This window comes from Dromaius novaehollandiae, chromosome 1 (genome assembly GCF_036370855.1).
Source record: "Dromaius novaehollandiae isolate bDroNov1 chromosome 1, bDroNov1.hap1, whole genome shotgun sequence".
NCBI classification, from domain to species: Eukaryota; Metazoa; Chordata; class Aves; order Casuariiformes; family Dromaiidae; genus Dromaius; species Dromaius novaehollandiae.
This window is the reverse complement of record NC_088098.1, coordinates 85,326,166-85,444,646: the sequence shown is the minus strand read 5'-3', so window position 1 is coordinate 85,444,646 and position 118,481 is coordinate 85,326,166. Positions and strand designations below refer to the sequence as shown.

At 44.0% G+C, this 118,481-nt stretch overlaps 5 protein-coding genes across 8 annotated transcripts; 2 read left to right on the top strand and 3 right to left on the bottom strand.

The window, feature by feature from the left end:
- Positions 1 to 6,991: 6,991 nt before the first annotated feature.
- On the top strand, positions 6,992 to 11,676 carry LOC112993832 (homeobox protein NANOG-like). The gene is made up of 4 exons (XM_026117790.2): positions 6,992 to 7,186; positions 7,815 to 8,083; positions 8,857 to 8,946; positions 9,437 to 11,676. The coding sequence occupies exons 1-4, from the start codon at positions 7,018 to 7,020 to the stop codon at positions 9,851 to 9,853; spliced, it is 945 nt and encodes a 314-aa protein (XP_025973575.1). The 5' UTR covers positions 6,992 to 7,017; the 3' UTR covers positions 9,854 to 11,676.
- A 5,885-nt stretch (positions 11,677 to 17,561) lies between these two features.
- NANOG (Nanog homeobox) lies at positions 17,562 to 23,228 on the bottom strand. Its single transcript, XM_026117783.2, has 4 exons — positions 23,048 to 23,228; positions 19,533 to 19,807; positions 18,336 to 18,425; positions 17,562 to 17,924 (listed from the first exon to the last, which is right to left on the bottom strand). The coding sequence occupies exons 1-4, from the start codon at positions 23,226 to 23,228 to the stop codon at positions 17,562 to 17,564; spliced, it is 909 nt and encodes a 302-aa protein (XP_025973568.1).
- Positions 23,229 to 39,199: 15,971 nt separating this feature from the next.
- Positions 39,200 to 70,494, bottom strand: LOC112993831 (solute carrier family 2, facilitated glucose transporter member 3). Of its 2 annotated transcripts, none has more exons than XM_026117788.2 (10): positions 70,412 to 70,494; positions 47,751 to 47,846; positions 45,912 to 46,072; positions 45,371 to 45,611; positions 45,013 to 45,175; positions 44,092 to 44,279; positions 43,596 to 43,700; positions 43,030 to 43,131; positions 42,533 to 42,736; positions 39,200 to 42,021 (listed from the first exon to the last, which is right to left on the bottom strand). In XM_026117788.2, exons 1-10 carry the CDS (start codon positions 70,439 to 70,441, stop codon positions 41,806 to 41,808), a joined length of 1,506 nt encoding a protein of 501 aa, XP_025973573.1. In that variant the 5' UTR covers positions 70,442 to 70,494; the 3' UTR covers positions 39,200 to 41,805. The 2 variants fall into 2 exon arrangements, with proteins under 2 accessions (XP_025973573.1, XP_025973574.1); XM_026117789.2 differs by lacking the exon at positions 70,412 to 70,494 and adding an exon at positions 51,142 to 51,419.
- A 14,795-nt stretch (positions 70,495 to 85,289) lies between these two features.
- FOXJ2 (forkhead box J2) lies at positions 85,290 to 112,848 on the top strand. 3 transcript variants are annotated; one of them, XM_026117785.2, is made up of 13 exons: positions 85,291 to 86,311; positions 86,770 to 86,891; positions 97,582 to 97,750; positions 101,390 to 101,742; positions 102,224 to 102,298; positions 104,222 to 104,290; positions 104,660 to 104,800; positions 105,259 to 105,457; positions 107,340 to 107,660; positions 108,063 to 108,164; positions 108,638 to 108,838; positions 109,577 to 109,675; positions 110,262 to 112,848. In XM_026117785.2, the coding sequence occupies exons 3-13, from the start codon at positions 97,705 to 97,707 to the stop codon at positions 110,348 to 110,350; spliced, it is 1,695 nt and encodes a 564-aa protein (XP_025973570.2). In that variant the 5' UTR covers positions 85,291 to 86,311; positions 86,770 to 86,891; positions 97,582 to 97,704; the 3' UTR covers positions 110,351 to 112,848. The 3 variants fall into 3 exon arrangements, with proteins under 3 accessions (XP_064374366.1, XP_025973570.2, XP_025973572.2); XM_064518296.1 differs by having other exon boundaries at positions 85,290 to 86,891; positions 105,391 to 105,457; XM_026117787.2 differs by lacking the exon at positions 97,582 to 97,750 and having other exon boundaries at positions 85,291 to 86,891.
- A 939-nt stretch (positions 112,849 to 113,787) lies between these two features.
- C3AR1 (complement C3a receptor 1) lies at positions 113,788 to 117,570 on the bottom strand. Its single transcript, XM_026117784.2, has 2 exons — positions 117,478 to 117,570; positions 113,788 to 115,619 (listed from the first exon to the last, which is right to left on the bottom strand). Exon 2 carries the CDS (start codon positions 115,610 to 115,612, stop codon positions 114,197 to 114,199), a length of 1,416 nt encoding a protein of 471 aa, XP_025973569.1. The 5' UTR covers positions 115,613 to 115,619; positions 117,478 to 117,570; the 3' UTR covers positions 113,788 to 114,196.
- Between the last annotated feature and the right edge of the window lie 911 nt (positions 117,571 to 118,481).

Here is a 118,481-nt window from a genome sequence, read left to right as displayed (position 1 = left end):
GTTTCCTGATGCTATAGCAGATTATTGTTCAGCAGGCTGCCAGCAGCCCTTGGCATTTCAGTGACTGCATCATTCAGCTCTGCTAGGGACAGATTTAGGTGCTCCAAGTGATTTCCTCAAGCCAATGGAATGCCAGTATATGAAGGACACCTGTTGGGGGCAGGTGTTGAATCCTGTGACTGGTGTACACCTATCCTCTGATCATCAAATCACACAACGGGAGTGCTCCTACTAGTCATGCAACATGGGCAAGCTTTCATCACTAAACTGTGCTGAGGAACATGCTGTCCAATACCCTGTGTTGGCTACAAGGTCACACTGCTGCATTGTCCCCACATTGGGTGCAGCTGGTGGACAGATCAGAGATCAAACCTCCAGCTGGGGCCAGCACATGGGTTCACAGAGCAGCTGGGTACTGGTGGAAACTGAAATCTTCAGTGGTTTGCATTAATGTGCTGTCCATGAACTGCAGTGGCTAAAGAGAGATGAAATGTACATCTTGCTCAACCATTTCTGCCACAGTGGTGGGAAAGTCTGGCAGGAAGACAGACAACTGAGGGTGGTATCATGTCAGAGGCCCCCCCTTGATCACAAGTCAACACCTGCATGTTTGCACCAAAACCATGCGATACTCTGCAAGGTTATTTTGCATATGCAGGAGCTTTGAGACTATTATTAGACAGTTTACTGCTACACTAAAGCAACTTTGGTGTGAGTAAGGTTAAGAGAAGGTGTTCTCAGCCCTGTCTTACCCCCAGAGTTTGCATGGAGGACACAACCAGGGGTAGTCCTGGAATTTTTAGAAAAATGTTGCTCCCAGCACAGACAGTTATATGGGTATAAAGAAACTTCCCTGCTCCTCCCCATTCATGACTAAGCTATTCTGGGGAAGCATTTTTATGTTGTCACAGCTGAGTCTAGGGGTCCGCAGTGCTTTCCTTGTATGATTCTGTGGATTCTCCTGACCTTGCAGCCAGGAAAGTGATCCAGTTGATAACACGGTCTCTTTGGTTCTGTTTTTGCTGCCCACGAAGGTGTGTTTTCACAGTCTAATTTCAGCTGGCTCTCCCTGGACAATCTAAAGGAGATGAAGTACCAGTAATTTTTACCTGAATGCCACTAGCTGATGTCAGTGGTATACCCCCCTCTCCCCAGCCTCCACCCTTTGCTGGATTCAATTCCTGGACAAATGACATCCAGGTAAAAAAGCTACAGCCTCTGACTGTTCCTCCCTTCTTTGTGTCTTTATCTTTCTATCTCAGCCAAGTCAGCCATCTAAATATTGTTAGACAAAAGCAGGTAAATCTTTTTCTTCCGTCAATCCCAGACAACATCTACTTGCAGATTCCATTCCACAGCCCCTGAGTTTCAACGGCTACCATTTACATGGAGAGCAGGTGCCAGCCAGGCAGCCTCAGGCTCTAACACTTGCTAATCACTCATGAATGCATGTGCAAGAGCCAGTCTTGGAGAAAAGGAGAGGGTGGGCAGGTGGGAGTAAGGGCCAGGCAGTCTGGGTGTTCCTCTCCCAAAAGGTGATAAATTTAAAAGAGGAGCATCCTTTCCGTACCCCTCCCTACCTCCCCTGTAATCAGACACCCAATTCACAGGGGACCAGCTCTTAAAAAGACAAGTATGGGGATTTTCAGTGGCTTAAAAAAAAAAAAAAAAAAGCAGATGGCACAGGATGGGCACAGTGGCTTGCCTGAAAAGTATGTGGTAACTGCGGAACTTGATTAGTGGGATGCATTAGGAGCACAAAATTATTCAGACTGCATGCCCATTTATGACCTGCATGAATGTAATTACAGTCATCCACTTGGCACATAATCTTCATTAGTTCTGTTCTGATATGCATTAACAATGGTGAAATACATAGGATCAGCCTCACTTAGGTGAGAGGAGTGGAAGAAAATAGGTGTCAATACACAGTGGAAGGAACTTGAGAAAGACTTAACCACACATGCAATCTAGCTACCACTTCAGTGTCCCATTCTAACAGAAGGCTCTAGACAGGTATGGATTTTGTATAGACTTTTCCCACTGGTGAATTTTAGGAAACTGTATTTCAGTTTCAGTATAGGAAACTGAACCATCAGAATACAGGAGAAAAGCAAAGAAACCCCAGGAAAAAAAGTGCTTCTGTTTCATTTCAAAATTCATAAGCAGAGTGTGTTTGGGGAAAATAAGTCAGACTGCCTGCTACGGAGCATCCTCTGGGACAAGAGTGTGGGAGTGACATGTTTTGAGGCTACATAGGACCTTTTTACAGTGAGAAACACTGGACCTGCTATTCCCCTCTGGTGGTGGAAATGGCAGAAACTGTAACTAAGCAAGCATTTGAATACAGCTACCTCTCTCCCATTTGCTTGTAATAAAAGGACATCAAATTGAGCCTTTAAGAACCACACTGTGGCTAAAGGGAAGAAGCAGAGGGTCACATGGAAGGTTTTAACCAATATGCACAATCTCCTCTTGTTCCCCAGAGCTTTGCATAATCCTGGCTCCAATCTGTGCTGTTAACAAGTCTTTCCTTGGGGAGACTATCCCATATTCCAGTTGATGCACACTGGTAGGAGGTGCTTCCTGAGATGACTGCATACAAGTATAGCACTCCAACATTCTGTGGGGCAGGTATGCATGTAAGAAAGGGCTGCTAAAGAAAAAAGGGGCCCATCAAACCTTAGAAATGTGGGTTGGCTCATTAGCCTCCTGCCCACCTGTTTTTTGCCACTCTGCCCTTCCTGCCCGTGCAGGGAGGCACTGGGTTTTGGGCCAGTGAGTCCTTTGTCACAGTCTGCCTCTCCACTGCTAACAAAGGGCCACATCATCCTGTAATTCTCAGGTGATTGAGAGACTAGGTTGTTAATGGGAGGGAGAAGCTTTGTCCTTTTCCTGACCTGCTCCTCTAAAGATTCAAGAGAAAGGAAAACTGTATTTTAATATGAATAAGAGTCTAATTTTTGTTATTCTTTCTTGACTGCCTTCCTTCCACAAACATGTCATCTCAGGTCCAGACTGTGAGCTGTGACCAAGCTACAGGGGGGCAGACTGTCTGGAGCCAAGAGCTGGGCTAGTACTGAGGGCTGCAGGTCAGAAATGAAGTGTTTTCTTAATTTTAACTTGAGAGAGTTCAATATAGACTAATATCAAAGATTGGAAGAAAAACCAGACAAGCTCAATAGAATAGTAGAGGCAGGTAGAAATCCTACATGCCCTCCCCTACCACACACACCTCCGACAGAGAATGATGGCTCCTAAGGAAACCTCTGGGGGTCAACAGGGCCTACACCATGGTTCCATGTTCGCTAATACCAGGCCTCACCCTGCTGGCTCTCTGAGCAGTATGAACATGAGAAGGATGATAAAAGAACACTCTGTGACACACCATAGTATTCACTGGAATACAGATAATCTATTTTTGAGCTAGCTGAGGAGGACAGAACAGCACCTAATCTACATAAAATGAGTCAACCCCTACCAGTACAACGTTACCCTGCTGATTAAAATGACTTTAGCATTGTTCTGAGGTAGGAGCCCATAGCATTTCTGACCCAGTGGTAGAAGCTCCAGAACTGGATTTACAATATCAGTCAGCCTCAGTGCTTTCCCAGTTCCAGCCTCTGTAAACTGGTCTGCTTCAGTGCAAGTTTTGAGCTCCAGCCTTCTGAAGGCAGTAACCCTACTGACACTAACTCAGGATCCCTTTTAGGAGGAGCTTTCTGCCTTTCTTGCATGGTCCTGCCTCAGCTGTGCTGAGGCTAAGGGTGTTTTTCAATCTGATGTTTTATCCCTGCTGTTGAAGGACTATGGAAAGGGTTCATTAGGACATGCTTCATCCCAGTGAGTCATTCCATTCACTTCCGTACACTTAGTGAGGCGACATATGCTTACTCACCTGAGTAATGCTCCATAGCATTAGACACTTAAGGAATTGAGAAATGCAAAGTCTGCAGTAAGAGGGGGGAGAGATGCACATCTTTGGGCTGAAAAACAAATTGTTATTATTTGACCTTCTTGGAAAAAATAGCTAAATCTGCATTGGGGCTAGACTAGATCTGAACTGGGTAGCTATTCCAGCTGAAAACAGTTGCAAGAGAAACAGAATGAGTGGATACTTGTATGTGCTGTACAAATCGTTCCCAGCAGATATTTTCAAAAGCACATCAGCTCTAGACATCCATGGGTAGCATATCGAGTTTGCAGGCTGATGGTGCCACAGGGCAGAGGGTCCAGACCCAATACCTTGGGGAGCATCTCAAGTATCTACACCTCACTTCCTACGGCATTCTCTGTGCCTGTATGTTTTGTGGAGTTACCTTCCCAAGACATTTTTATATGTATCATTAGGGGGAAAAAATAAGAGGGGAAAAATTTTTTTCCTAAATAAATTCTGACTTTAAATGGTATGATTTTATACATTCATGAAAGTCTTTTTTCTCACACAAAGACATTTAAAAAGATATGTCTGATGACCAGATTAGAGGTATGATTGGGGAGAGGACAGCAAATTGTCCTCACTGGAGGTGGATATATGGAAAAGAAAAAAACATTGTGAGGAGGGTGAAGCATAAAAAGGAAGGGAATGGAAGGAAAGTGAGGTAATAAAAGGCAGACAAAAGCAATTTAAAAAAAGAAAAAATAGAGGGGAAATGAAATCACTTTTATGCCGACTACAAAGCAAGTCTGTCTCTGGGAGAGAAACTGATCAATACCAAAAAAATATACACCAAGAGCAATTCTGCTGTGTTTCAAAACCATTTCCCCACATAACTCCCCCACTAGGCACACACAAGATATACTGGGTGGGGGAGGGGATATGTTGGCGGAGGCAGTGTTACTCCGGCTGTAAAATGCTAATCCTTTTGCCTCGGGAGTCCCTAGGCAAACCATGTCACCTCTGATGACTCACTTCTGCAGCCTGTGAGATAGGCAAGGATGCTTTGTGGAGTCTTTTGGTGTTGGGAGGCACGGTCTCCGGCTAGGTGACTTTGTCAGTAAACGTTATCAGAAGAGTGTTTATTATTTTGCCTGATGCATGCTGCAGAGGCAAACATGTGAAGCCCATTAAGTTGTCATTGCCAAGAGATGAGATCTCCTATGTGAATCAAATGCAGGTGCTTTTGTTTGTAAACACAGTTCCTCTGGTCCTGCATTCCTGCAGCCCAGGTGTTGACACATTCATATTTTTCTCCACCTTTACAATGGGTTATATTTGATGAGCTTGTACAATACCAAAACCAGCATCATCCAGCTATCATTGGAGGCCATGTCAGTGTACAGACCATGCAGATTAATGGCCATCACCTCCATACTCTACTGTACAAATGTTTTTCACATCTGGCAAGGGATCTCTTTTAGTTCATGCATTACCTAAGCCCTCAACAGCAAACAAACAGCCTGGAGGGAGCTGGGGCTGTCCAGGGCATGACTGCAGGGAAAGTATTCTGCGGCAGTAGACAGGCCTGAGGCACAGCAGTACCAAACCAGCATGCGGATGGAGACAAGAAGCAGGTGGAGGTTCTGGTTCTATATTTTATCCCTCTTGCCCAAATAGAATTGCTTTCCCCTGCATTCCTAATTGTCTCCCTGTCTGGATCCTGTCCAGATTCAAACTGAGAAACAAAGTCACCATTAGGAGGTCAAAGGTAGGCCCAACAAAGCCCCTCCAGGCAAGCAACACTGCAAAGCAGCATTTTCAGCTATGAGCTTATGCAGGCACACTTGCCAACCCCCAGTTACACAGCACACTGGTGAGAATGCACCTAGGGGCTAGCTGATATCAGCTGGGGCTCATTTCTTATGATGACTCAGCTGGGGAGGAGGAGATATATGGATGCAAAGAAGGCCTGTCTCTACTGTCTCCAGAAGATTTTTAACAGGGTAATAGAGTTAGTACTTATCCCCCTTCCTTTTGTATACAGGTAGGTGCCTGTGTCATTTTTCTTCCCACTTGGGGTTTGAGGAGGGAAAATCTGCTTGCTCTGTCATATGTTCTATTTTCTACCTCTCCCAGGTGATTTTCCAGGTTTTGTAAATCCTGGGCTATGAGATCTTCCCATTAAACTTCTAATTTTCTTAAAGGAAGTAGCATTTTTTTCCTCCATTCCCTAACTGGATGGTAAAATCTGGCTTTGAATGCTTATCTTATGCAGTTAAATTCTTTTAGACTCTGACCAGGTAATTCCTACCCTCCCCTGGTGTGTAGCAAAAAGAGGCTAAATTTTTGTAAGCTATTATTTCTTCTAAGAACCAGAAAAATGTAGTAAATGACTGAGAAAAGAAGCTTGGAAAATAAGTGTTATTTCAATGTGGCCCTGCAAAACAGGCCTGTGTCTGTCTCAACCTTGGGCTAGCCACTAGAGAAGCTATTTAAAGAGCAACTTGTCTTTCTATTGAGTTCTCCCTGCAATATAGACACTTCTCTAGAGTGCTGTCCCCCCACCCCGGCCCCCAGTCCGTATTCATCTGGGAGGAGGTGGAGTGCTTATCTGTTTGCAATGATGGCTGTGATCTGCAATGCAGACACACATAGTCTGCATGCCCCGAGGGCAGGGGGGGCCTCTGGGTTCTCCTCCATTCTTTGCATTTGGGTGGGAGGAAGAGTGTTAAACTTGGGGGGGGAGGGTCTGCCTAGCCCTGTCCAACTCACCAGACAGCTCTGCTCAGGCCTTTGCCCTGAGGTGAGAACGACTCTTCCCTCTACCCTCAAGCAGGGAGGGTTGCGCCAGCAGCAATGGCCTCGGTTTCATCGAGGCACCGAGAAGTCAAGCTGGGAAGCTGGCCCTGTGTCTCAGCCCTCCCCCACTCCCTGAATACCCCAGAGCCCCTCCCCTCCAATCAATTGACTTTTAACATGACAATGGCCATGACAATCCCTTCTAACCGAGGCCGGGCTGGGGAGGCCATAAAGCATCCCCCTCACCTCCGGCTAATGGAGTATCTGCATGCTGGCTATCTGAAGCAGGCGCGTCGCTTGCCAGCTCACCGCCTCCTCGGGGCTGGGGGCTCCCGGCCATGAGTGCCCACCTGGCCCTGCCGCCCTACCCACCCTACCCTGCCGCGGTGAGGTATGGGGACTATTACTGGCCCTCCCCAGGCAGCATGGACAGCGCGTCGGCGGAGGAGGTCCCCGCGGCAGATGCCCTCCCCTTCCCTGCGGCAGAGAAGACCCTTCGCCACCCAGGTAGGCGCCCCGGCCTGCTGACCCAAGGGGAAGCAAGTCGGGGCCTTCTCGGCTGGGGGAGGATGGCGCTGGGCTGGGGGGGGGGGGGGGGGGAGAGGTCAGAGGCAAGAGCTCAGCTGGACATGGGGTGGTGAGCTCCTCAGCTATGCCGGGTGTCACTACGGTCAGGGTGATGCCTGTGCGCTGTCTGCCGGCAGGTCCCTGCCCCGACGGCAGGCCTTGAGTCTCCTCTGGCTGCCGCTCCTGAGAGCTGCTTGCTGCGAGGGTGTTGATGGCTGTGACTGCTGGGGCTCTAGCCGTCCCCCAGGTGGGAGCGGGCCGGGGGCTGTCGGGCCCCTCCGCAGGGCCCAGTGTGGCATCTGTGTGCAGACAAGACAGGGAGGGATATGAGACCCACTCGCAAAGGAGGTGGCTGCAGGTGTCTCTGCTCTGCTTCCCCCGTAGGGGTGCATGTGTGCAGGCACTCAGCACAGCTCTGAGTCGTGCTGCCTACAGCTGTGAAGCCTGTGCCCGTTCTCATGGCACCTGGAATGCTAAATCCTCACGTGAAAGCAGGCTTGACTTTTCTGAAGGTTTTGAAGCATCTCTATCTGACTCTGCTCACTCCAGTTATTTCTCTTCTCCTCAGATGTCTCTCCAGCTTCCTCCAGCTCTGGGACCCTCATTCAGTACACTCCAGATTCTGCCACAAGCCCCACCACGGAAGACCCATCTCCACATCCCTCTTCCCAGAAGATCAAGGAGGAAGGTGAAGGTGGGGTGAAGAAGGCCAAGAGCCGAACAGCCTTCTCCCAGGAGCAGCTGCAAACCTTGCACCAACGGTTCCAGAGCCAGAAGTACCTCAGCCCCCAGCAGATCCGGGAGCTGGGCTCAGCCCTGGGGCTCACTTACAAGCAGGTGAACATTTCACTCTGAGCAGCTGAGTTGCATCCACAGTCTGAAGTGATCTTGCGGGCACAAGCAGGGTGGTTTGGCTTTTTTTGCTTGCTTTTTTGTTTTTCCTTTTCTTAGACCATGGAGGGACAGTTTCACATTGCCTTATTTATGCCATTGCTTATGTGAGAGAGTGGTGGGTGTGAAAAGTTATGACTCAGTCTTCCTCTTATGTTGGTTCCAGCACTATCTGCTGTGCAGGTGTTTGAGAATACATACAAAAGTAGAACTACATACAGAGTCAGTCAGGTTACTATTCTGTATGGGTGTATGTTTTCTTTGATAAACATGAAAGGATGGATACTTGCACTGCTGTAGACCTATTGGCTTTCTGAATCAGAATGGCACCCTGCCTCTCTCCCTAAAAAGAGGACTAAAGCAACTGGTTTGTGACTCTGAGGGAATGACTCATTCCTGTGTCAGCAATGATCTTGGCATAGCACTGAGATATTGCTGCCTTTCTGCAGTTGTACTGCCTGGCCTGTCTTTCAGGCAGGGCTTTTGATGAGTGACCGTGAAAGATCGCATTGCGACCTGAGCAGTAAGAATGTTAGTCTTTCTCTCAGCTCTGTGGTTCTGTTGCTACCTGTGTCTGCTGCATATTGTTGTGTACAATACTAGAAGCCAAGCGGTAACTGTGTTGTAACTGTAGGCAAAACATCTTTAAGGTATGTGGTAAGCTCTAAGTAAGAAATTCTTTCTAATGCCCTATGTTCCCCCACCCATCACTTTTCTAGGTGAAAACATGGTTTCAGAATCAACGGATGAAGTTTAAACGCTGCCAGAAGGAGAGTCAATGGGTGGAAAAAGGAACTTATCTACCCCAGGTGAGAGAATTTCCTCCCAACAGGTTGGGGGGGGGGGGGGGGTTGGTTCTGTGAAGTGAGAAGTGTGCCACATCAACCTGCTAACTCTTAACAATGTGCAGGACTCCATGTTACCAAGCCAGTTTTATTTCTCATAAAAAGGCTTAAGGCAGTGTCATTTTAAGCCTGCCATAGCAATTAAAATAGCTTTCTGTTTCCAGTCCATTTACCTCCTAGTTACAACCAGATAGAAAACTTAAATAGCCAAGAGGGCCAGCAAGGCTACTTATGGTGGCTTTCTCACTAGCCTAGTGCTCAAAGACATGTTGGGCTAGGAGTTAGTGACTTAAAATCTTGTCCATCTCTGCTATTACTAGTCTATAGTGAGAACAACCAGTACAAAAAAGATACTATATCCATTTTTTGGAGGAGGGAAAACAGGGACATATCCAAAAGAATGGACTCTGTATAGTGTTCTTTGTTACTGAACACCCTTCTCTGTCTCTCCCAGAATGGGTTTCATCAGGCTGCATATCTGGATATGACCCCTACATTTCACCAGGGCTTCTCTGTTGGTACCAGCAGAAACCTTCAGGCTGTGACCAACGTCCATCAGGCTTACAGCAGTGGCCAGACATACGGGAATGGGCAGAGCCTGTACCCGTTCATGGCTGTGGAGGATGATGGGTACTTTGGAAAAGGTGGGACAAGCTGCAATACCCAGCAAGCCATGGATTTATTAAGCCAGCAGATGAACTTCTATCATGGCTACCCTCCCAATGTGGATTATGCCAGCCTGGAGTCAGATGAGACCTACAGCTTCCAGAACACCTCTGACAGCATCACACAGTTCTCAGGCTCTCCTGTACGGCATCAGTACCAGGCCCCTTGGCATCCCCTGGGGACCCAGAATGGTTATGAGTCTTAGGCCCAAGTATTTTCTCCCTTTTTAGTGTTTTCTCATTAATTTCTAGGGTCTTGATCCAGACATCCAGTTTTTATTCCTTCTTCCCCACTCTTCATCCCTACTTCTGTTCTATTCATTGGCAGGGCACAGCACCTTGCTGCCTTGGGCTCCTTTTCCAATTAAAGGCATCAGTCTGTGCATAGCTAACCCCTGGCAAGGGTACTTAATGTTTGGATACATGAAACTATTCATGGAGGGGAATGTACAATGCCACAGCAAGAAGCAGCAGAGGTGGAAAAGGTCCATGTCCACTGTCCAAGACCCACCTTCCTCTGCTGCGTCTTCAGCAAGTGACTTTTTTACAATCCTTGCCTTGTGTGTCTTGAAGCAGAGCTTTGCTGGCGAATAATTCTCTGTGCTTCAGCATATTTCTGTTAGAAATGCCTTGTTGTAGCCCAGAATCTTCCCTGCTGTCTTGTCTATTTCTGTTGTGACTTCAGTCAACTGCTAATAAGTTCTTCATCTGGGTCCTCTCCTCCCTCACTGAAGAGCTAAATGAAATCATCTGATCTCAGACAACTTGATCCAAAGTTAATCCTTCCTCCTCCTTCTCCTAGTGGGGTCAGCACCTGCCTGCCTCTGGCCTGCTGCCTTCCTGTGTAAATGGGGCAGCTGAGGGGAGGGAAGGAGCACAGGAAAGAAAAGTGGGAGAGAGTAAGGCCCATATTTGGCATAGAAACTTTCTCTGTGGTACCTAAAGCTGGTAACTTTTTTTGTATCTCTTGACTCATTCAGGATGGTGTCTCTAGATTTGTTCTCACACAGTTTAGATCTAGATCTTCCTCTTCCACATCTCTCTGCTGACTGTGTTGACTTGTCCCCTCCTGCAGTTTGCAGGAGAGGGTACCCTAAAGTGCTGCTGTTGGAAGTGTAAGGAGTGGCTGTGTGTAGCCATCCTTTGAGTAATGAGAACAGTTTGCATATCAGTACATGAAGGTCCCCTAGCACTTCACAAACACAGCACCACTAGAATGCAGCTTTCCCTGGAGCAGGGGGGAGCAGCTAAGTAAAAGATTTGGTTATTTGATGTTTAATGTCACTTAACCTGGACTCTGGATGTAGGGGAGGAAAATCCTGTTGGGTCCCAGTGAGGTCAGCATCCTAGGGGCTAGAGCAGGATGGTTCCCTACTCTCTTGTCTCTCATCCCAGTTTTAAAGAGTGTAAGCTAGTAGGATTTTCATCGCTTCTCCAGGGTTTAGTTGGATCTCTTCTATATTCTTCTATTGAAAAGGGCACTGGCTGCCTCATCTGATGTCAGTATGCAAGTTCTGGGGAAGGTGAGAAGCTTAGAGAAACCTATTTAGACAAAGTGAGGAAAAACTCCACTTAAATTTTTCAGCTTTTTTTTTCTTTTTTTAAGAGAACTGAGTCATCCCCTGCCAGTATTGAGAAACTGGAAGTCAGCTCCAACCTGTGTGTGAAACTGACTTTTTAATGGGATGTGGAACTGCAGAGTCCAGTCTGCCACTGCCCAAGAATACAAAATGATGGTATGAGCTGTCAGTAATGTTATGAGGTGGTAAAAGTGTAAATAGTTCTGTGGTAGGGCAGGTTTGTTAATGCACAATTCTTACTGCAGTCCTGTCCTCTAATACTTGCACGAGGACTGTGTATTGTAGTTGAACTTTGACTGTGAAGGAGGCAAGTTTACTGTTCTAGAATCATTTTTTGTGCAGTATATTTTGTATATTTTCTTGCAGTGATTTTTGATCCTTGGTGTGTGTATGTGGTTTTTTATTACTTTGTTTCTGCCTAATGCTTTTACAAATTTGTCTGAATTGAAAATAAATGACTTTATTTTAATGCTGAAATAGTAGTATGGCCAGCTTGTATCCTTCGTCAGAAAAGGCTTTCAAGGGAATAGTTATTCTGCAGAAGTTTGAGTAGCAATACTGAAGAAAGGGGGGGGGGGGGGGAATGGAACCCCTCCCAGAAGAGGCATGATCAAGCAGCTGTCTAAAGGGAGTAGGTGGTTGACTTCCATCAGTCTTGCCTTTGATATGCAGGTGCACTCCCTAATGCTATGTGCTGCCAAGGCTAGGCAACTGGACTGCTGGACTGCAGTGATGTACAGCCCTGTAAAATGCTTGCATTGGGTTTTGAACTGCAATGGTTCAAAATAATTGTTTTGAGTCTAAGAAGGGTACTTGGTTAAGATGAGAGCCTGACAAAAGCATCTTTTGAGACTGTGTAGCCACTTGCTGCTGCTCCAGAAGGTCACAGATGGTCTAGAAGTCCTGTGTCATATGAGATTGTAGCCCTGTGGGGAATTCCTGTGCTACCTTGCCACACCTCAAATAGCAGCAGCTGTTTGTATGTAGATAACTGAATTCTCCTGGCATGCAGCTGCCTCCTGCATTCAAACAAACATGCTTCCTTCCTTGCTTTGTCCCAAGACTGCATTTCTTTGCTCTTAACAGTTAAGCAACACTTAGAAACTGAAACATAGAAGGTATTCACATTAGGGCTGAAGCATAGCATCAGCAGCCAGCAACTATCTTAGACCCACCAGTCCCCCTTTCTATTGACAGAGTTTTGGCTAGATAGTGGCCCTTGTTTCCTTGGGTGGCTGTTAGTTTGAAAACCTATGTAATGTACTGCAGCCCTCAATGGATGTTCCATTAGTACTGCTGTCTGTGGACACTAAGCAGTGGTCCATATTCAAACCCTATAGCCAAGCTCCTGTTACAGACCATAGTTTCAACTTGTAGAAAGAGTCTGTTCTTGTTTAATTCTAGGTTCATTAAATCACACCAAAGCTTTTCATCTGGCCTGAAAATGTGGATCCCCACTGAGCACAGATAGCCAAACTGACAGCCAACTGCTTGGCTTCAAACTGCCACAATATTTTACTGTACAGAACCAGTTTGTGTGGGTGCATTACTTACCTCAGCCATGGTAAAGCAGGTCTGCTTTTGTTTTGCAGTACTGAATATGTGTAAGAAGATGAGAGAGTGGGAGGTTGATCCATTGGAGGAGGAGAGGAAGTCTGAGGTATCTATGCATAGGCTGCAAACCTTGAACTGGATAAAGTTATCTGGCCTGCAGATGGGGAAATGCCAGGTCCATGCTACTTCCTTTATTGCATAACAAAGATTCTTTCTCATCCTGTCTGAGTCTTGTGTTCCAGCCTCAGGTTGGCTGAACTGGTTTAACAGTGGTTGAAAAAATAAAGATGAATCATACACCTATAGAAGTCCTAGCTACCGAAGCCTTGAGTCCTAGCTTTAAAATGGGTAGCCTCTACTTTTTTTTCTAACCTCTCTCTCTTCCCCTTCTTTTTAAATGCAAATTAAGCTCTAAAGGAATACACAGGATGTGCACACCTTTACAGAAAGATTGTAGAAATGCTTGCTACAGATTACCTATGTTTGGTTAGGTGTCCATGTTTCTGTTGCTAGAGTGAGGAGGTGAGATGCTGGTGTCCAGAGCTCTACTGGATACATCTCAAAACAGGTATTATTGCCAAAATAGCTCTGGAATTGAGAGACCTTGTCCTATATGCTGTAGGAGAAGGTTTACAATACAACAGTTTGTGTTACTGTCTCTACCATGGGGGTGTTCTGTAGTAGTGGAATGTTCCTGCATGGGCACATTATTCCTCTGGATTGTTCAGCCCTGTGTGCATGCAGGTTTGACAAGAACATGTAATTGTAGAGCCTAAGGGAGCATGCAAAGTGGCTGCTGGAATTTTGTCAAGTGGCCTGGGAAGGACTGCTAGTAGGTCAGGAAGGGTTTCTAGCAGCTGTGGAATGAAGTAGGACTTAGCCTGAGTCATCTCAATGTGTGAAACAGCTGCACAGCACTATTACCAAAACTGGTGGAGACATAACTAACACAAGACTGATATTGCCAAGATGGTTCATATCAGTTTCTTAAAGGAAGTAAGTGCATATTGACAAAAACCTTTTCTTGCTGGGAAATGTTACACCTCTGCTAGGGCTATTGCTTGCTGTGCTGTGTATGGCACACTACAAACATGATTTGCCTTGCCAGCAAATCTTTTTAGGTATAGCTCCATCCTTAAGCTGATATGAAGCTTTCAATATATTGTATAAAATGTGGGAATAAACTATCAACACTGCAACTGATGCAATGCTGCAGATGTAGTTCCAGTGGTGCAACAAATCCCATGCAGGCTGGACAAGGTGGATCTAGTATGAACTGTCTATAAACCAAGTTTTTTATTCCCTAGATAACTGGGTCTCAACGTTTGCTGTGCCACAGGCAAAATACCAAGTGAGTAGTGTGGTGCAAGCAACTTCATTCCTTGCTCTCAGTGTGGCCTGCAGCAATGTTTTACAAGGTGTACACACTTCTGAGTGGTCCATGAGCAAGGGCCTACAGTTCCAGTTGTCCTTCCAGAGCAGATAAAAGATGTGCACTTTACTTGAATAGGTTCTCCCCTAGGGGCATTAGTAAATGTTTTATTTAGTCATCGAACTACATTGCATGACTCAAAGGCTGAGCTAACAGAGCTTTGGAAATTTTCAGTAAAGCATTGCCACACATCTCCTGCTTGGCCCATCCTCAGTGGCTAATAGTGTCATTGTTGAGGGACCCAAATTGATAGCACTGGCATTAGAAGAAAATGTGTGGGTTTTTTTTTTCTTGGAAGGGCCATTTTGTTTTCATGTTGTCCTGAATTTTTAAGAGTGCCACGAGATCATATTTGTAGTCTCTTTCTATAACCCTAAGGTCTAGAAGTAATTTCTCACTGTTAACACAAAACCAGCTGCACGCACATGGGGTGTGTCTCCAGCAGCTGGGCTTTATCCAAATCAGTGAATCTCTTGAAAACTAGAACATCAGAACTGCTGCCTTAGGTGAGCCCCAAGGTCCCTTCGAAAGACCAGAAAAGAAAGCAAGTCTTATGTGTCCCTTTTTGGCTGCCTGTGGCAGAGACTGTCTGTGTCAGGAGCTGCATTCCTGCTATTGTTACATGGAACAGCGGGAACGAAGCTCCTGATACAGGCAGACTTCAATGAACTCCTTTCCCGGAAATTGCCTACTTGCCTGTTTGAACTGATTCAGGCTTTTGGACTCCAGAACCTTCTATGGCTGTAAGTTCTGTTCTTGAATGATGACTTCTAGGAAAACATATTTTATGGAACTCCTGAGGAAACTGCAAGAGTTGGCAGTTTTAGCATAGTTTTGTTGGAGGTCAGTAGTGTGGTTATCACAACTGTTACAGCTAGCGCCAGAGTCATCACACCAAGATTCTACCTGTCCCAAAGCATTCCTGAGGGAATAAGGTGTAGAGAACCGGTACTAAATGCGGTTTTGTCTCGACATTGCCACTGCACCGCCATTTCCTGGCGTTGAACATCCTGCCTCGAACTAAAGAAACCATCTTCTTCACATTTTAGAGGTAAACAACCTCATGCGCCTATGCAGGAAAAAAAAGGTGCAAAAAGGGCAGAAGAAGGCTTCTAGGGGAACAGCACATCTGGCACGAACCGCACGTACACATCTGCGATCTGTGCATGAACAAGAGACCCCCCCAGGAGCCCCCAGCCCATTTCTGGAAGGTTCTGAGAGGGCGGACTGCACACAACAGCTAATCCGCATGGGAAGCGAGGAAGCACCTCCCAGAGGCAGGGCAAAAACCTGTAAAAACTGCAAACTGTGTGAATAAAGGGGAGAAGGAGCCCCGCAGAGCGGCTGCCTGCACGCCAAACTCCGCACTCGTCGCGGCCGGGCCATGGCCACCGCCGCTGTCGCAGGGGGGCTTGCAATGACTGAAGATCTCAAACGGAGTCAGTGGAACATCATCGGACTTGGAGTGGCGGTAGCTAGTTTCTTTTCTGCTTTCCCAACTTTCTCTATCTCTTCCCCTTGCCCTTGTTCCCCTCTCCCCTTCCCCCTTCCCCCACCTTTTCTCCCCACTTCGTGAAAAATAAAGTTAAGAGGTTGTACGATATTTGACCGGTTATAGCATCTTAATCTCGTCCTTGGGATCGTAACGAAACCCTCCCAATACTGGATCGGGACATAAGGCATGGCAGGTGACTCCTTTTTCAGAGAAGTATGAATGTAGGGTTCCTTGCCCACCAGGATCAGTCACAGTCTCAGCTTCTTCCCTTCCACCTATAACAGCCTTTGATGGGATGGGATGGAAGGCTTCCATATCACATAATCAGGTTAGTACCAGCAGGTTGGCTCCAAAAGAGCTGAAAAACCTCCTCACACTCATGTGAGGGCCCTGATAATTGCTGCTGTTGTAGTCCACCTTCTGATGTTAATCAGGACCTTAAGAGTGCTTTTTAGCTAATTCAGTGGATCCCCACCCTCTGATGGGGCAGTGGTCGCAAGGACAAGTGTTTCTGTACCTGTACTTTAAAATGGATCTCCAAAATGATCTGACTTAGAAATTACCCTTCCAACCAAAAAGCCTTATTTTTTCCTCAAATCATACTGACTACCCAGTTTTTACACTACAGCTCTATAAACAGCATAGCTGTACAACCAAGGAAGCAGACAGTCACTGCATGAGGAGCGGAGTAGAAGCAAACAGCAGTACTACATATAGTATGTATATATGTATATAGTACATATACAAACGTCTTTAGAAGTATAACACCGATACCTCTTATTCCTCCAGTCTGAGACATACCTGCATCGATTGCCTTCATCTTATATCCATTTTTTAACCATGAGAGCTGCTTCATTACAATAAGACAAAGTAATTGACATCATTAAGGAGTTTGATACAAACCCCATGACTCAGAAAACTGGGCCCAGTTATTAAATATACTTAGATACACATATCTATTTTTAGGTATTTAGACACATATATAATATTAAGGTTAGAAATGATATATCTGTGTTTTAGCCTGGTACCAGTATTACATATTGATAGTTAGAAGAGGTTCCTAAGGTAGTATTTACCACCTCTGGTCCTTTGACGCTCAATATCTGGCATTACCAAGAGTAGTGAAGCTGATCCACTGATAACAGAAAAATCTGTCCATAATTTCAGAATCAAATCAGTAATAAGAATGGAATATGGTTGCTATGCTTATTTACTTTCCATCTGGGTTTCATGTTGCAATGCCCTGTTAAAGTGAAAAAATATACAGAAAAATACATAATCCAAATTTAAAAAAAATTTATTGTTTGCCAAATTAAATGGACTTTTAGTTTTTGTCAAGGGGAGACAGAGAAAGATACAGCCTAGAAGAAAGAGCCTGCTTGTCATTTTGTTCCTTATAAGATCATCTCAGAAGCCTTCCCGGAAGCTGCTTGTCACATTTCACTTGGTAGGCTCTACATCAGTTCCATATTTTGTGGCTTCATCAGATGGGTGTCTGGCATGTGACAATAACTTCTCCAATTCAGTGCAAGATATGTGACAAGCACCTCTCCTTACAGCCCACATCTTCATGGGTTTTATATATACACAGCTCTACAGCAATATGTATAGATGAGATTCCTAAAGGAACCTGTGCCTACTCTGAGACAAGTTATGAGGTCCATAATTTAGAAGTTCTGCAGGAAAATCCAGTTAGCCAGACCTCGGGTCTTGCTGTAAGAGAACTTGATTGTATGTGCCAATACAGAAGGGTGTGTGTTTGTGATGTCCCTGAGTCAGAGGGCACATGAATAATGGAGAAATAAGAGTAAGATTTGATTCCCAGCTGCCCAAGTCCCCCACATCCACAGTATTTAGGAATGATAGAGATGGTGACCAGCAGTGGTTGGAAAAGGTGCCCCCATGGGGACCGGGTGGTGAAAGCTATAGCCATCACTTGTCTTTGTGCCAGGATATTCCACACTTCCAGGGTAGCTGTGATAAAAGTCTACTTTGTGCTGGGCAATGAAGCCCACTGTCTGCTGGACACTGCAGGTGCCCCCGCCTTTGCCAAACATTCCCCCGTCCTCACTGCTCATGATTGTGTATGCATTCTGCCCTGCACCGTAGTGCTGAAGGGGGGAAGGCATGCTTTGGACATTGCTGGCTGCTGTGATCGGGTAGCCCTGGTGGAATTTGGGATGCATGTCCAGGTAAGCACTTGGCTGGCAGGCGTTCTGAAAGGGAAAGAGAGCAAATCAAAACACACAGCTTCTGCACTGGTGCACACAAACCTGAAACATATTGGGGCTCTATTTCTTCACTTTTCACATTGTGTCTTGATCAGCAACAATGGAATGGAAGGGAAAGCAGAACTGTATCTATCCCCATAGCTCAGTGGGATGCATTATATAAGGAATACAGGTTTTCCCTGGAACCACTTAATATAAGTGGCATAGTCAATCCATGGCTAGGCCACCTGGAGAACGTGGAGAGTCAATGACATATCTGTGTCCCTGTGCTGACCAAACCAGAAGGCAGGATAAGCTGATACTTGTAGAGTTAAATTGCCTCAATGGAGGGTATACACTACAGGACTTCTCTCCCCAGACAGAAGGACCACGCTGAGCCATGTGCAATATTCTTACCTGTGTGAGGCACTGAGCCCGTTCCATCCACAAGCTATGCTTCTGGCATCTTTTCAGCTTCATCCTCCGGTTCTGGAACCAGGTCTTTACCTGTGTGGGGAGGGGAGAGCAGCGAAAACATGAGCAAAGAAGAGGGAATAACAAATGTTATCTCTGACTCACAAGCCACAGAGAATCAGGGGAGAGTGACCAGACGGCATAGATACATAGGGAGCATTAGATAAAACCTTTTAAGAGTTACCTGGGGTTACTGCCAAGGGGAGATGTCTGCCTAGCAGCCTCAGCAGGCTGCTACTGAATCTGGGAGGGAGAGGTGACATTATGTCCACATGAAGTTATTGTAGTGTGATGACTGGTGTAAATTAGACCCACCCAGATCCCTACAAGACCTCTGGACTACAGGCAAACTTCTGAGACACTGTTTCTGCAGGGGAACCAGTATGTGCATGTGGGGACAGAAGGGAAAGGCTTGCTTCTTGTATCCAGCAGTTCCCAAATTCAAAGCTCCTTGCTAGGGTGAATTCCAGAGCCATCTCCCCCCAGGGCTGTGTCTTCATTGTGAGAGCAGCCACTGAAGGAATGTTGATTGCAGGAAATAGCAAATTGTCCTGCCAGTCTTGCTCCTAACAGAACCAGTTCAGTGTGTGGGTGCATATGTGTGCACATACAAAGCATATACAACTACTTTCGTCCCAGGACATCCAGGGGCACCCAGGCCATCATGCTTAGCTGTGATATCCAAATTCCAGGTAGATTTTGGAGTTGCAACTGCAAGCGCTTCTGCAGTGTGTTTCAGGCAGAAAACTCTGGGAGTAGGAGAACTGCATGCCAGGCCTTCTGTGAAGTTCACCGGTGTCTGGAGAAAGTCTGCAAGGGGATGCCAAGCCCAAGGTATGGGTCATTCCCATAAACCACATACACATCACTGCATTTGCAGTACTACTGCAAATGTCAGCAACAATCCCTTTAACTGCCATCTCACTGGGGGCTCAAGAAGCCCCAGCCATGTGCCATTCACTCTCCTGTCCCCTAAAGTGCTTCAGATCTCTGGGCATGAATTAGGGAGGTGCTACCGTCAGCTGGCACTTTTACCTCTACCCTGTACTGGGGACTCATCTTTCCATCCTGTCACTGTCTTATGTGACTATTCAGCCATTCTGTGACACATATACCATTGATCAAAGTCTCCATGTTTACCTGCTTGTAGGTGAGCCCAAGGGCAGCAGCCAGCTCCCGGATCTGCTGGGGACTGAGGTACTTCTGGCTCTGGAACCGCTGGTGCAGGGTTTGCAGCTGCTCCTTGGAGAAAGCTGTGCGGCTCTTGGCCTTCTTCACCCCCCCTGTGCCATCTTCTCCACCCTTCTGAGACTTCGCAGTAGGCAGTGGGGATGAGGATGCCGAATGTGGACTGGTGGCTGAATCTGGTGTGAACTGGCTGAAATTCCCAGAACTGGAAGAAACTGGGGATACTTCTAGAAATAAAAAGGTAACAGCAAAAGGTATAAGACATAATGAACAGCTGTACAAGTACGCTCCCTGCCTGCTGCAGGATGAGGTCAGAACTCCTTGTCTATGGAACAAAAGCCATGCATGAAGCAAAGGCCTGCGTATCACTACTACTTGCATGGAGCCATGAGCACTGACAAATCCACTGAGAGTGAGCAGCTTTCCAGCTTAGACCTCCAGGATGACCATGGTTCCCTTTCAACATGTGGAAAAGTAAGGGCATAGAAGGGAGAATGATGCACACTGGCTCACAGTATTACTATCCTGCACAGCCTCCTTCAAAAGGCCCTGCTAATATTTTAAGCCTAGTCTGATGTGGTGTGAAGAGGCCTAATCATGACTGAAAACATAGCCCTGAGTTGGCAGCCTGGCTCCCCCATACTGTCTACCCAAGCATCTCAAGTCACTTGATAGAAAATGGCAAAGCAATCTCCATATTGGCTCACTCCTTTTTGCCTGTGGCTCTCACTAAGCGACTGTCTGGACTGTCCACACTGCTGGACAAACATATATAGATGGAGTGACCTATTAGGCTGAGGGGGGCTTTTAGCAAAAGAACAAAGAAGAGAGACTTGACATGGATCTGGGAAAGAAGACAGGAAAGACAGATGTGCAAGAGAGGTGAGAAGACTCAGTGATCATGTATCAGGGACATGGGGGACAAAAATTCAAGAGTGCAGAGAAAGCTGCCAAGGCTCCTTCTCATTTGTCCTGGTACATGTCCTAAGGGTGTCTCTGAAGGACAAAGTTGAGATAAAGATCTAAAGGAAAAACTTCCTAAACAATCTGAGCCACTGGGCCAGACAAAAGCTGCTCAGATGCAAAGCCATTCAAGCTGTTTGAATAGAAAAATGCTAACAAGAGAGATTACCCCAGTACCTTTCTGTCAGGTAGCTGAGTGCTGGGGTCTATGAGAGTCTGAAACCTTCTCGGGGCAGTCCTTACTGAAGGGTTGGGATTCCAATCTCCCCCTTCCCATACCTGCACTGCCAAATCTGCCCATGCCTTCTTCCTCCAGATACTCCTCTGGAAATTCTTGTGCATGGTCAATCCTCTCTCCTCCTACTGACATTTCAGGAGAGAGATGGGTGCAGTGCATGGGCAGTGCCATTTAGGTACACACCATTCTAAATGTTGAGCCCATCAGCTCCCAATCTGCTTCTCTGTCATCTTGAGGCCTGTGACTCAGAAGTTCCCTGAAACACCCTCCTGAAGCCCTCCCCCACCCCAAATACATGCCCAACACAGAGTACTGGTGCCCTCCTGAGGAATGGGCTCCCTGCCCAGCCTCCCAAACCCTTTCTTCTTCTGTCCTCAGCTGAGAAGTTACTAAGGAATCACTCAAAATCCTTGAGGTGTTTCTGGGCCTCAGAAGGCTGTAAGGCTATGTCTATGGTACTTCTTTCCCTGTTACCCTCCTGACAGAGGCACAAGCACTCTATGGTTCCTCCCACTCTTGGGATGGCTGCTTCTGCTCTACAGGCCTCCTCTCTACTACTTCTTAACCCTAAGAGGTGATACCATGCAGCATGAGCTGTGTGGAGAGACAGGTGTGTAGTGGGGCAGGTTGCTGGTGCTGGGGATCAGAGCCATGAGATTTACAAAATATTTCTGGCTACAAGGAGAAATGAGCTGTAAAGAGAAGAGCCACAAGTGCCTGGGGTAGTCTGTGAAATGGGGGAAGGCCTCAGAGCCTGAGAGGAAGCTGAACATCTGGGAACTGGAAAACTAGAATTTCATGTGATGACCACAGGATGCTTGGCTCTGGCAGGCTGTGCAGTAAAAACTTTGTAGGTAGAAAATGAGCACACTGAGAATATGGGCTTGGAGAAGAGGAAAGTATTCTGTCAGATAGGAACCACAGCACAACAATATTCAGCTAAAGCTTCCACATGTCCCTGCTCAGTCCATCATCCGAAACCCCTCCCTCCATGTGTAATTTACCACCCACAGCTCAGCTCAAGTCCCTGCCACAAAGCTGGCCAAATGTGCTCTCTCTCCCTTGAGAAGAGAGTGAAGGAAGAGGAAGCAAGAAACAGACACTGGTGAAACAGAAATAAGTATGAAAACCTAAGTCAGACCCAGCTCCCACAAGCCCTTAACTGAAGGTAATAAGTAGTAGGCCTTTATTCCCAGGCTCTCTCTGAAGAAAGGGGCATTGAAGGACAGTATTTGAAGCCTGATTTTAAGCAGGGCCATCTGATGCCCATCTGGGCATCAATGAATCAGTCTACCTGATGTCTTTATGGTGCAGGTAGCATGTAGAGAACCTAAGCATTTGTCCAAAATACATATGTGGCAAGTAGTGATGTGCCAAGTAGCCACTAGTCCCTCTGGTCAAGCCTGTAGCTCTCTATAGCATGTGACAGCTTAAAATAGGTGCTTATAAAGCTCACTCTCCTCCATCCCCTCTCACTCATTAATGTTACAAGAGTGTTACCCTGCAGGCCATACAATGGGACTGGGAGAAGACCTACTTGCATTAGCTGTTCTATTGCCACTCACTGAAATGGCAAAGGAATGCAAAGAGCAGAAAAAGCCACTGAGGTGGGGCCTAGGACTTTTTGCAGTGAGGGAAAGGCAGGGAGATAGATCCAAGGAAAGGAGAGGGAAACAGAGACAAGCTGAAAGAAGTAGAGCCTAACAATGGATTTAAAGGGAGCAGGTTTTCTGGCACAGTGATTCAGAGCATGACTTGGCAAAAAACAGGTTTAATGAGCACAAAAAGGCCATGGGCAGATCTGTAGGGGGCTAAGGGAAGCCTAGAGCAGAATTATCTTTGGGGTTTATTCCTCTTTAGGTACATGTGACAGCATTTGGCTGACGGGAGGCCCTGATATACCGGCCCTGAGAACCATGAACTTCTGTGAGACCATGTTGTCACACTGCCTTTCAGCTTGGAGCACAGTGCCTGGAGCTGCCAGTGCCTGGAGCTGCCAGTGCCTGGAGCTGCCAGTGCCTGGACCCCCAAGGGCTCAGGTGAGGTTTAGGAAACTAGCTCACAACCACCGTAAGAAAAGCAGCATGGAAAGGTGTTGTGACTGCCAAATGTCACCCATCCTCCTCACCAACCACACCGCTTTTTGCCCAGCTCACATGAGAGGAAACTATGGCACAGAGAGAGAAAGAGGTTGTTAAGTGAGTGACCAGTCTGGGAACATAGGTATCCCAAAGATCAGCTCTAGGACTTAACTCAAATGCCTTACCTGCAGTCTGCCTCTTCTCTCCTGCCTCTGGAAACTGACTGCCCCTGGCTGCTCCTGCTGTCCCAGCTGAGCCTAGGGCATGTTCTGCCTCCCCTGCCGAGTTCCAGTAAAACTCCAGGTACCCCATGCCAGTCCCACTGGGGTAAGCCTGGTAGGGGGGCAGAGCCAAGTGTGCACACATGGAGGCAGATGTGGGGGTGGTTCCCCCAGCTTCCAATAGATGGCACCTCCACTCAGGGCAGATAGTACCAACAAGCCCAGGCAGCCCCAAACTGTAGACAGGGAGTTACCTTTATAGCTAGCTGTCCCCTGCCTGGGACTGCAATATCCACCATCACCCGCTCATCAAAGCTCTTTGTCATGTTAAAGACGGCTGATTGGTGGGGTGGGGACAGAGGCGGGGGGGGGGGGGGGGGGGGGGGAGCCATGCACGGCATCAGGACTAACAAATATCCCCCCTGAATTCTTCCCATTCTGCAGGTTCCTCAGTCACACCAGAGCAGGGGGCTGATCCAGAGTTCCAAGAAACCGCCTCCTGCTTATTTCTTTGGGCTCAGCTTAAACCCTCATACCATAAAATAATCTCATGAGGATAGATGTCCTGTAGAAGAAAGCTACTCACCACACTGGAGGAACAAGTCACAACCAATATCCATCACATGTGGGAGTGGATGGGAGATGGATCGGGCACTGAGCTGTATAGTACCACTGTGTGGTATCATGCTGGGAAAACCCAAGCCTTGGCTCCAGTTCACATGGAGGGCTCCAAGACCTTTGCACTGTGGTTTGTGTCACACTGGCAGCTCCACAAGCACCCTCATACACCCTGGACTTGGCAGCACTTCCATGCTCTCAGTGCAGATGTCAGAGATGGAGCAGGGAAGCAAAATAAGTCAGAATCAGACCTGGGAGCTGGAATGTACATTTTTTTGAAACTGAAAAGAAATTTCCAGCAACACAAGGCATTTGAGGGCGCCAGGTGAAAGTGTGTCTGGCCCATCTTCCAGATATATGTACCAGAACAGACTCAGAAACACTGGGCAAGTTACACCCAGCACCAGATCTCATTGTCCAGAGCAGACTCAAAAATCTCAGCTGGCTGGTCTACAGGTCAACAATCAGCAGAGACACTTCACTCTTTTATATGAGGTAGGAGAAAGTCTAATGCAAGTGAAGTCCACAGCTAACATGGTTGCTCCTCCAGAGCTCATCAATACTGCCCTTCACTGCACATCCTTTTTCTTAAGTAGGTTTGGCTGTCGTCTTTGCCAGCCTGTCCCAGGCTGATTGGAATAAAGAAGATGAACAATTTCCTTTAAGGCAGTTGTCTGCTGACGCATGGCCCACCCAAGTGGGCCGAAGCCAATTAATTAAATAACTAAAGGGAAATGAGCGAGTCACAGAAATCAGCTATAGGCTTGCAAGTCGGTCTGCTCTATAGGCTTGCTCCAGTCCCTTCCCCTGAGTAGGTTTCGGTGTCCCTGTGTTTAGGGAAGGTTTTAGTAGTCTTATCTGGAGAGATGTTGGGAGTCTCTAGCTAATGTCTGAATTTCTCAATGCACCAACAGAAATTCCAGAGTTAATTCAAATATTTATTGCAAGCATCAGGCCTGTCTTTGTATGAGGACCTGTGCATGCCTGGTGTTGGAAACCCACTGCTGAGGAAGTATAAGTTGGCTTAAATCTAGACTGTCCCTGCTCCCCCAGCCCTCATCGCTCCACAGGTGCACGTTGCTGCCTTTTCCCTGAGCCTATGGTAGCACGCAGTACCTGCCCAACAGGTCAGAGAGAGGAACCAGCCTGCTGTGAGAGTGTTTTGAATATCAGCAAGGAAAAGAAACTGGCAGATGGAGGTGAGCAAGACCATAGGAAATGGGAGTTAGATCAGCTTAAAAGGATGTAGAGCAGTACTTCTACACTTCTGCCACTGTTCTCTGTCCCATGACAGATCACTAGCTGCAGCTTCCTGGTCTGTAGAATGGGGATAACTTAGAGTGTTCTGAGATCCCTGAAGGAGAAGCCAAAAGGAACCAGTATGGACTAGCCTATGACTGAATGTGAAAAATCAATGCAGCCGCTCTCAAACCACTTTGGGCAGGACATTAAACCCACCTCCCACATCACAGCATAATTCTGCTGCCTTGGGACCATCTATTTTCCCCTGAGATGAAGACTGTGGGGGACTAAAGGCTTGGCTGGAGTCTGTACATTCAGTATTATACTTTCTGTTGTATGAAACAGTCTTTCTTTGCCTACAAACTGCAGGGGCTGACATTTCTCTGCACAAGAAATGATGTTATAAATATGAAATTCATCTGAGAAACTTAAAGCAAAAAAGGGCTTTGAACACATCTGCCTGTCTCCGACTGCACAATCCTGGGAACATCCTGAATACGGCAATTACTCTGCAGTGGCCTCTACCTGGTGCATTTGTCTCATGCCTCACTTCTGAATCATCCCACATTTCAGAGCTGCAATGCCATAAGAACTCATATCACAGTCCCTCAGATCTGCCCTCAGGCCCTAGCTACCTAAGCAAAGGCAGAGACACGAAAGGCGTGAGCTGTACAGAGCTCAGGACCCCACTAGGCAGTTCTACTGCCAGGCAGTCAAGGAGAACGGCATGTGCTCCTGTTCATGTCTGGCTTGTTACAGTATGCTGATGTTCAAGTTTTCATGGCCTTAGGTACAGTTAGAAAAGCCAGGTAACAGATCTGGAGAATATCAAGATATCCTCTAAGACTGTTTAAGCTGAAGACTTGGTGGAAGACACGGCAAAGATCTGGGGTGCTGGTTTTACTGGCACTGGGCATCTATGGCCTCACAACATCTGCTGGGAGTCTCACTGACTGAATACTTCGTACTTGATCTCCTTGATTTCAGCTACTTCTGAAGGTCTCTGGGTGTTCTTGCAAAGTGCCTAGAGGCCATAACAAACCAGCATAGTTACCTGCACTACAAAGTCCTGCTGCATAGGAGCCAGCAGAGGAGGAATGGAGCTGTACCTGGGAACACAGCCACCTGCAAGACTGGACCAGTGAGTGCAGGAGCCAAAATGAGTCACCTCCATGGGGAGGGGGAGGGAGACTGAGAGGCAGAGGAGCTGAACAAAACTTAAAATCTTTCCCTCTGTGGTTTCACTCTAGCACCATCACTCACAGAGCAGCTTATCTCCTGCATGCAGCATATGACATTCAGGCTTTGGCTTAGGGGTCAGCTCACTAAAACCAACCCTGAGTGCAGCTAACAGGCCAAATCTGGTTTGACCTCCAGCTTGTTTGGTGCTGTGCTCAGGGTTATTCTAAACTGGGCTCAGCTACTCACTCTTTTCCCATAATGCTGTCCGTGAGGCCTGCCCTTTCCAGGCTGATGCTTTTGGGTCAGAGGATTTTCTTGGATCTTCTGTTCCATAAAGCTGAAAGCACACTAGAATAAAAAGAGGCTAAAGTCTTCACAGGCAATTTACTAACATCATTTTTCATCAACAAGTCCTTTGCTTTCTCTGAGATGACACTGAACCCTAAAACAGTCACGGCAAATGAAACAGCAGCTTGTAAATGACCAGGTTTCCTTGATAAAGGCAGTGAGGTAGGAAGACTAGTAGTTAAAGAGACTGGGAGGAGAGAGGAAAAGAGACATCCTAGCTCACTGTCACCATGTACTCAAAAGTGTAGTCGCAGCTCATGTTGACTTACCTGAGATAGCCACAAACTGGTGAACTCAGATGCTATTGACAGTGTAACTCCCAAGTGTAACTGTCACTGATGACATGGAGGGCAGAAGAAGTTGCAAAAGCTACCCTGAAAAGCAGCCTGGGACTCTGAAGCTCATCCAGAAGATGCACAAACAGAGCAGAAAATAGAGCATATGCTCGTGGGGTTTCTGTAACAAGGTCCTTTCTCTGGCACAGCCCATATTGTTGTGACAACTTCATTTTCAATCCCTGCCTTATTGCTACCACTATACCAGGAAAACACAAAATGTGGGCCTGGCCTCAACGACCCACACTCACTGGGCAGCACAACTGGTAAATCTCCACAGACCAACTTGCACTACAATCTCACTTGCTGCTAGAAGCATTTGAGCCATTCAGACTTCAAGTCCTTAATAGAAGACAGCTTCAGCAAGCCAGTTTAGCTAAAGACATACTAGGCACTGTGTTTGGGCAAAGGTAGGTGGTAATGAGCCCAGTTCATCTATGTGAGTGTCTTTTCCCAGAACAGAAAAAGCCTTACACCAGCCACAAGAGAATCTCAGAAAGCTCCAGTGGAGAAGAAGCTAGACCAAGAGCTGGAAGTCACTGGATTCTGTATCCTTCCTGTCACTGACCCACTGTATGATGCTGCACAAGTCACCTCTTCCCTATCTGGCTTAGTTCCCAATTTATAGAAAAAGTCTTTTCCCTTTTTGATTGCATACTTCCATCTTCATGTGGAAGTCAGTTAAACATTTATCACCCAAAGCAAAATGGTGCGCTCTGAATCATTCTAGCTAGAATGGCTCTACACAAGTTAAATGCTTCTTGTCTGCATACCTCAGACCTGTACAGCTGTAAAACCTGGTTATTTGGTAGCCATTTTAAGAGTCATAAAGGTCTTTGAAGAGGGAAGGAGCAAGATGTCTGTAAAGTGTTGTTATGGCCTAGTCCCAGCTGAAGATCTGCCCTGCTTTCTTTTTCTTTTGCAAAAAGCAAACTGCCATGGAGAAGATGTAAAAGGTGCCAGCAGCTTCTTCTCTGCTGGCTGGTAACAATGCAGCACAAGGAAACCTGCAAAGTGGCTGTTGTTATGAGGGCTGGAAGGGAATTCCAGTAGACTGGGAAGGATTTCTAGCAACTCTAGGTTGAGTTAAGTCTCTACCTTAGGCTCTCCACTTTCTTTCTCCACACTGGCATTAATACCCTCTCTGGTCTTAAGCTCCCACACCTCTATAATACATCGGCCTGGCTAACAACCTCCTTGTGGAGATACAGCAGAAGAGAATACCAGCAGAAGAATTTTCCAGACCAGTAAAACCTACATTCCAAACACACAGTAACATTCACAAAGGCAGGTTTTGGCAGCAAAAGCTGACTATGCAAGGTTCGAAATCAAATTCAGCACAGTTACACCTGCAAATTGTTAGTATCATTTCTCTGGTGACACGGTCCCTCCCTTTCTTTTTCCAAATCTTCTCTTCTCACTAGCAAGCTAACCACACATCCAGGTTTCTAGATCAGGGATCACAGTCTGTTCAGTATGTCATTAACATACTGAACACTTAAAACATTGTAATCCATCTGAAAGTTGGAAACATGAAGCTTTTATTTTTATGAGGATGGCTTAATATCTTTCCCATTTATCTGAGGAGAACTTCTATGAAGAAAACAGCCTATCTGGCCCCTTTTAGCTGGTCTGAAAAATAGCAACAACCTATCCTTGGAGAATGAAAGTAGTTGAGATGAGCTGAAGTTAGTGTTGCTGCCGCTACAGAGAAAATAAAATGAGGCGTGCACATATAGACACTCAAAGAAAGAAAGAAATTGTGACTTATTTTTGGAGTTCACGCATACAAACTCTGCCAGAGAAGCAAACGTGTGGGAGTTCCTGGCAACCTTCCAGAGGCTTTCTAGGCCATGCAGTTGATTTCTGCAATGGCAATCAAGCATTTTTCCCTCCAAGTTGGCTTTAAAAAGTATGTTTTTCAATCCTTGAACACATTGAACATGGTTTTGGTTAAGCATACAAAACAAGCTAATGCACTTGTTTTAAGAAAAAGGCTTTGATAGTCTTGTTTTATAGTATTTCTTCTTTCTTTGAAGCTTAAAACAAATACCCTGCTTTGTTTTAAGATTTGCAGGGTTTTTGTGACTGACATTCATTGTAATGGCTTAATGTAAAGACATTTTTTAAAAGCAAAAAAGTTTAAGGATAATACAGTTTGAATGATAGGAAGCAAAGTAGCTAAAAGATTTAAAACATCCCCACTCTTCTTTTTAACAGCTTTGTTCAGAGTGTTAATTCTTTGATTGTAACTTGAATTTAAATTTACTTCTCTTAAAGCACCGTATTTTTCTCCAAAGACTTTTCATTTTTTTGGTCATTTTCTATATTTTTTTCTTATTGGCTTTGCTTTGCACGTGATTGTGCTGGAATTCTAGTCAGATCCATGTGGTGCGCTGTTCTCAAATGGCCTTGTCCGTACCAAAAAAGTCCCCCCCCCCCCCATATATTGTTTTGCTGTACTAGGGACAGGAAATGGAAAGTAAAATGGATTCTAAAAAATCATAAACATATTGCTGCTTTTTCTTTTAAGCATGACGTGCTGGAGTAAAAAATTCTGCAAGGACTAGGATGTACTCCCAGTGAAGGAATATAACCAAGTTTCAACAGGCTAATCAGAAATAAACAGGAAAAGGAGCCCCTCTTTCTTCTTAGCCTATTCTGGGCCTACAGCTAAATGTGGTCAGAGCTGGTACCTCACTGTACGTAGTAGCCATACAGAGGTTTTATCCACAAAAACTAAGTTAAGATCTCTCAGCGCTGAACTATCTAAGGGGAGCTATTGTAACACCTCCCTATCAAAGCCTGGGCAAGGGGCTAGCAAATCTGCGAACGTTAAATAACAGTCATTGGTATTTCCTAGCTACCTTGTATTTTTCATTCTGTGACTGTAATTTAGGAGTCAGTTTCCCATTTTAACTGGGTTTGGCTCATGAAGGAAAAAAATGTTTTGTGGGGTCTCTCAAAATATTCAGAGTAACAAAAGCCCAACTCATTTTGTTATGCATTTTTTTTCACCAAAATCAGCAAAAGGTAAAAACAAAAAAACTGTGCCACACCAAAATATACTTTTTAAAAACTTGCCTTTTCTCTGTCTCTCTCTCTTTTAATCTGCCTAATGAACAGAAAAATAAGGGGCAAGAAATGAACAGGCTTAATATTCAACGAAGCATTTTAGGACCAGATGTTGATCATTATCACGAGAGATATTTTTCTGCTCATATATCCTTTCTGAAGTCCTTTCACACAGTGAGCCCTTCCAAGAGAAGTTAAATGTGTCCCTGATGCCAAGAAGCTGAAACTGGAAGAAATAAACCAACTTTGCCAACTGCCATTGTCTCCTGGGTCCTGGGTCGCATCTGAAGGCTTGCACTTCCCTGATCCAATAAAAAATTTGTGATGAGTGTAGGCTGAAGAGAAGGTCCTGGACAGTGTCACCACATCTACCATTGTTAACTACATTCCAACATCTCCTGAAATGTAGGAGCAGAAATCCCTGCTCTCACCCATCCTTCACATAGCTTTTTCTTTCCTCCTTCTGTCTCTTGACTTCATGCTTAAAAAGCATCTGTGGCTGCTGGCCAAAGCTGTTTCTTTGACTATATAGCTGTGAGCTTATGAGCAGTGTACAGTTAAAAGCTAATTGTCAGCCAGCTTGACGCTACCCTGTGTTTCCGACTTCCAAGAGTGCCTGGCCAGACCATGTGTACTTCACCAGCAGAAAGTCTATAAGAGTCAAATATCAGAAATGGAAGGTGCACTTCTCTTGTTGTTCTTCCTGTCACCATTCAGTGCATGTTTTGTCTTTGAAGAAAGAAGTTTGAACGTAAGATAACAGCAAATCTATGCTCCAGTCCATCACAACTGACTCTGGCTTTTAACTGTCACTAAGGACATCTATGGTATATTTTCTCCCTAAAAAGAAAAAGGACAAGGGATTTTCTAATACTAACATTTTTTCCCAGTACTTTAACACTTTCTCCTTCTCTTTAACAAAAGCTATAAAAGCTTTTAATAGTTGTTATTGCCATGGTACTAAGTTGTCTGAGATCTTGAAATTCTAAATCATACTTAACCATTCAGTATCATAAAGAGTATACTAATGCTTTTATGCTTCATCTCTCTATATATGTACATACACAAAACACTCCCCCACCATTGGAAACCCTACTTGGTCCTACAGAGCTGTGGTTCCTGTGTGACCGCCCTGCTTGTTCCAAAGTCAGAACTCCCATTTTAGCCCAGTTTGCAAAACTGTGTCTCTCCATGGCCCCTCTTCCAGCTCAGATGTCAATACCAGGAATTCATCCCATTCATCCCCCTCTCTGATATTAGGCTTCTGAACAAGACATCTGACATCTGACCTAGGCCAGGATCAGGCTAGGCTTTTGCTCCTTTCATTGCCTTCACTCATCCTGCTTCATGACCTGTGCAGGACAGTCTGGTAAGGGACTGATGAAGGGGTTCTCAGTATCTTGTCAGCAAGTGGCAAATAAATTAAGGCTGAGCTGGTAGGTACAGACCAAGGCAGAAGGAAAAGGGGACTGTGTTGGGACTGTTCTGCAGGGGTATAAGATACAGAGAGAACAGATGATAGATTTTGGCAGGTAGAAGAAAGTTAGAGGTTTCTCAATTACATTCATTGTAGACAAGGCTGTCTTAAGGGGGTTATAGGCCCTGGAGCATCAAACCTCACAGACTTTTTGACATATCTAAGAGCAGGAGAAGAATGCAGTGTGCTCCTATTCCAGTTACCACCTCTGGTATCTGGGATTCCACCAGCCCAAATGTGCCAGGAATTAAGTCTCCCCAGACAAACAGAGATAACATAGCAGAGCTCTGATCAAGGGACTGATATCAAAGAAGCAAATCTCTCAGCCCCGGGGATGAATCATCAGAGCAGTTTATTCCAACCTTTTCTCATCCTTTCAAGCATCAGGTTCAATTGCAGCAACAAGAGCACAAAAGGCTAGGTACTGCATAGGCAGGGAAGACACAACCAGGAGGAATGGAATTCACAGGTGATACAAGACTGGGAGGGTGCTGCAAATACCGCTGAGAACAAAGAAGTAATGCAAAAGGCACCTATCTAGCTTGGGCAGGGAGGAAGAAGGAAAGATGAGAGCTAGTCATGCACCTGGGGAGAAAGAATCCCAAAGCTAGATAATCAAAGGAAGATGTGTAGAAAGCACAGCGTGAAAGAGGACAAGCAAAAAAAGATGCATGTTTGCCAGCTGTGATATACCTGATTCAAGCAATAGCAATGCTATTTTGCAGGCATGCAAGCACTTGACAAAGATCCATATCATCCCGTTTTCATGGATGTGGAAACTGAGGTACTGCATGAGCTCAGTAAAGGGCCTGTTATTGTGCAGTACTGGCCACACCTTGGCTAGACAGAAACATGTCCATGCAGGAAACTTATCTTAGAGCTTAAGGTTGGTATTATGCACACCTGTGGTGAGATGATGTGAAGAAGCCTGCATTCTGTTTTGTGTGCCCTGCAAAATGAGGAGGCAGAGGGGAAAAATGCTCAGAGAAGATCAGCAGACACAGGTGCATTATAAAACACAACTTTTCTCTGAAAAGCAACTATCGAAACAGAATTGCAGCATCTCATCCTCACTGCTTCTCAGCAATCTGTGGGTCTAATCCCTCTGTTTACACTTAGGGGGAGATTTGTTTTTTCAAAGGCTTTTCCACCAATAGCTCCACTCAGGTTGCCCTTCCCACAAAACAGGTGAAAGTAGGTGGGAAGGACTGAACTGGCAGATGCAATGCCAAAGACAAGGCTGTGATCAAAGTAAGACAGTGTGCCACTTCAGGTCACTCAGTCCTTCAGCCTGTCATTCATATACCAGGCCACTCTGGAACAGAGTGAGCCTAGAGGGCCAAGTCAAGTCTGGTCCTCTACCTCATCACTATTTGTAACAGTTATGTTGGATGATCCACCATCAGGCTTTAGAAAGAGCAAACAGGCATCAGTCCCATTATTATTGGATCCTAATAAGCAATGTTGTTAATGGGTCTGATTCCTCCCTCTGAGCTGCATTAGTTCTGCAGGGCAAACAGGAGCAAATCTATCAACTCCATACAAAAATCAGTTGATCACTGGAGCCAGTACCTGTGGCTCAGATATGTACAGCCAGTCACAGAAGTGTTGCTGAGCTGTGGTCTAGTTTGGATTGTGATTTGGGGTGTTATTTTTTCTTGATGGGGTGGGGGGGAATTTGTGTTTGTGGGGGTTTGTGGGGGTTTTGTTTGTTTTTTGGGGGATGATGGTCATATTTCAGAGTAGCCCTGTCTTCAGAGAGGGCAGAGTCGAGATTTATCTCTTTGGGCTACCAGTTGCTCTGTAGAATTGTTACTGATGCTGACAGTGCAGACAAGTCTTAAGCTTTGCAGGGAGAATTGGAGGGGGATGGGTGAGTGATAGGCATCTATATGGAATATCTGCTAAGGAGGAGACAGCTGGGAAACACAAGCTGGTAGTGTGTTGTCAAATAACCAGACATTTTTCCATGCTGTGAACAGTCTAAGACAGTCAGCACCCTCCAGGAGGATGGCACTTGGCAACCTGTGATTGATTCCATGTGCGTGCTGCACTCTCACAACAATGAGAGATACCTCAAGAGCAAGCAAGCGATTCATGGCCCAAAGGCAATCATTTTAGGGGAGGTAATGTTAACTCAGTGGGGGACAACAGAGAGAGGAGTAGACTGGCACCCTGTGGAAATCTCATCATGACAAAGTCAGGAGAAAGATTTTTTTTAAGTTTAATTGTTCTTTTGGGGCCCAGGTGAAGAAATACATTTTGTTCATAGCAGAAGAGGCATGTTGCACAAATCGTCTGGGATCTTCACAGAAAACAGAATCATCAGATTTCCTCCCAGTCCAAGGCTCCTGGTCTTTAACTGCACAGAGCCATGATACAAAATACAGACTGTGCCAAGATGTCTGAGGAACACACCCATGCAATGAAACTCTGGACCAGCAGGTGACAGCACAGCACACAAGTTCATACTGCAATTGAAATACTCTTCAGCTGTATAGCATTTACAGTTCAGGGCAGGAGAGACAATTGTAGGGTGACCTTGCACTCAGCTAGCAGAGAATAGGAGGAGTGAGAAAGAATAGGGGGGGAGAAGAGAAGTGGGGAAGAACAGGAAAAATGGCCCAAAGATCAGGGAAAATTTGGAGAGAGTCCCAGGGGTGTTAGGGTATGTAACACCAGGCATCACTCAATTCTGTTGGTATATAAGCAGACCCTGCAACACACAATACTAGGCAGAAAGTGCTGCAGGAGAAATGGAGCCACCAGAAAGTACTGGAGAAACACCATGTGGTGGAGAGAAGGACCAAGGCAGGTTCAGGAGCACAGCGAACTTGCTCTAGGCACCATGTTTGGAAACACTGAAGCCTTCTGGTAATACAATATTTTCCCTTTCCATTTCCCTTTTCCTTTTTCTCACACTGCCAAAGCATTACATATACAATATTACATATGATCTATGTATGATCAGTGTGAATATTATTCTTGTGTCAGAATGAGAAAAAGTCAAACACTAAAGTCAGCATGATGCTGCTTAATCACTCTGAAAAGTTTTCATGGTGACATGAAATAAGGAAGCTGGAAAGCATTTCATTCAATTTTTCATATATATATATGTGTGTGTATATGTATATATGTATATATGTATATATGTGTGTGTGCATGTGTGTATATACATACATATATATATGTACAGCTTCTTCCACTTATCTGTTTTTTCTGAGATGGATGAGCCTTTGCAGATTTCAGTGCCAGAAGCATTTTCTGTCAGAACTGTGCTTTGTTGACCTTTGGATTGAGCTGTTCTGTTTGTCCGGATCTTGTCTGGTCTTACCTAACCTGAGTTAGGAATATACCTTTTCTTTGTGTGTGTGGAAAAGCTGTTTCTGATATGCTACTCAGCTAAGCTTAGGAGCAGAAATTTAGTCTAGCTGAGCAAGCTGTAGTTTATATGTCAGTCCATCCTCCCTTGCCATGGTACTTAATAAGTCCTGAGCATCTATCAGTTTGTCCTGAGCCCTTCATGCAGATGGCTCTGACTGGCAACTGACAATGAATTCCAGAAGCAATGCTCTATGAAAAAGGTGCATTTTGTTCATGTATCTTTTGGGGTTCATGTTAAAACTCTCATTCTGCAGGCAACAGGGCACCTGAGTTTCTAGTCTGCAGGATATGAGTAACTTTCTGCAGAAGCCGATGATTGCTCATATCCTGTGGGGCAGTTGTAATCAATCCTGAGAGGCTGGAAAGATAAAGTCTTAATCTGTTGCTTTTGTACCCCAATGAAAACATAGCTATGGATGCTTAGTGGGCATGTTTAAAGGCTGCCAATCATCTCCCACCATGCCCACCTTCTTTACCAGGGTGGTTGTTAAAATGTGACAGTTGTGAAACCATTATACCGAGTCCAGTCTCTGTGGGAACAGAGTGCAACTGCATGGAGTTCCATCACCTTCCCAGGGATCGAGGTGAGCCTGGTTGGCCTGTAGTCAGCCCCAGCCACAAGGAGAGTCCACCATCAGTGAAGACAAGTGGCAGAGAAGGCTGATATCACTGGTGTTCACCCCAGACATCTGTCTGCAGGTTCTGACCTGTTCTGTTTTGCTCAGCCATGTCCATCTGTGGGGCATAGATGCATGATTACTTGTTCAGTAAGTCATTTGCAGTGGTCCCACACTGAATGCCAGTGTGACTGGTGCACCAATGTGACTGGCATACAAAAATCCATATGACCATTTGCTAAACAAGAAATGGTTGTGCAATGCAAGCAGAAAACAGATTTAGCAGGTCAGTCATGTGTCTATCAATCAGACATGCTCAGGCTGCATCTCATGGAGAAGAAAAGAACAATTCTTGTAAACACTATGTATTTGTGTGGTGTATAGTGTAGACACGCAGTCTACCACAGCGAGCAAAGATATTAGAAAAAGTTACATAGCCTGCTGTAACTAAAAAGTTTCACACAGTCTACTCTAGATATTGTATGTTTTTAAGTAGAACCAATTAAATTGTGTTTGTAAGATATATTTTAGGAAACAAAACCAGTATCTTTTCTAGTCTAAATAAGGCCTCACATCCCTGAATTTTGTCTCCTCCCAGCAGCACACTATGAAGACAGCTCTGTCTTGTCCAGTAACCCACACTGCAAAGACAGGGCCAGGTAAAGCATAAGCATGACAGACCAGAGCCATGTATCCCAGATTTTCAAATAAGAATCTCATGTGTCATTGAAAAGGGATCTAGTCCTTCCCAAAGTGAAGGAAACCTTGAACCTGTGACCTTGGTCTAGTCTGCAGAAAGCCTGAAAAAAAAAATCACTCAGGTGTAAATTTTCTGTGCATCCCAATGTGTGTGTGAACTGGTGGGTTCTTTGAACTGGTCAGAGCTTTCTCATTAACGAATAAGACAGGAGAGACGTCTGGAGGGAGGCACCTCCTGCTGCTGGTCCATCATGGCCACATCACAACGACATCAGCACAGTTTCCACACAGTGCACAGAACCTCTCCTTCCTCTCAAATGGAACTGATGATGGAGCAGTCCCCACACCAAACTAGCAAGTGTTCCTTTTCTGAGTAGCCCTGATGATCCTACCACTAATAGGAAGAAAAGCCTGGCAGTTTTGCTTGGAGGTAAGTCTGCACCACTGCTTGGGCTCTCACCCTGACACCCTCCTAAAGGAGAAAGAGCATTCCCAGGGTCTACCTAGGTACTGAGATGTCTGTAACATAAAAAGAGCATAAAATCGGATATTAAAATTTGTGCACAGGGCAGATAGGGGTGAAAATTATCTCCAATAAAATGTGGTTTCACATTTCTTCTCACAGAAAGGAACTGCTTTTTCTGCCTGGTATATTTTGATCAAAAATAACACATGCAAAACATGACAAGTGATGTCATTTGACAAATAATGGCACTGACACCATGACATTCTTTATCTTGCTCCAGCCTGTAAAATGCCACTGAAACTCTTTGTTGTGGTTGATGTATAGAAGGGTAGCATCACTTGTGACCCTTGGAGACCTCCTCCTTCCCACTTTGCAACGGTTTCTCTCTGAGAAGGGCTCTCCAGTGATCTAGTTACTCATTCACATCCTAGGGCCTTCTGGCTCCAAGATTATGTCAGGAGTTTCCATGCCACTTGGGCATTTTCTTATGGTAACATCTCTGTCAGCCACTGCTCAGATGGTGAACAGTCTGCAAGAGAGACAGCGTTAAGACTGGTCCTGAGCTAGCATTAACTCCATCTCTGCCAATAGCGTGACATTTGAGAAAGTGCTGAGAAGCTCATAGGTTTTGCAATGTAGGTTGTTGGGCAAAGAGAGGGGAAGTGGCAAAGGGAGGAGATTTCCTTCCAGGAGTTATTTTCTGATAAATTTTTCACTCCCTTTGTTTTCTCAGTCCCCTTCTTTTTTGTTCCCTCCCTTCCTTCCATTTCAGGTCCCATTAAGGAGTGGGATGCAGAGATTTGCTTCTGGGTTCTGCTTTCCCACTTTGCACCAGTGCTTATACTTCACCAGCTCTGAGCAGTGTATCCCACAAGAGGTAATGAAGGAATACTAGCAGGACAGAAGCCCACTGCATCTAAACCTTAATCTAACAAACTGCTCTGGAAGCTAACTTGATATTCAGAGGCCCATGCTCTGTTTTGAAGGTCTCTTCAGTGCCACTTGCATGCAGCAAGTCAGCAGAGAGTTCTGTGGGTAAGTCTCAAAGACATATCTGTCCAAGCTAGTTCTGCAAGAACCCCGAGTACCACCCCTCTGGGAGCTGATCGATTGACATTTTTGCATGTGGTTGTGGGATCCATAAAAACAAAAGGACACATCTTCAAGTATTCAAACCATTTCATTGCAACCAGCTTTTCCTCTTGGAGCTTCCTTACATTTTTCAGAAATAAAATAACCACCTCTAAAACAAAGACCCTCTTCCCCAACCAAAAGTCTGTCACAAAACTATCCAAAATATTTATTTAGGGCTCAATGAATCATGCTTTGGCTGGCTTTGAATGCTTTTGCTTTCCCTTTCTAATTTTGACAAATGGAATGAAATATTAAGTTTGACATAAATATCTTATGAATTTGGTTGGATGGGTGTTTTAATCAGTACAGCCACAGGGTTGAAAAAACAATTATGTAAGTCTTAGTCCAGAGTCCTCCCCAACTCTTAGGCTAGGTGCATTTCATACCTAGAAAAACATAGGCCTCAGCTAGAAATATGCAGCAGTAAGTAACGTTAGGTTTCAGAAAACCTATACTGGTTCTGTGTTCTGCTGAACTCTTTTTTTTTTTTTTTTTTTTTTTTTTTGAGACTTTCAGATAAGGCCTGCTTGGTTTCCTGGCTGCTCTTTGTCCATTTGCTGACTCAGGAGTTGTACTAGCCCGACTTTTCCTTTAAGTATATCTCGGGTTTTCTTGTCTTGTTTTTTTTTTTTTTTTCCCTCTTTCTCTCTTCCCTGAATCCTCTTCTCTGAAGGATTTTTTGCCTCCATATTTTTTGATCAGCTGTCCTCATAGTTTCTACCTGTGAAATGTAAATACAGACTCCATAGGCTGGTAGATGGCTGTTAGGACGGGAAAGGAGTGCACTGGACCAGGAGCTTGTTGCCTCATGGGGAAGGAGTGAGGGTAGTCAACACTACCTATGCAGAAGAGCTGTGGGTGAAAGCACCTGCCAGAGTGTCAAGAAGACCAGCACCCGTGGGAATAACGGAGCTAGTTCTGGGAACTGGCATCTTTCCAGGCATTGGGGTTTCCCTCTGCCACTCTCAAGCCTGCCCTCTGTTCCTTCCAGGCACCCAGTACAGTGAGTGTAGGAACCTAGGCAAGACTTCTGAGGGGGACATTAAGGTCACTTGTCAGATGGAGAGAAGCACTATTCATGGGTGGAAGGGGTCCCCCTTCATATTTGAGGCAGAGGAAGTGAAGGTCATTTGTTGGAGAAGGCAGGGACAGAAGTCTCAAGTGTTTTCAGTCTGGGCAGGGTTCCTAGCCTCCAGCTACTTCCCTCTCTGCTTTGTTACTGAGAAACACAGGGAAAGGATCTCTGAAGGCAATGCTTAGGGAATTTGGGCAAGGAAGACTCAGAGAAGTACATCTTTCTAATAACTCCTAAGGAAAGAAGTGAGAGAGAATTTGTAAAGGTGGTATGCATGGTGGCTGAGAAAAACACACCCATTACTACTACAGTAAAGTTGCAAGCCCAGGGCTGGGCTAGCCAGGAGAGTTGCAGGGCAGAAGTTGGAGGCACTTGTGAGAGTTGTGTGGTATATCCTAGGGCTGTGAAAACAGAGTAGGAAACAGAAGATTTGCAGAGGAAAGAAACAAAACCCAAACCAGACATTTATATCTGTAGTTTTTATTTTAAAAACAAGAAACACAGTCACATACTAAGCATATAAAACCCATCTGAAATATTCACAATGCCATTGCAGAAAAAGAAAATAAGAAGAGACACCATGTGAGACAGACCTATACATTTCAGTCCAAGCCAACACACAAATCCCTGATGCACAGTAGGGAATGTTCTTACACACAGCTGTGGGGGTGGGATTTCCTAACATAACAGGTGCCCAGACAGAAATATTGCCTCTCCAGGTGCTGGAGGGTCAAAGGAAAGGCACGGAATTTGTATAATTGAGCCAAAATATGAAAGTAGGGAGAGGAAATAGTCATATATAATACCTCTGGGAATAAATACCTGGAGCAGAAGCCTGATGGAAAGCTAGGGAGAACTGGGTATAATAGGATCACATTGTGCAAAGAGGGATTATTTAATTAAGTCACAGGTAGTATTTCCCAGCAACAAATTTTGCTCATCTTTGCAATGTTTATCACTAGAGACTTTCTGTTTATCACCAGAAAGACACCCCCAACTATACATTGATGGGAAATTCTCCAACCTGCTCTGAAGCAATATGTTGTCAGGAAAGCTTGGGCAATCCATGCTGCCACAATTTTTTTGGCATTCCTCCCTTTCTGAGCCATTTTTTCTTTTACACACTTTGAAACCTGAGGGCCTACCTCTCTGTAGGGCCAGCCATGAACTCTGGCATGTGTTTGCAGGCAGACCTGAACCACTGCATTCAGAACCCGAGTTTGATTCAGTCTGAAAACACAGAACTTAGAGCAGGAGTTTCAAAGTGGACCTTCCCCTGTGCCACCTTTACACAGCTCATGCAGGCCTGGACAGACATGGCCATGGACTCTCTGTCAAGAGAGCATTACAGTCAGTGAAGCAAAGGTCTCAACCCTTGATTGCAAAGATACCTTATGCACTAATTTTTGCCTTCCTAAACTTAACTGTGATAGCCTGGCAGCAAGGGCTAGGCATATACATACTCTAAGTGGCCTAGCAACTAGGAGACAAGGCAGGAGAAACCATTATCTATGGATGTACAATTACTATGTCTCCCATAGCCCATTCAACAGAGGGTGATATTACACAGCTGCACACAAACCTACACAGCACACTGCACAATGGTGGACATTGCAATGTCATGCAAACCTTCCAGAGTCAATAGACGGGGCAAAAACATTTGGCCTACATACAGCCAACGGGCTGAGTACTATGCATCTTTTGCACTGCTAATCTAGCAGTTTCCTTTAGCTCTAGTTCTGCATCTCCGCCTTTATAAACTTATACATACCATAACTTATTACTACTGTGTCCAGAAGGCTCATGCTACGTGCCTCTGTCTAAAATTTATAAGAACAATTGCTAAGAAAATACAGCTTTGAAAAAATACTTTTTCCTTGCACATCTTAAGTAACAATCTGTATGTTTCAGACTTCATGGCCTACTATAAAACATCAATAGAGAAGCGAAAAATCAAAAGAAGGCAGAAAAAGTCACCTTCTGGTCTACAATTATCACCCTCAATCATCCCGCACAGTGACTTAAAATAATATAGAGTAACAACATCCATTTGCTGCAATACCACACTTTTCAAGTAATACTTAGGAACAATACTTAACATGGCTACCAATAAATCCCAGAGGACACAAGGATTTTGGCAGGCATGCAAACATATAGTTCTTCTCACTAGTATTCAATTCTTCATATTTGTTTCCAGCAGAGGGCAGAAATAACTTTTAAAGGTGATGTGAATAATTGGCTCTGTTCTATATACCAGCCAGAATGCCTGATTTCCCGTTAGTACCATATTTCTCCTTTACAGTTTTATTCCACCTCAGGTCTACAGCATCTTTTGTTAGAATAGCTATTTTTCTCTTAAACATCTTCTGTTTCATAATCTGTACATTTTTGTACACCATTAAAAAAATAAATATTTACAAAGTGACATACAAATAAATAAACTTAAGCAAAGAATTATGTCTTCAATCTGTCTATTAAAAAAAAAAACAATAAAAGAACAGGAAAAAAATATGCATATAACTTGGTCCCTTTTTCCTGAGGCTGAAAAAGTGCACACTGTATAGGAAAAAGCAACAAGATGACTTTTTGGTAAGTTTGTTAAATTCCAGCATAACACTGCACACAAACATACGCACATGGAGGAGACTTGTGAAGTGGGATGCAGGGGACTTATTTAGTGACTTTAGTTCACTCTACAAAAAGAGTAATTAGATTCAAATACCTAATGGTCACTCGTGCGTAAGTATGTTAATCCCAAGTAGCAAGGTGAGAAAAGCGAAAATATTGCCAGCTGTTCTCTGTTCTCCTGATGTCTGTGGCAGGGGAAGATGAGATTACCTTTGCTAGAGCACCAGGTGCCTTCCAGTGTTGAAAATGGGATCTCCCACATCAGATTGCTTAACGCTGGTGAGGCCTGGCAGAAGGGGGATATGTGAGTGGGAAGAAGAAAATAGCAGCAATCGAAAAAAAATCATCCCAGTTTTCTCATGTTTTTTTTTTCTCTCTGCTCATTCCTTTAATGACTCTCTTTGAGCACAGAAAAGAGTCAAGGAAGGGATGTGTCATGACCTTAGGCAGCTTCTTTATCAGGTTGTATGCTATTCAGTTCTACCATAGGGTTCTTCTCCACTGGTGATGTGGGGCTGGTTTCTGCTCGTCCTTCAAAGCCCCTGGAGATGTCTTCAAATGTCCTGCCCTTGGTCTCTGGCACTTTGAAGAATGTGAAGACAAAGAAGATGACCAGGAAAACGAGGAAAATGAGGAAGACATAGGAGCCACAGAGTTTCTGCAGGGAAGATAAAAGTGGGAGTTTTTAATTTGGAAAGATCGCAGACCTTAATGTAAGGTCATTTGATGTTGATAGGTCAGAATTCTAACACCTTTCTCCAGCAATGCCCTTACTGACTTGTTCTCAACTCATCAATTTTTAAACAGGTTCCCTGTGGGCTTCTGAAAAGTTTTAACATTCCGGGGGGCGGGAGGGGCAATATTTTTAAGCCTTTTAGGGGGAAAACCTTAATGTGCTAATTAAGATGGTCCTCCAATTATTTGTAGGCAACAAGCAGTAAGAGAAAGCAAATTCAGTAACAATCAGATCACAGATTCAGGGACCTCTGGAAGTCTGTAGTCCAGCCCTCGGCCCAAAACAAGGCCAACTTCAATGGGAAATCAGGCTGCTAAGGGTCATACCCAGCTACGTTTCATGACTCTGCAAGGATGAAGATTCCACAACCATTTTGGACACCTTTTCCAATACTGCAGCACTCTCACAAGTGCTTTGTACAGTGGCTCCTTACCTCTGCATAGGGGAAGAGCATTCCCACCAAGAAATTGGATGTCCAGTTGGAACAACCAGCCACTGCCATGGCTGCAGGCCGTGGGCCCTGACTGAAGAGTTCAGCCACAATGAACCAGGGTATTGGGCCAGGACCAATCTCAAAGAGAGCCACAAAGCCAAAAGTGGCAACAATGCTGATATATCTGATCCATTCCACAAGGTCCTGCAAGGAAATGAAACACAAGCAGCTGAAAATTGAGAAGTGTGGCACAGCACAGTGCAATGTCCAGTGTCACAACTTTCTTAGCAGCACTGTGAACACTGTGGCACAGTTCCTGCAGTTGGGAACTTGCACTCTCCAGTGCACGCCACTAGGACATCTCCTTCCTTTACCTCTGTGCTCAGCAATAGCCCCAGTTGTATCTGCCTTGTCCTGCAGTTCTGCCCTCTACAGCTGAATAGTCTTATAGGTCCCCTGCTGGGGTGACAGTCTGGGCAAGAACACCAGTTACTCACCTTCAGAGCTAAAGCGACAGTCATAAGGACAGCACACACAGCCATGCCACCCAAACCAACTAAATGGAGGGTCCTGCGCCCCGCACGCTCCACCAGGAACAGCTGAAAACATGGCAGAAGAGAAAAATCAATGATTTTGGCAGCAAGAGCAGAAAAGGCCCCCTGAGTCACAATGTGCACTGCACTTGTTTCTTTTACCTGCCTGTAACCCTCAGTGCCAGTGGTGACCTCAGTGAAGATCACCAGGTCCTGCTCTCTCCTTGGCATGAATGGCTCTCCTCTCTGGCTCTTGCTACTGTCCTTTTCATTTTCATCCTTTACTCCATTTCTTTCTTCTAAAATGATGACAATACCTCCTTCTCCTCTCCTTTTTCCTCTCCTTTCCTCTCTTCCCTTCCCACAATACTTTTGATGCACTCTTTTCTTTGAGCTTACAGGCCACTGACTAGCTCAACACTCTGCCACAACCTGGCTGCTTGTCTTCAATCACATCTCCCAAAAGACCCCATGCAGACTAGCTCACATGAGCTGTTACCTCTCTTACCACAAGCCCCTACTCTACTTACCGATACAACAGTGAAGACAGTGTTTACCACACCAGCTCCAATGGTGGCATACACAGGCTGTGTGATACCAGCTCTTTCAAAAATCCCTGTAGAATAATAGAACACCTAAAAAGAGAAGCAGAAGTTGGATGTGGCCACAGTTCCAGTATTTGAGAGCATGGCCCTTGTGTTCCTTGCCTAATGCCACACAGGCCCAACAGGGAGCTTCCAAGAAACGCTAAATAGTATAAAACAGCATGCTTCCAATCAAGGTTCACTCACTTGATGCATGGGTGTAATGTCTTGCCAGAGGATGGTGTGAGGAAAACAAGAGCCAATATAATCCCTAAGATGGGGATCTCTGTGTACTTCACAAAGCAGTGCCCTCCAATCGAGGCACAAAACAGAGGTCTTTGGAAGCACAGTGCTCCCACCATTAGCAGTAAGCAACTACATTGAAGTGCAAGTATAGCCAGAGATAACTGAGACCCATAGATGGAACAAGAAGATAACTCACAGCATTGATGCCTGAGAGCTGCTGGGAGAGCTGCAGCATGATGGCAATGATGATGGCTTGACGGTAGTTTGGAGAGCGGAAGAGCTCTGGCACAGTTGCTTTCTTTTCCTGGGACATTTTGGCACTCTCTTCTTTCATTTCCTGGATGTCTTGAGACACATCTTGCATACCACGGAGCTTCTGGAGAACTGGAGGGAGGAATACAAAAATGCTAGGTATAGTACACTCATGGACAGTAGGTCCTCCAACCCCTGCCCTGCTGTCCTGTTTATTTGGGGGAGGGCACACAGGGAAGACAGGACTGCCTGCAAGTCAGTGTTTGGTCCTGCTGCATGGGAAAGCCTGAGCCTCTACATGTAGCCTAGAGTCATCTTTTCCATCCAGAGCTCAATATGTCATGATCACCATGGAAACCAGGCCCAGGCTCTGCTTATATGTTACTTGTGCTCCAAACTTACACTTGATTCCTAATTCTGTTCGCACACTTGCCTTGAGAGTCTCTAGAAGCAGAGCTGAATCTAGTAGTCTGCAGGGTTAATTCTCTATGGTAGCTGGAGGAAATCCTCCAAGCTCTTTGTTAAATCTCAGCCCATTTCCTGCCATTCAGAAGGAGCTGACAGAGGTGCAGCAGCTGGTATTGCTACATCTCATAAGGCCAGGTGTGACTCCTAGTGTCTTAATCACACCAGGAGTCTGCTGGAATGCCAGGTTTCTCACACTTCCTGGCATTGGTGAAGTTAAAGGGAGGCGAGAGACACTCTGGTGCCCTCCAAGAATCACACCCTTATCCAGGCTCCAAAGTCAGTTCAGGCCTCCCGCCTTACACCAGGCTCTGAAGTCAGTCCTGGCCTCCCACTCTCAAGTTCAGTGCAGGCTAAGAGCCACAATACTGCACTGCCCCTTTTAGGGATAAGTTCTCACCTGCTTGTGCTTTCTCCTCTTCCATCTTGTTGATTAACAGGAAGCGGGGGCTCTCAGGGCAGAAAAGAAGAGCCACACACTGAAGGATTGCTGGGAGGATTGTGAACCCCAAAAGCAGTGGCCAAAGTTTTTCAGTCCCCATGATCCCCTCCAGGCCAAAGATCTACACCAAGAAATGGGGAGAAAGAAAATGCCTGAATACTCTCTGATTCCTTACCCCCACGCCAGTGAGTGTGTCAGGATGACATACTGCACCTAATGGCAAGTGCAAGACACTTAAAAGGTCTCAAGCTCACAAAACTCTCCCCTCCTCCTGCCACTTCCCCATCAGTACTGAATCCAGTTGTGACAGGCTTACCTGGGCCACCAGGATGCCAACAACAATGCCTAGCTGGTTGAGGGTTCCAAAGGCTCCACGGAGGCTGGTGGGTGAGACCTCACTGATATACATGGGTACAAAGCCAGTGCAGAGGCCACAGAAGAGGCCAATGATGAAGCGGCCAATGATCAGCATCTCCACTGCTTTTGCCATCTTGGAGAAGGCCATGAGAGTGCCACCAGCAAAGGCCAAGATGTTCACCAGCAGCATGGAGTTCCTCCTGACAGAAGACAAATGTAAAGGCTGAGGTTAAACTGGCAACATGGTGGAAAAATCATGGAGAAGGGGTAAACCTACCCATGGTCCCCATCTTGAGGGTGGTAGGAGAGCAGAGAAATTCCCATTCAGCTCCTGCCTTGGCATTACTCTCTCCATTTCTTTCTCTTTCTGCAGCCCATGCATTCTTGCTTCTTCCCAGCCTTGTCCTTCCCTCTTCCCCCTACCTCTGATCTCTTCCTCCTAACACTGCACTGTAGAAGGGAAAAATCCCCAACAACTTGGATCCCCTTTCCCAGCTTACCTGCCAAATCGATTGACAAAAAGGCTGACTGAGAAGGAGCCGATCATGCCTCCTACTGAGAAGATGGCCACAGAAAGGGACCATAGTGAGGTTAGGAGCTCTGCGGAGATGGGCTCCCCACTCCGTTGTGACAAGGTTCTGTTGAAGAAACCCTGGATGATCTGCAAGAGAGAAACCACCCCAGGACAGAGTGAGGAAAGGGAGTTACAATCCAGTAGGAGGCATTTTGCATTGGGGAAGGGAAGATTATTTCTGAGGTCAAGAGAGTTTTTTCATTGAGACAGCAAGCAAGAAGAGATGCTAAAAATTCAGTAGGATAAGGTAAATCAGAGGAGGGGAAGTGTGGAAAGAGGAACTAAAAATTCAGAAGAGTGAGAAGTTCAGAGATGACTACCAGAAAGATGAAGGACTGTTTCACTGAACATGAGGGGGGTTGGGCAAGTGATGATTAAGGAGGATGGGCTAATCTTTGGCATGTCTCTAGATGATGGTGGTGTTTTGGGGATGAGAGGGGAGGGAGTGAAAGGGGAGCAAGAGAAACACAACCAGACAATAGAGGGTAACACTCCTGGCAATGCCAGAACTGTTTCCGCAAGAGACACAGAGAAAGTTTCACTGAATTAAGCCCTGAAAAACTGAGGCGTTATCCAAAACAATCCTTCCTTGTCCCTTGCAATAGGGTGAGAAGGGATGTGACAGGGCTTTTCATGTTGCTGATTTCTGAGGCATCCACTTTGATAACGAGGGAACTTCTGCACCAGCTGAGAGGAGCATGGCCTCAGAGTGTCTTCCCCCAGCAGATGGCAGCAGGACATTAGCTAGGGAGGACACTCCACCCCCACCCGCCATGTGTATGTGACATCTCTATTCCCGGAGACAGGGTGGATGTGGTATTCGTGACTCAGTTCCTGAGAGAGGGGAACCATCTTAGTTACAAGAAAACCACGTATCTCTTTTTCTTCTTCTTCTGTCTTTTTTTTCCTTTTTTTCCTCATGGTGTAATCACGAGATGATTTGGTCAGAATACCCCAGTCACATCCCTTTTACAAGCACTCAATCTACACTTAACACATGTAACAAACAAACGAATGAAAGAAAGAAGCCTTGAGAGATGACCCCTGAGAGAAACTAGGGCAACTGTAATCCCTACAAACCCACTCTCAACTCTTTCCTGTATACTGTTCGCTACACTGCTTTTGCCCTGGCTGTTTTTTTTCTCTGAACATCCCACCTCATTCCCTGACCAATATGACAGGCCAGAAGGCTGTTTTGTCACTTGAATGATGGCAGATTGGAGTAGGGTAGCATACCACCCTTAAAATAGAAGAGCGGAATCAGCTTTTTCCTCCCCTAATGCCCCAAAGGAGAAGGGACAAGACTTCTAAACACCCAAAACAAGATGATCCCTGAAATGGCTCACATTTCCTCCACAAACCAAATACAGAATTACCTTACTCTAGGAAACAGCAGACGGACCTCTCCTGCCCTAGTCAACCCTCTGTACTCCAAATTAAAAGAATGGTCCTCTCTGCACTCTCTCTCTCCTCCCCAAAACTCTCTGGTCCTTCCTGTCCATTGTTGTAGTAAAGAGAGGGGTTTTTGAACCTCTCATTCTTTGACAGCACAAAAAATAACCATCAAACTATTAGCTGCCTGAGAGACAGCTCCTCTCTTTCTACACCTTCTTTTTCTCTCAGCTTTTTCCTGACCTCTACCCACAATGGAAAGGATGATTTTTCATCTCTCTCTGTCCCGCCTTCCCTGGACATGAGCATCTGTTCAGTCCCTTGGGATCAGCCCCTTACCCATACCCTCTCCCCAGCTTATTCTCCGTCTCACCTTTTCAGGAGCGTTGATGACACCCGTGTTGTACCCAAACTGGAGAGACCCAATGGCAGCAATAGAAACAGCATAGATAAGGGATGCAGTGATTTTCTGAGGGAAGAGAGAAAACATTTTTTTGGTTCATTTGGTTATTCATGCTTTCTACACAACTTGACTTTCTCTTCAGCACAAACAGCAGCTGCAGCTCAGAGGTGCCCAGAAACCTTTTGCAGTGCCCTCAGGGCAGGGAATGTCTTTATGTAGGCCAGTGCTTTAGAACTGCTTAGGCTTTTATCCAGTGATGGTGGCTACCAGTAAGACAGACCCTGGAGAAGGGGATACAACTGGACAGCAGGAAAATGTTCTGTGACCAGAAGTAGAAGGGCCTTCTCACCTGTCAGGAATTCCCTTTATATATCCTGACCTTCATCAACTATTGTCAGCTCACTAGTAATGAATATACTGTCTGCATTACTGGCTGTTGTTTTGGGTTCATCTGCTTTATAGAAAAGCTTTTGCTGATCTCTGGCATGTCATGAAACAAGGGTCTAACTCTTCCCCATGCCAACTGACAAGGACTCATAAATAGATGGTCTCAGGTCTGCCCATGAGCCACACTGGCAGTCACTCCTAACAATTAAAACTTGCACTCTTCAGCAACTGATCTGCGTTTTCCCAAGCTAGAACTTCCCAACCCTGCTCCAGGGCACACTGCCTCACAGAGAAGACTGCGCTGTTAACCTTCACCATTTATTTTTCTTGCCACTGTGTAATAGTTGATATTTTAAATAAAGTCCCAGCACCTGGAATTGAGTGTGTGCGAATCTTTGTATTTATTAAAATAAAAAAGAAACTGCTGAGCCCTCAGAGACGTAGAGGAAGCTTGAAGGTCCAACATGCACAAGTCCCACAGAATAAGAAATCTCAGTGTCAGTGAAAAGCCTTTGGTATTTTCTATATTTTTAAAGCCTGTGCAATTTAAGCCAACTCTGTGTTAGGAAGGCAGGGGGAACAGGTGACTCAGGAGTTGGCACTTAGATGGCCAGTGCTTGGGTTGACACTTTTTAGAAAGATCATGTTTCTGTCATAGGAGGGACTGGAAGCTTTTCCAAAACATGAGAAGTCCTTTTTTCAAGGCTTTCCATTTACTCTCTTAATGTTGGCAGGGGAGAAAAAAGTACTTCATGAGGCCTGCTGCTACAGCTGCTCTAGTCTCCTGCTTTCCTGCTTGTCTCCAGGAGCATAAGCTCCCAAGGCTGCCCAAAGTTTGGTGCCTTCTTGCAAGTAACTCTCTGCCATCATTCACACCACCTTTACTAATTTTTCAAGTATGGTGTGTGGGCCCTTCTGACCTGCACAACTCTCACACATTTAGCAGTTAGGCCTCAGTAAGCAGAAACCGAAAGAATATCTCAGAGGCAGCTTTCCCCACTATGTCATGTAGATGTGTCAGGCTGGGCTCTGTCTTCCTGCTAGGTTAGTGATGGGGGCAGAAGTGACAAGGTCCTAGATTCCTGCATGGGGCATATGATTTCCATAGTACGGTTAGCACCTGAATATATCCAAGGCAGTCTAGACCGCCTTCTCTGCCACCCTGTGAGAGGGGGAGTGACTGCTCCCCTTGTATTAGGCATAAGGAATTTTGGCATAGAATCACAAGGACCCAGCTCTTTCAAAGCACTTGGATGCCTACAAAAGGGCATTAAGACATCTAGGTACTTTTAGAGCTCTAGGTCAGGTCACCCCTTGTCAGTGAGTGTAGCAAAGCAGAGGACAAAACCCTGCTCTCCACACTTCCAACACAGTGACTTAACACAGGAGCATCTTTCCCTTCAGGACTTTGCTTTGTCATGGCTTGCAGTGGTCACAGCTGGCCTCCTTTTTCTCTGGGTGTAGCATGGGACCACAAGGCACCTGCAAACTGTAAGACATAAGCAAACTATAAGGAGGCTAGTTCTTCTGCCCTCTTTCATGCTCCCTTTTCCAGGCTGTTGCCTGTTATTCATCTGTATCACGTACCCAGTCTCATATTGCTTAGACATCACATGACCTGACCCATCCACTTCAGTGAGACAGGCCATGATCTAATGTATGGATCATTTGTTACTGTTGGCCATACCTCATTTCCCGAAAGGTGTCCAGGGAGCTCAGAAATAGTAAAACAGCATCCACTCTACCCAAAAGTTCAAAGTTGAGGTCTATATATTGGCAGGGAATTCAAACCACCACCCCTCCCTCTGACCACAGGCATCCATCAGGTACTGGCAGCTACATTTATTATCCAGGAGACACTTCAAACTAGCTCCCTTCTTTTTTACTGACTAGAATCTCAGAACAGTACAACTCGTTGAATTCAGCTACAGCAGCCTCTCTGCCCTACTTTAAACACCCTTGACCAGATGCTCTCTCACTTGCTCTGCCTCATCTTGTCACCCTGTCCACATCATCACCCTGTCCACATTTCCCATCAATATGGCGGTGAAGGCCCTGGGCTTCCCTGCTGCTGTTGTTATTTCTGTGTAACAGTAATCCCCTGTCATTCGGCACTGGGTTCAGCTGGATATTTGCTGTCTCTCTCCCTCCTCCAGCCTGCCTGCTTTTATGCCCCGATGCATTCAAACACAAGCAGTCAAACACAAGGAGTTCATTAGCTCCACTGAGTTCCACTCTGCTAGTGCACATTTCGCTCTGGGCTGTGGATGAACTATTATACCCACAAGGCTCTGTCCCATGTTCTCTCAAGGAGCATAGGGGAAAGAATATGCATTGCTTTTCTTCTTGAAATCAAAACATAGTTTTCCTATAAGCCATATGTTAAAAAAAAAAAAAAAGAAAAAACCCTTCAAGAGAAATTGCGCTTTCAGCATCATGGATCCACTGTCTTTAATCCTGGCAGAAATGAGTACCAGCCAGCCAGCCAAATATATCTCATGATCAATACAAAGAAAATATGGATAGCATCATGTGGCTAATTAGGCCACACATGTGAAAACAAATCAATCTCATGGCTCGCAACAACCCTAACCAAGCAGGCTCTCCATCTCTGCTCCCCATCTCCCAGACAGCACTTTTACTAAGTCATTCTCAAAAAGATAGCAGCTGAGGCCTGTCTGCATCATCAGAACTTCCACCTTTACAAAGACAAACAGAAATCCAACAGTATCAGAGAACAAAATGATGCTGAATCGCAACCACACGGTTCATAGGGTGACCCCTACTAAATGTTACCAGATTGTTTCCACAAGCCAGTCAAATACTTTCCAGCCATACACATAAGTATCTGTGGGAGTGAATGGTGGCAGACAGATGCTGGACAAACAGACACAACCTCACAGTGAATAATCAATGAAGCAACAAGACAGCTAACCGATCTAATGGCAGGGAGAAAGAGATCTGTAGTGATTACCTTATTATCCATCGCCTGCGACAAACGCCTTAAAATGACTCTTGAAGCACACTGCCGTACTCCCACCTCTTAACAGAGTCAGTGAACCTTCTGAGCTGCTGCGTCCTTGCCTCCCACAAAACAAAATAGCTGAGCCTCTCTCTGTAAAAAAGCACCCTCTTTCTGCTTTAAGCTCATGTATTTATGGTTGGGTGTGGGCCTGATAGGAGGGACTTGGAGGGAGGAGCTCCCTGCAACATCCTGTAATGAGAAAAAAAACATGGTCCTTTAACCTCATACGGTTTTCTGACTTCAAATTTACATCAGTGGCTACTGCAAGGTTTTTGCTGGTGGCAGTCTTCCACCAGCATGTGTAAGTGTCTGTTTTCTTACGTTTCATGACTGGAAAACTAGAAAAAGTCACTGAGTAGGGAGCTTGCAGCTTTTGTTATTTAACTCAAACATTTTGGAAAAAGTTAGAAGCATAAAAAGCAGCATTTACCACACTGTTGATGCCATGCAAATATTAACTAATGATAGAATACTAGTGATTTGCATGAAAAAAAGCTGTTTTGAATCCATAGTTAAAACAGTGAGGCAGACAGTGACAGCCACACAAAATAGCATGGGCAGAAGGATGCAAATCACTGCCACTCTTTATGGATGCTCTACCCACCTCCCAAAGCTGTAGATGAGACATACATCTGGATAGCTGTCTTTTCCTACAAAGCTAGAATTTGTGGGGGCAAAGCTTGAGACGTGACACTGCAGCTGCGTTTAGTCCCACACTTGAACCCTTTCAACCAAACTATGCTCATTTTGTGTTTGACAAGCAGTTTCATCTTAGCTCTGAGAACTCTTGCATGTTCAAACGAGTACATGCTGACTAATGTTTCATTTCCAGGATATCTAAATTTTCCAGGGAAAACTGTATTTATCAGGAAATGTCCATTTAGCCCCAACAACAGGTGAGCTTGTTTTTACCATCTTAATTTATCCTAGAGGTTGGAGCTGGCAAGCGACTCCACAGAAACACTCTTTGCTGTGTCTGCTTGAGAAGAACATCACTAGAGCTCCAGCTGGTACAGCTATATCTGGCAAACACATAGGCCTTGGCTCAAGGGACAAATGAGGAGAAGACACAGAAATGGTATGCTAAAAAAATAATTTTTGATCCTGTCCATGCCTACATAGCTTAGTAGGAACTGGGACAGATCTGTTATCAATCACAGTGTCATCATGCTGTTGTCTAAGCTCTTTGCGAGCTATATTCTGCCACACAGCTGCTTTGTCAGGTCTGTCCAATTTTCAGTTCAGTGGTGCTGCCCTGTAGAATCTTTCCCCTACAAGTTATGCACCACATCTCTTCCTTCTGCATACTAATTCCCACAAATATTAGTGAATCCTCTCTCATGTTTCTTTCTATTTTGCCTGAAGAACAAATTCTTCAGAGATAAGAGGAGCATGGACAAGGAGGATTATTTTGCAGTGTTTGCATTTAGAGATGATTTTGTGCTTTTGTGCTGTTGTGTTTATAACAAAAGACTATTCAGAACAAAAGAGAGAGAAGGAAGGCCAGCATGGGCCAGATGCTTCCCCCACAAGCCATGAGTAACTTTCATTGTTGAGAGGTGCTGAGAAAGAGTGGGAAAAAGGAGGAAAGATAAAAGAGAGAAACAAGAGAGTGGCTGGGGGAGGTTGGCCCTTAGACAAGAGGAGGCTAAAAAAGTGAGAAGAGAAACAAGGAGAGACAGAAGGCAGAAGACAAAAAGGAAGGAAAGGTATAATGAGGGGAAGAAAGAAAGAACTAAAACAGAGAAGAAGGACAAGGAATAAAAGAAAAAAAAGAAGGAAAAAAGCAGCAGCAAACCAGGAGAGAAAAAGAGATAACAGTTGAATAGATAGAAAAGATTAACAGAAACAGAGGGTGGTACCAGACAAAACTGCAGAATTGCCTGACTAGGAGAGCGCAATCACAGCATTGGACAGGTCATTTCATTAGACTAAAGTCTTTTTTACCTCCGCCCTTTATCATGGTGAATGCAAGTTGGTGATAATGTCTCTGAAAACTTTCCTAATTAACCTAGTCAATTGGTAAGATCACTACAGTCAAAGCGTTTTAATGCTTTAAGACTGATAACACTGTCTTGTAAATGGGAAGTAATTCTTTCGTTAAAAAAAAAAGTTCTGCAGAAACCCATGTGCTGTGGTGTAAACCACGAAAAGTAACATCATATTGAGAAGGCTGTTTCCTGAACCCAGCTCTGTGCTACGAGAGAGACGTGACAACTCCCCGAAAGTCATCTAAGGTTTCCTAGTCCCACTTCCTATAACACTTCAGGCATTGTCCTCTTCTTTTGCTCTAATTGGAAGAGGACTTCTGCCCAGCATCTAGGCCACAAGCCTACTTTTTTCTGATTGATTGTGCCAGGGCAACCAGGCTTTCTAGCAAAAAGTCTTTTTCCTGTGCTGTCTATCTATCATTTCTTATTCTAAGATTGGTTCACATCTAAGAACAGCACTGAAGTATGTGTTCATGACTCATGGAGAGTGCTGTAAATGTATTGTTTTCATAAGCAATCATTGCCTCTTACAATCTCTCTCAGTCTCTGCCTCCTTTTCTCTGAAATGTACAGAAAACAAGTGAATTATGTCTGAAGCTGCTCCAAAGCCCAGTCCTCAGGACTGGGACGTTACAGGGACTGTGGAGGTGGGAGGCACTAGCAGAGCTGTCGGAAGCTCAGGCCTGAGCTAGCAGGAGGTTGCAGGGCAAGAGGGAGACGCTTTTGGCCAAAATGTCCTGTGGCATTTTTTTATATATCAGCCACTGCATCTCTCTGTAGTTTTCTCCACCCTGAGCAAGAAACTGAAATCGAGGGGCAAAGGAAGAAAACAGCCTGACTAATAAATTTTATTTAGACACATCAGCATAAGTAGAGAGCAAACTGTATGGAGGAGTAAAATTTAAAACAGAATTTTCTAGCACAGGCCTGATTAGCAGCATAGCAATAGGAAAATACACACAGTTCAGGAAAGTGGTTGGGTTGGGGGTCAGTTCATGAAGAGGTGAAGAAAGGAATAGAAGGTATCAGATAGAAGGAATCAGTGAGGCTGCACCCCATTCTCCTTTCCCTCCTATTTCAGAGGGTTGATCAGCACAGGCATAAGGGGTGGGCTTGTTTTTGACAAATCTTCACAAAATTAGGCCTTACTTCATATTTCTTGAGAAAATACTATAGTCAGGAAAAAAAAGTGATTTTTTTTATGAGGAGGAAAATAATTTTTCCATGGAAGATATAAAAAGAATACCCCATTAGTACAGGTGGAGCATGAAGTTAGCCAGACAAAAGGATGATGGGAAGTAAGTTTGACAAATTCAGCTAGACAATGTTTTTGGCAATGCTGCTTAACTAGCTGTAACGCTGTAGTCATACAGAGACTGACCAGAAAGCACATGCTGGCTTACAGCATTTTATGCTTAGCCCAGTCAACCCAGCACAAAAGTGATACGTAGCAGAGGCATGCTGTCTGCTGGCACATGGATCCAGACTGTGCTGGGAGTGTTCTGCACTCCATGGGATGGGGTGGAGGCATTTCAGGAAAGTGAGGTGTCTTATCTCATGTCCCCTTTTAGGCATACTTCTCACACCCCAGTATTAATAACAGAAAGCTACACGCTACACACGCTGCCAGTATATACACACACACACTGTGCACACCCACTACACACACACACTCCCCAACAAATACACACATTAGACATTGACAAAGCAGCTGAGACACACAACTGAGCACAAGCAGAGCTGCAGACTTACAAATACCATTTCTTCAGCTATTGCTCATGTAGCCATGTTCTGCTCTGCTCCCAGGTACCTAGCCTGAATAATCACATTACTTTTTTAGCAATTGCCTGAAGGGTTACAGGTTAGGAAGGGGAGAGCAGAGATTGTGAAAAATGTCTCAGTAACATCATATGTGATTATAGCAGCAAGAGTCACAGGAAAAAACAAGACTCTGGCCAACCCACCTCTCCTCCCTAGCCCAGTTCTCCTCACTGCTATAGTCTAAAATTAGCTGCTGTTGAGCTGGCAATATTCAGAGATGGCAGGATTCAAGCATCCCCTCCCCCTTTAGTTGACTTGTCTCACTCTGTAGGCTAATAACGGCTAAGCCAGTGTAGCACACAGGGGTTTATTATTCCTCTCCCAGCAGGAGATGCTTTGACTTATCCCGTGGCAGTGCTTCCCTCTCCCCTCCCACACACACCTCTCCCACCTCACCTTTGCTGCTCAGCAACAAAGAGCTCAGGGAGCAGCCCATGTATTATTACAGGCAGGATGAGAAGAGAGGTGATTTGAAGGGTGCTCCAAAATACAGCACACTGCTCCTGGGCTGCGGTGTTACTGCTGAGAATTCCCCAGGCACAGAGACAAGTTTAAAACCATGCCTGGGAAGAGCTACCTTAAACAGTCATTCCAGCTCTGCAGTGCCAACTCTTGTCAGTCCATAAGAAATGCGACAGAAAGGAGCTTGACAGACAGCCTTGTCCTCCTATCCTGGCAATTCTGTCATTTGCTCCCTCAGAAACGAGACACAAGCTTGGGGGGTCATTTCCCCTTAGCTGACTCCTCAGATCACAGTAGGCTTCCTCCCTCTTGCAAAATTCAGGCCATCGGTGCTGCTGCTGGCTTCACTGCAGCTCTGCTCTTTCAATGGAAAAGCCTCTATCCGGCCATAACAACAACTCTCAGGCCTATGTCATCAGTTCTGGAAAATACTGCCTGCCCCATGAGGGGCGGGCATGCTGTAGCATTGCCAGGACTGCGGATGGCTGCACAGCCTAATCCCCACGCAGGCTGTGCCATGCGCGAGCCCACCACCCGTGCATCATGCATCGCTCAAGTCTGGCTCAGGCGGGCTCTAGAAACAGAGTTGTATGTCAGTGTGAGTGCGCAGGCGGCAGGGAAGGATGCGTACGTGCAGGATTCATGGCCTCCACAGGGCACTCAGGGGCTCCTCCACCCTCTCCCCCTCAGACACTTAGATCTGCAGTTACTCTTGGCTTACATGGAACCTCTTCTGGGGGAAGACCATGCATTTCTGGCTTCATGCTATGTCTCCCCCTGCCTCTCTCTTCATCCCCCCAACCACACTGCCCTTTGTCTTGCTGCACTCATGCAAGCACATCTTGCTCATGCACAGCTCACTCTGGGTGTTCCTCACACCCTTCATCCACCCCCAGTATCCTTCTTAGCACCCTTTCATGGCTCATGGCTTCCGCTCCTACACATACATGTATATGCTTGCCTACAGCCATCCTCATCTTTTTGAAAACTAGAGTGCTTGCACTCAAGCTAAAGTAACTGTGCAGGGCGTTATGCCTATGACTGGTTACATTACTTATATGAGCATGTGAAGGAATCTCTGGGGCCTATATTATACTTGCATTTCCATATAAAATGTTATTATCAGTGTAACTTTATGATCTGATTCATGAACAGATATGCTATGTGTGCTAGTGCATGCTTTTACAAATATTAATGTCTGAGTTTACCAGTGTATGAATTCATAATATCCAAATGTGTACATGTATATCCCTTTATGTCCATATATATACACAAGCTTTTATTTCCGAGTATATATTTAAATATCTAAAGATGCTTGCACACATGCTCCTTTACCTACTTTGTACATAAAAAGCTATGTACATATGCATGTGTTCGTATGAGTGTACCCACAACATATAGCTGTATTTCTGTATGTTTGCAGATCTGCAAACACATTTCTGCATGTGTTGTGCTTGCTTATATTTGTGTGTCTATTGTATTCGTTTATGTGTATGCATGTCTGTGTACCTGCATTCACCTGTTCCCCCATGTGAAAGCCTGTATTTGTGTTGTTTATTCCTCCCGGAAACATACCAATATTTATACTTCTGCAGCTACACACAAGCAATTTTCTGCCCTAGGGCATTTACTTTGGAATGTACAGTTTGTCCAAAAACAAACATTAACATTAGCATTAACATCAACAAAAATTAAAGCAAAACAAAATCATACACAGAAACTTTTGTTGGCAATGAAGGAGGTTTTTTCCATAGTATTTTGTTGTGCTTCTCTCTTTGCAGTGATAAGGTCTCAAAACCCGGAAAGAGAGAGAACTTGAACAGCAAAGATAAGAGTTTGGCTGAATGCATTAAGGAACTCAACATTATTAACCAAATTCTCAAAAGAAATCTGTACTTTTCCAACAAGATGTGAAGGGCAATGCTTTTGATATTTTATATCGCCATTCGCAACAGGTAGGCCACAACTACTTTGCTGCACAGCTCCCCTTTGGTTTAGCCTCTCCCATTAGAAGACACCTTAAGAGTTTCCTCTATGCATTATCTTTCTTAAGCTTAGGCCAGAGCAGGATGTAATGGTTTCTCCCTTTGAAATTCTGCATGTCCACTTTAGAAACAGGACATTTGAAATAACCGGGAATTCAGTCATCCCTGTTATTTCCGAAGAGGAGTTGCCATACAGGTGCAGACAGAATACTAACCTAGTGAGCATTCTCATCTTATTCCAGATACAACCTCTTCAAACCAGCTTCAGGAAATGGTGTACAAGTTCTCATTATCAATAGACTATCCCAGCCTTTCCTGTAGACAGTAGTTTAGGAAACAGAGTAAGATATGGGAAGGTTACTTCAGCCCTGGCTTCTCACAAAGAGAAACAATAAAGAGTAAGATAGACGCATTAAATGTGACTAGAGGTTCTTGGTACTCCAAAGTGGCAACTTCCAGCAGAGGTTGCTGCAGGAATCATATAGGAGCTGTGGCTGTTCTGGCTCAGGCCTCTCACAAAGAACAGCTTGAAAACCAGAAAGGTACAACCCTGGCTGCATGGCCTTCCTTCTTGCAATCCGTGTTACTCCAGCAAAAGTCTTCCCCCCAGAATATTTTGTTTACTCCAAAACAGCTCTTGCTGTGGCCCTGTTTCTCCATAAGGAATAGGCCAACAGCTGTGAGCTCAAGGACTCCCTTAAGAATAGGCTTATAGGTTTAAATTTTTTCAGTGTCGAGAAGCTCCAGAGCTGAGTTCCCCAGCGGTAACACAGATTATGGGATAACTGAGAGGAGACAGGCTCAGTGCTGTTCTGTGGCTTTTGCTCTATGATCTTAGCAAAGACCCTCATAAAGCATCTAGGCCACCTGTTCCAACAAGGGCTTCACTCATGGAGAGAGAATACTTAATTTAAAGGATTTGGGAGATTTGTACAGGTATATATGGCACAAAACCCACCACCACGATTGGCTCCAAACCTGCTGTGGTCTGCCTCTGCAGTCAGGCAGAGGACAGTGTTGTTCTGAGAGGAAGCCATCAAACATCTTTTCAGGAGAGAAAGTGCTTGGGCTCAGGTCAGTGCTTCCCCCAAGATTTGTTCCAGTTTAATTGACCAGGTGGGAACAGGGTGCACCTTGTTTGAAAGAGATTATACTCCTGCATTAGCTCTCTTGCCAAGTCTCTTATCACTCTGCAAACAATATGAGTATGGGGAAATGGACCTGGGAAAGCTGAGGCTGGATGCATGAGGAAGAGTGTAGATTCCTCTGTTGATGACACAGATAAGTAGAGCCAGCCATTCCCCAGCTCAGAAATTAAACTAAAGAAATCAGATGACAGCCCCAAGATAACAAGGAGCCATAACACAGGCACTATGTCCTAGCCAGTCCATTAACGCAGGCTGCTGACAAAGTTACAAGAGTGCTAACAAGGGGACACACAGAAGGGAAAATATCCACAGGGTAAGACCGAGGAATCCACCCAGTCTTTAATTCCGGTATCCTCAGCCAGGAGTCTTCTCCCCACTAAGTACCATTTTTAAACATCAGTAGTTCCCATGCTACAAAACTCTGCTGTAGGCAGGGCTAGATGCCTTGTTAGTACCTGCCAGCTAGGTGCCTTGGTTTTGGCATGCCATATAACTCCCCTATAGCTAATTCTTGGCCTCTTCCTCCATCTGCACATTCTCCCTGCCAGGCTGTCTCTCTTCTTTTTTTCCTTTCTTTCTCTTTCTTCAAGTCTCCCTTCCTTCCCTCTGTGGTTTCTCTGTCTGTTGTTTTCCCTACTGCTGTGTCTCTTCCACTCACCATTCCCTCTCAATATGTATTGCCTCTTCGGTCTTCTACTCAGCTGTGGCTCTTCCTTTCCGTGACTGTACTTCCCCTCAACACTCCTTCCCTCCTCCTTTTTCATTGCCTATGCCTCCCTATTCCTCTCTCAGTCCCTGCAGATGTACTCCCTAACTTCCATCTTAAAGTCCCTTGAGAAAGGATGCTATGGTCACTATGGAGTTAAAAACATGATGGGGAGCTGCCCCTCTCTGTCATTTGATTACTGCCACCTCCCTTTTGGGAGACAGGAGTTGGCTGGACAAAGCTGTGCTGGCTCTTCGTGCTAGCTCTCACGTTCTCAGCCGGGTGAGTGCAGCATTCCTGCTCACAGCTGCAGCCTGTGTGCCTATAGCTGAATGCAAGGCAGCAGGGAGGGAGGCCAGGTAAAGCAGGCTTTTTGGCAGATAGAGCTAGTACCACATGTGAAAACCTCAGAAAGATGATTGAAGGGGATTGATATGGTGAGTGACTGCTTTTTTTTTAACTAACATCCAGACAGCATTCAGCCTCATTATCCTTGTGCCTCACTGCTCTGCAGAGGCCCCTGAGTCCTTCACTCTGCTAATGTGTTCCTCAAAACTGGAATGAGGCTTCTTGACCTCTCCTTCCCACAGTGTACCATGGAGTTAGTGCTTCTCGCTTCAACAGCACCCCCTCCCCCGCCACGCACACGCGCGCACGCACGCGCACACACACACATATGCCTTCCCTGCATTCCCCAAGCGGTTATATTTCAAAGGAATCAAACACCCCACAGCAGTCAGTTCAACAGACATCCTCTCTAGGAAACTGAATTTCTGGCAATGGAGAGAGTATGGGAAAACCGTAACAGTGAAATTTGTAGGAAGTAAGAACAAGGAGCAGATCACTCCAGTAGAGATATCCATATCACTCTCCACTTTTAAAAAATAAAAGAAGTGTCAGCAAAATGCTCTAAGAGGTGGAGAAACGGAGATGAGGAATGGGCTAAGAGAGGTAAATCCTAAAAGCAGGGCTAAGTGTCACACCAGATAGGCAAAAGTAGATGCAAGAAAACAAAGCGCTTAATCACCAAAGAGGACCTACCTGAGTGAGAGGGAACATGGGAACTTAGGTGTGAAGTCGAGGACTTTGCCTTTAAGCTAAGTGTCCCCAGCTGAGAGACTGCTGGGCTATTCCTGGGTACAGCCAGTTGGAACCGGAGATAGAATAGAGCAGATATCTTGCCACATCCTCAAGTTTCATGGGATCATTGAACAATATGTGAAGTGCTCCAAAATATGTCACTAATTACACATCCCCCATCCATGAGGCATATATGCTTATACCCCACTTCTGCAGCACGGTAGGATCTGAACACCTCTCAGCCTTTATTTTTCACAACACCCTACTGAAAGGAGGAAAGATCCTTTTTCAGATGTGGAATTGAGACAAAGGCAGACTAAAAGTAGATTCCAGACTAAGATGCCACAATGCTGACCCCTGCAGCATTAGCAGTTTCTTAGCTCCTGAAATGGAAACCAAGAGACCGGAAGAATAGATGGCTATTGCTAATAGGGATCCAAAAAGCTAATGCCCAAGGGAGCTGCAAAGCAAAATGGCCTAGAGGAAATCAGCAGAGCCCAACACTCTCCAGCCCATGGTGCTTTACTCAGCACTGCTGGGAGCTGTCTCCCTCCAGAAGGGACCTGCAACCTTTCGTTTGCTCTCATGTTTTTCTTTCTGAACCAAAGCTGTCCCCTCTCTTTACTTCTAAAAAAGTAGCTACCAAAGAATCTGCTTTCTTCCTATTGACAGAGTAGATCTATGATTAGTGTACTAGCCTGGAACATGAGATACCCATGTTCAATTTCTTCTTTAAGGGACCTTTTTTCTTTTTACTTTCCGAGACATGATGTTCATGGATCCACAAGGTGCTAATAAACCTACTCACAGTGCTATTTTTTTATGCTTGCTTAGGTCTCATAACTACCTATGGTAGTCCTTAAAATGTACAGATGCTCTGCCTACACTAATAAGTTCAAACATGCACAATAATCCACACAGGAACATTTAACTTACAAGTATAGATATGGCCAAAAAATGACTGGAGCAAAGGGTAGAAGCCAAGATCACCTGCTGTCTGTACATGTGCCAGGTAACCAGTAAGGCAGGAGACATGCAGCCTCATCATTGATTTGTGGCCCAGTACATCCTTAATTCTTCTTTGCATGGGGATGAAGAGTGTCCCACTGCCTGACCTAGAATGTGCAGTTCCTAACTTGTTAAGGCCTCTACCACTCCAGTTATCTGCAGTGGCGAGAAAGGCTTCTCAAGGAGGCTTTTTTAAGAAGTAGCACTAATTACCACTGCATTTCATGTGGTGTCTGATCTAGTAGGCATAAAACCAGTGTTTTCAGAAATAACATCATGACAGAAATTTGCTTTCAGTGTATGACAGCCACTGAGTGTGTTTTTTCAGGAACACATTTCATGGTTTTTAGGTGTGGTTGCCTAAATGCTGCCTATATCCCTCGTCAGGTTACTAAACCTCTGTATTGAAATCTGGTTTAAATAACAAGCACTGCACAGCTTGTTTGTTGTAGAACAAGCAGCTGAACAGAGGGTGGGTGGACTGTGATGTTGATGTGGGCCTGGGAACTTCTCTCTCAAGGGAGGAAGTTGTGTGCATAGGGGTGTGAGATGGGAGTACAGCCCATCTAGACCTACTCCTTAATTCCTCTAAGTTTCCTGGTACTATAACCCTTGTATCACTCCCTTTCTGCAACTTTTAACTCTCCTCTGTCTTTCTAGATCTTCTCTTATAACACAGATAGTGATTGAGACATAGAAATGGAAAAAGGTATGAAAAAAACTGAAGCAAAAGATAAGGGAAAGAAAATATCTGTCTTACAGAAAATGAGGTGGGAACAGGTGGAAAAAAGAGAGAAAAAGATGAAAAAGAAGAGGCAGGTTAAGACAGTAAAAGAGGAAAAGTATGACAAAGGAACAGTGTGAAAGAAATAGTTGTGTGAAAGAAAGGACAAGAAGGTAATAAAAATGAAGAAAAAGAGAGACAGAAACAAAGACAGAAAGGGACAGCTGATTTAGAAACATTTCCCTTTCTCAGTAGGTTACATTCTTCCCACTTTCAGAATGTAACTTGGTAAAAGTTGCATGACGGTGTAAGGGAAGGATGTCCTTGCAGCTTTTTTATGTGAAGTGAAGCAATTAATGCAGCATTCTGAGCAACGGGGGCAGAAAACGTACAGGGTTGTCTGCAGAAGGATTTTCTTCTTGGTTGTTTGCTTGCTGCTTCAGTGACTCAGTAACTTGCAGGTCTTCAAAGATTCTCTTGGTCAGGAAATACCATCTGCATGTTACACTAGCATGATCCATAGTGTTAGCTGCAGACTCTATGCAGTTCTCTGAGTGTCACGAGGGAGCAGGGCACCACAACCCTTCAGCCTAACCAGTGCCAAGAGTTCAGGTTTCCCTGGGAATTTGGGACCCTGAGCCAAACCACCTTTAACAGGGCCAAAGACTTATCAGATGACACATTCTTCAGTCTTTCAAAAGAATCACTGGATCAGAGACAGAGAGGACAATATCCTAGTTACATGGGGCCCTAAATCCTGAAATGACCTAACAGTACAGTGAAGCCCAAATTTCCATAAATAACAGATTTATCTGCAACTGATTCCTAACCAAGTGTCAAAGCAAGATTTCTGGGAACACCTTAGTCTGTGGGGTGAAATGTAGTAGCAAAATACATGTGTGACACTTACTGCAGTTACCCAAGCCTCCCTGAATCCTATCCCATCTTGTGCAGGGCTCAGTGGAAAATCTGGAATTACTTGTCCATGGCAGCCTCCCTCCTGATCCTTCCAGAGTTTACCCCATGGAACTCAGAACATTGCAGAAACTAATGAATGAAATTACTGCTGATTCTCAGAGCCTGGAGCCAGCCAAGCATGGATTATTAACAGCACTAATTGGTGCTCCTAAAGGATCTAGCTGAAATCAGGATGACACCGTAGAAAACACTGTATATAAACAGTGAGACATTGCCATGTTCTGAAGATCTACCTCAAGACCTACATCGATAAAGTAAAAGATTTAGTATTAACTCTGTTTTGTAGATGTGGGAACAAGACCTGGAGTTACATGGTTTGGCTCATGAGAAAATCTATGATGGAACCATAAACAAAACCCTAACATCCAGAAACCCAGACAGCAGAGATCCCTTTCACCAGCTAGACAATCTGTGATCATCCTCTGGACTATACACAGACACCATAACAAAGATAGCTCAGCTAAACAGAGCCACTACAATTGTTGTATTTCCAATATGGTTTATGTTCATCCTGGATCCCATGCTCTTTTTCTTACTTGCAGCCTCTGGCATCAAAGAATAATTTGTTGGGAACTTAGAAAGTATGGTTACGGATCATAACCCCTCACTTGCCTGCTGGGAATGTACACAGCTGACGATATCAGTAGAATCAACACATTAGATCCTATCCATAGTGCAGTCAGTGTAATCCAGACCAGAAGCAAGGAAATGTCCCATAGAGTCACACTCCAAATTTTTGTGCTTTAATGTCTGGGAAACTGATGCTCCAGTAATGCACTGAGAAAGCAGTTTAGGAAGAAACCCAAAGAAACTCACTGGTTGGTGTTATGCACCAGGAGAAGTCAGGGTACAGCCTTTAGGACACTGCTGCACAGAATGTGAAAGTATTGTCCTGAGTGCCTACGTAAGAACAAGGACTTTTTACTGAGAGGAGTAAGAGCTCAGTAGTGTGACATTGCTCCTAAACTGCTGTCAGCAGGAGACAACCTGTCATAGACAGAAACAGACAAAGACTGAAGAATACATACCAAAAATTTAACCTATTCGTGTGGCTTTCTGGCCTACTCTCCTCATAGGATCCTTCAAAAGGCAAAGCCAAATCTTGGCAGGTGGCTTGTAGTGTAGTAAAAGACCTGCTTTGACCCCAGTGACAGGGAATGGACATCACATGCTCAAATACCATATATCCTTTTTGTCTCTAACTTTAGCTCCCCAATGGCCTAATTTCTGGATGTGCTGTAAACTGTTATCCTGAAGCAGGTTTAAACGAGTTCAGTATGCTCTGCATAGAACAGCTGTCTCATCCTTCCAGTCATCAACTGGTTATGTGGCAACAGGCATGGAAGCTGAACCTGCCCAGTCCCTTCTGTGGGACTGCCAGCTTTCAAGCTGCAAAGATGGTGGGGGAGGTCAGTTTGGGTCCTCTTTTTGCTAGCTTAAAAAAAGGCTTTGGTTATTCAGAGAGAGGTGTGGTTGACAAGCACTCATAGCTCTCAGGCAATAAACTGTGTCCACATCCCTTGGCAGACATCAGGCTTTCCAGTTCCATTCTACTTTCCTCCTCTATCACATGCTCAGCTGGCAGGCAGTCTTGTTTCCAGTTCCCCCAAATATATGAAAGTGTCCAAGATATTTCAGTGGGGTAACTCTACAGGCAGAATCCCTGATATTGGGATAGCTTCTCTTCCAAATTCCCATATGAGGTTGACTTGTAAGGTAGACAGGCTATTATTTCCTATGCTATTTTCCACTGCAAGTTTCCATAATAAAATAGCTTACCCTTGTCTTCTATTCTATCTGTACCCCTTTTGGTCAACCTTTAGGCAGGGAGACACAATCAGAATAGGAACAAGCACACACATAAAAGAGAGTTGGTGGCACATTAAGCAGTGGGAGGAGGACACATGGAGCAGATGTGGATTTTATCCATGGAGGAGGAGGATCTTATGACTGCCATGACTTCACTCTAGCTTCTCCCCAGCTGGAAAGATGCTGCAACATTTGGCAGCAGTCAGCAACATTTAACTATTGTGTTGCCCCCTTTCTATGCTCCCGTCATCCCCACCATGCCTGCAGCCTTGGAGTCCTGCCAGAGCTGCCCCACATTGTGACCTACCAGTATGAAATTAAGATAGCTCCACAGCAACTTAAGTGACAATAAACTTACTCATTTTCGAAAAGAACAGGAAAATGTACGTCATCTACCCAGTCCCATTGCACAAAACATGTGAAGAGGTTATTACAACCTGAAAAAAAAGTAGATGTAGGCTAACCACCCCAATCCAACATAGATAGGCCTCAAACTCCTCACCCCAGTCAGATACCAGTTCCGTCACTCCCACCTTACAACAGCTTTCCTGCAAGTCTCTTGCCTTGGGGCCTCCTTCATGCATCCTTGGGGCCTCCTCTGCCTGCAGTATCCCTCTCTTTTATGCAGCTAGGTAATCCTTTTGAAGGTACACTGTTATGATTTGAAGTCTTTTCCCTCACCACCTGCCCTATGACATTCTCTTCAGCTCTCCCCCTAATTCCCAGTGACATACAATTAATTGCCCTTCCACTTTCCAAGCACTTTCCTCAGGGCAACCCCTCCTGCTCTGGAAAATGTGATACTGATATCCCCTCAGGAGTCTTACCTCAGGTGACCTGACTTGATTTCCAGCCTCTAAATAACCTGTCAGTCCCCCCTACCTTTACCTAGGAAATCAAGAAGGTGGAAGGCAGTATGGCAAAAGGAAGAGCTACCTCAGAGTCACCACATCAGCGGTGCTGTCCACAGGACTTCACAACCCTTTGCTTCTAAGAGGTTCTCTCCCACTCCCTTCCCCTAGGCTGAGGGAAGGAGGGACTGCTCCCTTTGTACCTCTCCTTTAAGAACTGGAAGGAAACCTGCACTAATAACTTTGTCTCCCTTTTCAAAGCCAGTGGTTGCTGTCCTGGCAGCCCTGCTGTTTGCTGCCCAGCCACCACAGTGACCAAACAGAACAGTTTGCCCTGGTGAATAAAAGGCCAAGGGAACTGGGATACTGCTGCACTGGAGACAGCAAACCAGGCTCCAGCGCTGCTGGGTCTCAAATCTCATCAGAGATCAGATCTTCAGGACCTCTTCCCCTTTAGCCTTTTGCTTGTTCCTTACCTCCTTTCCCCTCACATACGCTCTCTTCTTCACCCACTCTCATCACCCCTGAGCGCACTGGTAGTGGTGTTGCCATGGGGATGTTATTGTCAAGGCAACACAAGTAGCATATGAGCACTGGCCTGAGACCAGCAGTTGGATATAGGGTCTGAAATGTTTCTTTGCTGTTTCCACTCTGCTTTCCTTTCCCTGCTCCCATAGGCAGGTGAAAGGGACAAAGACACAGCCTGTGGGGCCAGCCAGGGTCTTGATACAAAAAGGGGCTGCAGAACAGGATGCAGGTCTCAGATGCCTCTGGGTTTGCCACAAAGGAACAGTGCATACTCTTTCACCGCACCAGTTTATCTGTTTCTAGGAAAACCTGGAAGCACTGCAGGACACTTCCTCCCCTTCAAAGCTTGCCAGCTGTCTTCCTTTCACAACTGAAGCAATCAGGTGTCCTCGCTTACTTCACTTGGGATAAAGATTTTGCCTTCAAGTATACAACAATAATGACTACTTTAGAGTTACTCTGGCTCACAAACTTTGTAAAAGGCTGTCAGAAAGATTTTTGTCTTTTGGAGGAGGAGTGTTGCTATCTGTCACCATGCTAAAAAATGTCAAGGCATCCTGTGTTTTCCTAACAATGCTTCCTTTGACCCCATCATGGACCAAATAAGCCCAGAAAATATTTGTGATTCTTCTGTTGTGTATTGGATCATTTTAGCTTTTTAATTGCATTTATTAAAGTATGATCCAGAAATGGGCACCATTTGAGAGATGTAAACAAATTCTTCTTTCAGGTTTTCCCTGAGTCATCTTGTCATCTATTTGCTATAAAATCTCTTGTCAGCTTGTGTTTCACAATGAATGGTTATTTTGATAGTTACATAATCTGTTTCTGATGCGTGCATGATGTTTCAAAGTTCCAGATTTACTTCCAGAATTAAAATGGCTTTGAAAGCAGGGTACTTACTATTGATTAAAGTAATTTTTATTTTCTGTAGAAATGGATGTAGACATAGCCATAGCAGAATAATTATCTCACTGAGATGAACACCAGTTTATTTCCTCCAATATATAACTATGGCTAGATTCAATGACAACATGAGCAATTTTATAGTCAGTAAGTTCTTAGAACAAAGGGACCTTCTTGGGCATATTCATATCTCTCCAGACAAATTCAGCCTTGACTTGTCATTGTTAAGTGCTCCACTCAGAACACCATGTTAATGACCGTACAGAGAAATTACCTCAGAAGCACTAATATTCCCAACAGTTTACAAAGGTTAGTTATGTAATGCCCTTGTCACATGACAAGGGTCAGTCTCCAGCCATGCCAAACCTGGAAATAGACTTCAAGCCTTCTGATTTTGTAATTTCATTATCCTCTGCTCCCCATCTCCACAGAAACTGGAATTTGTGGCCCTACTTCTCTTTTCTTCTGCCTTAGCACCTTTGCAGCCAATATTCCAAGACAGATGTGTGATGGGAATATGCAAATGAATCCACTGGTATCATCTTCTCATGTCACACTCATGCATCCACTCATTCTCCTCTAACAGATCCTCTTTCACCCTCAAGCTTCTGTGCTGTGTGCTGTATCCAGCGCTGCCCCTCCACATGTATTCCTTCTTTCACACACTATATGTGTCTCTAGTCTTTGCAACAGTTCTCTTCTGCATGATCTCTTCTCCAACATCTTTCTCCTCTCCAGCCTCATTTTTTCCAATATATCCCTCCTCCTCTCTCTCCCTGGCTTAATCTAGACTGATTTTAAGGTGTGATGTCAGCCACACAGGATAATCCAGTCATTTTGCTAGTCTAATATGGACACAGCAGACTGGTTTTAACTCATGTTAAATGGATCAAGTTAGAACACAAGAGATGTCCTTTAAATCCTAATCTAGGAAAGACATTTGCATTTCTTGGCATCTCACTCAGTTTTTCTCAGTTACTGACTCATTCCTTCCAAGCCACTCTCCTTTTGGTTGTATTCTGATCTCTTTCAGAACCTGTCTCTTTTTCCTCCCATTCCATCCCAAAAAGGCTCCTTTGCACAACTTCCCCACCACTGTAAACAGGACATAATTCTTGCTTTCCCCCTGAGACCCACAGCATGTTTTTTCATTCACAATCAGGGGAATCATGTGCCTTTTCTCATTTTGATACTTCCCCCTTTGCATGCGTTTATGTTAATATTTGCTTGTTTCTCACTCTTAAGTTTTATCGCTCCTGCCTCAAAGTCAAAGACAATATTTTTCTTAGAAGAACAAAGGACTTTTTTTCCCTCCTAGATACGGATAAGGCGAGACCAGGATCCGGGAGTACTGTTGTTAATTATACAGGGAGGGAGGAGGGGAATAAAAGAGAGAATAGAAAATAAGGTTGAAGTTAAATCATGAAGGCAAAAGGTTACAGATAGGGTTGACTTACAGCTAACATCAAAAATGAGGAGGAGACCTAATTCCACCTTTCCAGTGGTGCCTTTGGTACTCAGGGGAAGGCAAGGGGTAGCAGAAAACGGACTGTGTAATAGCCAACCCACTCCAACACCTCCCTCTGCTGGCCATTTCCTAGAGGGAACTGGAAAGAACTAGATGTGGTGGTGGGACAAGATGCTGTGAATTGTTCCTCTTTGAACCGTGACACAACAGGTCCCATGTGATTACAAAACACATCTGTTAGCTCAGCCAGTGAAGAGACTCCCGTTCTTGCTTAAGGATGGCTGAATTATTGTGGGAATTTTTTTAGCTAAATTCTAGCTATTTATTTTGTATTATTCATTAACCTTTAATGTCAATACACCAAATCTATAAAATGAGCAGAGTTTTATGTCTTTAAATGCATATTAATATGCTGCAACACTCTTATATCCTTATAGCACATAACAGTTTCCTCCAGTCGTGTGTCCCACACACTGAACGGAAGATCTGATTTTATTCCCTCACTGCTGCTACAAGAGGGCAGAAGCTACGACAACATGAGAAACAGGAAGCCCTAAAAGGCCAGATCATTTACAAAACACCATGCAGGTATGTATTCATAATGCATGTATCATTCATGGTTAAGTACCATGAAAAAGAGTCATTTGTTTTGCTGTATCTTTTTTTGTTTAAAGAAATACTGAAGCATGATCTTAACTTAACAGGCATAAAGAGGTTCTTGGCCTGCTCTCCAGATGTGCACAGCTCCATAATATTCCTGCAGCTTTCCTGTTGCTAGTCCAATATAGAAGACACTGATCTGGCTACAGCAGAACTCTTTCTGTTTTTTGCAGGCGCTCTGCAACGTATGTCATTATGTCTAATGCAATGTACATCGGAGAGTTTCTGGATTTCCTTCCTGTGCTGTAGAAGTGCTGACTTAAAATCAAGTTCCAGCTTTCCTAAGGTTCCTATCTCTAGATATTTTGTAACTTAAATTTTCCTTTATATTGTTTTACCTACCTGGGCAGGTTTGCTGGTATACTTTAATCTTGATAAGCATTTCAATGCAAATGCATTCCCCAAACCTCCCACTTGTGGCAGAAAACCTCAAAGCTGATCTGCAGAACTCATCTTGAAACCGGGGCTGGTGCCATAGCCCTGTGAGTTCTCTTCCCTCCCTCCTGCCCTGCTGTGCCAGCTCCTGGGCCCCTCATACAGGTCGGCCAATGGACATTAACATCTTAAACATTTGCCATTGGAATTCTCTGCTCTTTACCCACTCATCTGGCTGGAAATGAGAGGGTTCCTAACAGATGTGAAACTTGGCTGGGGATGAGATTTCATAGCATCACTATAGCTAGAGTTCCCAGGGAAAAATCTGAGTGAGAGGGAGGGGGAAGGAGGCCTGAGAGGCAGTTGCAAGCTGGTGTGGGACGGGCACATTCCATAAGCATTTCTGAGAGGGGAAATTCCAGCCACAGCATCCCTTTCTCATCTCTAACTCTCATCACATGACTTCCAGTCTGTCGGTTCAGTCATTCCACCCTGCTGTCTCTTTTCATGTCAGCTCTTTCATTCCCTCCCTCTTTTCCTTCTCCAGTTTCTCTCATCACTCTCTGCTTCTTTACTGGCCTTCCTGCTTTTCTTTCCTTTTCACTTTCTCTGAATAACTGTAATCCTGTGCAAACCTGACAGAGAATCAGCCCCCCCCCCCCCCAATCCTATATTAGTTATTGCGTGGGCTAGAGCAGAATCCTCTTCCCCGAGCTCACCTCTTCCAGTCTTGACCATGGGAGGGCCATTTCTAGGGATTCAGCCTTCAGTGGTCATTCAGCTGTTTGCTTCTGAACAGAGCCCAGGAATGCAGCCAGGGCAGACTGTGAGGTATGTGATGATGTACCCTAACAGTTATTTATGATGTGAAAGTGTGTCTGTTGCCCCTGGAAACCAGAGTGAGGCTCATCTACTCCTTTCATACAAGGGTTGCTATGCAATGCATTTGCACTTGGGAGTGGGGACAGGGCTAAGATCTGGCAGCAGTTCTGTTAGGAATGACCTGTTGCAAAATAGAAGGGCAGAAATAGGAAGGACCACCTGCCAATTAGCAGCAGAGACCACAGAAGAGATGGATGGTTTATCGTAATGTTTGACTGACGGCTAATTTCTTTGCCAGAGACAGTAAGTGAGGGAAGAGCAAACTGATTTCCATGGCAACAGTGCTCAAGTCATATGAGGTCAAATTGTGATTGAGGCTGCCAGAGAAAATGAATTTTGATGAGAGGATAAAACCCACAGCAGTGACTGAGTCACTCAGCCTGCCAGTTCTAGGTGCCTGAACAGCTTTGCAAACACCCCTCTACTGACCTGCATTGCTCCCAGCTATTGTGCTCCTTAGGGGCTCTCCCAAAGCCCGATCATCTATCTCAATGCCTGTCCTGAATCCACCTCTAGCTATTTTTGTTTCTAGGTCACTGAGAATACATCTGCATAGCCAGCAGAGGTTGATTGCAGTGCGGGTTGGCATATCCACGCTAGTCTTAATCACCAGCAAGGGCAGCACAATCTAGACTGCGCAACAGACTGTACCAACTCACCAGGGATTCTCAGTGAAGAGTCAGCTGGCCAGTCACCATTTCGTCACTGTCCTCCAGTACCTGAGCCAACTTAATAAATAGCTAGCACATGCATCCCTAGTGATGATAAAACCATGTAGGCTTTATTTATTTATTTATTTATTTTTAAGCTTGGAGGACTTTGCAGATCTGTAAATCTTTCAATCAGCAAAGCACCTGGAATTCAGTGCATTCCTCTGCAGAATCCTAATGTGTTGAAATAGATTTCTATTGCCACCTGGTGGATAACTCAAGAGCATCTAGAGTAAACACCAAGATTTCTCTCCCAGCCATTCCTTGAGAGGCTCATTCTCCTCCACTTATTCTACAGGCCTTTACTCTTGCTATGTCACATTTTTTTCACATTAGCAGGGAATGGGGGAGAATATTAATGATATTAGATTAACCACTCCGAGTTATTCCAGTCATTGCAAGTCCTCTGCACAGTTCTCAATTCAACACTGGCAAGTTTCTTGACTACTCCACATAGTGTAATAAAGATTCTCTCCAAAGCTTGTGATTTATCTGACCTTAAAGTAGAAACCTTCACCCTAGCCCTGAGAGCTGCTGAATGAGTCATCCAGTGGGTCAGTTAATGAATGTAAAATTACCAACCCCACTTACCTTCGACAGAAATCTCTTTGTAGGATTTTACCCCTGCTTACTGAGGAATGTAAGAATCACCAGACAGCATCAGACTATCTGTTTATCAAGTCCAGGGTTCCATCTTTATCTTAGTGTCAGATGCCTCATGGAAGGCAGTAATCTCACATCAGATGGCTTGCCCTCACCTGCTCCTTTCATGGGCATTATTGCAGCTTCTGCTGGAGCCTGGTTTAAGCTTTACAGAACAAGAGTCAGCTTCGCCTTCTTGTGATCTCATTATTCCCTGGTGACACCCCTCGAGGAGGGTATCAAATCCAAAGACTGTGTGGATAATTCAGAAGTAGGTCATCCTGATGGAATTTGATCATAGTCCTTTTTCAGTGTTTGCTCCTGCCCATCTTTAGCTCCTTCTTTGAGCCTTGCCTTTCTGTCTCCTTTTTGCTCCAGCCTTGATCCTGCCAGTGTTCCCTGCTTCAGCCCAGCCACTTCTGCCTGTTTGAACCACCCAACCTAGCAACCATTGCCTGACCTCTAGTAACTGACTTACCATTCAAGAACAGAGTCCTCTGTGAATTCCTCACTCTGGGGTTCCCAGAGGCTGGGATGACTCATGATATCTTGTCACTACCAATAACTCTCACTCAGTGAATGAAATCCCAGGAGCAGTAAGACACACTTCAGCTCAGTGTGGATGATGGAGCTCCAGCATCAGCTTCAGCTCCATGTGTCCGTGGAACTGTAGCAGCTCCTTTACTAGCCCCATCTCAAAGTTGAACCTCCCCTTGCCACAAAAACATAATGATGTTTGTTGTTTTGGTACTGTTAACCTATGTCATCTGTTGTTTTTGACCCAGTCTTCTGTTTATGCTATGGATGGCATCATGAGAGAACTCCTGACTAACTTGGGCAATCCTTCTAATGCAGAAGGTGAAGTATTTCTTAAAACAGTTTATGAAGAGCCCAGGAGAGTGCAGTGAAGAGAAGCTGCACCCGTAACATTAAAGCAAAGGCAGTGGGACAGTGTGGGGACATTTGGCAGCACTTTGAAGCTCAATGTGGCCTCAGGAAGGGGGCCACATGCTTACAATGCAGCATCCGCATTTCCAGCAGAGGCCAATTGGAAAATTCCTGGTGCAATTGAGAATGGCCTTTGGTTTAGGTGTTTTATTTTTTAATTCTCTACATTAGTACTGACATCCACTAGCAAGACAGTAAAGCTGAGCATTTGAGGGGCTCATAATTGGTAGTGATTCTCTTACTCAACTCTACAGCTTCATGTTTCAGTCTGGTGCATTCATGATTGTTACCTCAAGCCAAAGAGCACAGGCAGTAGTGAGTTGTTTGCTTCCACTAAGGTGGAAGGAGTTGGGGGGAACAGACAGTGGTCCTTTGCCCATTTTGATTCAAACACCTGATTCTATAGGCACCAGAAACTTAGGCGGTCCAAGAGAAACCCTACTGACCTACCAACCCACTTCTCCATTCCAAAACCAAGTAACCTCATCATACTGCGGTATGACAGCAATGGGTCACATGGGTCTGAAAGACACAGGAGTCTCTAGACATAGGATTTGGCTGAGAATTTCAATGGATTTGTACAACTTCAAGGTTGTTAGAAGCCAGAGATGGATCCTCACTCACTACTAACTATTTTGTGAAGAAGATTACTTCGTTATGTCCAAACTAGTAAATGAAAAGTGCCCAGGAGTGTTCCCCAGCACTGAAATTCAATGTTTAAAGTTTTGTTAGTGCCAACTGTTATTCCTCCAAACAATTCCTGTCCATAGTTTAGGAGTTAGCTCATGGCAAGGACCATTCCCAGTAGGAAGTCTGCATTCAGCCAGCCTGTTATGGATGGTAAGACAGTTGAAGAGTATGGCTGCTTCATTCCCATTGGCCTCAGACCCAGAGAACAGTATACAGCATGTTTAGTTTACAGTCACAGACACAGCCTTTTTCTCTTAGTGGGCTCTCTCTGAGAAACATTTTGTTCACTTTTCCTACTTTCCAGTTACCTAGGATGTGTGTGGCTCTCTTTGCGTGGGACCAAAATCATTAGGTTAAGGTCTGAATTCTTTCACCACCATTCCTGTAAAAGTAATGCTGGATCCATTATAATCACAGAGCCAAAGTTTATTGACATATTTTGTTAGCTGCATTGCCTTTAAAGAGTTAGTGCTTGTTGCTGCTTTTCAGCATCCAGGTTACTGGAAACATGTGTTAATAGGTTACCATTGATTAAACACCAGGCAGTAACACTCCCTATCAGAGCCAAAGCCAAGGCTACATTGAAAAAAAAAGCCAGGTTACCCTGAAAACTTATCATAGGATTCATGTGTTCCCAGAGCTTCATCTACAGAGCCTCATGTTCTGTCTGAGCAAAAAAAGGAGAGCTCCCTTAAATCTTACATTGATTACTGAGAACTGGAGAAGATTATTGGAAAATACAAATACCCCTTTCACTGCATCCCTGAGCTACTGACTTATATGTGTCAAAGTTCTCTACAAGTCCAGAGTGGGGGAAATGTATAAGTTCTTCTAAACACAATAGGAAACAACTGATAAATAGTCTTCCAGGACAGAGCTGGTTATTTTGTATATAGGGTTACACATCTTCCATTTACTTTGACAGCATCTTATTTCTTTCAGAGATTGCAGGCTAACTTAGCCCTCGGCTATTTTGCATCATCATCAAGTGCATGTCATAACAGAAGCAATGCCATTTTGAGCAACCCAGAGCAGAACTGCTGGCTTATATCAACTGAAGAATGGCTGAGGATGATTCACATATGGATTTCAAGGCTCACAGACTGAAACAGACCTACTGGTGTTCAGGAATCTGCAAATGTTTACTACCAATTTTTTACCAAGCAATCTCTCCCTGTCATGGACTTAAGTAGAGGGCAGTATTTTCTGAACAGCAGAGAAGAAACTAAATTAGTGTCAAGTGAAATGGCTCTTTTCCTGTTTCCCCTCTACCATTGCAGACAAACTGAGTGGAAGAGTGGGACAGCAGATGCCTGTCCATTAAAGGAAACATTATTCAGCCCCTTTCTCAAGCTCTATATTTTTATTTTAAATTCAGTTGTGTTTCAGTGTGACTCTCTTACACCTTTAGGACACGATTCACTACAGTTTCTCCTAGGCACCAGTCACCTACCAGATAATTCAGCATCCTCATCCAGAATGCTCCCATCACAACCTCTCAACAGCTCAGAATCCTAACAAATACCCATTTCCAAAATGTACTGGCTTTGACGACAGTTCTAGATACTCCTGAGAGCCACATAAATGTCCAGCTCTTCCTGAAGTTTAATGATGTCCTTCGCTCAACCACCTCCTTTGGCAATGAATTCACCAGTATAATTGCATGACATGGGAAAGTGTTTCCCCCTTTTCACTCTTCAATGTCGTTGAATGGTCCGTTTGTTCTCATAGTACAATATAGGAACAGCACAAGTCTCAGTCTACTTTTCCTACTCAGGCAATTATTTTATAAACTTTCCCTCCACTTTTGAATCTCTCCATTCCAAAATAGCAACCTTAGTTTTTCTAATCTCTCTCTGAGGGTTTTTACAGACCATAATCATTCATGTCACCATTTCCTGAAACCTTCTTTTTAAGGACAGGCCCCTGTGTCCTCCACAGGGCATTCAGACAAGATTGTCCACACTAGTACTGAAATCTTATGCATGTGATTATACAGATAATTTGATACCCTAAAACAGGTAACATCAGTCTAAACACTTCCCTTGCCCTTGAACTGTTGACATGGAATTTCAATCACTATTGTGTTGCCCATTCATCTTTCTTGTTTAGATGTGACTGAAGTCTCCCACAGTCCTCTCTAATGCTGCTACCCTGAATTAGTCATCTGCAAATGTTGTTGCTTCACAGTTCTTTTTTCCTCCTCTTTCCAGATAACTAATAAACATACTGAACATAAGACACAGGGTAAATCCTTAAGACATTTTGCTTTTAACCTGTTGCCATGATGAAAATTAACTGTTTAATTCTATCCCTTGCTTCCGACCTATAAGCCAAGTTCTTGTTCAGACACAATTCTTTTCCTCTTATCCTGTAATGAGTAAAAATATTTAGGGTTTTTGTTCCCAAAATCCAGGCAAGGCCATTTTAAAAAGTCCCTGCTTAATGTTGGAAATTTTTCCTAGTGTTCAGCCTAAATTTGGCCACTGTATACCTACTTGTTCTTAAACTAATAGTATCAGTCCCATTAAAAGGTCTTTTCCCTATCTATTGCTTACCCTCAGATGTATTTATGGCCAGTCATCAGATCCCTTCCCAACCTTTCTTTTGTTAGGCAAGGTTTTTAAGCCAAAGCTCCTGTGACAGGACCTTCATTCCCTTGAAAATCCTAGAAGCCATTCTTACACCTGTTCCACTTTGAATGAATCTTTATTGAGAATGATTGACCAGAATTATTCACAATATTCTATATGAGATTTCACCTGTACTGGCACAACAGTATTAATTTTTCTTTTTCTCTGCTAGAAAATTTTCTTAATATATTCCTGGATGCCATTTATCTTTTAGCAGTTCATGGTATGTGATGAACTAATACTCAATGATCTTTCGTCTCCTCTCTAATTTCCAACTGATGAGTTCCCAGAAAAAAACATGTTATTAGTCCCCATACTCATGGCACTAAATTTTGCACACCTGAATCTCATCAAGATTTGATTTCATCCAAGCCTCATAGGTCTTTCAGTGTTGGTATATAACATCCTGATCATTCTGTCCTATTCCATCAGCAAATTTCATTTGAATGCTCTTTTTGTTTATGTCAAGGCCATGAATTAAACTATTAAAGAAGGCTCCAAAATGACCTACATTAGTAATCCCTCTTCCCCACCAAGATTCTCTCTTTCATGGAGCAGTCTCAAAGACCTTTTAAAAATCTAAATACATCAGATTAAATGGTTCTCTTTTATTAATTACTTTATTGATACATCCAGAAAGTTGAGAGGGGGAATTTCTGAGATACTCCTTGCTTAAAAAAATCATCTTAGTTATCATAGTCATCCAGGTGAGCTGACATATTTTTAACTACAATTCCAACTAGCTTGCAAGAAACAAAAGTTTCACTATTCTACTTCCCTGCTTCACCCCTAGAACCTTTCTTAAACTGTAAGTACAATCTGTATTGCTTCCCTGATGCTTTGATGCCATTACAGCATATTTTTCTTATCTACGAATCCAAGTTGCCCAACGTTTTCTCACTTGAGGTTCTCCAGAAATCCTGGATGTGTGCCACATTACATCTTAAATTTATTAGCTTGGTCCACCATGTCTCCTCCTAAGATCTCAACCTCCAAGAGTTGCTTCACTGCAAGAAAACAATGGATGCAGGAAGAGAATCTAAAAGTCCTTCCCACATCCTCAAAACTGAAAGTGGATATTAAAAAGCCAAGTTTTTCTTAATTGTTCTCCTCAACTTCCCTTGATCCAACAGATCCACTAATTCTTTCATAGGCTTCCTGACTCTCACATACTGAAAGACTCTTGCTTATACTTCTTATTCTTTTGCCTTGCAAGTCCCTATTCTAGCTTCTCTCCTAATTAGGTATCTTGCAAATTTAAACTTCTGCCTATTCTAAATTTTGAAGAATCTCTTACATGATACCAGTAGCTCCTCAGCACTTATAACTTAGTGGGTATCATATTTTCCTTTTGATTCCCAGGGGCTTCTCATCTGAGACTGCTGTTATTACTGATATTATAGGTACCTGCAGTACTCCTAAGGATTTTAATCTTTTACTATTAACACTGATGCCTGTTTATATCCTGTCTGCATTTTCACACTATCTGCTTTTGAAGTAGTAGACAGACTGTTAATCAGACTTACTGTGCTTCAGTGTTTGTGAAGTTTGACTTGAGGTGGTTCTACATTAACTGTTTCACAGCAAATTCTGCCTGCACTTACAGGCAGACAGAGGTTTTTCTAGCTGCCAATGGGATGTAAGACCACAGCTTTCTTTCCCTGGCGCTATTGCTTAATATGAAGACCAAAACTTTGATATGCAGAACAGGGTTTTTCCTTCAGGGACTACTTGATCTTTCTTTGGTTTGTTCACTATAACTGACCGAAACAATTTGGTCAATTCTATAGAGGAAGGAACAGTATCCAGCTTCCTCTCTCAGAGCTATTTTAATTCTGCAGGGCTAACAGGCAAGAAAAACAGTAAAAAAATATTTCAGTCAGTCAAGTCATCAGATTAGTCAGAACACACCTAAGCAACTGCTGAGTAAGAAGGTACCTTTTTATATACAGGTTTTTAGAGGAAAATCACACTATAACTTTGCTTCAGTTTGCTGTATATTCATTGAGCCTGTAGTAACATGACGTCTGTAACAGTAGCTCTAGGCCCCAGAATCTGAGATTCATTATCAGTTTTTCTGTCTAACTACTGAAATGTCTCACTTGTGAGTGCTTCATAATCCTTAATGTCTGTAGCATCACTAAGTAACTCTTGTGAGTCAGGAAAGACCAATTATCATATTTTCTCATGGAAAACTATTTAGATGTTTCACACTGAAGGAGAAACAATATGCATTGAAAATGTATGTAAAACAAATTCAATTCATTCACTGATGCCCCTGTGATTTCTCTTGACCTGAGAAAGCTCCTTTGTCTCATCCAAGTCTGTTAGAATAAAGGCACAGAGAGACCCTAAAAGGCCTTCAGAAGACCCTTATGCCCCTACTCTGCCAGACAGTGACTACTAAGATGCTCAGCTACAGTGGTCAGCTGCTTTCGAGCCTTATGAGCATCTAACTGGCACAGGAGCCTGCACTTGCTGACTTTGTCAGCTCTGACTTCACTCCATAAGCTTTTCAGCTTGAGCTGAAGGTCCAGAATAACATTCCTAAGCTTCATTTCCCTCACCAATCTGACTAAAAGACATGGATCTCACACAGCCCTTCAGAGCATACCTAAGCCACAAGGAATCTGTATGTAGCAAGGAGGTGGAGGGGATAACGCATGTCCTGGTTAAAACATTCTCCTCAGTTTGTGGAAGATCTGTATTCAAGCCCTGCTCAAGATCTGGCTCTTGAACTCTGTCTCCCCATATCTCTCTTGTCAGAGATATCACATTCTGCACAAACAATTAAGTATTTTGCAATTAGTGTTTGTCACTTTCTATCTCCCCAGTGTCTCCCACATATGGATTCAATGTCCTAGAGTGCAGGGCTTATAATTCACTTAATTTGTCTAAGTGAATATTTAATCATGTATATAAAGAGGAAAAGTTTCAATAAAAAAGCCTTAAAAAAATCATCGCCAAATACCCATTGCTAGGTAATAAGAGCATTTCCCTAAGATATGGAGGCATGTCTCTCTTTCAAATATTTCAAATATCAAACATTTGAGCTTGGGCAAACAAGAGTATCCTTCTGCCCATGATCCTCAGGAATGAGCTCTGCCCTGCTTTGGTAGCTAGAGCCACTATGCCTGTCTGAAAGATTGAGGGAAAAGCAGGAGACCTAGTTCAAGCTAGGAGAAGAATGAATGTCCCTTGCAGAGATCAAAAAAAAGAGGAACTCCTATAGTGCTCATGAAAATAAGAGACCAAATACAGGAGAAAGATTTTATTCACATCCTTGCAAAGGGAAAGGTCACAGTACAAACTCAAGCTTTAGACGGCATAAGAGAACCAGTATGAAAGGAGGCATTACGAATGCACCAATTAGGGAAAAAGCTTTAGTTAGAACTTTTGCCTTATCAGATGCCCAAGAATCCTACTACGAGACCAAAACTGTTAAGAAACCAGCCTGTTAGTTCTGCAATTCACAGAAGTACCTGCTTCAAAGCACGCTGAAGTGCAGCTGTAGCCTGAAAAATGACTAGCACACCCGTGTGTGATGACATGGAGCCTGCAGAGTCAGTCTGGGACGAGAAAAAGAGGAATACACTGAGCAAACCGTCAATCACTGAGAAATTAAGGCTGGGACTTTCCTTCTCTTGAAAATGACTTTCTGTATTAAAAGCACAGCTAGCATCCTTGTCTTAGACTTCTGAGAGTTTCAGGAAAGGGTTTGTGTAATTACAGATCCTATTTTAAGGCGGGGGAGGGCCTGTGGTAGAGAAAGATTCATGTAGAAACTGTACTGTTGTGGGTGGTGAGGGACCTGAAATACTGAAATACTCCAGTACCTTTTCCAGAGACTGAAACCCTTGAAGCAAGGCTCTGGCTGATTTTTTAATGTAACCTTGCTGTGTTACACTGGCACACTCCTTTAGAAGATCTGCTTGTAATAGATAAAGCACATCCTTATGCTGAGAGCCCTAGTGGAGTTTAAGTGGGAAAAGGATACATTTCACCCTGTTAATTCAGTCATACCTGCTGAGCAAGTGACTAAATTAAACTTAATGGCTACTTTTACTCCCATCTACAGTGACATCAACACAACTAGGAGAGCAAGAGTGATACTGTACTCCTCCATGCATCGCCACAATAACCCAAGTGCTGCATGCTGCATTTAAATTGATTGCGAATTGTCAGCCAGGAGGAGCCCAGCTTGCCTGAAGATTTCAGCTTGCATGTGAATGCCTGGCAAGTTGGAAGAGTACTGCTTAACTTGCAAATTTAACAGATCCAGCATAGTTGCTGCTGTGAGAGACAACATAGAGCCCATTCTGCCATTTTATAGGCACTCTTCCCCATTAGGGGAGAGAAAGAGGGAGGGGAAGGGGCTATCTCGCCCCAAGCCTCAGCTCACCAGCAGCTACAGACAGCTCTGCAGTGGAAGACCCCCTGGAGACCTGTCCCTGCTCTGTGACACTGCATTACAGCAGGGCTTCAAGCTCCTGCAGGAGCTCCGGGGAACTGGATGGAGTACAGCAGGCCCAGGCCTGGCCACGGACACGGCACATGCCAAGCCCCTCCACCACAGGCTTATGGTGCAGACAACGCCTACGCCATGGCTCATGCCACGACCGTCGTCGTGACGTAAGCAGCTGGCGTCAGGCGTACGGGAAAGCCCGCCCTTCCCTCTCCACGCATGCGCCAAGAGTCGCCCAAAGGGCAACGCAACCTGCCTGAGGCGGCTGAGGTAACCGGAAGTCGTCAACCCTGGACAGGAAGTGAGCCTTTCGAATAGTCACAAACAACCCCAGCCCCCCAGTTGCTCCAGTGTCTTGCATCGCCTTTTGTGAAACATTTGATTGGCACTATCTAATGACCAATGGGATCTAGTCCTCCCTCCCTTCTGGCCCACCTTCCCTCAGGCCACGACCAATCGGGGGGGCAATTTCTTCTCCTTCGCCTTCGCCCTTTGATGGATGGATGCAGGAGCCAATCAGAGAACGACTTGCGTGCTAGCCTTGCCTCTGCCTCCCGCCAATCCGTGCCGTGGAAGAGAGGCGCTAGAGGGAGTGGGGATGGACCCCGCTGCCGCACTGGGTGCCCGCCGCCCTCCCCCCCGCGCATGGCGGGCGCCCGCTTCGCGGGGTGGTGGCGCGGGCCACGCGCAGCGGGTCGCGCCGGGCGTCTCTGATCGCGGGGAGGCCGCCCCTCCGCCGACGCGGGGATCTCCCGCCTCCCGCGGCAGCGTCCCCGCTGCGACTCCGCTCCCGCCACACGTTCCCAAGCTGGATGCGACACGGGGGTGGGAGGAGCCGCTCGGGCTGTACGTGCGGGAGCTCCTCAGTCTCTTAAGGTGGATCCGTGCGACGGGCTGCACGGGGCCGCCGCCGCGCCCGGCCCTGCCGCTGGCGGGGAGCGGCAGGGGCGGGCCGAGCGCACCGGGACGCGCTGCACCTTGGCGCGCGGTTGCGTGCGGTGGGCCCGGCCGCCGGCCGGTGCTGGGGAGCCAGCCGCGGGGCGGGGAGGAGCGGCCCCCCGAGAGCAGTCCGGGTGCGCTGTATTTCCACGGCCACTGACCACACCAGACCAGAGAGATGCTTCTGCTTTCATTCCGCGGGGGGATGAGGGAAGACTTCGGGGGGCACCTGTCGCTGGGAGATGAAAGTTTTCCGTGGAGAAATATTCCATAATTATAGTAGTCATCGAGTTGTAGAGGAGGTATGTGATTTCACTAAGGCATATTTAGGTATTGTCAGAGAGTACACTACTGTGACAGTTGTTAAATTAAATGGGGCTTCCAGTGCAGGATATGAAATTACACTGTGTATCACATGAATTATCACACAGGGAGAATTAGATCACTTCGTGGGTAATGGTAGCTGAGCTGGGAGGAGAAGGAAATTCTTTTATATACACCAAGAGATAAGTTTGTCACATGAGACTTTTTGCAGTGAAGACATAGAATTATCACACAAAGGGAATGGCAGTTGGAGACAGTGTCTGTATTCAGAAGTGTCTAAAACCAAGCCAGTAAATATATTCTTCGATACTTGTCTGGTTTCATGACAGCTGAGCATCCAACAGGTCCTGTTGATGCTGATACGGGCGCATAGCACTTTTTGTAATCAAGAAAAACCCTAAGATATATTTAAAGTGCTGAATTTTAAAGTGTGCAGTTTTAGACTGTTGGTTTTATAAGGCTACTCAGAAAAGGGGGAGATACTTAAATTTCAAATAATGCTTGGAAAAATGAATCGGGAGACATGACACTAACTAGAAATATATATATATATACACACACACCAACAAATACAAAATAGAATTATTCATATGTTATATTTTATATTTATGTATTATTTATACACATTTTAGTATGTTTATACACTCGCACACACACACACACACATATATATATATATACGATCCTTTGTAAAAAGTATAGGTGTGGTTTTGAAAAAAACCTTGGGGAGAAAAAAGTGTTAGGATACCTGTATGTTACATTAGATTGCTGATACATCTTTATCACTAGTTAGTTGCAAATGGAAGGAACAGTCCTTTAGCCAGTATGTGGAAAAGAATCCCTTCTCTAGTACCATAATTTTCAATGTCCTATCTGCCAAAAAACAAAGCCACCTCCTACACCTTCCTGGATACCAGAAGCCCCAACTGCCCCCTACCCATCTGTCAAGATTTATAGCTTTCCCTAGACAAGTATTCACAATTCAATCATGTGCAAAACCAATGGCACCTTGAAACTCTCGGAGAAAGATAAAATGTATTGAATGTAATGTAAAAAATAAATTACATGATGACTACTTTACTTTTTTTCCATGTCTCCGTCTGCTATCCCTTATCTTTTACTTAGCATGTAGACGCTTTTGGATGGGTGTTTTTGTTCTCTGAATACTAAATACGATATTGGGGTCATGATCGATTAGCTTCTTTGTTTCTTCAACATAGATGCTTTGGTCTGCCTCTCAAAGGCCTTTTGATATTTTGGCATTTTTGTATTTGTCTCTTTTCAAGTAGTGGAATAAGTTAATTACATCAGATCTTTCTTTTTTGTATAAAAAGCAGAGAATATTTTAGGCATGTTGGTTTGGGAGAGAAGATACCTGAAAATCAAAAAAAAATGGGGGAACCATTGGATGCCTGGAAATGTATTTAGTCACATCACAGTTTTCTCATACCTCTGCATCTAATGCCATCCATGCCTTCCAGTGTAATGATGCTTCTGTCTTGTCCTTTCAGTAAAGAGGAGCATATGCACACAAATCCTAGCTAGTGGGGAACTGGAGGACTTGGCATGGAAATGGAGGAGAGGCACAAATAAGACCTAGGCCAAAGAGAAGTCCAGGAAAAGGCAGAAAGCCAAGGGAATAGGAAGAAAGAACAGGAGTGAAATTAAAGGAAAGGACAGAACAGGACAGAGCTCTGCCATGGCCTCTGGAGGTGGGAGGGGAAGAGATGGATGTTGGCCTTTGGTAGTGTACGGGGACACTAGATCTGTAATGAGAGGGTAATACAGAAAAAGGAGCAGGAGACACTCCTTGATAGAGGCAAGAGCAGATAATAACATAGGGAGAAAAATACAAGGGAACATACAGAGCTACTGGCACAGGAGCAGAATGAAGGTTTGGGCTGGAAGAAAAGGGCATACATACTTTCTGAGGGAATGGAGATCGAGTATAATTCTTGTGATTTACTGAAATGATGGCACGAGAGTTTGGCACAGATTTTGACCTGTTAAAGGAATGCAAAGAGTCTCTGGCAGATGCAATAAACTAAGCCTTGCAAAAGCAGTAAGCCTTGCAGCCCTCCCACACCACCACCACCAGAACAATTTCCACATTACAATTAATAGAAGGAAAAAAATGGCAATTTACTCAGAAAATGCCATTTTTTTCCAGCATGTTTCATATCCTATACTCCAAGCCTTACAGCAATTATACTGTTTGGAGGTATGAACATGTGAAACCATCTATGCAGAGACAAGATTATTAAATACAGGGAGTCTTGGGGATAACTGTGGTACAGAACCTGAGGCATTTACATGATTGTGCATTTGGGATTACCATGCAGAAATGGCCTGCCCGAGCGTTGGCCTTAGATTCATGGGGATCCCAGACTATTCCTTTTTCCACATACATTTTGGAAGATTTGATGTACTGTTTAATTTACTTCACTACACAGTTCCCTTTAATGTTCTAAAATAATGGGCGATCGTCTTAGTCTGTATCTCTAAAACCAGCCTTGCAACATACCACCATGAGACTTAACAGACAATTTTCAGCCAACTGGGTGCAAATGAGACAACACTACAGAGTTCTCTATACGATTTTAACTGATTATAACCCATTGGAGAAATTGTGATCAGACTTTTAACAGGGTTGTAGTGGAAATGCCTTATAAGATTTGGGGATGTTATTGCAATAGGTTATTGACAGATTTGTGACATGAGAGAAGGTTAGCAGGGATGAAGATTTCAAGTGATTTTTGGGGGGGCAGAAGACTCGTAGTATCTTGGCTTCAAGCAGGGCACAATTATTACATGGTTGGAGGGAATAATTCATCACTTGTGACAGGAACAAGACTGGGAGACGTTTCCCCAAAATGGGAGCCTCTTAAACCCCCCCGCCCCGATCAGGGGTGAGGGACTGTCACACCAGAACAGTTGGAGACAATTTGGAAGCAGTGCTACACGAGCTGTAAGAAGTTACCTCAGCTTGGAGAAGATCGCCTTGTGGATGAGCGACTGTTACAAAGGTGGCCTAGCGATTAGTTGTCACTACAGACGGGGGGGCGGCAAGAGATTATTACACACGGAGTCCTCGGCCGAGAGGATCACCACAGCGTGCGGCTGTCTCCCGGGCCAGGGGCGGGGGCCGGGGCCAGCGATGCCGGAGCAGGCCGCGGCCCCGGCTGGCAGCGGGAGGTGATGGGGAGTGCGTGCTCCGCGGGCAGCGCCGGGGCAGCTGGGCCCCCCCCAGAGGAGCGGGCCTTCGCCACGGCGGGGGAGCGGGCAGGGGTGGCCTTGCTCAGCAGCTGGGGCCACCTCTAGCCTGGCGCCTCCTTAACCCGGGGAGGCGGGGGCCGCAACGGCCGGGGGGAGCTGGGGGAGGCGGAGCGCAGGCCTGGGAGGAGCCGCGGCCTGCAGTGGAGCCGCAGCCCGGAGCAGCAGCCGCGGGAGCGGCGGGGCCTGGAAAGACTCAGCGCCGCCCGGCCGGGGTCCCCCGCACAGGAGCCTGGGGAGCCCTCCGGGACGAAGCCGAGGCCCGGCAGAAGGCGGTGGAGGCGGCTGCTCAGCCCCACGCAGGCCCGAGAGCCGCCGCGGCCTCCCGTGGCAGCCGGGCCCGGGCAAGAGGACCTGGGGCCTGGGGGGAAGCCAGGGACAGCCTCTGCGCAGCCGGGGTGGGGGGACACCACTCTAGCCTGCGGGGTGGGAAGGAGACCCTCCGCACCCTTCTCCTGCTCCATCCGCAGCCGCGAAGAGACACCCCGTTAGGCAGCCCCGCTTCCGGCTGGGGGAGACACCCTGGTGCCCCCTCGCAGCCTCCTCCCGCACCGGCCGGTTGGGAGAGCCGCTCGCTAGCCCCCTCCCCTGCTAATTAGCTGGGGGGAGCTTAACACCTGCCCTCTTTCTCACTAACTAGGCAAGGGGGACAGGGGTCCCGGCAGTAAGCGCTGATAGTTAGAAGCAGATTTACTCTTCCATACTGTGGGACACCCCCCCTCCCCCTGGAGCTCCTTTAGTACCTATTGAGGGAAGAAGTGTTCTCAGTCCCCAAATTTCTGGGGGTTGTGTGAATCATCTTTACCACCTGCTCTCCCCCCCCCCCCCCCCATAGCTACTGGGTGAGAAAAATTCCTCCCTCAAGCAGAGGAGACACCCCTTCCCCAGCTGTTCCCCAGACCCAGCCAGATAGTAAGTGGGGAGTCTCCACAAGAACAAGAGGCAGTCCCCAAAAGAGAAATCAGCGGGACCCCCCCCCCACACACACACACACACACTTACCTAGTAATTTTAATTATTTACATCTGGTCAGCAGACAGCAGAGAAAAAAAAAACAGGCACGGATTTAGGTGCTCTCCCCTTTCCAGTTGCTGTTAACCACTGGAGATAAAGGTAATTTCCAGTACTGATCTGGTCCTCCTTCATCCCAAAGAATATCCCTCATTCCCTAAACCAAGAGGGTTTTCTCCAAATAACCTGTGCAAGGAGGGAAGATATACCTCCCAGTTATAGGGGAGGAAAAAGGCAGATTTTGCTGATAATATCCACGGAGTTAGCAAGAATTCTTTCAGAGATTTGGCTTAAGGACGAGGTGTACCTGCAGGAGAGAGAAGAGAGACTTCCAGGTAGGGAGACTGCGGAAATTGCTCTCTGACAATCAGTGAAGAGAAGAAAATGCTATCTCCCAGGGGAATTCCCCTTTGGTAGTTAGCTGCTAAAAGAGAGAGAGCATCTCCATCCTGGAATAAAACTAGCAGTTTTAGGGGGCTGACAATCCCAAGCAGATCATTTTAGCACTCAAGATTCTGATTTCATCCACAATCCCCTTGCCCTCCAAATCTTTCCTGAAGAAGCTCTTGGAGTTGCTTGACAGCAACGTCAGCATTCTGAGGATGGGGCTCACAGGAGTGTGAAGGGCAGCACCCCAGAAATCAGCACTGAAGATCCATCTTCCTCCAGAAAATCTTCCAGAGTGAGTGACCACATTATGTCACGTCTGTCTTCCTTTCTATCATTTTCTTTCCCTCTGTCTTTCATGTTTTCTGTGTCTTTTCTCTCTTAGTATCTGCTTTTCTTTGAATCTTTTCTGTCTCCTTCTGTTTATGAACCTCTCCCCAACATTCTTTTTCCATATATTTTTTTCCATCTCTCTCATTAATCACGCTTGCATGTTACAGGGAATTGACCTGATTCTTTTCCTCGCTGTTTAGCTTATGGGCGACCCTAGCCATAATTAATTGGAACAAACCTCTCTGTCCTTTCCTTTTTGCTTTCTTTCATTGGTATATTGACTTTGTCCTGGGCTCAGCCTTTATCATCAATGGTGTGAAATTAATTTCTGTTATCCAAAAGTCATTGAGAAGGATAATACTGGCCAAAAAAATGTTGAAGAGACAGAAAGAGTGATTTGTAGTGCTAGTGTCCAAGGATGTATATATATTATATTGCACTCATGGGTTTAGAGTGTCAGGTGTTCTCTACATGAGTCTTGCTATGATCATAACTGCAGGAATAAAATAATTGTGAGATGCAGACCTTATTGTTCTGGGAAGCTGAATATACAGACCCCAGCGCTAACACTCTGAAATGATACTGTACTCAGGGGCTTTGGAATGAATCCTGGCATGAGTGCCCTTGAGAGTTGTACTCGGGGGCCTAGGAATGAAAGTCAAGGTAATGCTGGTGGAACCTCTGAAAGTCAAAAAAAAAAAAAAAAAATTCCATTGCTACTAACCTTCATATGTGTTTTCTTCTGTGTTCAGGGGTTAGGAATATCAGTCCTAATGCTAGTGTCATGGTGAGCCAAGCTGGCTGCTTTTCGTAGATGGGACATTTAAATTCCTGTCCAAATGAGTATTCTGACACCAACATAGTGATTTCCTGAGAAATCAAGTCCGAGGGAGGCTTCATCTCAAGTCAAGCCAAAGCAGATTCCTTTAGCAGAAGCATCATCCCTAAGGATATCTCACTTGAGATATTCCTGTTTCTGTTCTCCAATGAGACAGCAGTGAGGAAATCCAAGATCAAAGGATCCTTGGCCAGGACAGGTAGCCTTTTGGAATTCAGTAGGGAGCACAGTGGTTAATAGGGAATCCCAGAAGGAACTTCTTGGTGTAATTTGACAGTAAGATCATACAAAATAATCTAGGTCCCTCCAAGGTGATTCCCCGTTTTTGCAGAGATTTTGACAGTTATGCTTAGCTTGACAAGGTGTTATTTTTAAAGGAAGGCTGAACCATGAAGTGCATATTCAGGGGGTACTGTTAGAGGCCCTCCTACCTGTTGCCCTATAGTTGTGCAATCAGGCTGTTTTGAGTACAGACGTGTTATCTAGAGCAAGGTAAGAGATAACTGAGTCATTTTGGCCTTTGTACACTCAAGGGGGTAACTGACTTTTCATGTTCTGGAGGTTAATTTGCCTTCTTCTGCCCCTTCCTCACTGTAATGACTTGACATTTTTCAAGTGCTTTTGGCTCTGATGGATGCCAAGGCACTTTAACAGAATGTATATGCCAGCCTTACAAAATTCTGCTCTCCTGCAATAACTATCTTTGTATGTGTAAAATGTTTTATTCTTGATTATTGTGATAAAGAGTAAGATTTGTATTTTCTGCCTGAGTTTTTAATATTCATGACAGACATGCAGGGCTGAAAGTCGTATGCTGTAGTGTAATTGTTTGTTATTTATTTGTTAATTGCTGACTGGGTATTCACTGCTGACTCAGACACACAAAATTAAGACAGTCTCTGCTCTGAAGATCTTGTCTAAAACACAGCTCCACAAAAGCCAGGACAAGCTGGTAAATTCAAGGAAGGCAATAATTTTTATAGGGCATGGTTCTTTAGTGTGATGATGTTGGTACTTAAATCTAATGTTTATCACAGGCTAAAATGCACCTTCATCTCAGGTGGAATACTGCAGCTCTTCTGTACTATTTATTTAATACAAAAGTATTCATAAAAGGGAAAGGAAGAATATTATTCATCTTCATAAAAGTGCAAGGAACTTTATAGGCACATTTAAATGAAAGTGCTATGTCTCTAAGAGTTTATGTCAAGAGTGTTAAACCTGAATACCTAAAATTAGACTTCTAAAGTCACATTTAGGTACCTAAGTAAATAGCCTGATTCTCATAAGTGTCCAGGAACTTAGAGGTGACTTCAATAGAAGCTACAAAGTCTTAAGCATTTGGATATAGACACTTAATTGTATGTGTATGGATTGGTAAATTTAAATTCAGGCATTCATGCTTTCAAAGTTGGCTTTTAAAGTTGAAGCAGTCTGATCCTTTCCTATGTGCACTCCATTCCCGGTGAATTTTGAGAAGTGAGAGCATGGCACTTCTCAGGTCAAGTCCTTAAATAAAATTAAATGAGAAGGTCTAGAGATTTTTGGGAAAAGGATTACATTACTAAAAGATCAGGAGGTTATATTAATGTTTAATTATGTGTTCTATAAGTTCCTTGGGTTTTATCTTGAAGTCTGGTTCTGTAGGCAGTGTCTAGGTCAAAATAAGGGGTCAGACAAGTTAGAGTGAAGTGGAATAATCCATATAGGGAGTATGAATGTCATGTCCCAGTCCTAGATGTGGTTGTGAGTCCTGTAATGCTTGCTTTTTCTGCAAAATATGGCTGAATTCTGGTGTCTCTGGACAAGAGACCCCAGCCTCAACTGTTCTGTGAAGTTTTTTCTTACCCCAGAGATAGAGGTATCCAGTATTACTTGATTATGTCCTCCTCCCCTGAACTTCAGCTGACCTTCATATAGTGGGAGGTTCAGCCTCAATCACAATTCGGAGCTTTGGCCCTTTACTTCAACTGTCAGAAAGGTGGTACAGTTAATGGCAACTGTTATGGACAGCTGTCCCTCAAGAGCAGGGGTAAGATAATCATTTTATTTTGCACTGCTGCCAGACAAGAATTACTTTTGGTCATTAGCAACCGAAAGATGCTTTTGGACTCATTTTTCCATTTGCTCTCCAAACCTTGGATAGAATTGTAACCAGTGACTTTCAGGCAGAACCCTGTATTTTGTAGTATGCCATTTGCAGAATCTGTAGCTGTACTGTGCTTCAGAACTGAAACTTTAGTTAAAGAATATCATTTCTAGCCTTCCTGACCAGGAAGATGGCTCTAAAAATGTTAGTAGTGTCCAGATTATTGGACAGCCTAAAATGGTATCTCTAAAACATGTGAACTCTCCACTTGTGTTAACTCTGAAACCTAAAGAAAAGCATGTAAACCTCTGTATTGCTGGATAGTGTACTTCCTGTTATTTTAACCAGAATATTCAGTTGATGTGTTTATCCCTCCTAGGCTTGTCATCTTTGTAGCAGTCAGTATTGCTTCTTGCTACCTGTTCTGCAGTTAATGTTTTCTTCTTCCTTCTAAAGGATGTAAGATGAACATAAAAATTCATGGCATACTTCTACACTGTCCCCATGTTTTCACTTTTAAAGGCAGCCTGTGTGAATGTGTTACTGAGAGAGAGCAAGCACCCTGCAGTGTGTTTTCACACTTAATTGTAAAATTTTCACCTTAAGTTTGAAATGAAAATGAAATGAAACATATGCAAAATATTGAGAGTGTTTCAAGACTCAGGGACCTTTGCAACGGGGTTTAGAACCAATTTACTGTTGTGTCTCATGGTGCTTTGCCGAGATCTGAACTAGACTGTTGCTTATTCTTCTTTTTTTTCCTCCCCTGTCCTCTGCCCCATCCTAGCATGAACCTTAGGGTAGGTGTCTTAAAGGTAGAAGACACAGCATTCCACTGATGTTGCTAGTACCTGTCCTTTGTCAGCCCCTTCCTAAATCCCATCCCTGGCTTCCTAACATCGTGCCATAGTCAGGTTTTTCTCCTGCACCTTTAAGGCCCAGCATGTTTCCACCCTGCCTACGTCTTTACTCTCATTTCCTCCTACACCCCACTACTCCTCCCAGGTCTCTCACTACTGCCCTTTGCATCTCATTTTCCTTACTGTCCCCTTTGGCATTCTGTCCTCATGTCCTATAAAGCCAAAAATGCTTGTTTTATCCTCGTAAGGCAAGCATTCCACATCTGCTCCCAAAGATTATTTTGTGTTGGGAATCCTTTCTCACTGCATTTCACAGGCCTCCTTGTTATTACCACACCTGCATTTTGACTCTTCTTGGTTTGGCTTTCATTAGATTATATGCTTGTGAACACACAGCATTTTTTGCTGGAGATTGTGTCAAGAACCCTGTTCTTTTATAAAACTATGTAATAAGTATAATTTTGCTCCTCTGAAAATGTTTGATTCTTCTAGGCTGGGAATGACACTAGCACTTTGTCTCCATAATCCATCTGACTCATTCTCCTACCCCTCCTTTTCTACTGTCCCCTTCCCTTCCTCAAGAATAGCTAGATTATAGTTGGTGAATCAGAATGAAAAGCGCCTGCATTACATTCTCTAGTTCCTTCTAGCACTTCAGGATTTTGGTTTTGAAGTGGGGTGAACCATTTGTGCAAGGCCCAATATCCCATTCCCAATCCTTCTAAACTGGTTGGTTTACCTGATGTGAAGTCAAGCTAGGTCAAGTAACTACAAAGCATTAGGGGATGTTTCTTATTTTTTTGGCCTTGTTTTAATGCATAAGAGAGAGTGAGTAATCAGGGGAAGGGGAGAGATGAGAAGTGAGGGGGTTTATATCTCCAGATTTTATTTTCTTTTCTTTTTATTTACATTAGCAATTCAGATTTTTGTTTATGTTTTGTCATGTAAGACTCTGTGGCTGATTATAGTAGAAATACCATGTAATTACAGTTAGAAGTTAAAACCTGAGTAATTGAGAAGGAATTTAAACTTTTTGTGATCACAAAATAAGGGAGCAAAGTTTCTGAATTCTCAGTTTTCCCCTCAAAATTGTTAAGTAAAAACAAAACAATTCTCTCTCCATATTGGTAACTTGCAGCGAAAATAAACTATTAAACTAATTTTCTCTGAAATTTTTTTTTATCTCTAGCCTAACAAAGCAGACAAGCTTTCAGTGTAAAAAAATTGGTCTTGGTTTGGGAGACCTGGGTTCTGTGCCTGTTTCTGCTACTTGTTTGCCAGCTGCTCTTGGGCTATGTGCTTCTGTGTGTGGTTTCCCATTTATACTGCGATAAACGTATCTATCCTTTACAAGTGTTTCAAAGTATAAGGATGAAAAACACTGTATAAGGGCTGGGTGTTACAACTGATATTCTTCATATTGTTGATTACCTTGATTAGAATGTGAGATTGAACTCAAAATCTCGCTAGGCCACCTTTTGTGGCATTAAGTAGTGAAAGCATGAGGCTCCAGTACATTTTTCTTTCATGAAAGGTCCTATGACTCCAAAACTGAAGGGTGAAAGATCCTCTACTATGTGTGTAGCCTAGAACTCTTTTCTTTCTTTTTTTTTTTTTTTTTTGTTGTTGAATTAAGTGTAGATATTCTGACTCCCTTGAATCTTCTCCTTCTGAGATCTCTAATGACCTTTTCTTGGCCAGGTCTCAGGATCTCTGTTCCATCTTCATCCTTCTTGGCTTCCCTGCTGTTTTTGACACTTGATCATGCCCAATCTAGAAATCTTGTCCTCTCCTGACTTTTGTGCCTGTGTTTTCTGGGTTTCCCTCCTACTTTTCTAGTCATTCATTCTTCATTAGGCTATTTACCTTTCTTCATTTATTTTTTTCATAAGTTGGATGCACAGACTCATCTCTGGTGTGTTCTCTTTGCTTTTCTTCACCACTATCTTCATGCCAGTGGTACTAAATTATGCATTTCAGCTTACTTTCTTAACATCTTTTCTTAAATGATTCACTGCTAGTTTAAAATCACTGAGACCAAGATGGAATTCTAGAAATCTCTTTTAAGATTTCCCTTTGTTTCCTGCTTTCCTCTGTTGCAAGCCTCCATAGTTGGGCCTATAATGTGGATTTCCTCCGAATCTCACTGTTCTTGCTTTGCACATACAGGATAGAGCCTCATCCTCCAGTTTCATGGCCTAAGCCTTCTACTTCTTCTTTCTTAGTCTCTTAAGACAAGTAACCATTATGCTTTCTCACCTTCCATCTCAACTACTGTGTGTTTTGGCTGGCCTGTAATGACTGTGTTACCCTTCTCCGGTCTTGTTAAAAATGGCATTGTTAAGCTGTCTTCTAGCCTGTTTTCTCAACATGTTGCCATCTCCTCCCCTGCAATCCTGTCCATTGACTATCATCTACCAAATAATGGTCCAGCTTCTTGTCCCCACTTAAGGGCCTTCGCATTTATTTCTCCCTTATCTATCTTTGTCTTTTATTGTATTGCCCTCTGCTCTGCCACTAACACGTTACATTGTGCTTTTCAATTTCTTCCACAAGCATCCCTTCACATTCTTCCACAGCTGACTCATACCTTGATACCTATGGGAAAACTGCCAGCTAATAGAGGCCAGACAGTAGGATGCAGAATGCCGAGTAGCTTTACTAGCATTTTAAGCCAGAAAGAACTGTTAATGAGTGTTCCTTGCTAGAGTGATTCTGAATCGTGATGTTGACGTTCAGATTTCATATAAATTTTTACCAGTTGTGGGCCTGGCTAGGGGTTGTCAGGTGTTTTGTCTCCTGGAAGACATTTCAGTCACTTCAGTTCAAAATAACAAGAGCTAAAAGAAAAGCCAAAAAGAATTAGGTTAAAAGTGGTTGGGACCTAATTTGTGAGCTTTATACAGTATTAATTCTTCTGATCAGTCTCAAACTTCAATTTCAGCTGCACTTTGCTTCCAGAGTTTTTTTTTAAACAAGCTATTCCGCTGTGCTTTTGTAATCTTAGCACTAGGAGCATCTGCTGTACCTACATTCTGACCACCTGGTATACACATAATTTACACTTGATACCAATTTCCTTATTCTTTATAAATTCAGTACGTAGTTCTTCCTAGTGCTTGATATCCATTTCCACAGGTGGGACAGAATGGGTTGTGGCTTGTTTCAGCAGCTATTGCAGAGTTCATATTGACTAATCTCTCTTTTAGTGGTTCAGCCTTTGGTGAACAGGTTCTGACCACTTGCAGTCAGATTTTCATTTTCACTATGCCTGGCTGACGCCTAGCCCAGGGAGCCCTCTTATGTGTGAGCTTTGTAGTATTACTATTATTAAACTGCAAGGTTAACAGTAATCTTTCACTGACATCCTTTTTTTTTTTTTTTTATGGAAACAGAATACAATTTTCATTTGTAAGTACATAATGCATTCTTTTAACGTGAGTTTCTGTAGCTGTCTTTGCAATGATGTAAAGATCTTCTGAGCAAGATATTCTGCATGCAGATCTACTTCTGATGTTGTCTCTAATTTCAGAGGCGATCTGGGTGACATATCAACATTTGCATATCCTGTACAGAAGGTTTGCCACTGGATGAGATTCTGATAGACAGCTAAAATTGAAATCTTTCTCTTCAACCTGGGTGCTTCCACAAGGTTGGGGGAAATACCATATTACAGATACAGTTTCTCTCACATAGACTTTCTGGTTTCCAAAGTATTTTTTTTTCCAGATATATACTCATAAAATTGAGTTACTCCAAAAACAATACCCAATACCTTTCTCAGTGTAAGAGTAATTGTTCTGTTAATATTCTTGAAACAAATACCAAAGATTTCTCTTGCCTGCCTTGGCATATGTTGAGAATTACAGCTCCTGCTTCCAGTAGTAAAATATTGCTTAGTGGTACTGAAGGGGGAGGGGTGCTTTAGAGAGAGTTCTGCTGTGGTGATATATTTTCATTGTGCTTCTTCAAAAGGCTTGTTTTGCTTTTTGCTTCAAATTTCTTATTTTTTGGAAGGTGAAGGGCTATGATGGGACATTGGGCTTATTAGTAGAATAAATCTTTTATAGTAGTTTTATCACAAGTAATTTTGGCTCAAAAGTATTTTAGGCATACCAGTATTCTCAATATCATTTGCTGTTTCATTTGACAGGCGTTTTAAGTCTTCCCCTCTCTCACTTACACAGCAACATACGTAAGCAAATTGATTATTCTTAACTTTGAACTCATATTGTCAGAGTGTCTGAGGGATCTCTTCAACAATTGTCTCGTGTCTCTCTGCATTTCTATTGCATGGTTTTTTTAGCAGACAACAAAGAAATCTTGGATTAGTTAGTTTTATTATTAAAATTTGGCAAGGCACTAGTTATAGTTGATTCTGGCTTTTTATGCCTGTAAAAGACAGTGCCTTCACATGAGAGTATTTTAGACTTTGGCTCTAATACCATCAGTTGATATGTCTAAAGCAGGTCACGTATGTAAATCCCATGGTTTTGGAATTGGATTCTGATACATTTTCAGCATGGGGTTCTTGGTGACTTTATAGTCCCCAAAAATCTTCATGCTTTATTAGTACCAGGATTACATGCACAGTCAATGCAGTTGATTCACTTAACTCAAAATATGAAATTATTCCTTGCTCATGCAGTTCCTCTACTCACCTCAGAAAATGTAGGGGATTGAAAGGTAAAAGTTCATCATATTTTAAAATGTGCTGTTATGCTTTTTATATAATTAGTAACTATATAAAAACAAATTTGTTTTCTTTTTATTTCCCCCCTAGATTTAATGTGAACCTTATATTGTTGAGATAATTTCTGCCTGTTAAAGAAAGATCATATCTTTATAACAACTTAATTATAATCAAAAGCAACTAGTTCAGTGATTTATCCTGAGCTACGCACAGTCTAAAATCTTTCATCTTTGATTTTTCAGTACCATCTTAGTGTATTGTAACTTTTAGCCAATTTCCTGTTCAGAGTATCATAATTTCTCTATCACCTGTATTCATTTGCATGAAGTAGCATAAAGTGTTCAAAGCCATTCAATCTTGCACAGAAAACAGTTTCAAGCAGGGGGTATAGAATCAGGCTGTTGTGGCATGGACAGGCACAGACTTTGTAACAGACTCCTTCATATTCATGTAGTTGATACCATGCTATGTGCTCTTAAGTGACAGTAACTTCCTTTGGTGAATTCTTCTTTCCTTTGTGGTTCATGACAAGCGCAAACTTTGTGCCACCTATTACCACATCTCCAACCCTTTAGTTTATTGGGAAAATATTTTTCTTCTTGTTCTACTACTTCCAAAGAAGGGAAATGTGGTTCTAGGGTATGACAACTTATGTTATCTCTTTGCCCAAGGGTTGTTTTTTTTCCTTCCATATGGCATTGCAGACAGAAGTGTGCATTCAAACTGCAGTGCTTTTCTTTTGGTGTGCTTACATACTAACACCACCCCTACTACTCCTTTCACATTAAGTTTCATTTTATGAGCAATACCAGTAGCTTCCCTCTTCCATCTGGATTAGATTCCAGAACCATCAAAAATTTCCTAAAGGCTTCTCATTGATAGTTACCAAAATGATGGACAACAATTTTGAGACTAGCCAGGTAATTAGATATGCTTTATCCTTCTTTCTAGCTTTTTACATGAAACAAATATCTCTCAGTGAGGAAGTTTGCTTAGAGAAGGTAAGATTTTAAGTGTTTTGTTCCTGCCCTCTTCATCCATATCGCCTTGTTTTTGAGGGAAAACATACATCTTAAAATGGCATATTTCTCCTCCTGCCAGAGTTAGAGATATTGATTCTTTCCCCTTTTTTTGTATTGGCATAAGAATACAAGTTTCTTGCATGTGTACTTTACAAGCGTACTTCAAAACTATCTTTTTTCCATCAAAGCAGAAGCTGTCCATTTTTCCATGCACATCTCATGTGTTACTTTTCTTTCTTGCTTTTTGAGGCAGCTTCCTTTCATTGCCATCCTAATCACCTTTCTTAGAAAGGCTGTAGTCAAATGGTTTCTTTGTAGTGATTTTTTTATTATTATTTTTGTAATACCCCAGAAGCCAGCCATATCTCTTTAGCTATGTTAGATGAACATTGTCAGTTGGATCCTTTGGTCTGTATTTCAGGCACCTAAATAGAAGTGGCCTTATTTGTATAGGTGCTCTGCATTAATGCCTCACACTAGTCAGTATGTTTTGAATATATTCCTGCTCGAAGTTTGTGCTGAGAAACCTAAGCTGAGTCTCCTTTGAGTGTTTTGCTGGTAGTTTTTTACTGGATTAGAATTGCAGCAGGAAGAAAAATAAAACAACAGTGAAAGAAGTGCATCTTCTACAGGCTGTGCACAGCATCGTTTCATTCATTGTTTCACTCTCCTGCTTCAGTTGTAGCTGATAATGACTGGCCAGCCTTTGAGTTCTGCCTTAAAAAGTATTTGGGTTGTAAGTGTTTATTAACTGCATTCAAGATGACTCTTAGAGCTCTGTTCCCCACATTTCATACATTTTTTTTCAGTCCTGATATATTAAAGTACCAGTGATGTTGGATAGGATCAGACTGGCTGGGAGCAAGCATTTGCAAAATAGCAGGGTAGGCACGGTACTAATTTCTTCAGTCCAGCAGCAGGTATAGTACAAGGAATCTGATAGAAAGAAGGCTGGGTTACATTTTCAGTGTGAGGTTCAATTTGCTGATCCCAAATATTCAAAGTAAGGAAGAAGCTTCCCTGGAGAGCTATAAGGAAGTATCACTAGTCCCAAGTAAATACATTAAGATGTATTCAATGATAGGATTTTCTTGAATGATTGATATCTTTTCCTTATGAATCAGACATGTTTCCATGTGTTTAATTGTAGATTTGGATCAGTGGTTGGCTGTCATCTTTACATATTTCTGACCTGTCTTGACTTGGGGTTGTACTGGAACCTAGTTAGTGCTTGAGAAATGAAGAAACTACAGTCTATTTCCAGCTCTTGAAGATGATTATGACAGGCTACCTTAACCTTGTTTTTTACATGTACAAAGGTAAACAGCGTCAGTTTATGTATTTGGTTGACTTTAAATTGGGAGGTTATGAATTATGGTGTTCAGGTTTCTTTTTACTTCTTAGAAGTTAATTCTAGCTTACTAATGTGGTGGGATTTTATTTTTTAAACACCCTCAATTTCAGTTCAGTGTGTCTGTTAGTTATTTTGGTTTTTTGTGTTTGAATAGGATCATAAGAGGGGAGTTTGAAAGAACATTTGCCAGGCGGTAAGCTGGGAAGTGGAAACTGGAAGAATCATGAACTGCTCTGAGTTGGCTGCAGTCTTGTTTTATCATATCATTAAGTAGCATCAAGCTGGTATAGTACTTGGATGAGAGACAAATCATGTGAATGTGATGTGCGGCACAAAGTGCTGTAACTGTAGTTATTAAATAGCAAATGTTCTTTCAAATAGGTTAGTAGCAAATTACAACATACTATTTCTGTACCGACTGTGTTGCTGGAAGTGCCACCTTACCTGAGGGTTTGTCTATGCCAGGTTGTTATAGATCCCATGTTTCCTCTGCCAGTATCATGATCAAGTTTAAACTTGGAAAATAATCTTATTCTACCAACTTGAAATTTTCTATGTGAATACTGTTTAGGAGTATTATCTTTCTGTTCTAAATTACTTTCTAACATGTGTATTCTTAAAGAGCTGCTGCATTTATTGAAAAGTAGCAGTTTCATAGCCAGGTGATCAATGCATATATAAAAATAGATTTTTTTTTTTAATTGAGGATTTGGGTATTCTTTTCTTGTCAAAGAGGTTTATAAACCAGGGAATGGAAACATTTGGAATCTTAGAGGCTGTAATTTGACCCAATTCTAACCTTGCCTGTCTCTGATGAAACTGAGGGTATTATGCTTGCATATTGCATATCAACCTTACCTTTTACTGCATAGCCAGTCATCCCAAATGGTGTACTGACATAATGTGGGCAAATCTGAGGACTCTGTGAAAACTGCAGTATTTGTGGTTCTTGAGTTTCTGCCATTTCAGCTTGGAAGCTCTATCTGACATAAGATTTTTTTTTTAAAACTTAATTTGCTTGATGTCAATGCCCTTAAAAAAAAGGGTAGGCTGGGAAACTTGCATTTATTTCATTTTGCCTTTGTATTGTTAGCACAACTGGTGTTTTGTAAGGGTTTAATATGCATGTGATAAGCAGCAGCAATTTGTTTTCTGATTTCACTGTGGAAATTAAATTTTATGTGAGGCACATACATACAAAACTAAACATTCAACTGATATTTTTTCTCCCAAAGTGGTCTAAACACTATTCCTTAGTGAGGGCTGTACCTGTAAAATTGCCATGCAAAGGCAGCTGTGGTTTGAGTTACGTGGATACCTCAGCAGTTTTCTTCCTTCTCCACTGTATAGAAATACATCATTGCTTTACCTTTGCATAATTCAGGAAGGAACAATGCTGCTTTTCTTTCTAAAAATATGCAAGATTAGATCAATTCACCCCAAAAGAGTTATATTCAGTAAGCAATAACTTGTAAAGGGCAGGCAATGGAAAGCCTTCTGCAACCCTAATAATCTAGTTAGATGTAGAGTAAGTAGTCATCGCTATCATATGTGATAGTGTGGCAGATAAGTAGATAGATAAGTTGGTAGCAGTTGGGCCTTTCCTTTCCTCTGCTCCACAGACAAAAAAATGTTCCACCCACTACAGATACTATAGCACTGCAATTTTATTTTTCAGTCTCTGTGTGCATATGGGTGTGATTGATAGCACTGGCTGTGTTTTCTGAGGTATCTTCTGAGCCTAACCTGTCAGAGTTGCTGGTGGTGGTGGTGGAGTGCTGGATTTTGTTGGGGGTACTGCGTAGGTTTTTCAGCCCTCAGAGGCTTGAAAATGAATGGTTCAGTGCATGCACACGTGTCTGAGTGTAGACCCATGCGTGCTTTTGTGCTGTGAGAGCACTTCAGTGCAGAAGTGCAAAGTACAGTGCATATGATGCTGGGGGAAGAAGGTGGAGATTGTATGCCAGAATGCTGGCTGCACCAGTGTCTGGATTTGTGCATCCACACTGTTTTTCAAATACCTATTTTTAGAATGAATGTCTAATTGTTTTTCACGCAGATGGGTGTCTCCCTGTCTCATCTGATCCACTCAGATGGGTGATGCATTTGGTGGGAGGTGCCTGCTGATGAATTTTTCCTAAGCAGGATATGTTCATGTGTGTTATTCTGTTATCTCTACATGTATGTTTGTGGTTAATTTGTTACAAGAGAGTGCGTGTCTGTGTGTGTGCATGTGTGTGCATGTGTGTTTGTGCTTTTACTTTTCGTATGTACTAGCATGCTCCAAGACAGTTTCTTCTAAAAAGATTAATTTCAAAAATGAAAGATGTGGAACTTGCAGTTGCTAAAGACTTAATTCCTCACTTTATGCAAAGAGTGAGTGCAGTGCAGTGCAAGTTGTGACCATGGAAACTTAGCTACCTAAGTCCAAACATAGAGGGCTTGCTGCTGATATATTGTTGCAGCCACTAGGAATAATAGTGGTGTTCTTTATGATGGCCTCATTACTTGAAAAGGCAGCCTATAAGTGCATGTACTAAATATACAAGTTCATACAGAGTTCATGCTACTAAATATTTGTGTCTTATAAAATAATTGTTTACGTAGAAAACCCTGAGTATAAATGCTAGTCACGTTCGGCAGGTGTGTTTTATTTTTATGAGAAGAAATATGGTCTTGTGACTAATAGAAAAATTGGAAGTCAGGAGATCCTCATTCTGTTTCCTCCCTGTGGCAAACTTGCTATGTGACCTTGGACAAGTCAGTTTTTCTTGTGTCTTGGATTTGGGAAAAATATTTGCCTGTTATATTGTGAATTAAGCAACATTTAATTCAATAAGATGATGTGTTTATTTAGGAAGAAAGTGTGATAGAAGGCAAAACTGTAACTATCGTGAGCTCAGTATAGTCTAGTCCACCTTGACATGGTAGATGTAATTATTTATATGTAGCGTTATGCATGATTTTGATATTTCCAAATGAGATATGTAACCCTAGCTCTAAGAAATGGATTAATTATAATGTCACATGATGCAACAAGAGAGACTGAGTCTTAGAAAGAAATTAATTTTCCCCCAGATTAAGGTAGTCACAGTCCTGATTATTACAGATGATCTGATTAAGTTGTGGTTTGGATATGACATGAAGGGATATTCTCTTTTAGCAGTGATTCTCCCCTTTACGTGACAAAATAAATTTACAAGATCTTGGTGAAAGGTCTTAAGGTTATGTTGCTTCAGTAGTAAAGGAGTGAATGAAATACAGCTGCTGAAAAAGTTCTACCTCCTTTGAACAAGTCTCTTTTGTATTGTAATTCTTTACCTGAATACAGTTGGGATGCTCTGGGTTAGACCGTGCCAGCAAAGTTACCATCAGCTCTGTCCCAGCTATTATCAGCAAGAATGGTCCTCCCAGAAACATGGTTACAGGCCTTTGTGGATGATTGTGTCTGGCTGTGAATAAGGTACATGGCGTAGTATGATCCTCAGGCAGGTATTTTGTGTTGGGGGAGAGGCAGAGGAGTAATGCAGAGAGATCTTTCTGCTCTTAAACTTCAACTTGCTTATATCTCTGGAGTTCCCTTTCTGCTCCTGTCTCCTCACAGATACTCCAGCTTCCACCATCATGGCCTCTGACCTGGAAAGCAGCCTCACTTCCATAGACTGGCTCCCACAGCTTACTTTAAGGGCTACTATTGAAAAACTAGGGGGGTCCTCACAAGCAGGACCCCCAGGGGCTGCCCGAAAGTGTCCCCCAGGTTCACCGACAGATCCCAATGCCACCTTGAATAAAGACGAGGCTGCAGTGCACCAGGATGGGAAGCCACGTTACAGCTATGCCACTTTGATCACATATGCCATCAACTCATCACCTGCCAAGAAGATGACACTCAGTGAGATCTACCGTTGGATCTGTGACAACTTTCCATACTACAAAAATGCGGGGATTGGTTGGAAGGTGAGGCCTTCATAGCTAAAGTGCCCTCTCTGTTTAAAAGATTTTATTTTTTTTCTTCTGTGCAAAATGTTCTCACTGAGCAAAATAAAGAGAGACAAATGTGAAACCAAGTTGACTGCTTGGAGGAAATGCAGAGCCAGAAGTCTCATTTTCTCTGAGCTTTTCATATTATGTATGTGGTGGCCCCTTAATAAGGACCCTGCCAAAAAAAAAAATCACTACCAAGCTCTGCATCACACTGATACTCTTTTCTTTGCATCTTCTGTACGTGTATAGGTAATTCAACCCATGTTATTCAGCCTAATCCATCCCTTTCCTTTCCTCAGCTTCTTTTCTGCTCCATTCTGGGGCATATATGTAGTAAGCTTTGGTTTTTGAGTGTGCACCGTCCTTCTCTTTTTTTGTGCCCGCTCCTAGGCATACGGAAAACTCCATTGATTTTCATTGTAGCACTTATGTGTATCTCTAAATCTCTCTTCAGAACTCTATTCGTCACAACCTCTCTCTGAATAAATGTTTTCGGAAGGTGCCTCGACCAAGGGATGATCCTGGGAAGGTAAGCAATCTGCCTGCTCATGGGCAAGCAATTTAAAACTGTAGGGAATAAGCCAGGGTTGCCCTTTCTAACCCATGGTTGGAATTTGAAACCTAAAGTGTAGGCAAAAAATGGAAGCAGTAGTAAGATTTACTGCTGTGCTTGGCTACAGAAGCAGTTGCTTAAAGGGAACCTGTAAAGGGGCCCAAATCGTTTTAGCTTCATTTTTTTTTTTTTTTTAATCTGTGATCTTTGATTGACTTTGAAGATGTTAGAGGAAGAAGAAAATAGGGTTGGATGTACTCGGTTAGTTTTCTTTCTTTTTCTTGATTTTTTTTTTTTTTTTTTTTGTGTGTAAAATGCAGGTCTAGTTGAACCTGTTCTATTATGACAGACCTTAGAGGCTGCTGGCGAAAGGCAGGGTTATGATATCACGGGTTTCACAGAAACAAGATCCAAGGAAGTGGGAGCAGAACTACTGCCTATTCAGACTGCAAACCATTTGGTGTTGAAAAAATATCACCATCACATAATTCAAATCTGTAAAAATCGGTTGGAAGAAAAACTCTTAAGAATTTAGCAATTTATTGGTTCAGTAAGGGCTAGTAAAACTCTCTTAATATATACAGACTATAAAGGAGAATTGCTAGCAAAACCAAGACTTGGTATGCAGATATTACTACTATAAAAAACAAGCAGAAGGAAATGGTGGAGATGTGAAGCTATGCATTTGGACAGAAATCTTGTTGTCTTTTTCTGCATCATAAAGTTATCAGAAAGGGCCACTTGCCCAGGCTTTTTCTTTTCAGGTTATCTTTAAAGGACTGAGTACTCAGTTGGTATCTAGAAATTGAAGTTGTACAGCTCTGAAGATCACTGCTCAAAAACACCATTGGTTATATGGTTTATTCCAGGAAATCCTAACTGACTTCAGTGTACATGTCTGCAGGTGCTCATTGGCATGTTGGGCTTGGTTCATAATAAAAACCTGTCCTGTGCTTGTCATGATTATTCAGATTTCAGCTGGAAACTAAAATGAACTAAATCACCTTCTAGAGCTGTCTTCATCATAATTCAGAAAATAACAAACTGACATAATTATAGACTAATTTAGGTTGGAGGGGACCTTTGGGGGTCAACCAATCTCACACTCAACACAGAGCCAATTAGATCAGGTTGCTGAGGTCTTTGTCAAGTCAAGTTTTGAATATCTCCAAGGATGGAGATTCCACAGCATCTCTGGGCACTTGTTCTAGTGCTGCACCACCATCATTTTAAATAATTTTTTCTTTTGCTATACATCTCTGAGAAGAGTCTGGCTCTGTCTTCTCTGTAACCTCGTTACATAGTTGAAGGTAGTGGTTAAGTCCTCTTAGGTTTGTTTAGTCTGGAGAAGAAAAGCCTGTCTTTCTCAGCACCTCCTGCACATCATGTGTTTTAGTCCCCTAACTGTCATGGTGGCCCTCCTCTGGATGTGCTCTTGTATGTCAATGTCTTGGGTGCAGAACTCAAAGGGGAGTCTCACAAGCATTGAAGAGAGGGGTCCTTTTAGCTCCCTTTGCCCAGTCTGACCATTTCGTTGGTGCTTGCCAGTGAATAACAAATCCATGCTGTGAGGAAGGTACTGAAGGGGGTGTGTAGATCCAAAGGAGTTGGTCTAGCTTGGATCAAAACATCCTTTGCTCTTGGTCTCCTGTCTCTGAGTGACAGAGGCATGGAGCATTCTGCCTTCCACCAGTAGCTTTGTATCTCGTTATTCAATTTGATGCAGTGCAGGAGGGGAATCTTTCCAACCCCCAAGTCTCAGTTGTCTGATGTCCTGGAGGGTGGTCTTGGTGGTCCTGATGTTTAGTTGGTGCTGTACCCTTAGGGTCAGTAACAGCCTGCTGCAGGAAGCTCTCTGATTTAGTAATACAGTGACTTACCAATGGGTCTTCTTTCCAGGGTTCGTATTGGACCATAGATACCTGTCCAGATATATCTCGCAAGAGGCGGCATCCTCCAGATGATGATGTGAGTGTCATTCTTTCCTGAGAGCACAGAGCAGGAGAGGGGCTGTCCCTTCTTGTTCTAAAAAAAAAAAATACTTTCAGCATCAGGCTGTGGTCCCATTTTGGGGGCAGGGTGTACAAATGGGTAGACAAAGGCTGGACTGAGTGAACTGACATGAGTGTCCTGCTGTCCTGGCTGTTGTTGCTGTTCAGTAGCAAATTTAATCCTGTCTAAAACCCCTTATCCTGACTCTTCAGTGACTAAGGCCCAGTCCTCTTTTCTAAGCCATGAACTTCTACTATAGAGGAGTTGGCTTCCCATCTGCAGTTTCACTTCTCCATCTGTTTTTGATTTCCGCTCCTTTTCTTTTCTTTCTTCCCCCATCCACAGATACCACAAGACTCCCCAGAGCAAGAGGCAAGTAAAAGCCCGCGAGGGGCTGTTCCAGTCAGCACGGAAGCCTCTTTGCCACCTGAGGCTACCCCTCAGCTATCACTCCAGAGCACCACTTCCATTGCCAACTACAGTCAGGTGAGCAGCAGGGAAAAAGATAGCCTTGAGAAGAGAGTAAGTGGGGAAAAGGAAAGGGGGAGGAGTGCGTGAATGGAAAAGTGTTGAGAAGAGAGGGAATAGCGGAGACAGTGGTATAGAGGGAAAAAGAAAAAAGAAGGGAAGAAGTCAAAGTTGCATAGCCAGAAAGAAAATAAGGAGGAAGTGAAATGTAAGAAAGGGACAGATGAGGATAAGGATAAAGGCATAATGGCATTAGGTAGCTGAAGTACAGGCTGGAGATGGTGTGTTGCAGAAGGAAGATGGTATTTGACTTTCCTCAAGGAAAATGGCATTTGGGAAGACTTGGTGGGCGATGAGCCCAGTGTTATGTGATACCGCTGCATGTTTTCCCTGCATCCCGTCCCTGGATCCCTGTCTTAAGTTATAAAATCTAGTACAAACTAGACGGCTTATTTCTACCCTGTGTGGTCCTTTAGCAGGGTGCAGGGCCTGTTGATGTAGCCTCTACAGTAGCAGGTGGGCAGGGCCGTGAAGGGGCCGATGTGCCACCCCCGCTCTACAGTGCCAACCATGACTTCAAGTTCTCTTACTCTGAGATCAACTTCCAGGATCTTAGCTGGTCCTTCCGAAATCTCTACAAATCCATGCTGGAGAAGTCATCTTCCTCTCAGCACGGTGAGTAACCATGTGTTATGAGGGGTGGGCATAGCCTACATAGCCTTATAGCCTGTACATGTCCACTGATATATCCTTGGTGTGTCTCAGATCTTCCGTCTTTTAGGAGCCTGTGCAAACAGACTTTCCTTGCTTGGCATGCTGTAATTAGTTCTGCCAGGGGCAGATAAGAAGTTTGCATGTCCTTTCTCTATCTCTGCCCCCAGTTCTGTCAGGTAAAAAGAGGTTAATGAATTTAAAATACCTTGTGTTGATACTAAAGCAAGAATGGCAAAAGCTCAGAGGAGTGAAGTCCTAAAGAAAAGTTTGACTGACGTCATAATGTGACGTCACGACTGTCAGGCTAGAAATCATAGGGGGCAGAAGGTTGTTGCATGTAGGCAGTGGAGTTTCCCCAAAAGGAGAGTGGAAAGTCATTGTTGCTAAGATCTGTTAAAACTAGGATTGGATGAGGCTTTGGAGAATAGAGCTTTGTGGATTGGAGAGTGGGAACACCTTACAACTCCATTTGTAGATCAGATTTCTGTGATTGAAGAAGCAGCCACCAGAGGGCAGAGTCACTTCAGGGATAAGATGGGATGCCCACAGAAACCACTTCATGAAAATATCAAATTGCTGTTCCCACCTTTAAACATTCTTCTGAATATTAGTCTGTTGTAAAAAGGAATATATTATTAGATGAACATCTCTCCTATTTTACAGCTGCTCAGCTGTCAGCCATCATATAGCACAGGCGGAGTTTGCTACTACAGGAGGAGCTTGTGGCTTTAGTGAAATAAAAAAAATACTATTTTTACTACTTGCATCATGCTGACACTTGAAATTCTTAGTAGAAGCCTGTTACGTTAGAATGAGAAAGCTACAAAAACCCAAAAGAGGACCTTTACTCTGTGTATGCCTCTGATTGTAAAAGCTAAGCAGCAGTATGTTTTTTAAAGTTTTTGGCTCTAAGGTGGTCTAGGAAAGCTTACAAAGTTTGAGGAAGCTGTGTGGTTGACCTATGAGTGAAAACGACAGTATTGACACTTCAGCCCCATTCCAGTAGTAGTTCTGATTTTGGCTCCAGTGGAAAACTGAGGCTTACTTATGGATGATCAAGTAAGGACACTGAAAGCAGGGCATGGGTAGCTCAGGTTAGTGTTATGCAGTGCCTTTCACTGTGATTTTTCCCAGAGGTTGTACAGCATAAGAGAAGAATGAACAGGGGAAGCAGACACAAGAAATAAGCTGTGCTCCTAATGTGGGGAAGAATGGAGAATGCCCGATGCCCTTGCCTGTAGGGAATGCCTGAAATGGATGAGAGTAGCAAGAACGCACCCAATGAGGGAAGGAGGAAATTAAAGTAATAAGGAGTCATGGTGTATTCAGTGTGCTCTGTGTACAAAAGCAGTAGAATGTGTGACCCCTAGTTATTTCTGTCAGAAAAATTAGGAAGGTTACAGACCAAGCTGCCTGGAAGATAGGAACTGAAGAGACCCTTTCAAAACAGTAAATCAGCTTTATCAACTTCTCCGTTATCTGTGTTTTGTTGTTTAACTTTAGATTTGCTGAACGGTCATTTCTGGGAGACCAACATCTATGTGAAATTTCAGGAGGGCACACTGTGGTTTGATGAATGTAGGACAAATCCATGGAGGCATTTATGTGCCTAACTCTGTACTAGAGTTTTAATCCTTTTTTGTAGGGTCTTTTGCTTTGAACAGAACTTGGAGCACAGTGAGGGCATAACTGTGCATGTGTTAATTGTTTACAGCCTCTAGAGGGCACTTCAAAAGCTTCATAAATAGGGGGATGAGTAGTGTGAAATTAGAATTGGATAATTTGAGCAGAGGTCTGATCCAGGCACCTGTTAAAGCTCCCTCCTCTTTCTTTCACCCTGCAGGTTTCTCTTCTCTCCTTGGTGACATGCAGCCCTCCAACCACAACTACTACATGTACCAGCAGCAGCAGCAGGGCCCCTCATCAGTGGGTGGTGGTCCCCCACTCCACACCCCAACCCCAGAGGGTTGCCCATCCCAAGGAGGAAAGCAGCAGGGTGGTGAAGGTTATGGCCCTCCACCAGTGATGTCCATGCACCCACCCCCAATGCAGCATGGAGGCTACCACCAGCATCAACAACACCACCCACACTCCCACCCACAGCAGCAGCCACATCAGCACCAGCAGCAGCAGTCACAGGCTTCAGTCAACAATGCTGGCTTTGGTGAGTCACTGCTGATGGAAAGAACAACTGGGAAAATGAGAGTAGTGGGGAGCCCCTAGACAGAAATTCCACAAGCAAGCTTCCCCTAAGCAGTGTGTACATTTTGTGTACAAAAAAGGGCAAAAGCCAGTTCTGATTGATCATTGAGTAGGAAATTCACTTGTCACTGAAGGAAAGGGGAATGCATCTACACCGGGTTTGGGATTCTGTTTAGGGATGTAGGGTAGAGTCTGGGGCTAAATAAAAAGGGGAGACATCATCCTCTGGTATTCCAAAGGAAGAAGGATTTCTAGCTACTGTAGTGTTAGGCTCTTTGGTGAACAGAGGCCAATCACTCTGTATAAAGGGGTGGAGGGAAAGGGTGTTCTGTCTTGGAATAATCTTGTCTCCATTTCATTCCAGCATTTCCCCCTGATTGGTGCTCCAACATTGATTCCCTGAAAGAAAGCTTCAAGATGGTAAACCGGCTGAACTGGTCTAGCATTGAGCACTCCCAGTTCTCAGGTCAGTGTTGGCCTAGTGACTCAGTGACTAAGGGCAGTAGTCTAGCATTTGGAAGTCCTGTGCTCAGATCTTTTTTCATTGTAACCTTGTCAAGTCTGTGGGTTTCTCAGTGACATCACTCTCCTGTTTATAAAATGAGATATCCTACTTCATAGGTTCTGTTAAAGACCATCAGTCACTTGAACACTCTACAAATTTGAGCGGGGGAATTAATTCATAAAAGTATCACAGAAAGCTGGTAAGAGAGTTTCTCTCCTGCTTCTCCCTCCGCTGGCCTGAGTCAGTGAGACAATACCCTGAAAAGGGAGCTCTCTAGATGTCCTGTGACTGATTAGAAAGGAAGAAGTTGGGTTTGCAGGGAGAAGGTGAGATTTAGGACTGGAAGACAGCAGCTACTTGCAGGGACTCTTCCAGAATCAAGGGGAGACACCAGTGTAAGTGCTGGCTTTGCCACTGTCTCTTGTCCTCTGCAGAGTTGATGGAGAGTCTGCGCCAGGCTGAGCGGAAGAACTGGACGCTGGATCAACACCATATTGCCAACCTCTGTGACTCCCTCAATCACTTCCTTACCCAGACTGGTCAGCTTCCTCACCTGGTCGGCCCACAGCAGCCCCCCCGAATCTCTGATTCTTGTGCCCTGAACAGTGGCAAGCAGGAGCAGTCCATGAGCCAAGGTAATTAGGAGGTAGACTAAAATGTCATCTGAATGAAGGCCCAATTCTGTGAACATCCCAAACAGCTTGCCACCTTGCCAGGCAATGTAGCACCAAGCAACTCAGGGCTTGGCTGTGTTTGACCTTTGTGAGAGCTGTTCATACCAGCTCAGCTCCATCTGGCTTTAAAGAACTAGCAGTGTCTTGTATCTGTAGCATAGAAACAACATCATCATGTGACGCATACCATTGAAAGGCAGCATATCCTGACAGAAATAGTTTTTAAAAGTAAACTGATAAAGCAGATGGAGTTTGTTTTCTGTAGCTAACAAGCAGAAAGGAATGACAAGGTGGAAAGGCTGCTTTTTCACATGGCAGGAGCTCTTGTGCCCATGTTGGAGGAGAACTGACTGGACAGAGAGTAGGAGGTTGCATGGTGAGGACAGCACAGTGGGTATCATGTATCATGATCTTGATACAATTGTGTCACCTAGTACTGAACTGAATGGCTGATTTTGAGCCAGCTTCTGGTATTTCTGGATGAAAATCTTCCTTTTTTACAACAGTAGAGAATCTCTTGCTGGTTCCCAGAGCACAATCCCTGACCAAGCTATAGCTTGCAGTAAGGACCCAGTAACTGAACATCTCCTCGGTATCCCATGGGTCTGAGGGAGTTCCTCTGTGGCTGAGCTGTCACCCAGTTAGGGCCAATACAGCTGACCAGAATACTAACAGTTTTTTATTCCTTTCCTTTCAAAGTGAACTCCTATGGTCAGCCCCAGCCTCCCCATCTCTTCTCCGGGCCGTCTCCTATGTACCAGATTTCTACCCAGGACTCTCCAGGATATAATCGCCCAGGTAAGGGGTGACATTAAGGTATATTACACCAATGAAGACTGAGGAAGTGCTTCCCAAAACCTCTGTGTGTTTCTCCCAAAGCACTTGCTAGCCAGATGGAGCACTGAGGGCGGAGAAGGAGCCTGGAGTGCAAGGGGCCCTCAGAAGGGCTGTGCCATTACTCTGGCAGGATTTAGAATTACAGTGGCCCGATTTCTTTCACTTCACATAAATGGTCTCCTAGACTAGCCTCAACCTCAGTCAGTTGCTGGAAGACAGCCTGACATGGGGAATCTCCTACTGCTAGAGCACGTTGTGCTCTATCAGTGATCAGGAAAGGAGGCTGCAAATTAACTCTGTAGGTGGTTCTGTGAAGAAGTTCACAGCACAGCACCTCCTACCTGCAGACTTTGGTACGTGCTGTCTGAGAGGGAGAAATCCATTCCAATAGTGTTCGTGCTTGTTCGACTGTGGGGAGAAGCCTATGATGCCTGAATCCCTTACGTTTTCTTTTGCCCAAGAGCCCACTGTGAAAAAAAAAAAGTCATGCTTTTTTCTTCTAACTGTTCTGTTTCCCTTCTCTTCTTTTTTCCTGTTCTCGGTTCAGCTCACCATCTGGTCCCTCGGCCTCCAGGACCTCCTCCAGGCGCCAATGAGGAAATCCCTGATGATTTCGACTGGGACTTGATCACCTAGGGAGTTACAGACTTGAGAGCCTGTCCTTCATGAAGGACATGGGAGGGAAGGGGGACGTGGGGTGAATGGTGTCAGCACTGCCTTCCCCAGCCTCCCTGCCTTGCCTGTACATAGATATGTATTCTCTAACTCTGCCAGAGAAGCCACCGCAAGATGCTGCCGAAGATAATCCTTCCTTGCGTCCTGTTTATCTTCTTTTTCTTCTTTTGTTTATTATTATTATTATTATTATTATTATTATTATTACCAGTAATTGAGCACAGCCCTCCCCCTCCTCTGGTGGCCTTGGACGCATCAGATCGGATCTTTCGTGTTGCGTGGTGCCCTGCGGAGGGTGGAGTGATGGCTCCTTGGTGCCATGAAAAGACCTCGGAAGGCTGAATCCTCGAGTGCATCTTTCTCTGCCTCCATCATTTTGCGTTTAACAATCCCTCTTTCCCTTCAAGGTGGCCGGTGAATCTGTCGTATTGGCTACTGGAGTGAGGGAGCCTAGTGGACCCTGGGAGCCTGTAATTATGTTGTTTCTTATATGTTGTAAAAGTCAGGGGATTAAAGGGACACTGGAGGGGTGATCTTAGCTCTGTGAACTTTCTTGCACCAGCAGGAAAAAGCAAGGAAAGAAGTAGAGATCCCAATTACAAAGAGAGGGCAATCTCTGAGGTAGGGAGAGCTGGACTGAGCTGAGAGTGTGGAGAAAAGAGAATCTATAGCAGAGAGGACATTTCAGCAGAGATGGGTTTCAGAATGCAGTGCCATTTATGAGAACCTAAAGAGATTTTGAGGGAATCCTGATCTGTTTTCTACACTGTTGTTTGCAGTTTCCAGGAAGGTGAAGCCTATGTACCTATCAGGTTAGAGAAGCTCAGCAGGTGTCTTTTGTACCAGCAGTTGGGGGAGGCCATATGTGATTCATCAAATTCTGTTCCCCAGAGCTTTTAATTTTACCCCAACCCCCTCAAGCCCTCCTTCAAAATAGGCAGTGAGACTCTCATCTGCATATGCAAATCAGAAAGTTCTCTCATACCATCAGTATTTCTTTGGTTATTATTTGGCCCTGTCCCTCTCTTATTTCTTTGGAGACTGTCCTTGCCTGTGGTTTGAGAATGCCAGCAACAGTTTTGCCTGCATAGATACAAATTCTCAGTCATTGGTACCCATTTGGTGAATGGGCTAAAGGTGGAAAGAGGAAGCTGCTACTCAGAATGGAGGTGAATTAGAGGACTTCTGCTCAAGGGGCTGGAGCCCTCCAGTCAAGTAATTGGGAGACCTTCACAAATGATATGTTTGTAAGAGATGCATTAGAAGAAGGAAGAAAAGTGGAGGAGATTTTTAAACTGAACAGCAAAGAAGTAGAATATAAAGGGGAGGAGGGTGAGTCAGACCCCTTGCAGTTAAGCTGGGGAGATGATGGAATAGATTGTAGGCCCTTAAGGATGGGTTCTTGTCAGCACTTGCAAAGCAGGAAGGTGGAAAAGGTGTGGAAGCAGGAGTGAGGGTTGAGATGCTTCCTCCCCTAAGCTGTGTCCTCTGTTCCCCTCTTTCTGGTATGGTTCTGCTCTATCAAACCTCGTTTCCTCTTTGTATTTTGTAAAGCCTCCCCCTGCCCTTATTCCCTATTTACCAGTGAGGGGAACCAAGATGGAAGTAAAACATCCCATAGGGGCTTGACATGCCTGGGACAGGGGAGGTAGTTTAGCATTGCTTTTTGAATTCGCTGTAGGGATAAACCAATTGGATCTTTGTCAGGGAAGTAGACAGAGTCTCATTGGATGGGGGGGAGGGGGGCATTTTTTTTCTTTTTTTTTTCTTTTTCTTTTCTTTTTTTTTTTTTTTTTAAGTGTGTGTGTGTTGGGGGGGGGGAGTTTGTCATTGAGTGTTTCCAAGAGAAATGAGGAATCCTAGAGCCAACTTCAGCATGGAGTCAGCTGTTACCTCTGCTGCTCAGGATGGGAATGATACAACTTGGAAGCATGTGTGATTGGGTTTCTCTGGAACATGGCACCAGAGACAGCCTCTCTTAGGTGCCAGTTAGTGTTTTGCAGAGGATGTTACGGAAAGCCAGCCCTGTGGAAGACTGAAAACACCACCTGGAAGAAAAACAAACCAAGATGGCTCTTTCTGCATAGCCAAGTGCTCCTCATTTGCATATTTGCCCATTTGCATATTTGGTTGCGCCTCATTTGCATATGTAAATATATGCCGGTCAGTGTGCAAATTAGCCTCGTTCCTCTGCCCTTGAAATAAATGCGCATGGTTAGCATGTGGGAAGGCATCCATTTGGACGTGGAGCTCTGCACTGCAAGCTGGTAACAGCCTGCTGGGAGCAAAAGGATGTGGCCTGCAGAGATCGGCTTGCCAGTGTTCCTGCGTGCCCTTCCACTGTGGTGTGGCCCACAACGCTTTGTGTCAGTGGTCAGGAAGAGAGGGGCATGGTCTCACGAGTTTATTTTTGTGCATGCTTTCTTAATAAAAAGAAAAAGTGAATGTTTATGGTTTAACTCCTTTGGTGCCAGTATCAATTTTTTTTCCAGCAGTGCCTGGTAAGGTTGGTCTCCCACTTACTTACCTTACAGACAGAATTTGAGTGTGGACATTGCTCACGCAAATATGCACTTTACAATAGAGACATTTTAGGTTGTCAGGAGAAAGACTGGAGGTTCTCACAGCTGAGTGTTTGCACAGCATTGAGATCAGGAGTCTTTCAACCTATTTTTCCTGTCAGTGGTATGCCTGCCAGAAAGACATAGAGAAAACTACATCAAAGCTTAGTGGTTGTTCATCATACCATTTGTTGACCGTACTTTAAGGAGCGACTAACAACAAAAGCACATTTTAAGCCACATATTTCTGCTTTTCAGCAGTAGGGAACACTGTAGCTTGGGAAACACCCCAAAAGAACCTGATTGGAACAATTTTTTATCTTCCTCCTCCAAAATAAAAACATGAGAAACACAGCTGTTTTGTAGGGAACAGGATGTGATGAGCCTCAACACTACCTTCTTGCAATTAGAATACAGGATATCACTTCTCAATTATTCCAAGGTTTCACTAAAAGGATGATAGACCAGCAGCCCCGAATGACTGCATGTGGCCTGATTCTGTTTGTGTGCTCTCTTAAAATGCAGTAGGGACATTCAGATAATCTCAGACCACATCCTAAAAAGATCTGGGACTCTTTAGTAGTAGAGAGAGTGTTAGGGAGAGATTGAGTGAGTGCATGTTAATGAACATACCTATAGCATGTGAATTGACCAGTTTCTAGTGTACAGTGATGTATTTGTTGAGACTAAGAAACATCTTGTGCATCCACTGGCATGCAGATCATGTCTGGAGAAAGTGAAGTTCCAACACATTGTTGTGAGAAAAGGTAGCACTTCCCTCTAGGTACATCTTCAGCGAAGGAAAGGCAAGCTGACATTTCAAGGAGAGACACCAAAGTTAGTTCTCTCTGCAGTTTATCAGAAACAGGAAATGCAAAACATCTATAATAGATATAATATGGAAATAACTTTAATAACATAGTCATTAGTTCATTAGTAATTCAGAGCTTAAATTATATGATCCCACCACAAATCATTTTGCAAGCCTGCTTTCTTCTTTAAAGGTTAATGTACTCTGGGTCGTCTTCCTCACCAGTGTCCTCCCTCAAAGATTATTACGCTTGGTATTTCAACTCCCTGTCTCTCTAGAGGATGATATAAAGGGGGTTAGTTGCTCTCATGTGAACTATCTCAGTGCCCTATGTGCAGCTCTGCAGATTAATCAAATGCGTTGGAGCAAAAAAAAGCTGTAAGTGGAAAGTCATTGATGCACTCTGTTCCTATAGTGGTGCTTTGAAGTCCTGCATTAGACTGTGCTAGTAACATCCTTGTCTGTTGATGTCTTGCTTCTGTCAAGGGAGTAAGGGGTTGAATGTGTTAGTTCCTCAACAAAGGCACCTTCCAATATTCCCTGCACCGACTGTCGTGCCTTTGCCCTGAAGTCTCGCCCCACAAAAACATAGAGCAGGGGGTTGATGCAGCTGTTAACATATGACAGTGCTGTAGAGAGGTGATCCCAGAGGACCAATGACTTCCTCAGTCCTATTCCAGGAGTAGCTACAAAAGACAGAATCCCAACTATGTGGTATGGAGCCCAACAGACAAAGAATGCAGCTACCACAAGCAAGATCACTCGCAGCATCTTGCTACGTTGCCTGTGAAACTGATTTGCATGCATCCTGAAAGCAATAAGGGCATAGCAAAATGCCATTATGCTGAAGGGGAGTACGAAGCCAAAGATAGCCCTGGTGATGGTTATGACCACTAATGGGAGGGGTACAAAATAATCATCCTCATAGACATTTCCCAGTGAGTCATTACCACTGTACACATTGTCAAAATCGAGCAAACCATCAGGAAGGTCAGGTAGCTTTAAATGCAGCTCAATGTTGGATGGTGCAGACATGTCTGCACTAGGCAGACCACTATGAGATTCCAACAGCTTGATGTCAGGATAGGCAGTGGAAGTTAACAGTGAGTTTATGTTTACTGGTACTGTAGAATACAGAATGTGGGCTGTTGTGATTATGTCTTCATTGGTGGATATGCTCTCTGTCTGGAAATCTGGATAATCATCAACAAGCTGATGAATGAAGATGGTGCGATTATATGTGCCAGTTGGTATTAAAGGTGAGTATTCTTCCAATAATTCATTTACAAGACCATTGTCATCCATATAATCCAGCATTTTATCATTTCTAAAATTGTACCCACACTCAGTTTTGCCATCATAAGTGATAGTCTCACGGTAGTGAAAGACAGGACAGCAGAAAATGAAGGCCAGAATCCAAATGCCACTGCACATTAGTGATACAAACTTCACTGTTCGATGATTTTGACACCAGACAGGTTTCATCACAAGGAGGCACCGATCAATGCTGATGGCCATGAGTAGGAAAACACTAGCAAACATGGTGAATATGATGACTGATGGAATGACTTTGCAGAGGAACCAGCCATATGGCCAGTGTTCATGGAGGAGCAGATGAACAATGAAAAATGGCAAAGACAAGCAGCACATGAAATCAGCCACAGCAAGGTTTAGGAACCAGACAACATTCACAGACCTCTTCATTTTCAGGCCAGCTACCCAGATTACCAACCCATTGCCTGGGATACCTATGATGAAGACGAGGATGAAGACGGCAAGGGAGCCAATGGATTCTGATGCATAATGTACAGCAGCCTGTTCATGTGAACTGTTACCCAAGAGTGGAGACATTCTATAGCTATAAAACAAAAAGCAAATTAGTAGGCAGTTCACACCTTCCTTCCCAAATTCCTCTCTTTATCTGTACTAAAGACTTGCTGAGTGACAGTAGTTAACTCTCTGGATACAAAAGCATAGGTCTATACTACTTTGTTCTAAAGGCTTACCTCTACTTGTCTGAACATTATACAGTTCATCATTCACATGGTGGCTTAGTCACATAAGAAAAATGGCCCCACTATTCAAATAGAGGTTTTGTATACACTTACATTCTCCTATCTCTGTCATCCCTTTTGATTTCATTTCTCCCTCTTTTTAGTCTCCAATCTGAAGTGGAGGGCTTATTTTATTCACACTCATGGCCATGCTATCTCCAAGTGTCTTCCCTGATCAGCTTCTAGTTTTGCACATGTTTTTGTTCTTCAGAAAGGTAAGTCAGCATTGTAGTTCCTTTACCTTTTAAAGCAAGCAATTTCTCCTCCTGGCATGAACAGTGAAATAGGCTTAGGTTGAGAAAGCAATGCTTGTCTTAATGAAATAAGTCCATTCTATTTTCTGGACATTATAAATAGGACAGGTCAGCAATTCTATTTGCAAAAGGACATTTTTTAGGGAAGTCTCAGTAAGCATTTTCTTTTCCCTGCTTTTCTAGCCCATGTATCTGTGTTCCAAGTTCTCTGCTAGTTCTTTGCATTTCTAGTCTTGATGAGGAGAAAGGCAAGAGGGGAATGGCTTAAGAACAGACAGAGATTTCATTGTAGAGAGAAAAATTAAAATACAGAATAATAGCAATAATGTTCTTCAACCATTTCAGATATAAGAATAGCTGTCCTTACAGCAAATCAAAGCTGAACCACAGAATACTTAAGTGTGGTTTTAAAACTATAAGAAGTAGCAGTAGGAAGACTTTAATTGCTCAGTCACTCTTGCACTTGGATATTGGTATATTAAGTAGAGGAAATTCAGCAAAGCTAAAAGAGATCTGAGAGAAAGAGCCCCATCCTTTAAGCATTAGCAGAATTGTTCACAAAACCTCAAACAACAAAACCCTTGCTGAATCAATGAAGACAGCTGTGTTGCTGAAAGGCCCCTAAAGGAATCACCAGAGGACAAGGAAGCTGCACAGGTAAGAGCTGAATTCAGCCTGCAGAAGCAGCTGAGGAGACATAAGACAACTAATATTGTTTCTATTTTAACCTCTGTTATGGCAGTACATAAATGCCAGTCAGGGACTGTTGTGTGCAAGACTAAATATATAGTATAAAAACAACAGCGACAACAACAAATCATCAGTCTCTTTCTTGCATAACATATAGTCTAGATGTGGAGCAAATCATAAGTGGTGGAATTGCTTCACCAGGAGGAAAATGAGTTAAATAGTTGTAATGAACATTGTAATTACCACTCGTAGGTAACAGTTATTAACAGGCTTTTAGGTGAGGGTGAGCTGTGAGGAAAGCTATGAAAGAAGTCACTGAAGGCACCTGGGGGTTTAACTTAAAAATGTAGCAAGTCTGTTCATTTTCCTGTGGTCCCACTGATCTATGCGGAAGACACTTTTACAGAGACTGTCAGAGAACAGTGCTGCAAGAGTTGAATCATGCTGTCTCCTCCCATAGCTACAGAATGTAACTACAGTATAAAGGAGATAGAGAATCGGGTAATGCTGTAAAAATACTAATACAAATCCTACACCAAAGAGAGATGAATTAATAAGAAGATCCTGCCCACCCTATGTTTTCAAGAATGCTAAAAAGGCTGTCATATGTTTGTGAAGATGGAAGGGAAAAATGGAGGGGAGAGAGATTTTTGAGAGTGAACAATAAGAAATTGCAAGCTGAAGAGGAAAGCAGAATTCTGCAGCTTATTATACCTACCCCAGCGAAGCAGATACTTCAGCGTGTCAGGGAACAAGAACTATCTTGCCTTGACTCCGCAGTGACTGAAAAGAGAAACTCTCATGGTATTTTAGGAACTGCTTTTTCCTCTGTGTGCATGTGTGTACTATTTAGGTTCTTGTACCCTGCCGGAAGGGCTTAAAATGACTCATATCTGAAGTTTTAGATAAAATTTGCTAGAAAAGAAAACAAACAAACAAACAAAAAGTAGTTGTCCCAACACTGTCAAAATAAAACAGGCTCCTGAGTTAAGGAATAATAGGATGCAAGGGACTGATAGGCACAACACATACTTTAAATAAAGTTTCCATAGAACAACATCAGACCAAGACACTGAATCAGCTCTCTTGCCTATTGGCATAACACTGACCACTGCTTGGTGCAGCTCATAAACCGTGCCATGTTACTATCAGGTCTCTGGTCTGTTGTCTGGTAGCCACCTCATGCTATATCAGATCAGCACATTCACCTAGCTAATCCCATTTCTTCTCATTCTGGATTCTTATCAATCCAGATCAGGTTCTGTTCCAACTTGAAACAGTTTAGTTCACCGAATACCCAAACACTTTACCCAACAAGTCATTACTGGAAGTCTCAAAGGTTTTTTGATCTGATTTGCAACATTTTTGGGTAGTTATAACATTTTTTTAAGAAGGAACTTAACTGATGAAAAAGGAGAAGTGGTTAAATTGAAATGCTGATAACACAAAAAGTAGCATAACTATAAAAAGACATCTTCTAGAGCAAAGCATTCAAGTGTCTAACACTTGGGGGTTTTTTTCCCCCCAAGCTGGGAAATCAAGAGACAGCAGAAATGGCAAAGCCCAGACATATAAGAACCAGCCTCAGCATTTTGGTTTTGGTCTGGAAAATTAACAGGACTGAGAAGAGTTCTGCTCATGAGCAGCATGTCATCTGTTCTGTGAAACATATGAATGCTGGCTCAAAGACAAAACCATTAGACCAGGAACAGGAAGGCAGGC

Excerpts from the sequence above, each read along its gene's own strand:
- LOC112993831 (XM_026117788.2), bottom strand. The coding sequence starts at position 70,441 with ATGGCCCTCCCATGGTCAAGACTGGAAGAG. Across the intron at positions 45,612-45,911 it reads TTTGTCAATCGATTTGGCAG|GAGGAACTCCATGCTGCTGG; the intron begins GTAAGCTGGGAA and ends GTCTTCTGTCAG. Across the intron at positions 43,701-44,091 it reads AGCTCTCAGGCATCAATGCT|GTGTTCTATTATTCTACAGG; the intron begins GTGAGTTATCTT and ends TTCTCTTTTTAG.
- NANOG (XM_026117783.2), bottom strand. The coding sequence starts at position 23,228 with ATGTGTGCACACTTGGCTCTGCCCCCCTACCAGGCTTACCCCAGTGGG. Across the intron at positions 19,808-23,047 it reads AGAGAAGAGGCAGACTGCAG|AAGTATCCCCAGTTTCTTCC; the intron begins GTAAGGCATTTG and ends TTTTATTTCTAG. Across the intron at positions 17,925-18,335 it reads GGGCTCAGTGCCTCACACAG|AACGCCTGCCAGCCAAGTGC; the intron begins GTAAGAATATTG and ends TTTCCCTTTCAG.
- C3AR1 (XM_026117784.2), bottom strand. The coding sequence starts at position 115,612 with ATGTCTCCACTCTTGGGTAACAGTTCACATGAACAGGCTGCTGTACAT.
- FOXJ2 (XM_026117785.2), top strand. The coding sequence starts at position 97,705 with ATGATTATGACAGGCTACCTTAACCTTGTTTTTTACATGTACAAAG. Across the intron at positions 101,743-102,223 it reads ATGCGGGGATTGGTTGGAAG|AACTCTATTCGTCACAACCT; the intron begins GTGAGGCCTTCA and ends ATCTCTCTTCAG. Across the intron at positions 104,291-104,659 it reads GGCATCCTCCAGATGATGAT|ATACCACAAGACTCCCCAGA; the intron begins GTGAGTGTCATT and ends CCCCATCCACAG.
- LOC112993832 (XM_026117790.2), top strand. The coding sequence starts at position 7,018 with ATGAGTGCCCACCTGGCCCTGCCGCCCTACCCACCCTACCCTGCCGCG. Across the intron at positions 7,187-7,814 it reads GAAGACCCTTCGCCACCCAG|ATGTCTCTCCAGCTTCCTCC; the intron begins GTAGGCGCCCCG and ends TCTTCTCCTCAG. Across the intron at positions 8,084-8,856 it reads TGGGGCTCACTTACAAGCAG|GTGAAAACATGGTTTCAGAA; the intron begins GTGAACATTTCA and ends TCACTTTTCTAG.